Consider the following 144,179-nt stretch of genomic DNA (forward strand, 5'->3'; position numbering starts at 1 on the left):
TTACAATCGGGATGTAATGTGAATAAATTATAATAAAAATAATAATTACAAAAGATACATGTTAAAAAGTTCCTGTTTTATCTAAGCATGATGCTATAAGCCAGTAATTCCAGCTATTCAGAATGTTCAGGCAGGCTGGGTAGTGTGCTGTATACCTGTAATCCCAGTACTCAGGGAGGCAGGGGCAGGTTTATTTCTGTGAGTTCAAGGCCAGCACAGTCTACAAAGTGAGTCCAGGACAACCAAGGCTACACAGAGAAACTCTAGCTAGAAAAACCAAAATAAAATAAAAAAGAATGTTGAGGCAGGAATAACACAAGTTCAGGGCCATCCTAGCTTTCCACAGTCAACTTTAGGCTAGCTCGGGCAACTTAGTTTACACATAAAAATAAGTAAAAAATATGGCTGTAGTTGTGGTCTAGTTATAAAGAATTTTCTTCACACGCGCGCGTGCGCGCACACACACACACACACACACACACACACACACACACACACACTCAAAAAATCATACATGTGTACATTCATGCTCCTGTTTCGCTTTCCTTTTATTAGGTAGATATTTCCACATGAAGAGTTTTAGGTTGAAACCTGTTTCCATCTGAATTCTGCAGACATTGCTTCCCTATCTTCTTGCATCATATTTTGTAATACAAACTATGTCATTGTCTATAAACAAGAAAAGTCCGAAAGACAAGCAGGCAGTGTTCATATGACCACCTACTAAATGACCACCAGGCATTAATGAGAGGCACTTTTTCTATAACCGATGGGCAGTAACTATAAAACGCTAGTAGCGTTGGTCCACGTGGAAGGAATAGCTGTGTTCCATAACGTGTGTAGAGGGAGTGAGAACATGGGTAGGAACTGTCTGAAGGACATGTTTGTAACAGTCAACAGTAGAACAAGTTACTTCCCCCTTTTTTATATGTGGTTGTTTTGTTGTTTCTCTAGCTGTAAACATTGAAATCCTTCTGTTTACTCTTGGGGACATAATTCCTGAAGATATACTTATGTGAAAACCTTTTAGACTTCGTCTTAGCACTTAGTAGCTGGTTTCATTTTTTCCACATACATTTATATTGTTACACATTTATACAATAAACTACCTACAGCAGGAAGAACCACAAAACAATGAGGAGTTATATAAATGTTACATTCATAGTGTTTTGGCTATTTGTATTAGACAACCTTGAAGAAAAAGCATCTTTCCTATCTTGGTACATCTAACATCCTGAATGTAAATCATTATCTATCATATTTCATATTTACCAACTTAAAACATGTATCTAGACCTAAAAACATGTTAACCCCTAAATAACTAAGCTTAATTGTAAAACTAAACTATCTGGTCTTCAACTCCATCAGAGACTTGAGAAGAAATAAAATTAATTACCTGAGTAGACAGGGAGTGCAGGTTAGCAGCTTACAAAATGAGAAGATGACAGAGACAGTTTGATGCCTGAACAGTCACCCAAAACTCTCTATAACACTGGAGCATCATCTTCAGCTTTCTGGCCCAATGTATCTGACAGACATATTTGTGAGGCAGGAACTATTGAGGACTTGCTTACCATGTCTTGGCAGAGTTTGCCCATTGACTTTGCCTGTATCCAAGCTTGCCCTTTTTTAGGCAGAATTCTGTCAGTGGTTGAAATGAGGCCATTTTGCCCAGTGGCTTGTTTGCTACATTTGAAGCCATCTCCATAAGGAGGTTTTTTGATGCTCATTATCTTCTTTGAGGAAGGCTAGGTGTTGCCAGGAGTTAACCTGTCTCATTGTAAATTTGTCTTTGAAATAATAAAAAACACCTTTAAATTCCATATTCTGTAGAGCTCTGAGGGTTTTGACTACCTTATCTGACTATTTTATCTTGTCTTTCTGTAGAATAATATCTGTCTGTTGCACCTAAGATACATATTCTTGTGATAAAAATAGACCAGTAATTGATATGACCTTGATTTAATCAACTAACAATTAATTTGTATAACTTACTTACCCTAAACAGCCTGCAATAGCACTTTCAAAGTATTGGAAGTAAATCTTATATTATAATTGAGTTGTATGCATACAATAATTTATGTTAGAGTAGAAATATATATATATATATATATAATATGCATGGAGAATAATATTAAATTTGAACTGTATCCAATGGCTCAAAATTAAACTTATTTTGCATCAATATTCAAAATTGTATACTAATGAATTAAAAATAACCTTATTTGTCAGTAACAATTAAGGCCTTAAGTTGAGGAGTAGATTCAATAATCTACCTTTTGTCCTATCATCATCCCTATGTATTTCTATATTCCCCTTCTTGCTTTTCAACCCCTATCTCCAAACCTAAGAAAGAAAGATAAAGGAAAAGAGAGACATTCCTGAGTCCAACCTAGTTTTCTCTCTGAATAAGGCCAATGATAACTTATAACCAACTCCCAATGAAAATAAACATCTATCTCCCAAGAAAGCAACCAAAAACCTACGCAATTCCCCTTAAGAGAAATGGGGCTTTGTTCTCTTAAGGTTTCTTCCTTCCTGCTGACTTGGGACAAATAATACCTTTGTAGGGGCCCAAATAAAATCGGAGAAAATGGCTAAAGAATCCAGAAATAGCATTTGTGGTCCAGTTTCGAAATGTTGAGAAATTCCAGGCTTAACAGAAGTCCTGTGTGGGACAGGCTAAAATGCTGGACCAATTGGGATCAGACGTTTTCTTTGAAGCTGTCCTGGGCGCTGTCCTGCTCAGATGAGGCGCAGCAGCTGAAGCACTTGGAGCTGGAACATGAAGGATGCAGGATGTCAGCATCTAGAATGCTGAGAGGAATGCATCCTGTCAGATCTGACCCAGTGTCAGTGTCCATTTTTTTTTGTTATAAAAACATATAATTTCTCACAAGCATTATACAGTCCTAAAATTATAAACGTATGAGGTGTGTGTGATGAACAGAAGAATTTAAGCTAGTTCTCTGCTCATTGTATGAGCAGAAGAAACCTAGCTTGTTTCTTTTTGTTTTGTTCTAGCACCAGGGAACTGGTTCTTTTATTACTTGATTTTGTTTTCTGTGTTCCGTGGTTCCTATTTAGCCATTTCAGTTTATGGATGGATGTTGGCCTTCCTTATCGACAGCCTGCACCTTTTCCATCTTCTTTTGTGTTTTTATTTGTTTGTCCTTTGCTTCATAGTCTAAGGGATATTTAAACATATATCTTTGTTTTCTATTGCTTTATGTCCATCAAACATTTACTTTTTATTTAACTTATGTGTATGGATGGATGCTTTGCTCACACTATGTGTCTGTGTAGCACATGTGTGCAGAGCCACCAGAGCTCACATTTCCCCAGGAGAGCATGAATCCCATGGTACTGGAGCTACAGATGGTTGTGAGCTGCCCTGTGGGTACGGGGAATCGAACCTGGGTCCTCTGGAAGAGCAGTCACTGCTGAGCTATCTCTCCAGCCTTCAACAAACATTTCAATGCTAGGTAATTTTCAGTTTTTGTGAGCTCTGTTTCCTTTTCAGTCAGCCTATCCTTGTGGATGTATCTTGGAGAGATTAACCTATGTCCTTCACATCTAGAACATCCTAAAAGTTCTCCTTTCTGCAAATTGCCTGTGCCTGCTTGTGAATGTTTTTTGTTTTAAACTTTGGCTACTCATTTGGCTGTTGATAGTTTTTCTCAAATATCTGATAAATCTCATTTCTATCCTTATAATGAAGGGCCATAATGCAAATTAATCAGTCATATTTCCTTTTGCTTGGCACTTGAAAATAAAATAATAATAATAATATAAATACAATTTAAAAAAGCTTAATCTTACTACATATACATATACTTCAATAAAATATTTTATTTTTTCTGTGCAATGTATGGGTAACTGGCATTTATAGGAGTTATAGAATAATTTATATAGGAAAAATTTAATATATAACTGAGTACTACTTAGGGTTTCTTATTAATAAAACATTTTACAAGGTTTCATTTTGAAGATTTATTTGAGAATTTTTTTAGGGTTAAAAAGCCTTTTTCACTATTTTATCAGATTTTAAAAGCAGAATTATGTTATATATACATATGCACACACACACACACACACCCCCCAACATGCTACTTAATATATAGTAGAAAATTTATTTTGTTTGAGGTGTCTATAATTTGTGTCTATGATTGACTGATGTTTTATCTATGTGACATTTAAAAAAAGACTTGTATAAGTGATGTGAAGTCGGCATTGAGGCTGTAAAAGCAGTAGCATGACAACTGTAATATTCATAAAATAGACCTGTTATAGGGAAGTCATGTATTGTTGCACAAGCAATTATTTTATCCTTAAAAATTAAGCCTAAATGACTGAATGACTACTTAAGCTGATTGAAAAACTTTTGTTTACAGGACGCCAAAATCTTCTTCTGTGGCCTCGCACGGCCATCCATTTGTTTTCACACATGGACCTTTGCTTCTGCTCGTGCTCACAGGCGAGGTGCAAGGCAGGCTGGTCTCAGCACAGTTAAGCTACTACCACTCTGCTCCTTTTGGTGTTCCTTACAGATTTTCCCCATGCATGTTTCAGATCTGGAAAAAAACAAACTCTGGGGCTGGAGAAACAAAGAAGCTGCAATTTCCTTGCCTTAGTCCTTGGCCCATGATGAAGTAGAGAGCACAACGTGGTGATTGGAGCCAGACTTACCCTTGGCCATGGGCATTGCAGCCGACCCAAACCTAATTAAGAAAGATCCTGAATAAACTTGGGTGAGAGCCAAAATCACTAGTCCCTTCAATCAATATTTTTGATATAAAAATTAGCATCTGGCCTGAATAAAAGGCAGTACTGTTTCATGCTGCAGGAAAAAAAAATGCTCTTTTCCGTCTATTCTGACCTTCTGTTAGGTATTTTACTGATTTATTTTTGTGATAAGGTTTTGGTGCAGTTGACTTGCAAATTTTGGCTTTCAGCTCCCCATTTGGACCAAAGGCAGCAAGGAGAATTAGAATCACAGCTCCTGCCTTAATCCCAAACTGGCATAGGCATCAATGTTTTCCAACAAGTAGACTGGTTTGACTTGTTCTTTCATTTTTGATTGAGTTACCTTTGCTAATATGCAAAGATTAACTGAAATAGCCCTTAAAGAAAGTTGCCTTTGTAGGAAAGAGGGCACGTGCTTAGGAAAGCAACACACCACCAGAAACTCTGCAAATCAATGCTGAGTTCTGCTGCCTTCCAAGAAATCTTTGTGAACTCAGACAACAAGGTCCAGGAAAACTGTGTATAGAAATGCTTAGCATAGTGCCTAAAGAGGATTGACTAGCTCTCAGGACGTCACAGACCTATTTTAGAAGGTATTCTTAGTTTTGAACCATGGAATTCGCAACTTGTTGAGGAGACAGAGACAGCAAGCATTCACATTTGCACATTTGATTCATTTTGATCCTGATGCTATTCCAAAGACTTGTATTTTAATGAGGCTGAAAGGAGGAACAAATTAAGACATCACTGCCTTTTCAAAAGACTCCAGGAAATACTTAGTCATGAAGAGAAATGATTTCCTGGGTTCACATTAAAGTAATCTAATGGGAGGGAGAGAGAAGGGAGGATGGAAAGCCTAGTCACGAAGTGACAAGGCTTACAGCACGATGCTAGTGCACTGGGCTCATCACGCTATCGTATTTTTTCCATTATAAATCTTAAGTGGCTATCTCAGAAATGAATTTTAAATGACAGATAGCTCACAGGAATCCTCTTCAGATGAACAGAATTGCTTCATTTGCGCTAATGTCCTGCCCTACACCTGTTCCTGAGAGCTTTGTTTGGTGGATGGAAGATTAGTTTTGTCCCATCAGTTTGAACTTGCGCTAAAGGACAATTCAACTGTACAGCTCCCCATGGACTTGGCTGAGATCTGTGCTATGAATGAATACGGAATGATCATAGTATTGTTTATTAATTGTACCATACTGTGTGGTTTTAGTGGTCTGCTGCTAAGATTTTAAAAACCAGACCTCCAGATCCATGATTTGTAATGCTTGCTAATTTCTGTGGTGTCAGTTCTCCCACTGTGGCGGATTCAAAGCTCCCGTTGTGATGTCCCTGAAAGACCTGGAGGGAGCTGTGTACAGCTGGTTCTTGGAAAGTCTATGCCTCTTTAGCTGTAGTTACCTCTACCAATTGCCTCAAGTAAAACTCCTAGATGCAAATTTCTACTCCAGTCTCCCTCCCCCCCCCCCCCCCCCCCGACCAAGTTTGGCTTAAATGACATCAACACAAAACCACTTACGATTTTTGTACTGTCAATTTTAATGATTTATTTATTAACATTTTACAGGCAGAATAAAGTGAAATTGGTTGTCTCTCAAATGTTTCAGTGAAACATAAACATTATATTCACACTGTATATACTCCATTCCCCAATCTCACAGGATGATACATTGTAGTATTTGCTCAGAAATAGTCAAATAGTCTTCTCTCTCTCTCTCTCTCTGTGTGTGTGTGTGTGTGTATGTGTGTATGTGTATATATGCGTGTGTGTGTGTATGTGTGTATGTGTATATATGCGTGTGTGTGTGTGTGTATGTATATGTGTATGTGTGTGTGTTTGTGTGTCTAGGTCAGAGGTCAACCCTGAGTGCTGTTCCTCAGAAGCTAAAATGTAATCCCCTGGGCACTTCTGCAGTCGGATTCAGTGGTGGTCTGGTGTAAGCCACATGGTTTGTCATTTTAACAAGCTTTCTAACAAATTCTGAAACCTGTGCTCTCTGTCAAACTGAAACGTGTCGAAAGGCAGTAAGGCTATAAGGATCCATGACACTGTCATACCATAAGATTGGAAATGAGCCTTTGTTACTTCTTCATTATACAAAAGTTTTTCCATATAAATGTCAGTCTGAAACCTTCAGCTTCTGTTTCCCCAAAAGCTGATTTCTAAAACAGCTATCTCTCAATCATTCAGTCAAATACTAATCTCCCTTACTTCCTTTCTAAAAACTATAATAAAAGTATCCATGCACAGGTATGTGTATCAATGAGTACATGCATATAAGATGCTTGGCATAGAAAACACTTGGGATATAATTCACAGAATCCTTAATCTCAACAGACCCAAACTCTGATCAATAAAACTGAGTAGTTACTATTGAACTGCAATCACTCTTAATTAACCTTAATGGTAGAGGATTTTTCTTATAAAAATCAGTATTTCTTATAACTTACAACTTCCTATATGATGTATACTCACATTGCTACCTGATAAAGTCAGGGTCCCTCCTCACTCAGGAAGCATTGCACTGGAATTTTCTCCTAAGTGTATATTCACCGTAGACACTGGCAAAAGTAAGTGTGTGCATTTGTGTACGGGAAGGTAACAAGTTGCTCCAGGGCCTCCTCGTTGCTCTGTATGCTAGGCAGGAAATTAACGTCTCCGTGATAAACTGAACTAAGTTCCTCTGTGCAAGTAATAAGCATGGCAACCTTGCTGCGGACGACACCTGTCCTTCTGCTGGTTTAAGGGCAGGTGTGGCATTGTAGGTGACAAGTCACAGACGGAACTAGAGGAGGAGGAGGATGGTTGCTGCTTACTTGGCCTGGGAGGCCACTGCAGACCTCTCTGCCTTCTCTACCTCCCATTTCCCATTTTGATCTCCAGGCATTCTAAATTTGCTAAGATGATTTACTAAGGAAAACTTCACTGAATGCACATATTCAGAAAAGAAAAAAAAAAAAAAAGAACTACGTGTCTTCTTCTCTTTGAGTATCACACGACCCGTATTTCCTCTGCAGAAGTAATGCTCCGCCATCTCACTCAGAAGGGATCTAATCATCAGAGAGGCAGCTGTGCGTGTGGTACCCGTTCCTTCTCTTCCGTCACCCCAGCATTCCTTTAGCTTCTCATCACTTGTGAGGCACTTTACAACTCGAAACTACTTTTTAAAAGATGTATTTTATTACATTTTAGCTATGTGTATGTGTGTGTGTGTGTGTGTGTGTGTGTGTGTGTGTGTGTGTGTGTGAGTGTTTGTGTGTTTACGTGAGTTCTAATGCCCATAGAGGCCATAGGCATCAGATACCCGAGAGATGGAGTTCCAGGTGGTTCAACAAACCAAGCTGGGTGCTGGGAACTGAACTCAGATGCTCTCTGAAAGAGTAACAAATGCTCTCAACTCCCAAGTCGTCTCTCCAGCCCCCGGAGTCATCTCTCCAGCTCCCGAGGGATTTGCTAAAAATATTATAATCCATCTGTGTGCTGTACTTTTTTTTTTTTTAAAAAAGGTTGCCACAGTGATAGTTTTCTTCTCAAACGAACTTTGAGCATCAGTGTTGTCCAGCCCAGCACTGATGTTGCAGGTTGAATTTCTGTCTCCGTGCACAGCATGAAAGCTTGGGCCCATCTGTGTCACACAGAGCCAAATCTCTTTTGAAGTGATTTGTTTACAGTGTCATTTGATGGAGTGGAATGTTCTGTAACTCATTCGAACTGTTACAGAAGCTTGGCTAAAAGGTCACCACTGCTCTTTGGAGTTTCCAAGTCTGGGCACCATCTGGGAGCTTGTTAAAGATAAGGTTTTCCACTGGCTTTTTCCATACCAACTAGAACCAATTAGCAGGGGACTAATTTTTCAGAGACGCTTGTGTCATTTTACATGTATGAGGCAGGGCGAATCATAGTTGCACTAAAGTGTGCAATGCCAGTTCTCACTAAATCTGAGTAGAGGTGCCAGAGGGGATATGATTTACTGGACCTGGGCCTGCATAGCCTTGAAAGAGACAGAGAGAAGTCACTTTTAAATACTTCAAATAGTGAACCAGTCCATTTTCCAAATGTAATTTGGGAAAGTGTTTTAAGGGAAATTGAGTTTCCTTATATACTCAGAGTTCAGTAGAGAAATGGGAAGAAGCGATCTCTTAAAGTAACAAAGGCCAAGCATGCTAAGCTCTCTCTGCACGGCACCAGCATCATTTGGCTTGTTTTAATTTAACAGTTTTAGTCTAGTTCCAAAACTGGCTCATGATTGCTTTTCTTCTTCCTCTTTAGAAAACAAAAGCCATGGACTTTCCAGCCCTTAAACTTAACAATGAATTTGTAGGAGAACACCAAGAGGAAAAAGCAGGTTTGCTTCAAAGACATCTTCCTTCACCACTGGCCAGTTCCTCACGCTCTCCCAGGCATTGACTGTCTTCTGACACCTGTCCTTGGATAATGTCCAAATGTGGCAAACAAAAGCAATGTTGCCTTCTGCCTTTCCCGGAACTTCCCATGATAGATGTGAACTGTTATGGGTGGAGCAAGGGACTCAACTTCCCCGTGACACTGTTCCTTGTGTGTATGGATGGCACACTTGAACACACAGTAAGATGATCAAGTTAAAAATAAAAGTCCTCTCATTTAGTTGAAGCCCCTTGAAAGGGTCTGACCCAAAAGCTGGAGAGTAGCAGCTAGAATACAGGCTTGTTGCCATTTAAAAAGTGTGAGTGAGTGTGTGTGTCTGTGTGTGTGTGTGTGTGTGTGTGTGTGTATGTGTGTGTTTCCAGCAAAGGAGAGGAAAAATTTAAATCTAGAAATATATATGTATATATATATATATATATATATGTATATATACTGTGTATATGAGTGTGTGTGAGTGTGTGTGTATACAATAGCAGCAGATTAGAGATATTAAATAAAATGGCTATTTTGCTCATTCAATTAAGCTGGTTTGGAAAATAAAATTGTCCTTAGGAAGGGGTACAATACAATTATATCACTTTTGGGACAAAGAGGGAGGGAGGTCTTTCTGGCAGTCTTTATGTTCCGTTCGGAGCCATGAAACTTACGCTTCAGGTTCGGGGCTCATCTCATCAAAGCTTGCTTCATTGTCAGAATTCTTCTCAGCATAGGGCACAGCACGTCCTGACTTTTTGTACGGGAAATATTTCACATTAACAAGGTCACCGAGTTTATCCAGGACTTCCAAAACCTGTAATGAGATGCCCTTTCTGTAAGTTATCTTTCAACTCCCAAGTGGCCTGCATGTTAATGGCATGCTTTCCAAAGATCCCCAGTAATGGCTGGCCAGCAAAGATCCATGCTACTAGGTTGTGGTTTGTAAGTCCTAGAAGAACTCTCATTAACTTGTCTGTGTAGGTACATGTATGTGTACAGGTGTCCATGCATGTGTGTGCACATGTGTGTGATGGCCAGAGGACAACCATGAGTATCAGTATTCAAGTGTCATCTCTTGTCTTTTCAGGCAGGCTCTCTTGCTGTCCTGGAACTTGTGGGCCAGTTAGTCTTAGGAATTCCTCCTTTTCTGCCTCCCCAGTGTTGGTATTGCAAGCACATGTCATTCTAAACTTTGTAAAAGCGGGTTATGGGAACTGAATTCAGGTCTTTATGCTTCTATGCAAGCACTTCAGCAACTGAGCTAATCTCCCTAAGCATGCTGGAAAAATATTGGGCAGTAATTCTTTTATTTAATGCTCTAACTGACCACTGTGGATGGTCAATCTCAGAAGTGTGAGGAAAGGAGCTTAGACGTCGGACCCATGCAAACTTTCTTTTTATCTTAAGGCTTGTATATAACCTCACATAAAAAAACGATAAGATTGCAGAATCCATTTGTGATTACGTCTTCAAATAGGGTAAATCAACAAAACAGAACATTTTGGGAGCTAAAAGTTGCCTCCTTAAATCCTCCCAAAGCTTACTACTCCCAACGCTCATTTTGAAATACTCATTTCTACATTCCATAGCACAACTTAGACTCACAAAGAATCAACACCACACATATTTCAGTTTTCTATTAAAGTCCTTGCTGAAATGTGGAAGAGGACTGCAGGGCCATGAACACCTCTGTGACAGTGGTTAGAAGGCAGGGTATTCTTACTGCATCGAGCTTATACTGGAGGTGGTTTTAAGGGAGCCGACAGTTTCTCCTTGGGTGCTACCAAGAAGCCACAGGCTGGCTGTGTATTTAGCATCTTTACCTCAGAAGTAAAAAGATTAAGGAAAGCTACAACTGCCACAAAGGAGCCAGAAAAGGAAGATGTTACACGAGCCTGTGTCTTTTCTATTCCTAACCTGATCTCCGAGTGATGCCTCCCCTTTTCTTTCTTTTTCTATATGGATGGTTTGTATACGTATGTGTGTGTTCATGTGTATGCACATGTGTGCATAGGCCCACAGGCCAGGCATCAGTCAGGCCAATACTTTCTGCATTGCTCTCCACTTTGATTTTTGAGACAGGGTCTCTCCTCACTGATGCTAAAATTCACCAATTGCACAAGTTCCAGGGCTCTGCCAAGCTCCGCCTCTCCAGGCACCTATGCTACCACACACAGCTTTTTATGTGGGTGCTTTGAATTCACATTTAGGTCCTCATGTTTTGCAGACAGACAGCAAGAACTTTACCCACGTCACCATCTCCCCAACCCTCTGACTGCTTTTGTCTAACGTTGCTTGTTTTCTACGAGTGTTCATGCTCGGTTGCTACCTCAGTCCCCTTACTATCCAAAAGGTTCAAACTTCACTCAGTGTTGTATTAAATGACTGCTCGCAACTTTGCATTGAAATGGAGGTGGGATCTCAGAAGTAACCGTTGAGTTGATGTACCAGTGCTCCTCACGTGCCAGGTATTTATTTCATAGCAATGAAGAAACTGTAAAAAGGGAGCCCAAGGTCTGGTTATTACAGAGTTGACTATATTTGAGGTCTTAATGCTGTTTGGATCACAAGGGATAAAGTGTCATCTCTGCTATACGCCTCATTCCTCCTACCTTCTGGAGCTGGCTTGCTGCTCATGTCTTCTTTTCCACTTTTGGAATGGGGTTCCTCATTGCTGTCTTCTTACTTTCTTGTGTGAAGAGGTACAAGCCTTCCTTTAGCTCCCTTCCTTGCATTCTTCCTTTCTTTCTTCCTTCCTTCCACCCTTCCTTCCTTCCTCTTTCCCTTCCTTCTCTCTCTCCTCTCTTCTTTCTTTCTTCCTTCAATTTCCCCTCCATTTCTCTCACTCCCTTTTCCTTTTGTGTCTCTCTCTGTCTCTTTCTGTCTCTCCATCTCTTCTCCTTCCCCTTTCTCTTTCTTCTCAACCACCCTTCTGCCTTTCTCTCTCCTCATCTCCTCCTTGTCCTCTCTGTGACTCTTGCCTCCTCCCCCATATCTTTTTCTCTACTTCCTTACCCCTTTGTGTCTGTCTCTATTTGTCTCTTTCTCTCTCTGCCTCTATCTCTCATCTCTTCTGTCCCCTCTGTCTCTCTGTCTCTGCTCTCCATCTGTTTCTCTCTCACCTCTCTTCCCTGCTCTGTCTCTCTGTCTCTGTACTTCTCTCTTAGTTTTTCCCATCCCCCTTTCTCTTTCTCCCCTCCTCCCCAAATCTGTCCTTCTCTGTATTGTGGGTGTGTGTAATGCAAACTCAAATGATACTCTTCACCCTTTTCTCATTGTGCTCTCAGTTTTGTTCCTCCCGTTCTCATAAACCACCCCCCCCCACCTCTAAGGAACCCTGAGCTGCCAGTAATTGCTAGTCCAAAATTTTCTTCTCATCTCTTACCCTATTTGAATTTTCTTATATTTAGGTAACTTTCCCACTCCTGGCTCCCAGAAACTGTTTGGTGTTTAGTGTACTTAACACTATAGTAGTACACATACTTCCTGACAGCTTTAGTTCTATCGAAATCCTAGCCATTTTCCTCCTGCAGTTCCATGTCTCAGAACATAGGTGGTCTACTGCAGTCTGCCTTTGTTCGGACCACTGCTGTTTGTTTCTCAACAACTGGATCTTTTATCTTTGGCTTTAACATCCCTACAGTTCCATAAAACACAGTAGATCTAGGCTTTCAATCTTGCCTGAGCTCTAGAATCAATTTTTATTTTCGTCAATGGTTCCGGGGCACATTCTCTTAATGTAGGAGACTGAGGTCATCTCATTCCTCCTCCACTCTCATTAAAGATGGTCTGACCCTCACTGTTTCCTTCCTCTAATGGACTGCTTCAACATCCTTCTGCTCACTGAGCCTAGAGATCTAGAGAAGAACCTATGGTCTCTGTTCAGGTATCTTCTCCATTTAGTTATTTGTCACATCTTGGAAATTCATGTATTCATAGTGTGTGCTCATAGACTCATTTTAAAAAAAATTGTTGCTTTCATCACAACTGGCCTTGCCAACTCTTATTTTATTCAAATGGGTCCGTTTCATGTCTTTTTCTCTGAGCTCTTTCCTCTCAAACCCACTTGTCACACTTATTTCACAGTGACTGATAATGCTTCTCTTGTGGTCTAACTAAATGATGTTTCATACTTAATATTAAATAACTTTAATAAGGCCTATCTGCAACCAGGACTGGTGGTGCACACCTGTAATCCCAGCACTCAGGGAGGGAGAGGCAGGCAATCTCTGTGAGTTCAAGGCCATCCTGGTTTACAAACTGATTTCACAACAGCCAAAGTTACACAGAAAAACCCCGTCTCGAAAAACAAAAACAAAAACCCGCACCAAAAAACAAAAGCAACCCCTGCAAAAGGCCCATCTGAAAACTCACTTTCCTTGTGAGTATTCACTGCTATAATAATTAACCTCACTTTCATGCTCCCACCGTGTTCCCTATCTTCTTCTCAAGGTTAATTTATTTTGTCTGGAATTATCATTAGTTTTTTTAATTAATCTAGTTTGTCAGCAATCTTTCTCTTCCAGGTTTTGTGTATGATACATACACATTAATGTTTATAAAAGTGAATTGAAATGAGATAGTTAACTTCAGAATGACTGAGATGGCTTAGTTTCCTGATATTATTCACACAAAACTTAAAATGAGTGACAATAAAATACATTTTTAAAATTACTTATTCCTGACTCAAATATGATTAATATTATATAGAAATAGTCCTTATTATTTTCCTATAAATATTGTTTAATTTAGGTCATATTTATTATAGAAGCTTTTGTGCCAGCAAAAAAATAACAGGTAGTAATGCTTTAAGTGTGTGTAACCAGCATTTTCTTTTCAGAGCATGCAAATAGAACATTCAAGTACTCAGTCTTTTCTATGAAACCAAAATTCTGACTTGAATCAAGCCTTCAGTAAATGGATTTTCTTTTCTTCCAGTTGATTTGAGCATGTCGTTTGATATTGTTGACACACATAGTGGGTTTTTTTAAAAAAAGATTTTGTCTGTGAGTTTCATTTGACATTAGTTTTCTACCTAAGTCACTCTAGAGAACCCTAAGATGGCTTAATAAAAGTACCTGCTCAGGATTAAGAATATTGGAGGATCCAAGATCCAAGATGGAAGCACCAATCACATACTGTTTCTGAGCAGCAGGACAACACAGCAATCTAAAGATCAAACTGAGAGCTATAAAACACTGATGCTGCTGATTCCAAGGTGAGAGGGATCCACATTGTGTGAAGCATGGGTTAGCCTGATTTCTGGCCACCAGCTAACCCATAGAAAAGTTTGGGGGGTCAACCTCCATTAGCTACCATCTTGAGAAAGACTGTGAGATATCCTTGCAGCTTTGGCCTCTCTCCACCCGTCTGCTGCTTACCTGATCTGAGACATAGAGCATACAGGCAGAGCTGAATCCAGGTGCCTCCACAATCCACATTAGCTGCCATCCTGCAAGCAACTTCAGGCTCGGATTGCTCTCTGCTCATCCTAGCCCATCTGGATCACAGAGCAGATAGACAGAGCCCTACCATCTCAAAAAGGCCAGTAGAGCACCAGAGCACCTTTGGGCTCCAATCTTTCTCAGCATCCCACCCCAGCCACTTACCAGCCTAGCCTATCTGTGACACAGAGCATACAGGCAGAGCTGAGTCCAGGTGCTGGCCACAATCCACATTAGCTGCCATCCTGCCAGCAGACTCAGGCTCAGATCTCTCTCTGCTTGCCTGAAGCTTACTGGTCTAATGCAGCTAAGACACAGAGCAGACAGGCTGGGCAGAGACCTACTCAGGGCAAACTCCACGTAGCTGCCACCCTATGAGCAGCTTTGGGCTCTGATCTCTCGGCCCACCTGTAGCTTATTGGCCTAGCCCGTCTAGTTCACAGAGCAGACAGGCAGAGCAAAAAGCTGCGTGGGCCACACTTCACATTAGTTGCCATTCCCTGAGCAGCCTTAGGCTTGAATCTCTCTCTGCCTGCCAGCTACTAACTGGCCTAGCACATCTGGGACACAGAGCAGATAGGCAGAGGCCTGCCATCTTGAGAAGGCATGTGGAGCATGCCAACAGCTTTGGGCTCAGATCTCCCTCAGCTCCCCAGCTGCCTACCATCAGGGACACAGAGCAGATAGGCTAAGCTGAGTCTGACATGGGCTGAAACTCACATTTGCTGCCTTCTCAAGATGGTCTAGGGGGCACCCAAGCACTTTGGGCTTGGATTTCTTGCAGTCCCCCCCCCCCCAAGCTGTTTACTGGCCTAGCCAATCTGGAACACAGAGCAGATAGGCAGAGCCCTGCCATCTCCAAAAGTACTGTAGAGCACCTGAGCAGCTTTGGGCTTGGGACTCTATCAGCCTACTCCTCTCCTGCCTGACCCAACCGGGATATAGACAGGGAACCCAACTGAGCTGAGCTGGATGCAATCTACAACACCCACTGTCCACCATCCTGAGGAGGACTCTGGGGAGCCGTAGCAAACAACATTCAGCTTAGAGCTCTTGTTGTTTCCTCCCAACCTGCCTGGCCCACGTGGAATACAGAGAGTGACCCCACTGGAGGAACCTCTAGGCCCGTTAACACCAGAGACAACAAGATGCCTAGAGACCAGTTCAAGAAAACTAGCAACAAAACTCAGAGCTATACAACACCACTGGAAAACAGTGATCTTTCCAAAGCAAGCCTTGGAGATATGAACACCCATGAAGCACAAGAAGAAGACTTTAAAACTGAGCTGATAAAAATGATAGAAACCTTGAAAGAGGAAAATAAACCACTCAAAGAAATTCAGGAAAATACATTCAAACACATGAAGGAATTGAATAAATCCTATAAAGAATTACAGGAAAAGTTCAATCAAACAGGAGAAAGTAATGAATAAAACTATTCAAAACCTAAAAAGGGAATTAGAAGCAACAAAGAAAACACAAGCTGAGGCAATCTTAGAGTTGGAAAATATAGGGAAGCAAACAGGAACTGTGGACACAAGCCACACCAACCAAATACAAGAGAGGGAAGAAAGGATTTTGAGTGTGGAAGGCACAATTGAAGTTATTGATACATCAATCAAAAATTGTTAAAACTAAAAAGTTCCTGACACAAAACACCCAAGAAATCTTGGACGCTATGAAGAGAGCAAATCTAAGAATAATAGGAACAGAAGGAGAAGACTCTAAGCTCCACGGCCCAGAAAACATTTTCAACAAAGTCATAGAAGACAACTTCCACAACCTAAAGTAAAAAGTGCCCATAAGCATACAAGAAGCCTAGAGAGCTCCAAATAGAGTCAACCAGAAAAGAAAATCCCCCTGCCGCATAATAATCAAAACATTAAATGCACAAAACAAAGAAAGAATATTAAAAGCTGCAAGAGAAAAAGGTCAAGTCACATATAAAGGTAAACTCATCAGAATTACACCTGACTTCTCAACAGAGACTATGAAAGCTAGAAGGGCCTGGATGGAAGTCATGCAAACATTAAGAGACCACAGATGCCAACCCAGATTACTACTACACCTAGCAAAGCTTGCAATCACCATAGATGGAGAAAACAAGATATTCCACGACAAAACCAAGTTTAATCAGTACCTAACCACAAATCCAGCCCTACAGAAGGTACTAGAAGGAAAACTTCAACTCAAGGAAGCTAACTACACCCAGGAAAACACAGGAAACAAACAACTTCACATTCACAAGTCCAAAAGAAACACACACACACACACACACACACACACACACACACACACACACACACACTTACCACCACCGACATAAAAATAAAAGGAACTAATAACCACTGGTCATTAATATCTCTCAACATCAAAGGCCTCAGCTCCACAGTAAAAAGACAGAATGGATGTGATAAAAGGACCCATCATTCTGCTGTGTACAAGAAACACACTTCAGCAATAAAGACAGACATTTCCTCAGAGTAAAGGTTGGAAAACTGTATTCTGAGCAAACAGACCTAAAAAGCAAGCTGGAGTAGCCATTCTAGTATCTAATAAAATAAACTTCCAACCAAAACTAATTAAAAGAGATGGGGAAGGACACTTATCCTCATCAAAGGAAAAATATGCCCAAACAATGTCTCAATTCAGAACATTTATGCCTGAAATTTAGGAGCACCCACAATCATAAAATACATGTTACTAAAGATTAAACCACACATTGAACCACACACATTAATTGTGGGAGACTTTAACACCCCACTGTCCCCAATGGACAGATCATCAAGACAGAAACTAAATGGAGAAACAATGAAACTAATGAACATCATGAATCAGATGCACTTAACTGATATCTACAGAACATTTCAACCAAAAACAAAAGAATACACATTTTCAGCACCTCATGGGACCTTTTCCAAAATTGACCATGCACTTTTTCACAAAGCAAACTTCAACAGATACAAGAAAATCAAAATAATCCCTTGTGTCTTATCAGAACACCATGGATTAAAGCTGAACTCAATAACAACAAAAAAGAAACAACAGAAAGCCTATAAACTCATAGAAACTGAACAACTTCCTACTCAATGACCCCAGGGTAAGGGATGAAATAAAAAGAGAAATTAAAACTTTCTGGAATTCAATGAAACTGAAAGGACAACATACCCAAACTTATGGGACACAATGAAAGCAGTGCTAAGAGAAAACTTCATAGCACTAAGTGCCTTTATTAAGATACTGGAGAGATCCCATACTAGCAACTTAAAAGCACATCTGAAAGCTCTAGAACAAAAAGAAGCAGACACTCCGCAAGAAGAGTAGATGGCTGGAAATCATCAAACTGAGGGCTGAAATCAACAAATTAGAAACAGAGAAAACAATTTAAAAAATCAACAAAATCAAGGCCTGGTTCTTTGAGAAAATCAACAAGATAGATAAACCCTTAGCCAAACTAACTAAAAGGCAGAGGGAGAATATCCAAATCAACAAAATCAGAAATGAAAAGGGAGACATAACAACAGACACCCAGGAAATCCAAAGAATCATCAGGTCTTTCTTCAAAAGCCTATATGCCACAAAATTTGAAAACCTAAATGAAATGGACAATTTTCTTGATATCTACCAATTACCAAAATTGAATCAAGATCATGTAAACAAATTGAATAGTCCTATACCACCTAAGAAGATAGAGGCAGCCATAAAAAAATCTCCCAACCAAAAAAGAAGCCAGGACCAGGTGGATGCAGTATAGAATTCTACCAGACCTTCAGAGAAAGCTAACATCAATTCTCTTCAAACTATTCACAAAATAGAATTAGAAGGAATATTATCAAACTCATTCTTTGAGGTCAGAATCACCTTGATACCTAAGCCACAGAAAGACTCAACAAAGAAAGAGAATTTCGGACCAATTTCTCTTATGAACATTGATGCAAAAATACTCAATAAAATACTCACAAACTGAATCCAAGAACACATCAAAAATATCATTCACCATGACTAAGTAGACTTTATTCCAGGCATGCATTGGTGGTTTAATATACAGAAATCCATCAATGTAATTTATCATATAAACCAACTGAAAGAAAACAAACCACATGATCATCTCCTTAGATGGTGAAAAAGCATTTGACTAAATCCAACACACTTTCATGTTAAAAGTCCTGGAGAGAGCAAGGATACAAGGTGCATACCTAAACATAATAAAGGCCATATATAACCAGCCTATAGCTAAAGTCAAACTAAATGGAGAGAAACTTAAATCAATTGCACTGAAATCAAAGGCGAGAAGGCTGTCCACTTTCTTTGTATCTCTTCAATATAATAGTTGAAATCCTAGCTAGAGCAATAAGGCAATCAAAGGAAACAAGGGGAAAGGAAGAAGTCAAACTCTTACAATTGTAGATGACATGATAATATACATAAGTTACCCTAAAAATTCTATCAAGGAACTCCTACAGCTGAAAAAAACCTTCAGCAAAGTGTTTGGATACAAAATCAACTAAAAAAATTCAGTAGCTCTCCTGTACACAAATGACAAACAGGCTGATAAAGAAGTTAGGGAAACCACACCCTTCACAATAACCACAAATAATATAAAATATCTAGGAATAACTCTAAACAAGGAAGTGAAAGACTTGAATGAAAGAACTTCAAATCTCTCAAGAAAGGATTTGAAGAGGATTTCAAAAGATCGAAAGACCTCCCATGCTCCCATGGATTGGGAGAATCAATATAGTAAAAATGACCATCTTACCAAACACAATCTACAGATTCAATGCAATCCCTATCAAAATACCCACACAATTCTTTACTGACCTTGAAAGATAAATTCTCAACTTTATATAGAAAAAAAAAACAAGAATAGCTAAAAAATAATCTTGTACAATAAAAGATCTTCTGATGGAATCTTCATCCTAGATCTCATGTTGTAGTATAGAGCAATGATAATAAAAACAGCATGGTACTGGCGTAGAAATAGGCTGGTTGATCAATAGAATCATCAAACTGAGGACTCAAAAATAAACCCACACACTTATGGACACTTGATTTTCAACAAAGAAGCCAAATCCATACAATGGAAAAGAGAGCATTTTCAACAAAAGTTGCTGGTCGAACTGGATGGCTACATGTTGAACAATGCAAATCGCTTCATATCTATCACTCTGCACAAAACTGAAGTCCAAATGGATTAAAGATCTCAACATAAAACCAGACACATTAGATCTTTTAGAAGAAGTGGGGAAGAGCCTTGAACTCATCGGCACAGGAGACAACAGAACACCAACAGCTCAGGCTCTAAGATCAAGGGTTAATAAATGGGACTTTATGAAACTGAAAAGCTTCTGTAAGGCAAATGATACTGTCAACAGGACAAAGTGATAGCCTACAGACTGGGAAAAGATCTTCATGAACCCTACATCTGACAAAGGGCTAATATCCAAAATATATAAAGAACCCAAGAAATTATACACTACAAAATAACCCAGTTAAAAAATAAGGTATAGAACTAAACAGAGAATTCTCAAGACAGCAATATCAAATGGCTGAGAAACACTTAAAGAAATGCTCCATATCCTTAGCCATCAGAGAAATGCAACTCAAAATGACTCTGAGATTCCATCATATACCTATCCTATTTGAAAGGCTAAGATCAAAAACTCAAGTGACAGCACATGCTGGTGAGGGTGTGGAGAAAGGAGAACACGTCTCCATTGCTGATGGAAGTGTAAACTTGTACAACCATTTTGGAAACCAATGTGGCGCTTTCTCAGGAAATTGGGAATAATTCTACCTCAAGACCCAGCCATATCACTCCTGGGAATATACCTGAAAGATGCTCCACCATACAACAAGGACATTTGTTCAATTATGTTCATAGCAGCTTCATTCATAATAGCCAGAATCTAGAAACAACCTAGATGTCACTCAACTGAAGAATGGATAAAGACACTGTTGTGCGTTTACACAATGAATACTACTTAGCTATTAAAAATAAGGAAATCTTGAAGTTTGCAGGCAAATGGATAGCACTAGAAAAGATCATCCTGACTGAGCTAACACAGATCCAGAAAGATAGGCACAGTATATACTCACTCATAAGTGGATATTAGTCACATATTACAGGATAGCTACGCTACAACACAGAGGCTGATGCATCAATCAAAGACTATATATGACGTGGCCCTCTGCTCAGATGTAGTAGATAGGCAGCACAGTCTCCTTGTTGGTCCCACCTAGGAGGAGTATGGGGGACTAGTTTTGACATGGACTCTGGCCCCCCAACTTTGATCACTCCCACCTTGCAGGGTGGCCTTGCTAGGCCTCAGAGGAAGAGGATACAGATAGGACGTAGGAAACTTGATAGGCAGAGGTCAGATGTTAGGGGAGGATGGCTTCCCTTTCTGAGGACTAGGGGACAGAGGGAGAGGGGATGAGGGAAGAAGATACAATCAGGATGGGAAGAATTTATAGTTCAGAACAAGCAGGTACCTTAAATTGCTAATCCCACTACATGAGAATAGCTCGGAGGTAGGCTGAGACGTGAATGTCTATGCATAGGCAATGCGTCTTGTTGGCTACAGAATCCCTGCAAGTTATTATTAAATGCCACTCTTCATATGGTATGAATGAAGATTTATAGATGTCTTTTTTTTCTGCACATACAAAGAGCAGAGAACCAGCCTGAATTGTTCTGTGCATCACACAGACCTCATACATTTATAATTTTAGGACTGCATAATGCTTGTGAGAAATTATGTTTTCAAAATAAAAGAACCAAACACTGACACTGGACCAGACCTGACAGGACTCATTCCTCTCAGCATGCTGGACACTGACATCCTTTATTCTTCGTGTTCCAGCATCAAGTGCTTCAGTTTCTTGCCTCATCAGAACAGGACAGCTCCCAGGACACTCTCAAAGAAAGGTTCTAATCCCAATTCACTCCCTCTGTCCTAGACAGGACTGTAATGAAGCCTGGAATTTCTCAACATTTAGAAACTGGACCACAAATGCTATTCCTAGGTTGTTTAACCATTTCCCCCAATTTTATTTGGGCCCCTACAAAGGTATTATTTGTTCCAAATCAGCCAGAAGAAACTTTAAGAGAACAACACCCTGTTTCCCTTCAGTGGGGTTGGGCAGGTTTTGGGTTGCTTTCTTGAATGGTGTTTATTTTCATTGGGAGCTGGTTGTAAGTTATTATTTGTCTTATTTAGAGAGAAAAGAAGATTGGACTCAAGGATGTCTCTCCTTTCATTTATCTTTCATTCCTAGGTTTGGAGATAGGGGATGAAAAGAAAGAAGGGGGAATTTAGAATTATAAAGGGAAGATAGAACAAAAAGTAGATTAATGAATCTACTCCTTAACTTAATGCCTTAGTTATTACTCACAGGTTATTTTTAATTCACTGGTATAAAATTTTGTATATAGATGCAAAATAAGTTTAATTTTAGATATATTGGTATATAGTTAAAATTTAAGATTATTCTTTACACACGTTATATATATTTCCACTCTAATATGCAGTATTGTACCCATACAACTCAATTGTAATACAAGGTTTACTTCCAATAGTTTGAACATGCTATTACAGGCTGTTTAGGATAAGTACTTCATATAAGTTAATTGTTAGTTGATCAAGTCATGGTCATATCAATAATTTGTCTATTTTTAATCACAAGAATATACATCCCTGGTATAAAAGATAGATATGATTGTATAGAGAGGTAAGGTAAAATAGTCAGATAAGGTCTTCAAAAACCTCAGAGCTCTACAGAATGCAGCATTTAAAGGTGCTTTTTATTATTTCAAAGATAGATTTACAATGAGACAGGTTAATTCCTGGCAACACTGTGCCTACTTCAAAGAGGATGAGGAGCATCAAAGTATGTCCTTATGGAGATGGCTTCAAAATGTGGCAAACAAGTCACTGAGAAAAATGTCCTCATTTCTACCAAAGACAGAATTCTGCCTAAAAATGGGCAAGTTTGGATGCAGGCAGAGTTGATGGCCAAATTCTGCCAAGACATGGTAAGCAAGTCCTTAATAGTTCCTGCCTCACAAATATGCCTGTCAGATATCTTGGGCCAGAAGGCTGAAGATGATGCTCCAACATTATAGAGAATTTTGGGTGACTATTTAGGCAGTAAATTGTGTCTGTCATCTTCTCATTTTGGAAGCTGCTAACCTGCACTCCCTGTTTACTCAGTAATCAATTTTATTCCTTCTCACGTCTCTGATGGAGTAGAAGACCAGATAGTTTAGTTTTGCAATTAAGCTTAGTTGTTTAGGGGTTAAGTTGTTTTTAGGTGTAGATAAATGTTTTAAGTTGAAATATGATAGATATTGTTTACATTCAGAATTTTAGATGCACCAAGATAGGAAAGATTTTTTTCTTTAAGGCTGCCAAATATAAATACCCCCAAACACTATGAATGTAACATGTATGCAATTCCCGGTTGTTTCATGGTTCTTCTTGCTGTAGGTAGTTTATTGTATAGATGTGTAATAATAGAAATGAATATGTGAAAATATTTTATAAAAAAAGAAAAAAAAGTACCTGCTCAGAATCCAGGCTATCAGAAATAGTGATTCTGTTGTTAGATGGTTACTCACCGTGTCTAACATTTCCCGAGTATGTGCTGATGAAATGCTGAACCTAGCTCGACTTTCTGCGAGGGCAGTAGCAGGAAATCCAACAACCACCACCCCGATTTTTTTCTTAAGCAAATACCTTGCAAAAGCACTTAGGGAGAGAAAAGGGAGAAAAAGGTTAATGGAAAGAAGATAGATTCATCCTGCTTTAAAACAATAACAACAACAACAACAACAACAACAACAACAAAGACGATGATTACTTGTCTTGTCCTTATTAAGAAAAGAGGAGTACACTTTCTCTCACCCAACAGACCAAGAACTGGACAGCTGCTTGCTGTTCCTCCCAGCTGAGTGTGTGCTTTCATGGCACCTGACACATGGCTTGGATAGTTGTCAGTTTGCGACCTTTGACACTGAGCAGCAATGCTGACTTAACAACGCTGCACTGATATGAACTCCTTGACCCGCAGAGCGCCTGGACTAGAAGGCAGACTGCTAATGTGACAGAAGGGCATGAGAAATAATATTCATTTCATGTTGATTTATATATTTAAAAAAAACGAACTGCTGGTTAACTGTGGATATTTCAAGAAGGAATACTTGGTGACTATAATTTCAAGGCCAGGATTTGAGGGTTTTTGTAGAATCCAACCTCAAATCAAATTATTCCTACTCCAAGAGTGAGGACTACATGCTACATCAAATGAGAAGTAAAGGCAAGGGTCTCCTTTTTATTTTATTTTTTATTTTGTATTCGTGAGTGAACATATGGAGGTATATACAAGAGGAATAACCTATTGTCCGGCCTCCAGGGGAACCAGATAAGATGCAAGTAGGAAAGTCAGAGACCCTCATAGGCACTTATTGCCTATAGGGTATGAGTCAAAGGACTAGCTACAGAGCTCATTGAGGCAGAGAAGCCTTTGTAAGTTCTTCCTTCCCTGCATCCTACTGCTTTTGTTTTTTTAATTTCAAAGTTAATCTCAGTAGTGATCTCAGAATACTAAACTCAGTCTATAAATTGCCCAGCCTAAGAACCAAAGTCAGATTAAAAAGGCACATGCCCCCAGATGAGTTCTTTTGCTCTCTGCAGGAAATCTTAGTTGTGGGTCTACCCACAAGAGATCTCAAGGCCTCAGGTCTGTTTTTGACAGTAAGGACCTGCAGGTATATTATGGTAGGCTGGAAACTTACAGCAGCATAGAAACCTTTTAGCCATATTTCATTGAAAAAATGACCAAACCAGACTGCTCATCCATTCATCCATCTTGCCGCTTAGCTGTCTGCGTTTTGGTTGTCTCGTGCAGAATTCATGTTATTAAATAAAGCAGTGGAGACTACAAAACCTACTTAACACACTATCCTTCTAACCCACGCCCCCACCTGGCTTGGCCAAGGCGAGCTTTCCCCCTTTGATTTCCACTGAGAATGTGGCAAGGCGGCAAAAACTTTCTAGCTGAGAAAGTTTGAAAACAGGGGCTATTTTTTTCTGCCTTCTTGATCACCCTATGGAAGGCTGCCCACGGCACTGCACAGGATGAGAGCACAGAATTGTCTGAGAAACAAGTCAAGTGCTTTATTGCAAGATACAAACCACCTGACCCATGATCTCGGGCTAGTTTTTTGGGGGCTCCCAGAAGACCATTTCACCATCTGCATGGTCCCTTCATACCAAAGGAAGTGAGTTTGCCAAAGAATGTTGAACAAACTATATAACTTTTGGTTCATTAGCATAATCTGGGGTCTCCATGGAGCATTTCTGAATTTAAAACTTAAGGCTACTGCAGAGAATATAGGCAATTGCATTTTATATAACGAGCCTCTGGGTATGTAACCCCCAAGACAAATTAAAGCTGCCATAGGCCAGAGGTAACTAAGTGTGTGAAGCAATAATAATAATGATGCTAAGCATGATCACTGCGCTGGATGCAGCCCTATAACACCGTGTATACCAAAACCTCCCAAGTGCATGACAAAGCACCTCAGGCTGAATGTAATATATTCTTTATATGTATGTTTGAATTTTTTTACACCTATTTTTTGTGTTTATGTGTACAGGCATGTGTGCCATGGTACCCATGTGTAGGTCAGAGGACATCTTTTTAGAGTCTTTTTCTCTAGTTTTTAGTTTTTTTTTCTCCTTCTGTCATGTGGTTTCCAGGAATTGAACTCAGGTTATCAGGCTTGGCAGCAAGCTTCTTTACCTGTGGAGCCATCTTGCCAGCCTGATTTGCATATTTTATCACTGAAATTACATTGTACTGTTGTAATATATTCAAAAGTACTCCCTATTAACCACTTGATATTTTGCTGTGGCAAAATAACACAAGGATATGTTTAGAAGAATCAGACTTTCAAGAACTTATGATTCACTTCTACGCTGGAGGGGTTCTCAACAGTCTAGGCTCCAAATTCTTTTAATGCTTCTTATTTTTGTATTATAAATTATCTGTCTGTTCAGATAAATGGGTGGTGGGTCAAACAGAAAATTCCAATACTGGTGTTATGTATTGAAGAAACAGCCCAGTCAGAAGGAGGCTCAAGACCATCTCTCTTACAGTTGAGAGAAATCATTTCCCCAGATCTCCAGAGCTTGAAGAGAAGGCAGCCTTAGCACCCATCACCTTTTCCTGAAGGTATTTGGGATAAGTCCTGAAGATGCTGCTGGAGGTGGCTTCTGAGAAGCTGTATGTCTGAGGGCGGAACTCAAGTACCTCTCCAAGCACATAATTTAATTTGTGCAGAGAAAAACCTCACAGTATGAAACATATCATCTCAGTCAGGACACGCTGGGCACTGCATGATGCTGAGGGTCGCTGGATACTCACGCTACTTTAGCAGGCATGTAAACAATGGATACTCACGCTACTTTAGCAGGCATGTAAAGGAGAATAGGGACGATGGGAGAGTTGTCATTGCCATAGAGGATGAATCCCATTTCTATCAGCCGCTTGCGGAAGTATTTTATGTTGTTTTCAAGTTGCTTTACTCTCTGCAAACCTGAAAGGAGACAGGCATGACATTCTTCAACCCCCATTAAAAAAAAAAGAAGGAAGTAAAGCTTAGATCAAGCTGGGAAACATTTCTTTCTGTAGGTTTATCAGCCGGGAAGAGTTGGAAATAAGGTAATCAGACACAAGCACTGCGTTGTGCCTGGGAGACAAGATGGGAGAAGGATATACAAAGTGATGCAAGCAAGCTACAGGACCAGTGGGAGCAGGTACCTCTTGTGTAGAGATTCTATGCCAAGTGCTTTAATTACTAAATCAGGAAACCGCAGTGTAATAAGAAAGGCATGCACACCACGCACGCACGCACGCACGGACGCACACACGCTCGCGCGCGCACGAATGCAGTCATGCATGTGTGTGCCACCCTTCAGTTGTTGGTAACGTTCTTTATCCAAATTGAACTAGCTCGTTAAATTCCTTTAAGCTCAATCAAAAATTATTAATATTTTTGTTTGTTTGTTTTGAGGCAGTGTTATCTGTGTAGCCTTGGCTGTCCTGGAACTCACTCTGTAGATCAGGCTGGCCTTAAACTCACAGAGATCTGCCTGCCTCTGTCCCTGAAATGCTGGGATTAAAGGCATGTGCCACCACTGCCTGACTTTAAACTCAATTTAAGGAAGTAGCATGCTATTGATGGGGGCAGCTGAGACTGGCTTATGCAAAGTATGCAAATGCTGTTGTTTCACAAGCATTTGGTAGTGGCAGAGAGAGAAAGGAAAGGAGAACTGCTTTTCTCACAGAAAGCAAAGGCAACATTAACCCAAACCAGGGCAGGCAAAACACGTGTGTCCATGTCAAAGATACTGATGGTTTCAGTTCAGTCCAAAACCGTCTGTGCAAAGTGTTTGCCTTAGTCCTGTGGTAACATACATAAGGTGACAAAGGGAATTAAAACAAAGAAAAAAGGTACCTCGTTAGTGCAGTAGGTAGCATGTCAGTCACATAAAGAGAAGAAAAAGTTCTGAAGAAATCTGCTGGCATCAGTCCTTCACTTTAGTGGAAGGCAGCGTTAGCAGGTGCTTACTCACTGAGAATGAATAGGATTCAATATTTAGGCACCTTAGAAGTTAAATCTGTGTTGGCTTTTGGCAAAGGCTATTCAACAGGAATGCGCTACTGTAGCTGCAGCTGTCTCTAGCTGACTTCTCTTCTTATTGTTTAGGTGTTCGTTTCAGTTATACTGAAGCCATGTACTAGAAGCTATCCAAATTTTGAATATATCACTCGTGTGAGTTTGTAACTCTCTAGAGAACAAAAGCGAAAACTTGAGGAAACATGTCAACTGTGATTGCCTTGGTCTTTGGAAAATGAGAGTCTGTTAGGCTGTGGCATCTTCTGTACAGACTCTTTCCTCCATTGGATGTTGGTGTTTGAGTGAACTTGGCACATTTCTTCTTTGTAGCAATGACCAATTGGAATACTCTCTCCTTCTGATTGCTGGTTCAATGATGGAATAAAATTTGGGAATATTAGTCTTTGTCTCAGACCCACTGAAGAAGTGAAAGTTTGGGAAGCTAGAGCTTTGTCAACACATGGAGGAAACCATCAAGAATGGACTCCAATAAAACCCAAGGCACAAGATAGCGAGGGCTTTAAAGTGAAACTCTTGCATCTAGCCATGGCTAAGCTAGGCTACCATTTACACTTTCTGTTATGTGACCCAGTAAATGATCTTTTCTCCCACCTAGGAGCAAATGTTTCCTGAGTGACAGGTGGCCACAACTTTGACCAGGCAGGGTATAACAATCTCAATAAATAATATGAATAGAGTGCTGGTGAGATGGCTTAGTGGCTATAGGCACAAGTCTGATGACCTTAGTTTGATCCCTGGATCTTACAAGGTGGCAGGAAAGAAATAACTCCGGAGAGTTGTCCTCTGATCTACACACACGTGGTCATGGGTAATGTGCAACAGCATGTATGTGCATGTACACACACACACACACACACACACACACACACACACACAGCGAGAGAGAGAGAGAGAGAGAGAGAGAGAGAGAGAGAGAGAGAGAGAGAGAGAGAGAGGAGGAACACATGCAGGAGAAGAGATGAAATAATATTGCTGGGATTTTTCAACCTGGCAAGTGCTAATAACAACCTTTACTCTGGGGTTCTTGGAAGGCCATTGGGTTGAGAGAAACAAGGAGTTGCAAGAATGCTTTACTTTCATGTATATATCCTTTCTCTCCCCACACTCACTCATCCTTCAAAAGCCAAAAGGAACAACAATAAAACATGATTTCTCTGCTTTCCAGTTCTAGATGTGTCACTTGTGTATGGGATCTGAACACATGCAGGGCCATTTTGTATAAATTATACTTTGTAGACACAGCTTCTTAAGTTATTTAAAAAGAATTGTTTTATACTATGCTGAAATGTCTCTTGGGAAGTTGTATGTGTACGTGGAGAAGCCTATTTGAGGTATAAAACTAGAAATTAGGATGAATGATATTTGCCTTAAAAATCCACTTATACTTTGAAACTCCATATTTAGGGAGCTAAGAGCACAGAGTAGGGAGAATGGGCCTCAGGACTAGAAGAGCAATGCTATGAAGGTGACAGAAAAGAAGGCAGAGATACACATCCCAGCCACCCAAATCCATTCCATATGCCCTGTTCCCTGGTGTGTTCGGCTCTTCTGTTGATTGTTAGCTACAGGACGAACAGATGACTTCATCAGCCTGGGCCTGATGATTCCTAAATGTTCCCCCTCAAAGACTAGGAGGATTTCCTGGTCTGGAAGTGCACAAATGATTTAAATTGCTTTTCCCAGTGGCATTATCTTTGCACTTACCTATAATGACTCATCTATCATTGGGCAGCTCAGCTACTTAATTGGCCCCGTCTGTCTTCTCTCCCTCTATTAGCTCGAGTAACTGGACCATAAGCTAGTGCTGGCACTTTACTACTTCTAGAACCTTAAAAACGTAATAAAACAGATCCGAATTTTGGTTCTGAGAATATCTCATGTGTAAGAACTGGAAGCTTCATTCTTGTCCCGTCTTCCCTATCTGTGAGCCAGCATTAGCACAGTATGGTTGATAAGCCAACATGGCACACTTTGTAGTCACCATGTTTTCTCATACAGGTCAACTATAAATGCCTCTGAGGTCTTTGGTATTGGCCAAGATACAGCTCCTTTCAATTATTCTATTCCCCACTCTTTAAAGTTGGAAACATTTGCATCCTCCTGAAAGGCCTGGGGGCAGAGGGGAATTTGTACATATAAAACGCGGCTCATCTAGACAGGATGTGGGTGATTGTACTAATTATGGTGTGCTTTGAGATCCGTGCTTGGTAAGAGCAGAAGAAATATTTGGCAGGGTTCTTGCGCACAGGAATGGGTGCTGTCTTGACAGCACCCAGGCATACTGGAGACTGGCCACTGCAGCCAGATCCTGTTTGAAAGGCATAAAGCTGCTAATTACAGAGGTTCAGCCTCTTCTGCTGCATATTCCATAGAAGACAGAGAAGGTCACAGTCGGCTAAAGGAACGAATGAGATGATTCTCACATGGGCTTCTAGAGAATTTATGCGTTTGTTTTGCTAAGCTCTGGGCTGAGTGCTGTGAGAGGAAGAAACAGGCTTTGCAGTCAAGTGAACCACTGTCAAGCTGGACCTGCACAACCTCTAGTCCCTTAAAAAAAAAGCCCTCACTGTTATTGCAAGGTAAATACAAGATTATCACAGGAAGATGAGGAGAAAAGGATGACTGTAAAACAGGCATGCAGGACACACTTGAGAGTTAAGTCTCATTTTCCGTGGTCTTTGGCAGGTTCAGTGTCATGTTGGCAACACCTAGAGGTGCTATAGAATCACATGCCAGGGCTGCACCCAGGACCCATTGAACTGCGGACTCTGGAGATAGCATGAATTTTGATTTTCGTAAGGAGATTTGGATATCTCAGAAACTGGCACTATTGCCAGTTCACTCATAAGGCTGTGTATGTTTGTGGTAGGTGCCTGGCCATTTTTGACTGAGCTATCCTCTGTGGTTGGATTTGAAAATAAGAATGGAGGCTGGGCTAGACAGCAGCCTCTTACTCGATATTATATCTAGGTAGCTACTGAATCCTTGGTTCCTTTTGTGGGGGTGACTTGATTTCCTGGGATTTGCCTGCTCCAAGGTCCTCTCACAACTTGAGATCAGCCCCCTCTGCTGCCCCCCCCCCCCATTTTCAGAGGGCAGGCAGTGCTAGGGATGATCCCAGATCTGCAAATAAATGTGCTTATGTGCTGCCATCCTCTTCCTCGTTTGAGAGATGGGCTAGGTTAACGGAGGCCACGGATACTTTAACCTTCCCTCCAATGCTGTTAAAACAAAAACAGCTGGAGCAGAGGAAGGAAAACAAATAAAACGCAAAGCCTCTCACTACAAAGCTTTGCAGTCCCCTAATAAAAACAATGGTTTGTGGGGTTTCCAGAAATATGTTTAGGACAGCACAGCCTCCTGGAGGACCAGAAGCAACTGTGAATAACGGAAACGGCCAGAGTGACCTGTCTTAAAGAAGGAAAATTTCTTCCACACCAAACCATCGGCATGAATGGGGGGTGGGGGAGCGTGGGGGTGGACTGGGGTGCGTGGGCAGGCATTTTCCTTTTAAGGATGGAGATAAAAAGAGATGGTTTGTTGATCTTCTGGGCCAACACAGTGTCACTCTTAGTTTCTAGCAGAGGAACACACACACACACACACACACACACACACACACACACACACACACACACACACCAAGTGACTTATTTTAGCATTTCTCATGTTTCAGGATGAGCATCTGGGAGTACATACTGCTTACCCCTGCTTAAATTATTTAGCAGACCACTACTGTCAGAAAACTGACTGGGCAATGTAACATTTCCAGCTTGGTCAGTGTGACTTGAAAAATGAGGTCCTTGTCTCCATAAATGGAAAGTATCTTTCTGTAAAACACTTCTCACTATTTAAGCAGTTGGTATTTCAGGAAAATTAGCCCATGGCAAATCAAATTGACATTACAGAATGCCTACAGTAGGAAGCCTCCCTTAGCCCTGGCGTTTCCCCGGATCGCTTCCCTGGCATGGCCCAGAGTGTGGGGTGCTGAGCGGACCTGGCAGTAAAGTTTCCATGTGGCAGCAGGAACCCAATGTCTGTTATTTTTAAGTACTGGACACCACACAGGACATTTTGTTTCCAAGACACTCGGGGGCAGAGAGATTTCAGTGAAGATCAAGAGGCTGTGAGTGGCAAGAGAGTTGTAAGCTCCGAGTTAGCAGCTGACAGGCTTCTCAGTGGGGCGGCAGTGGCTTGCTTAGAGAGGCACGCGTTTTTATAAGGCAGTGGCCCTCTTCCTTTTGATGTCAGGATTCCAAGGTTACGGCATGTTTTATAGCTACGCACACATGTGCCAGGGGCTCTTTCGTCTGCTCAGTCACGGCCCTGAGGAGCGTACACGGAGGGGCAGATCGGACTTCAGACTGGGCAGCTAGCTATCTTCGTGGCTTGTTTTCAAGGACTCTGAGGAGCTACTACTACAAAGCAACTCAAACAGTCAGGGATTTAACTTGCCAAGCAGGATGAGAAAGGTCATCTGCGCATTAACGAGGAGCCAGAGAGTGATGTTCTGGAATCTTTTACAGATGTGGAAACTGAGGCTTGAGGATTGTGAAAGCATTGCGAAGATAACATGGAAGATGGCTCTGCTTATAAGATTATCAAAGTCTACTCTTTGAAGAGTTAGCTCATTGGTGATGTGTGAGTCCCGCGATGCAAGGATGCACACATTTGACACACAGAAAGCTTTTGCTATGTACAGAAGCTTGGCTGACTGTGGCAGCAGGAATTCTGGAGCTCTTTGAAGAAAAAAGATGTGATTAAGGGGAAGATAGAAAATACTATGCAGAGGGAAACACATGCCATTTGATGTGTGTATGTATCACCATAATATTGTCTCATGAATATTAGTAATTAAATGGGTTAATTTGCATTTAAACGGAGTATCTTAGCAATTCTCTAATAGTAGAATTTTATACATCAAAGAAGGGATGGACTTGCCAGGGCCTTTATGAATTAGTGATTTTAAATAAAAGGACACACCAAAGGTTTCTGTAATTTTTAAAAATTGAGGGTAACAGAAAAATAATACAAATTTCCTCTTACATGCAGAATCAATTCTTCTCTCTCTCTTTCTCTCTCTCTGCGTATATATATACATGTGTGTGTATACATGTGTGAATATATAAACAGATGCATATATGCATGTATGTAAGTATGTATATATGTATATATATGTAAGTGTGTGCTCATGTGGAAGTGTAAATAAGGCATTATTTTGAGGGAAGATGGACAGCAGCAGGAAGGAGACAGAGAAGGTAATGGGAATGAATATAAACAAAATGCATGGTCTTTCCCCACATGACACCAGCACCAGGATCCAGGGCCAGATGACTATGAACCCAATTTCTAGGGTTCGAAATTGACTCCACCACCATGGGTTTGTATTTCCTCACTCTGCAGTTTGTGTTCTTCACCTGTTAAAGTGGGAATGATGACCATGATAATGCATATTTTTCAAGTATGAGGAGTGGAGTCACTTAGTGGAGTGACAGGTACAGAAGAAATTCAATGTGGTAAAATTAAACAAAATTATATGTTTTATACAATGGGCTTCAGTTTGTATTTCATTTGAAAAAAAAATCCATAGTTCAAAACAGTAAAAAGCAATTAGTTTGAGCTAAAACGAGGCTGCTTGACTTGGATTTGCTCCCAAAGGCTGCCCTCATGGCCAATGTCACTACAGTCTATCAGGCTGTCCCTTAGTCCTTCTAGATCTTTTTGGTGCCAGGGATTGAAGCAGATCATTGCTGGGAATGTAATACTTGCATTCTATCTATCTATCTATCTATCTATCTATCTATCTATTTATCTATCTATCCATCCATATCACAAATTTGTTTTATATATAAAGTTTGTTATATATAACAAATATATTTGATATATGAATATATGTATACACACACACACACACACATATATATGTCAAACAAAACATCTGAAAGCGCTAGAGATATGAAAAAGCAATGACACCTTGATCCCTTAGACTAGGGCCTTCTGGAAGAAAGAAATTTGAGGAAAGAGGCCTGGTTGGGAAGGAGACCCCTTTACTGTCTCTGAGGATCAAGGCCCTGGCTGCCTCCTCAGGAACGAGTGACTTCCACATGCTGAGAATGACTCTGGCAGCCAGCCAACAAGAAAACGGGTACCTCAGTTGTAGGGCCCCAAAGGGTTGAACTCTGTCACATACATGCTAACTCAGGAGAGGAGGCTGAGGTGATGAGGATAGATGGTGGCACCTTACTTCAGTTTCCTGGGAGCCTCTGCTCAGATTCTCCACAAGGTAACCGGGCATTGTTTTAAGCAGCCACTTAAGGCAATTTGTTATGCAGAAACAGAAAGCTAATACATTCCTTGTAGCTCAAACTCACACATGCTGGGCTTCCTTAGGCATGAATGCACCTGCTTAATACTCCCCAGCTGTGCCTGGTGAGGTGGCTGGTTTTCTCTACAAAATTCTTCCAACTAGAGTGAGGGTGAGTTAAGTTTCACTGCACACTTGAAAATGAGCTCACAAGGTGAGAAACAAAGGCCGGTGTGGAAGACCAGCTCCTTTTCACTCTAGAAGACGAGTCTAAAATAGAATTGTCTTCTTTCCTTCTCTAGTTGTACAGTGCGGGAGTTCACGTGTGTCGCACCGCAATCCCCCTGCCTCCAGAGTCTTTTTTCAGCGAGAGCCTAAGAGGAGGAAGCAGCTTCAGCTGGGTTGCTGATGGCTGAGGGGCCACAGGATCTTATCCTCTGCATCATCTAAAAACCAAACAGTTTCCCTTTTGCTTTTCCTAGGAAAGCGTCGTAAGGCCTCACGAGTACAGAGTACACACTGCGTTCTCTAGGCTGAAGTCGAGTTCTATTGTTAGCTAACCCGGAAGAGGCACAAGGTCCTGGAAAAGTTTGCCAGGCGTTTCTGTGTAATCAGGCAAACATCCCCTTGAGTGTGTTGGCTAATTTTGTGTTCACTGGACAAACTCAAGTTGCCCTGTGTGTGTATAGGAGCATCAATAAGGCAGGGAGGTAAACGCCTGCCACCTTGATTGCTGACCCCGACCTTAGGTCTGCTCGCACAGAAAGACCAGGTAGGCCGCGCTACCCACCAAGCACAGGTGATTAATCACGGACTGAGGCAGGCCCTCAGTTGAAAGCCAGTGGAGCGTAGCGCCTGCCATCTGGTTTGTATTAGCTGTTGCTGAAATGCCAGTGGCCTGAAACCATTTAGAAAACGCAGCTCTCCGTGCCCTCTGTTTCCTTCTCGGCTTCTTTCTGTGTCTCCAGCTGGTAACCAAGTGGCAAATATATTTAGGAAGCAGCAGCTAATTCCTCCCTCAACAATGCCAAGGACTTTCAATGCCAGGACCCTCAGACGGTGCACTTTGGATGGAATTCTGTCAATGCCTCTTAAATTCATCAAGGGATCTCCGAGGGACAGAACAAACATGTTGCTGAGTTTGACTGGAAGAAAAAAAAACTGGTAGGAGGCCAGCTTTCTATTCACTGAGTTCTTTGAGACTCGTGAGAAGACCTGTTTAAACTGTGTGTTTAGAGCTGGGTGGTTTATAGCCATGGGCCACAGTTCCTTTTTGCTTCTCTTTCTAACAGAAGGGACAGAGTGGAGAATAAATTTCTAGAATAACACATGTAAGATAACCTTGGTGATACCAACAGAATAAGAGTGCCTTGCAGCTAGTAAACAGCTGGCATTGGAGGAAAGCAACATCTGACGGAAGGAGTTTGTACTGTATCTCATGACAAAAACTGGCAGTGGGGAAGAAACCAAATTCTTTTTGACAGCTAATGGCTGTCACTCAACGTAGTCCCCTTTCTCTGTCTCCGTGCCCTAAATCTTCCCACTTAGACACTGTTTTTTTTTTGAGCTTACCAAACTCAAGTGTAAAAATATGTGTGTCCTGTTCCTGAGATCAGAGCAAAGGTTAGAGGTCACAGCTGCAAGGGGCTGGTGCCACTTTCTCCACGTCCACCTTGGGTTAGGAGCAGGGTCAGTGCCGCACTTGCCAGCCTCACGGTAAACTTTCACAAAGGATCAGAATGAGTGAACTAATCCAGACAAAAGGATTCTGAAACGAAACACGGTTTTTTTTTTCAGGGCAAATACATTCTAAGTATCACTCACTCTTTCCTTCGCTTTTCTTTGCTTCCTCTGTAAAAGGTACATTAAAAAAAAATATATATATATATATATATATATATAGAGAGAGAGAGAGAGAGAGAGGTTCAAAAATAATGAGGTTTTACTTGAAGGACTTTGGCATTTTATTTCACACTTCTCTCAGTAATTGAATGAAGGCCCAGACATTTAAGCTTTAGAAATTTTACAAAAAATCTCACAATGAACTATTTGGCAGGAGCTTGCCCTCTTAACTGTAACAATAGTAACAAATGCCTCTCAGTGCTTTTCAAAGGTGAAGGGCTCAGAATGGCGCTGATCAGGGTGTTTTCATACACGCCTAGTCTTGGTATGGAATATCCAGCTCCCTATGTCTGGGCTTAGAACTCAGATTTGAAAAAAATGTCTGTTCTCATTTGCCATGACTACCCCTAGAAGAAAAAAACAAACAAACAAACAAACAAAAAACAAAAAAAAAAACTTATGGTACCTCTTAGCATCTAGATAGAGAAAGTAAATTACAGCAGCATTGCTGTTGTTTATTTGTCTTCAAATGATGAACTGGAGAATGAGAAGTGTATGTATCAGTGCCCACCCCTGTACTCATTAGTTCTAAGCCTCAAGGGAGCGTTTCAAATGCGCTTCACTGGGAATAATCATAGGGCTAGAGTTAGGAACCTAAATTATTACACATGGAATATCTCTAAGGACCCGAGGGAAATCATACAAAGAACCTTCAAATAAGTGGGTCGGCAGCTCTAGAGACTGCACAGTGTCAAAGAGGCTAGTTAAGTACCTGATGGGATGTACAGTTGTTCTTTCATTGTGATGTAAATCTGTAACAATTACAAATATATTAGAATCCTACATTTAGTTGTCACATTAGATTGAGTACCTCATCTTTTCTTAAAACGGTGCCCATATCACGTCTGTGCCATCAAAAATGTGACAGTCACTTCAGGAAGATGAGTAGTGAAAGGATTATGACAATTATAGGGCAAACTCAAGCAAATCCTCCCACACAAGGCAGCCAAATCCTTTCTTTCAAGTGGTGACCTTGAAACATATGAGCATAAGTTACTGACTGCCATCAGTGATAAACATCAGAATTGCCATTGAGGATCTCCTTTCTAACAAAAATAACTGGTCCTACTGAAGACACACCGATGAAATAATTTATGTCATAACAGTAATAATTAGTCAACGGTTGCTATTATTATCATTGATTTTAAAAAGATTATTAGTTTTATGGGTATATGCATGTGCCTGGATATATGCATAAGCATCATTTGTGTGCAAGTGCCTATGGAGGCCAGAAGAGGGCGTTGGATTTCCTGGAACTGAAATTACAGGTGCTGTGAGCCACGTGAGTGAGCACTGGGAACCTAAGCCAGGACTTCTGCAAGAGCAGCAATTTCTCTTAATCATTGAGCCCTCTCTTCGGCCCTATTTTGACTTGGTGAGATAAGGTCTCACTTAGTTGCCCAGGCTGGCATCAAACTTACTATTATAGCCCAGGCTATCCTCACGGTGAAGATGTCCTAATTCAGTCTCCTGAAGGCTGGAATTACACCCATGCATCATCATACATGCATAGTGAAGACTTGTTTCTCTGTATATGTGCACATGTTCATGTGTAGGCCTTGGGTGTTACTCCTCTGGTGCCATTCACCTTTCTTTTTTGTCCAGATAGGGTCTCTCACTGGCCTTGGGCCCAAGCAAGCCTGGGGATCCACCTATCTCTGCTTCCCCAGCATGGAATCATAAGGCTACACTACCACAGCTGCTGTCTTTTAAAATGGGGCTCTGGGGATTAAACTGATGTCACCTCTTTGCCAACTGCACCCCAGCCCTACACAGACAAGAGTTAAAGTGGTTCTTATGGATACCATCCTTTGTATCCCAAAGAACACAAAGTACCAAAGAACTGCTGTCTCTGTCAGACACTGATGATCAAAAGGAAGGATGTTACTAGTGTTGTAACCATTAGCTCTTATGACTTTATAGATCCCAGGGGTTTTAAACAAAAGCACAGGTTTACCGGAGGAGGCCCTGTTATGAAGAACACACAGTTCTGTGGGCAAAACACCTTGCTATTTCTCTGTTACCAAGTGGTCACCCATGCCAGGATGGTAGACAAGGACTTTTGTAACTGCGTGACCAGGATTGATGCTTGGATTTAAATGGTGGTTTAAGAAAGTGACTCAAAATGTATTTCATCCTGTTTCTGCTTCTCCCACAGTTTCCAGTCCTCACACCTCCTCTCTGCAAGGTTGCCTAGCTCTGTCTATGTTTGCTAGAAAGCTGTCTCCTGTTCCTTTTCCATCTGCAAAAGACCAGTACCTGGTTCCCTTCTTTTATATGGTAATGTGATTTTCAAACGAGGATACTTCCCAAGCCCCTGAGGGATGGTTAGACAGCTTGTTGACCCAGCCCCTAGAGTTACTGACTCCAAATAAAAATGTCCACTAGAGTTTGAACAAGCCCTGGGTGATGTTGACTCACTTGTCGAGGGACCACCCTTTGAGAACCACCATACTGCACTATGTAGTCATCTTCCCGCTCCTGTCTTCATGAAATATGAAATGATGATGGAAGACAGATGGGCACCAACTTCCCACACTGAAGGCATTATACTAAACATATAAATGCTATAAGCTGAAGTAGACATGAACATAGACAAAAATTCCAAGGGCAAAGGCTCACCTTGGTGAGCAAACTCAGTCACTTTTTTTTTATCTGTGAGAACTCATTCGTGTCTGATGGGAAGGGGAGAAAGACTGTGATGAGGTCACTGTACAGTGGTGATTCTAAAAGTGTGTCACTCCCTCGTACCCCAATAGTATCAGCACCAATAGTAGGGGGCTTTTTAGAAGTACAACAGACAGAATTGTTTTGGCATCAGCAAGCTGTTTTAGTCACTCTTCCTGGTGAGGCTGATGTGGAATCACATTGTTATATAGAGGGCAGGAATCACAAGAGGACACTTGTACTAGGGAATTGTACAGGAAACAGAGGCAGAGATTCTGACAAATGAAGACAGAAGAAGAAGCCTTGAAAAAAGGGGGATGTGGAAAAAAAAAAGCAAGGAAAGTCAGAGCAGAAGGATGGAGAGGATGTCAAGAGGTCAAGGCCAACTGGGCAGGAGGAAGGTCAGGAGAGCTGCAGGAGAGCAAGATCCCCCAGAAAGACGAGGTGGAGCAAGGCAAGACTGACAGGGCTGAGGACCTAGGAGCTAGCATGCTGGGTAGGGCACTCCTCAGAGGTTTGCTGCCGAGGAAAACAGGAGTGGGAAAAGAAGAAGAGGGCAGCGAAGTTTGTTTTGGAAGGATACCAGTAAGACCATGCTGAGGGAAAGGGATCAGCGCTTTTCAAAGAGAGGAATGGAGCACAGAGATGCAAGGAAGATCAGAGGCATTTATTTCCTGAGACAAAAGGGTAAGGGGGGAACCTTGCTGTCATTCAACAAATCTTTGTTGAGAAACCAAGAACCGTGCTGGCGGGGGGGGGGGGTGCTGTTATCAGCAAGATGAAAGGAAGAGTCACTTCTCTTGGAGCTTGTACTCCAGAGAGATAGAAGAAAAATACTCCCGAATGCCGTGAAGATTAAAGTGAAGGGGATGGGAGAGATGAAGGCAGAGAGAGGTACATAGGATGGGACAGCTCCTTCAGAAGACCAATTCTGAGCAGAGATGGGTGACAAACAGCGGAGGCAAAGAAAAGCTGTTCTAGAGGTACCACAGAAGTGCAAGGCCTTTCTGTGGAAGTTAGCTTGAGTGCTTCTGAAACCCACGGCTGTACTGATTAAGGAGGGGAGCCTGAGAAATGTGAGGGAGAAGATGGGAAAACCTCTGGGCCAGTAGACCTCATATCAAGTGAGTGCCAAGCTAATGGAGTTAGAGAATGGCCTGGCATGTGTTGTATTTTCTCCTTTTTTTACCTAGGTAATTTTTTCTGTCATATAGCTGTTATTTTAAAATGCCACTAAGAACATCTAATAGATGCATTACAGGCTGGGAAGGGTTGAGGAAGAAGAGATGGAGAGAGGATGAATAGTGGATACGCAGTCATAGATAAAATAAATTTTAGTGTTCTAAAGAACAGTGGAATTACAACCCACATTGCCTCATTATTTATGAGTAACCAGAAAACAGGAGTTCAAAGGCTCTAAATGCAAATGATGTTGAAGAGATAGAAATGCTACTTACCCCACCTTTCTCAGTATAACCTATCCATGTGTTGAAATGTTACTCTGTATCCCATACATATATGACTAGTGTATTGCTATTCAGAGCTTTTAAAATGTACAAAGAAATGGAAATACCAACAACCCCGATTTGACCATCACTCCCACAGAGTATGCCTGTGTTAAATCATTACCCTGAGAACTTGTGCTGTCAAAATAAATGCTAAGGTGGATTATTTGTACCGAAGACATATATAAAATGTCATATATAAAAGACATACATATGTATAAAAGCCAAGACGGAAGTGGGCAGACTATTCAGCAGGTATATCAGCTGTCCTATGAGGTGGCGTCCTAAGAAGTTGTCAGATTATAAGAATATTTTTAAGCAAGTGTTGCAGGATTTGTGGAAGAGTAGTCATCAAGTTTTAGAACAAGAGAGGATTCCAAGGCAGGCAAATACTACTGAAAATATATGGAGAAGCAAGGGAAGAATGCAGGAAAGTTAAATATCATAGTACCGCTGTTAAGTCCATATTGTGTATTGGTGCCAGGCAATATCCACTATCTATATCGTATCACTTAGCCCCTCCCCCACCTCGCCTTTCATTGCAGGAAGTGAGATAAGAGTTGGAGCACAGCAGAAACTGGACCACCTGGGATCTGGCTGCAGAGGATGTCTCTTAATCATCTATACAATCCAACCTCCACTTTCTTTCTCAGAGAAGTAGAAGACTGTCCACAGTTGGGGCAGAGGGTTCTAGGGACGAATATTCAAGATTGGGAATTGGAAACTGGAAAAAAAAATGTGCACTTAAAGATTTAAATAAGACAAGACAAGAGATGACATTGTTTTCTGTAGGGAAGCTGTTAGCGCAGCTTGGGGCTCTATCCCTTGTGGCTACTTGCTTGACACATCTAGACTAAGCCAGTGACAGAACTGTCATCTTTCTAGACCTTTCCAAGTGTTCCCTCCCCTTCACTGAAAGATCCCTTCAGGTGTCGCACTGGTGTGGACTGGATTCTGCCTTTCAGTCCTCTGAGATAAACATAGCCACAGTTTTATTTAGCATAAACACTGAGCTGAAATCCAGAAGGCTGGTGAGATGGAGGTTGAGTCATGACGTATTTATTAAGCCAAGCACTGAGTTTGACACTCAGAGGAACACAAAATTAATTCAAGACACATTTCTTGCCCTTAAGGGGCTTACAACATTGGTTTAGTTGGGAGACCACCCAACAACCATTAGGATGGAGAAATCAAATCTCCACATTGGGCTTAGTGTACTGCACAGAGTGACAGGCTAGGAGATTAAACGGGCCTTGGTGCATATGGAATGCACACCCGGCCTGCAGACCCTCAGCCTGTGTGCATTAACTCCACCAGCAGCCTGGTTGCAGAGTGAAGGTGGCTGTTTGTGCATAAACATTGTCGTTTCACTGGGACTGCTATTTCATCTTTGAACCTTGGCATCAAAGGAACACTGACCCTACTGCTGTAGCTTGCCTCTCTTTGAAGCGTATGGCTTTGCATTGCAGATTAAAGTGAAGGCATTCATCAAGGGACTGATCTGGCCAACCACTCCTCAGACTTGTCCGTAACAAAGCCTTGAAAGGCTCCAGTCACAGTTGCAGTAGGCTGAAGAAGGCTTGAAGCCAGGCTCCTCTTTGCTAGATCCTGTGTGGCAGATCTAGCTTGCTGTATCTTGGAGCTTTGGGCAACTTTATACTGAATCCATCTTTGTAGAGAAGGGCAACTTCACGCAGTATTCACCCCTATCTTATGCATTTGAGCAGGCAGTGTTAGAAATGAGGTCAACGCAATCATTCCCAGAATACCTTTGAATCCTTCCAAAGCTGTGAAACTTGGTTGGTGATTCTTTCAAAGAGAACCACTTTTCCTTGTTCATTTTTTTTGAACAAACAAACAAACAAACAAACAATAACAACAACAACAACAAAAAAAACCAACAACCAAACCCCCAAAACCCCCTGTCTTATGTTTCCTTCAATGTCTATTTTGATACACAGCATCCTGCTTTCTTTTAACTCTTAAGATGGCAAGGCACATGAAGTAAAGTGTTCTTTATTGTGATGTTAAGAATATAAGGACCTGCTAATGTGGAAGGAGGGATCACTCAGGATGTCCCATGCCTAGACAAAGAACGACAGACTAGTAATTACTGTTGGGAGCACAAAATTAGCCTCTCACAGGGATGAGCCTCCTTATTGATTGTCAAAGAGCACATTAAAAAACAAGCATGCAAAACAGTATTACCACTAGAATGAAAGAAATAAGCCTCTGTGAAGGTGACAAGATTTTCAGGGTTTGTTATGGTAGCCAAACGTTACTCATCCTGACTAATCCAAGACCTGGTAGGACAGTAAGTCCAACTTCATTTCTTTCCTAAGATGTTCTCCACAGAATCAGTGAGTTTTCAGATACTCTGTGAACACCTCAGGAATGAACAATAGCAAACAACAGCAAGCAATTATATAGAACTCACGATTGTTTCCAGACATTCCTGAGTATTGACGTGGGTTACCTTGTCTAACCGTTATAAAAATCTTAATGCATAGGTGTTATTACTCTCATTTCACAGCTGGGAGAACTGAGTCAAAGAAAAGCTAATTCACCTGCCCAGGGTTAGATGAGCCATTTACTCCCTTGCGGAACGGCACAGGGTGATTAGTAACACCACAGGAATCAAATCCCAGTGGCTACCAGTTTGCATCACCCAGACTCCCTAGGCCTTTCAATACATTCCAGTTGAAAAACACAAAAATAAAGAAAAAAAGTCCTAGAAAGATCTCAACAACTCACTGGCCACTTTATTTTATATGGGGGAAAAAAAAAGAGCCATCTTGCGGGTCATTTTCCAGCTTTAGTGCAAATTCCATTTTATATTTTTAAAAAATATTCTGGCCAGCGAGAAGGCTCAGTGGAAGGTCCACGGTGGCTGTCAGTGTGGAGGTGACTGTAGGTCACCTTATCTGATTTATATAAGGGATATAGGTTGTTCCTGATTAGAAATGCTTAGGGCCAGAAGGGCTTTGGATTTTGTTTGTTTGTTTGTTTTAGACTATTTGCACATATATCCTAAGATATCTTGAGAATAGGCCCCAAGTTGAACCACATAATTTATTGATATTTCATATACCAATGGCTTGTAGAAACTTTTTTCTTTTGGCATAGGATATCATTTTGTAGCCCAGGTTGGCCTCAAACCCACAATTTTCCTGCCACCTGCCTGCTGAGGTTACAGGTATGGTGCTGTTGTGCCTTAGTGCACCAGCATTTTGATTGTCCTAGCAGAGGAGGGCAAGTGTGGTAAGTTCCACTTGGAGACACCTGTCAGTGCTTAAAATGTCTCAGCTTGACTTTTTTTTTTTTTGCAAAACATATGTGTAAGCATTCTTGTTTAATACTATTAATGATAGATACTCCCGTACAGCCTAGAAAGTGGGTCTAGAAGGTTGCAGGAAACAGTGCAGGGCTTGGTGCCAGATGGATGGTGGGATAAAACACAAGGGTTTGGAGCCCTGGAGCCAGTTGTGTGCACTTTGTTGTTTCTCCCTCGTCCTCACTAGCTGTATCCCTGGCCACAAGAACTGCTGTATTTAGCATAATATTTATGCTAGAATTTTTAGAGACTAGATCTGAGAGAAATCGGACAATAATTCTATGAGGCTTCAATGAAACAATTCTTCAAAGAGCAGATTAACTTCATCTGGGTTAAGTGAAGTAGTACATTTTAGCTAAAGCAACACAGTGACAAATGAGTGACTGAGCTGCTCTTGAGAGTTTCTATGTGGTCATGTGACCAGCGGTGGCTCTCCCTTGCCCAACCTCTGGCAATAAAACATACAACATGTGAAACTGATGATATTCATCTCAGAGAAGCACAGGGGACAGTAATCAAGCACAGGCAAGACACATACACACATATATACAAATACACATACACACACAAGCACACAAACATAACCATACACACAGACACATTGTTTATTTCATTTTTAACCACAGATGATAAAAAAATAATCCAAGTGATGATCATATTAACATGTTGCTAAAGATTGTATTTGTCTTACCAAAGGGTTTGTGGTGTGTGTGTGTGTGTGTGTGTGTGTGTGTGTGTGTGTTTGTGTGTATGTGTGTGTGATGATAGTAGTCCCAACATGCTCATCATTTGACTTAAGTGAAAAAAATTGAGCAAGGTGAGACAAAAGCATATACCTGAGTAGGTGGGAGATTGCCAGGCAGAAGCATCTCCATAGACTCCTTACCTTTACCATTCTCATTTTCTCTCATAAGGATCTTCAATGACCTGATGGTTTGCGCTGCTAGGATGGGACTCATGGACGTAGCATAAGCACCACTATGTGACTGAGTCCGTACATAATCCACGATTTCCTAAAATAAAGGCAGAAACAAACAAAAAAATGGAAGCAAATAATTTTCAGGATTTGTCCTCTGTAGAGTATAACAAAATGTTTCCTGCAGCCTTCTAAAGGCAACAGTGGTTTGTCTGGTTCTCACTGGGTGACAGTCAGCTGCTTAGTTTGCTTCCCCCTTTCTCTTCGTCTTTCCCACGAAAACCTGGAGACCATACAAAAATATGAAGGAGCTACACATTTAGAGTTGGTCTATAAGTCAAAAGCCAAGCATGTGAAAGAAAAGTGGTATTTGTAATATCTAGAGCAAATGCTCAGGAATGGCCGATGATACAAGGTCCAGTTCTTTCGTGCCTTGAGAATATTAGCAATTGTGCCATGAAAACTAACAGTACCTACAAAAGAATGCATGCATTTCACTACAAGATGTGGTGGAAAGAAAGGGTCCTTCTAGTAGTCGGGGGATGCTCCAATGAGGAGACAGGAAACTGAAACATGGAAACTGAGGAAGAAAAAGAAAAAAGAAAAGAAAACTTGGAAGGAGAGAAGATGTGCAAAGGCACAGAGTCAAGATAGCAGGAAATGACTACCCTTCTTCTATACTGGTCCCCACCAGCCGTGCACTCACACTTTTCTGATCTTTCCTTCAAGCAGTCAATGAACCTGGCCTGGCCTTGTGCCATGCTTTCAGAACAGTAATGCTGTGATGGCTCCTAGCTTCCCTTGAAAGGCTTGTTTGTTCAGCACTTCAAATGGCTTATTTCCTTTCTTTCTTTTCTTCTAGATTCTTTCTTGCCCTTTCATTTCATTCTCCTCTAAAAAAGACTTCAAATTATTCATTTTAATTATTTTTCTCTTTAATAATAAGTATTTACCTCTTACCTTCTCTCTCTATTTTTTATTCTCTCTTTTTTCTCTCTCTCTCCTCTATTTTTCCTTCCAGAAAATATATTAAAGACCTGTGTTGGACTATGTCCTAGATTCATGTGTGAGTTTCAGGGACAAGAGGGTTGAGGTCATATTCTAGTCTGACATCTTTGACTGTTATATTTGTTTGTTTGTTTTTTTTTATTTCTGAATCATATAAAAGCATTGGGAATGATTTCCCTATTTTTGAAGACCATGGAAGGCCTTGACAATTCAGCTATGTTGTATTTAAGGAAGCTTGCTCTGGAGGACCTGGAGCCCCTCAAAGAAAGATTTTTGGTGAATTCCCAAGAATTATAGATATAATGTTCTTCAAAGTTTGTGTTCTGCCCTATAGTAAATGACAGTAGAGATTTTCATCCTTTGTTGAGATTAAATACTTTCCCATGGGCTGCTAGGGAGCCAAGGAGGGGACAGTCAATGAGTCATATGCCTTGGACAATGGAGACTTCTAGGTTCCTATATTTATGGAGGAGTGTTTCAAGGGTTATCTGGCCATAATGGATGGGTGGAGGTAAGAAGTAAACATATGGGCTTCCTAGATGAGGATTACGGGTAGAATGCATGAACAAAGAGTAGAGGAGTCAATTTAGAATAGAGAGAGAAGCTAGTGGTTTAAGGTCAAGGTAATCATGAGTTGTTCCCTTGAGAGGTTGTATGTCCCTGAGTTGAAGCATAGGTTCTGGAACTCAGTTGCTCAGTCCAAATCCTCACTTTGTTACTGTCTCCTACGTGACCATGTACAAATAACAGTGACACCTATCTGAGAGCCATTATGATAATTAATATGTGTATATATTAATTCAATATATATATTCAATGTCAACATGCATGTACACACGCACACACACACACACGCACGCGCGCGCACGCAGACACACATTGCTTAGAGAAAAGGTACACTTGGTAACTAATGAAGTTGATGACTTTTGTTGGGGTTGTCAATTGAAAGATCTATAGAACATTGTGGAGTGAAGGCAGGGACTAAAGCATAAAACTTCTTGGGATTTCATTATTTTATTTTCCTCATTTGCAAAGGGAATGGTCCAAGGTTAAGTGACCTGTATATGGGTAGCTGCAATGCACCGAACCAATAACACTTAGCTTGTTTCTTCTCCCATCCCAAGAGTGATACTGGCAGTAGTCATGGAGCCAAACCTAATCTAACCACTACCAACCACAACAGTAACACAGACATAAAAGGAGAACATAAACTTGATGAGTCAGAGGAGAAATTGGAACCAGAAGCTGACACCAAAGCCAACATTCAGAAGATGCTTTCGAGCCCGTATTAAGAACTTTGTATGTGCTAATTCACTTAGAATAAGTTGGAGGTAAGTAATGCTCTTTAATCCCAACTGTATAGCTAGGATAATTGAGCCATAGACATCCTGACAATGCTCCACAAGAGATGGAAAGTGAAGGATTTGGACCCAATGATTCTGGTTTGGGCGTCTCCACCTTTAACACTGTGGTTGTCTTGTCTTCAAGAGCAATGAAGGGTGGGTCTCAGCATGAGAAGTGAGTCTTGGAGGGCACAGAGGCAAATGCTCCTTTTGCTTACCCTGTGGTGCTTTCCCTGATGTACATACATTGCTGTTTTGGGATTTAAAGGATTTTCTGTATACCATTTTTATTTGTTTAAAGGGAGTGTGTTCTGAAGAAGAAAGCAACGAAGGGTGTGCTGTTCTTAAAATCCACCATAGTTGGGACTTGACAGAGACCTGGAATATAATGACAGTCTAACGGAAAGGCTGAGGGAGGATGGCCAGTCCCCTGATGCATTAAGGACAAGCAAACTGCATTCTTAGAAACAAGTGTAGCAGCATCTCAGCTGGGAAGTATTCATCACAAAGATCAGACAAGGAAACAAAGCAAAGCCTCCTTTCATCAAAATTTCCCCAACTCCAATTTTCCTTTCATAAATTGAGGAATTTCATACAGTCAGTCATAAGCATCCTTAGTTTGAATAATAGTGCACCAGAGAAAAATCGCTCACTTGAACATGAAGACCTTCTATCCTACAGTATAATTACTTTGGACTGAGTCCATTTTGCGCCAGTCTGGGTAAAGGCTATTTTGCTTGAGGAAACCGGGTTCTATAGTAACTTCCAGAAAGTGTTAAGGAAAGCCCTCTGATTCCTTCCATTTATCTCCTTACTGGATACCACAAGCCATGAGTTAAGAGTGCTTTGAAACTGACTAGGGCCCAGAGGGGCCTGCTGAGATTGAGGCACCAACTAAGGACCTTGTATGGACTGGACCTAAGCCCCTTACAAAGGTGTAGCTCATGGGCAGCTCAGGTTTCTTGTGGGTTCTCTATTGATGGGAGCTAGGAGGGGTGGGGGTAGGGCCTCTCTCTGGCGTGGACTCTCTTGCCAGCTTTTCAATTACCTCCACCTGGCGGGACTGCCTTGCCAGGACACTAGGGAAGAGGGTGCGCTCAGTCCTGACGCTACTTGATGAGCTTGGGTAGGTGGGTAGGGAGGCTCCCCTTTTCTGAGGAGTAGGGGAGGGGGATGGGGAGAGGGAGGGAGGATGGGACTGGGAAGCAAGGAGGGATGAGGTTACCACCAGGATGTAAAGTGGAGAGAGAGAGAGAGAGAGAGAGAGAGAGAGAGAGAGAGGGAGGGAGGGAGGGAGGGAGGGAGGGAGGGAGGGAGGGAGAGAGAGAGAGAGAGAGGAGAGGAGAGACAGAGAGACAGAGAGACGGGAGGGGGGGCTCTGATCCTTTGCAACGGGCGGTCGGCACTGTGTCTTTCTTTAGGAATGAGTTAGAGGTCCTTTCAGGGACAGGTTTCCAAGCCCTTTCCCTCCCCCCCCTCCCCCCCCCCCCCCCCCCCCCCGCCCAAGTCCAAAACCTTGATTATTTTCTTTACCCTTAGGCCTGGAGTTCAAGGGCATGGATGGGTTTTGGGGAGGGACTTAGACTGGAGGCTTTTAGAATAAGTATCTTGGTACTCATTCCATGACCCCTACCTACTTCAAAGGGCGGCTAAGTGCAGGCAGGGGGTGAGAACACCAGACCAGAACTGCTTCTGTAAGGGACCTCTTCCTTTGCTTGCTTTTCAGGCTGTTGGAGATAGCTATCACCTACCAAACCCCGCTCCTGTTTCCCACTTCCTTCCTCTAGAATTACAAGCCTGCAGCCTATCAGTCCCCAAGCACAACCTGTGCTTCACTTCTGTGCCAAGCATCCCATGGAAGCCATTCGGAGACAGCAGGCAGGCAAGAGGATTCAGGATCCATCTCAGAGGTGAAGAGGTGAGTAGTGTTGAGCATATCCCCCCAGCTTTCCTCACAGACCCTTACAGTCCTAACATGAGGAGTGAAGTGTTTATCTGAGTTTCCACCTGGAACATCACATCACAGGAGGATAGCCTCCTTAGTGATCGTTCACTGTCTGTCAACAGAGCTCCCAACTCAAACAACAAAAGAGAAAAGCCTCATAGGATTTTGAGAAACTGCTTCAGCTTGTAATTAATCCCTGATCAGCCAGGATGAATTTGTAGAACACTTAAAAAAAAAATGGGATGGGGCTGAGACCCCAATAAATCCTCTACTCTTGGTGAGACTTTAGCATCAAGCTATTTTTTTCTCCCTTCACTTGTTTGCAAGTAGTTTTCACTTGCATGATTCATCTTGTTGCTAACTTGTAAGACTCTGCTCCGCAAGGGTTCCTAGAACATTCTAGTTGCAGTTATTAGGAATATTGTCTCTGTATATAAAGATTATCAAAAGATTTCAGAGCCAGATGTTTAAAAAAATCTTTTTCTAAGGTTTTGAACCCATTTTATTGTTCTCAAGATTTGTGGCTGTAATTCTCTTGTTCAGCTTCCATGTGTTGAATTCTGTCTGTGTCTTCAAGGTCCTGCGTGTTGGTGTTTTACAGTGGTACATCTCAGAATGGCTCCGAGTCTCTGTCGCTCTCTAATTCATGATGCCATCTGGTGGTTAATTTAGATACTGCAGCATAACACGGCTTAGGAGGAGGAAGAGCGTTAAGGCGGGGGCATCCTGACTAATGTAATAACGATAATTTCCACAGTTGCTCAATCTCTAGCCCAAAGGATTAGAAGTCACGTAGACAAGAGCAGTTCTCTTTTGAAACCCTGCACCTGCCTTCAGATCAGAGAACACGTGACTGGATCCGAGGGAACTTTCCTGCTGCTTGCCAGTTAGTCCTGGGCCTTTGTTTAAAGTTGATATCAAATGAAGGCACTCCAAGGAGAAAAATGTGACATCCAACAAATTTGACAACATTTCAGGGGTCTGCTTGCTTCGGTTTATTCAGGTGCCTTTGTTTCAGGAAACAGAGTTCCGCTTGGCTAGAAGCTTTGTGCCGCTGAACTGCTGCTAAAGTAATCAAAGCCCACAGCCTCACAAAGCAAGGTAACCGGGATCAGACAGATCCTAAATTTGAGACCCTCTGATCCTGCTGATGTGACAGCTAGGAAGGAAATATTTAACCTCTCACTAGACTTTGCTGAAGTCTTTGAGGGCCCGGTGTGCTCTGTGTTTTTAGCATGACCTAGCTCATCCCCATAGGAAAGCAGAGCGAGGAGGACGTACAGTGCTTTGAGTGTGGAAGCAAGTGGCAGTTCCAGCAGGGAAAAGACTCCTTAGAAGAGAATTTTAGACACCTGTATGTCTCATGGTAAGTGGATAAGATGCAATCTACTGTTTTAAACCACTGACTTTTAGCGATAGGATTGCTTTGGGCTAATATACTCCAACAGGTCTAACTGGTTGAGCAGTAAGCTGGAGAAAAGCTCCTGCTGGTCAGTGAGTAACAAACTGAAAGTTTACATAACATGTTAATAGCACCTCCATGCACTAATTTGGGACCTACAATGCCCTACTAGTTGGAGCTATACTACAGTCTTTTTGGGATAAACACAGGCTTGTAGAGATAACTTGCATGATTTGGAAAAGGTATATACAAAGGGACAGGGCATAGGATCCCTTGTCCTTTAGAGCTGAGGTGTACAGGAGCTACGCTAACATGGAGTTACTTTCTTACCTTTTTCCCACCTATATAGCCTCCTGCGGACGCAAAGCTTTTGGTGAATGTTCCCATGTATACATCGATATCATCAGGGTCCAGTCCGTAGAAGTCTCTGACACCTTGGCCGTTGGAGCCGACAGCGCCCATACTGTGAGCTTCATCGACGTAGAGGTATGCCTTGTATTTCTTCTTTAGAGCCACTATTTGGGGCAGGATCAAGATGGAACCTTCCATGCTAGCGCAGAAGGAAAAATGTTTGGTAAATAGAGGATATCCTTCTGGTAAACTCTGCTAGTCTGCTTCCAGCGCTTCCTAGAAGGTTTGCCCTGCCAGGGCCAGGCCGCTGACAAGGATCTGTCACTCTCCACTTCTAACGCATATTTCATTCAGGACCGACAGCATGTCAGCCTCATACTGCTTCTCTGCAAGTCCATGCTTCCTGAATAAAATACTCTGTATTTGATGGATTGAGTGGATTGGGTTGTTAACCTTAACCCTCAACTCAAAAGCTAACTTAGCATATTGCTGGTCCAATTTGCTTGTAGAGCTGATTATTGCACTAGACCAGTGCTTTTTGGGATAGGTTTAATAACAGCGATCCACTATGAGCCACTTTGATCTATCTGCTGTTGTTTGTTTGACCAGGTCTGCCAGATCTAAATGTAGCCTTTGAACTGCTGAAGATTAGATTGGAGAATTAAAAACATACAGAACTTCAGACGTCATAGTATTAATTATGGCACAATAGAATATCATCGAGTAACCCTGTGTGGCACAAGTCAGGTTTCTGTGAGGCTCCTGGTGGCAACCTCTCTTCATTTTTCTTCAGAGTGATGGAGCAGAATTTGACCTAGTCTTAAAATCACTAGATAGGCTTAAGCTGTAGGTTTCTGAGTTCTTCCCACAGAGGATTAAGGCACAGGTTTCTGGGTTCCTCCCACAGTGGTGCCGGGGGGGGGGGCTAGGGGTGGGAGAGGGAGGTATCTGAAACTTCCTGGATGAGCTCACACCAGTGTCTGGGAACAACTTTTAAGCTACTAACCTCCTATCCTTTTGCTTCAGACCTATTTTATTATTTATCTTAGTTTTCCAAGTTTTAGATTTTAGTTTTTAAAAGAAACTTTTGAACTGACAGAACTTCTTGTAATAATAGCTGTTTAGAATAAACTGAGCAAAAGGGACAGGGGGTTCTGTCATCCCTAGTCTTACCGAGTTTCTCCTGACACTAACATCACTCACGAGGGTGGGGCAGTTCTTACAATTTGGTGAGCTAATATTTATACAATAACTAAACCCACAGTATAAGTTTTCCCTTTGTGTTGTACGTTCCATGTGTTTTCCAAAAGGACATGAGTGGCTTCACAGGTCAGTATGTCCTGCTTGTCCAGGGTCATGTTACTCTCTGTTATCCTAATTTTAGTGTGTACTGATCAACAGAGTGTCTAAGTGTTTTGTTTTCCATGGCATTACAAATTGGAAAATGTTTCAAGTACTAAGAGAAGGGTTAATATAAAGCCAACCAGAAAGTAAAATTAAATTTTGCATTTACATGGCACCTCTGGATCTCAATGGGTTTTAAAGAACATTGGCTCTCCTCGGCCCTCAGAACACTGTAAGCTGTCTGCACTGCTCAGTTTGCACTGTATAGACAGACTGGTTCTACGAAACCACAATGCAGTTTATCAAACAATTCAAGCAAACCTTCAGCTTAGCTAAAGACCAATCATTTGAAGAATGTTGAATGTCTCCCCTGCTCCTTGTTATGTATACAACACATTAAAACATAGGCTTACATGTTAGGTTGACTAAGTCAAAGTTGTTTCTACTGAAGAGGAGGCAGGATGGTTACCTTGGGTTTAGACCGTGGCCACAGCACTTTCTAAATGGGGACTTGGGCAGCCTCTGTGAGGTCTTCCATTATCCCAGGCTTCAGTCTTATGTGATGTGAGCATGATGCTGGAGGCTTCCTCACAGAAACTTTATAGTGAGTATCACTCATCCTGCTTGTCAACTGCCAGACCATCCCAGGCACGCAGTGATCTTGGAAGGAGAGGATTTCCCTGAGGCCTGGCCTGAGAATATGGGAGCCTTTAACACTGTTTCATGTTGAGTCTTCTAAAATGAGGCATGTGGGTGTCCTTGCAGGGGTCAAACATGACAAACGACTTCAACTTACCCTCACAATCCTTAGACTTTCTTCTTGTCTTTAAAATGCTCTAAGTTGGTAACACAAATATGCTATAAACCTGACATGACACAAACAGCCATTCTTTTTTTTCCCCCCCTGGAGTTGAATTTGGCAGAAGGAAAAGTTAACACTGAACAGTGTTTATAGACAGTCTCCACAGCTAATTAGCCTGCTTTCCATGGGCTGCTCTAGCTGATGGAAGGAAACTTCCCACCTGGTTTGTATTTCTTCCTCCAAGATTAATGGCTTGACAATACTGCCATCTTCAGCGTACACGTCAGACACATACAGGGTCCTAAAGAGAACTCAGCTTCTATATATTCATCCACACTAAGTTTTCTCTTTTTTTCAGTATTATTGAATGTGCATTAAACCTTTCACTATAGTGGGATAATAAGTCTGGGTACAAGTAGAACATGGGTATTTGTGTTATCACCACTAGTTCCTGTCAAAACAATCAAGACCAAAAGCAATGAAGAAAAACACATAGTACATTGTTATTTTTCCTGGATGGAAGGTTTTGCTTTTCTTTTGACTTTAATACAAGAAAAAGAAATAAAATACAGCTATAAATGAAGATAATGTCATCAGTTAATTTGAGGCTCTGTCTAGGGATCTGACTTATTCTTTACCCCACAAGTCAGTGAATTGCTTCTTTATATTTCTGAATCTTCCTCTCATCACTCTCCCCAAAAATTAAACCACAGCTCAGACAACTTGTATGATGGAAAACTCTCCATGTCAGGCCCAAGATTTAAAGCCAAGAGAAAGAAGAAAGGAAGGAAGGGAGATAGACATAGTGGTTAAGAAGAAAGTGGAGAGCGAGAGGGTAATGCAGAAGAGAGGAAAGGGAAAGGGAGAGAAAAAAAACCAAACTGAGATAGAAAATAACAGGCAGAAAGAATGAGGAAAGGTGTTATGATAAAGTCATCTTATTTGTCTTTACATATTAGAACCATAGAGAATTGGTGAAAGTTTATCAATGATGTTATTCTTAAATTTTCACTTTGCAGAAGAAGGGCTCTTAGTCTATTCTTAGACTCAAGACAGTCTGGTAATTCATCATATGCTTGTATGTGTGATTTTGGAAGTGCTAGGTGATTCTTTTCACTTTGAAAGTTTGGGTTCCAACTATGCCGGTTTGTGTCCCAAGTTGTCTAGGACACCTTTACCAGCATCAGATTTTAGAATAATTTTGAGATTTATTATTATTATTTTTACCCATTATGAATTGAAAGGAATCTATTCTCCTTAGAGACTACAAAAATAATATAGTCAAGACCAAATGTTAGGGTTAAAATGACTTTTAGGGCTGAAAAAACAAGTTGGGGAGGTTAGAGGACTTTTAGCTGGGTATGAGACAGCCACTTTGACCAGAGAAGAGAAAGAACACGGCTCAGAGAAAAACATCCAGGCCAGTCTTGGTAGGCTCTGGCCAGTCAGCTCCAATAACAGGAAGTTCCTGCTTTCTCCTAATAATTTCAACTGTGTGGCTCAACTTAGGCTTCTAAGCATACTCTTGCATCTAATTGCAATAGACTAGATTATGGGTAAGATGGCTTCTAAGAAAGTCTTCACTATTCTTGAGAGGAGATCATCCCTGACTGCCTTTTGAGTGCTACACCAAGCCTTATGAGTGCAGATACAAGAGGCAGCCTTCTCTTGTTACCTTCTACTTGAGCTCTGCCTTGAGCCAAGAGGGTGCACCTTCCCTTTGCTTTCTCACTGACTGAAATAAACCTTGATTATTTGCTTGCACAATCTGAGTCCTGGTGTGAAGGAACCTCCTTTGGGAAGATCCAAGCCAGCTTCCTATGTTAGATTGGAGGGCTAGTCTCCAACCCAAGGCAATACGTGTTTAAAACAGTATTAGGAAATCAGATCAGAACACTAAAATGACATTTGACTCTTAGACCCCAAATAGAGGATTCATGGAACTTTAGACTTGAAGCCTAGGTAGGATTTCTATAAGTCTGAGTGACCTTGCACTTGCAGCGTTTCCGAATTGGATATCGACAGGTGGCCTGCTCTGTTGACGTTGAGCCTTTGTTCCACCAGGGCCATCTGGTTTATAATCCCAACTCTGTTTCATTTTATTAGTCCGCCCCAGGGCAATTTACATAGGCCTCAGAACCTGTTTCTTCATCTTTATGATGAGCTCAGCAGGCTTGTGCAATATTGTACACACAAAATGTTTAGCAAGGAGTAGTCTCGTGTGCAATATGAATCCTGCCTCTACAGCCCACCTTCCTCCTTCTGAAAAGGGAGAAAAATTTGGTATACAGGCAGTTTATTGTCTTTCCAACCTGAAACCTCTTCAACTGAAAACAAATGAGACTGTAAAGATAGCTACTCTTCATTGTGGGCTTTCTATGGGCTCTGCCTCTGTCAGAGACTGGGTTATATAATTTTTCTTAATAATTGCATATAAGTTCTATGCTAGGCACATAGATATGGGCACCAATTCCAGGATTTGAATCCAGGTCTTAGGTATGATCCTGATCCTGATCCCTCTATTTTCTTAACACCCATAGATATGACAATGAAAATATTATTGATTGTTATTAATTCTGTGATGTGTTCTAGATTCTTAGTCTAGACACCTATACTTTTCTATTCTGAAGTCTACTTGAGATTTTCTGACTTGGTTGTATACAAAAAAATGTTGTGGGTTAGCAATGTGTGGTGCGATATTTTGCCCGTGAGGCAGACAAATAAAAGACAAAATGCCACCACTACCACCACCACCAACAGCAAAAACAGTTTCAGGAGCTAAAATTTAAAAGAGGCCTTGGGTAGCTACCAACCAGGTATGTGTCCATAAGCCATGTCTCAAAATGCAAGTGCACGTGAGAACTACTAATCTCATATTCCTAACCCTGACTCTGGAAAATTTTATGGAAAAAAAATTCATTTTCTAGTGATAGTTCTAAATTAGTATACTTTCCAACTGAAATTTTGCTTTAGAATTCATGTTAGGCTAGCCCTAGTTTATAAAGGAAGAACACATGATAAGATAAGATAAGATACGTTAAAATAAGATAAGATAAGGTAAGATAAAATAAGGCGAGATGCCACTTTCTGTGGCATAAAGTTCAAGGACATGATGAAATCTTTGCTCTCTGTACCTCCTAGATCTACTGATCTGCAACAGACCAATACAAAGATAGATGCCTGCAAGCTTCCCATTGCTGAACACGCAGTCGCATCTTTCCATCAAGTGTAATTCACCTTTCCCGGGCCTGTCCTGTGTTTGACCAATAGGGCACAGCATCAGTTCCGGGCCACTCTCTTAAAACAATGGCAACTTCAGGGATTTCTGTTAAGGAAGCCAGGGGCTAGGTTGTAAGGAAGCTCTGAATATAGATGACTGAATAAAAGATTCATGTGAATGAGAAAAAGGACACCATAGTCATCTACCAAAAGGCAGTGCTAAATGTGTGAATGAGGTGGTTTTGGATAGTCCATGCCTGCTTGAATTCTTGACTTACTGCAGCCTTTTGAATGAGTTCAGCGATTACTTAGTGAATACAGCAGACCTGACTCAAGGACCCGGGGTGAGGCAGGCACCAAAATGATCCCCTTAAATCTTTATTGTTTGGAGTGGTTTCTTCTGCAGCAATAGTTAAATGAGGGATCATCATTGCTAAATTGTAGATTAGTGCCTCATTGGCTTGGGGCTAGACCTGCACACCTTCTTCCTCTGATAGGATAGGACAAAGCCTAGTCTAGCTCCTACTAAGTCTTGCTGCTAGAGTGGTTTCTGGTGGGAATATTTGTTAGGAAAACACTGATGACCTTCTAATTTCATCCATAACCTAAACACTTAAAAACATAACTTTCCTTCAGTGCAGATAAGTTCTGTTTGTTTGAAGTTGTGTTCTCTTGATTCTGGTTAAAGGAGATGGCCAGGCTACCCTTCCTCAGCCAATTCAATCTAATCTGGATCCAAACCTGAAGGCCAGGTGTTTAGATAAGGGCTGCTTGAATGCTCCCAAGGCTGGCAGCTGCTACAAACCACACAGGGAGAGTGATAGCACAGGCTTAGCATGAGACTACTCCCTATAAGTATCAAGTATATGGTCAGTGAGGACCTTGAATCCTAGAACAAGGCTTTCTCAGCCATGCCACTGTGGCTGCTTTGAGCTACAGAATTCTCATGAACACCTTATGTGATGCAGGACGTTCAGGAGCATTCCCAGCCTCTCACCACTAGATGTCAATAGCATTCTGCTTCATATGTGACCACTGAAACCTGCCAAATGCTCCCTGGTTGAGGATGTGGGCAAAAATCGTCCCATCTTTATAAAGATCATTTTATAAAGAGACTTTGAAAGCATGTCACACTCCAACGCTGACCTCAGGAGATACTTATGTGGGTGTGGAAAGTGACTTACTATGAACTGTCATCTTTGCAACCCCAGAGTAGTACTCAGAAAGTACAGAATTCTAATCATTTAAAGTTAGAAAAAACAACTCCAGCTTTTAATATTACCGTCGACTTGGGAGAATGAGTTCTCCCACAACCTAAGAGGGATGGGCATGTGTTTCTTTTGTTACTCATCACAGACAGTATAGATGTTATCTTCATAATCCTATTTGCTTTTTAGTTGAAGAGGTTTCAAGCTGGAGAACAATACACTGTTTATGTAGCAACGTTGTTTGCTCTTCAGACGGAAAGGGGTGAGCTTCAGAGGGAGTACCCACAATGACATTGCTGCTCTAACGTCTCCCTTGCATCCATAGTCTCTGTTGGGGGTTATTCATCCCTCACTTCCTCCCCTTATAATTCACTTCACTATAAGCAGCTCACAGAGGCTACCGCTCCCGGGTCCTCTGCTGTAAGGATCATTTGGGAATTGATTTACGAAGGGCTCTCTGAGATAATGTTTCCTCGGCTTACAGAATAGGGTGTAAACAGACGAAGTGCTTGGATGCAATTCCCATTTGAGCCACGGTAATCGATTTAGACAGAGAATGAAGCAAATTCAATCACAGCCATCAATATGAAAGTGCTACTCTGAACGACTCAGTGGGTATTTTGCTGCTCAGCTTGAGGAGTGCAGAGAAACAACCCTGAGAATATTACCACATGCTAAAATCAACGAATCCCTGTCCCTGCTCTGGAGGAAGGATTGCCCCTGAGGTTAGTCCCCAGTATTCTAATGCCAGTAAGTAACCTAATTGGTTAATGACTGAAGTAGGTGCTTGGGTTCACTGTCCACACGTGGGGTTGGGGCTGCCAACTGAAACATCTATGACAGACATGTCTTGGGATATCCTGATGTTGAATAGCCTAGTCTCAAAAGTCTTTGAAACACTGGGCACTGGAAAGAAACCATACAGATCAGCAACGAAGACATTTCCAAGAACTGCTTCGACAGCATGTCAGCCCCCCAAGTGTTCCACCAAACACAGAGGTGTAGAAAAACCAGAGGACCCCAGACCTGGCCACTATTATTGATAGCTCTATCTGATGTTCCTCCATGGCATCGATAAGCAACTCCTTTCTTTAACCAGACAGGTCATCTTTTCTCCATTGGGCAGCTTGTTGTGAGCTTCGTAGTGGCAAATGCCTTCATTTATTTACCTACCTGTAGATGCCCTCTACCAAGATGAGAATCTTTTTCCAAGCTCTGCCTGTGCATGGCTGGCCACGGATGATAGCTTCTCTCAGGAGCTTTTCTAGGCTCTGTGCATCTTTAAATATTGTGGAAAAGAGAAACTGGGTTACAAGAGGGCTTTTGTTTGCTTTCCTACTTTTATTTCTTGAGAGGGTGTCAGAGTTACTTGCTCATCCTTTTTTTTTTTTTAATTTATTTTTATTTTTTTTTAATTTTAGGCACATACTCAGACCCAGACTTTGAGAAGGTAAAGTTGGAATCAGAGAACACCTATAAGATATTTCTATTAAAACTTAACTCTGGTAGGATGAATAGCTATGGCTTTACAAGCAGACTGAATTAATTTAAAGCTCTAGCAAGCTTCTCTTTGCCTACCTGAGAGAACGTGGAAGTCTGTACTATAAAGTACCTAGTGAAGCTGAAGATCTGTTGCTAGGCAAACAAACAAACAAACAAAAACAGAAATAAAACAAACAAACAAACAAAAACAAAAAACCTCTGAGAGATGCAATTGACAGCCACTCACCAGTTGTTCAGACCTGAGTATGTTAGGGTTTGCTCCATATACCTGCATGGTACTAGAGATCTCATTATCCATGCGGCCTTGAATTTTGAGTTGTCTGGTGTTTAAGCACTGTTCAGGTTGTGAGATATTTGACAGTCCTGTGTGAAATATTTGAGAGCTCTAGACATATTAGTAGTAGTTAACAATTACTGAGCCCCATTTTTGTGCCTGATAACCCCCTATTCTTTTTTGTAAGTCATTTAATTCTCAGGAGATGCCCATGGAAAAGGTACGACATGGTTTTCCACTTAGTAGGCCAGGCAACTGAGGTGCAGAGGATTTGGTAAGGCAGTGGTTCATTCTCAACCTTTCCAATATGTGATCCATTAACACAGTTCCTCAGGTTGTGATCATCCTCATCAATAACATTATTTTTGTTGGTATTTCATAACTGTAGTTTTGCTACTGTTATGAATGATGATGCAAATATCAGATATGCAACTCTTGTGAAAAAGTACGTCACACATTTGTAACCACAACATTTTAATGCCTTCTTTTGGTAAGAGTCCTTGCACCACTTTCTCAAACTCCACCCTCCCTCCCTCTGTCACCTTATTTCCTTCCTCTAGACCTCTGACAGAAGGGGAAACTAGGAGGACGATGGGTAGGCTTGAAGCCATTTGGAAGGATTTAGGAATCAATTCAGCTATCAGGTGTTTTTATGGGTTATTTAAGACAGAGTGAGCGAAAGATTGTAGTGGCTAATGGGCATGTTTATTTAGATTTACATATTTGTACTATATATTTTTGCTCAAGAAAATCCACTGGCCCTTGATTGGGCCCAGGGGAAGATGAGGGACAGATAGGAAGTTATTTGAGTTCAGCCAGAACGCTGAATGACAAATAAGTGCTGGTTGATCTATGCTACTGAGCATTTAAACATTTTGTTATAATAATAAACCTTTCCTAAACTAGTCTCTGAGCAGTCCCTTGAGACAACTTCTCTGTGGCTGCCAACACACAACCTCCTATTCGCCTATATAGTTTTTGCCTCTTGTCTGTCTGAAGGGCATCCACTCATCACCCACGCCTCCTTTACACTGGTCAATGACACATACCTGAGCAAGCGTCTTTCTACCTCCTTCTCATGTCCTATATACACTTTTCTTCTTTGTAATACTTAACATGTAAGTTGTTATTAGTGTCCATGTCTCTACACAGTAGACAGCAAGGTCTTAGTCCAAGTACACAGTATCAGTATTAGTATTGCATCAATTTTAGATGATTGACTCATATTTATTTTTATGAATAAAGAGCATGGACAATGAGGAAGAATTTATTTAGACAAGAGCCACCAGAGAAGACAGTTTCATTTTGTCTGGAGCTAATGTTTTCTTAGCAAACTGCACTTTTTCTTTTGGTTTCGAAGAGTCTTGCCTCTTGTGAATATTTCCAGCTAGTGCTATATCACTCAGCACAAGGAGACAAAAAAAGCAACTTTCCTGTATCCAGATAACAAGGCATCCACTGGTTCTGGGGACCAGGGCATTGGCTTGTTTCAGGGGACTTTAAAAAAACCTTCCACAGAAAACTAAACAATAGCAGCTCATTCATAATGCACGTCTGTGGATTAACAGGTGGTAAATGATGACCCAACTTCATAGATTTAATGAATTAGGAAGGGCAGCATTTTTCCAGGGTGTCCCAGGTTGCACTGTTGTATTTGAAAGATCATTAAATAATTAAATTAGCATACAAAGCAATAGGTCTCCCTGTGATTTTTTCACACATACTTCCTTTGAGTTGATTCCCTTCCCCAGCTTATTTTGGAGAGTTTCCTAAATACTGCCGAACTTTAATCTCTTCATCTATTAGTTAGTTCCCATCTCATTATGTTATCTGCAGGACTAATTAAATGAGCAAATAGATACAAAGAGAACGTCAATAGCTAGACATCTGGCATACAGTAAATTCTTAATAAGTGCTAGTTCTGGTACAAAATCAGTACAACTGGCATTTAGTATAAATATAAATAGTGTCATCTGTATTCTGGAACAAGAAGGCAGTGTGAAGAGCAAGTTGTTGAGTAGGTTGAATATTTGAGAAGCTTTGTAAAAAAATTAGATGATTAAAAATTAGTACCAACTATAATCTCAGCAGAGTTTGAAGACTTAAAAACAGAAATGTATTTGATATAGTCTTAAAGTTTGGAAAATAGTAATTCCAAAATACTCATTTACCTGATGTAGATTCATTTTAAAATACACTATTTCAACACTATTTCATTTGCTCTATGTATCTTTACATCTATCATCTATTATCTATGTATCTATCTATGTATCTATGTATCTATGTATGTATGTATGTATGTATGTATGTATGTATGTATGAATGTATGTATGTATGTATGTATGTATGTATGTATGTATCTATCTATCTATCTATCTATCTATCATCTATCTATATACCTATATCTATGATCTATCTATCTATCTATCTATCTATCTATCTATCTATCTATCATCTATCTATATACCTATATCTATGATCTATCTATCTATCTATCTATCTATCTATCATCTATCTATATACCTATATCTATGATCTATCTATCTATCTATCTATCTATCTATCTATCATCTATCTATATATCTATATCTATGATCGATCTATCTATCTATCTATCTATCTATCTATCTATCATCTATCTATATATCTATATCTATGATCTATCATCTATCTATCTATCTATCTATCTATCTATCTATCATCTATCTATATACCTATATCTATGATCTATCTATCTATCTATCTATCTATATATCTATATCTATGATCTATCTATCTATCTATCTATCTATCTATCTATCTATCTATCATCTATCTATATATCTATATCTATGATCTATCTATCTATCTATCTATCTATCTATCTATCTATCTATCATCTATCTATATACCTATATCTATGATCTATCTATCTATCTATCTATCTATCTATCTATCTATCTATCTATCATCTATCTATATATCTATATCTATGATCTATCTATCTATCTATCTATCTATCTATCTATCTATCTATCATCTATCTATATACCTATATCTATGATCTATCTATCTATCTATCTATCTATCTATCTATCTATCTATCTATCTATCATCTATCTATATACCTATATCTATGATCTATCTATCTATCTATCTATCTATATATCTATATCTATGATCTATCTATCTATCTATCTATCTATCTATCTATCTATCTATCATCTATCTATATATCTATATCTATGATCTATCTATCTATCTATCTATCTATCTATCTATCTATCTATCATCTATCTATATACCTATATCTATGATCTATCTATCTATCTATCTATCTATCTATCTATCTATCTATCTATCATCTATCTATATATCTATATCTATGATCTATCTATCTATCTATCTATCTATCTATCTATCTATCTATCATCTATCTATATACCTATATCTATGATCTATCTATCTATCTATCTATCTATCTATCTATCTATCTATCTATCTATCATCTATCTATATACCTATATCTATGATCTATCTATCTATCTATCTATCTATATATCTATATCTATGATCTATCTATCTATCTATCTATCTATCTATCTATCTATCTATCATCTATCTATATATCTATATCTATGATCTATCTATCTATCTATCTATCTATCTATCTATCTATCTATCATCTATCTATATACCTATATCTATGATCTATCTATCTATCTATCTATCTATCTATCTATCTATCTATCTATCATCTATCTATATATCTATATCTATGATCTATCTATCTATCTATCTATCTATCTATCTATCTATCTATCATCTATCTATATACCTATATCTATGATCTATCTATCTATCTATCTATCTATCTATCTATCTATCTATCTATCTATCATCTATCTATATACCTATATCTATGATCTATCTATCTATCTATCTATCTATCTATCTATCTATCTATCATCTATCCACCATCTATATATCTCTTCCTTCTTAAATGAGACTAAGCTATATATACCATGTCCTGTGCCCCTATATAGCTCACTCCATCTTCCCTAAGAACAGAACAGAGGCATACTTTTGTGTGACCGTAGAAGGGTCATTTGACTTACCCTATAAGGATCCAGATAGAGTAGCTTCGGATTTATGAACTTTGCATGCTCTTTATTAGCACTCCTCTTTGTTTTCTCTACAAGCCTTCACAAATGTAAGCTCACAGCTGATAGATAGTATACCCACCCACCTTGCCATGTTACTCTCACTTAGTACTATTAAGGCTATTCATCGATCTACTGCATTTGTAAATTGTCCCAGGAATAACATTATCTCATGTCATTCAGAATCTAAGACCTGGTGTAGTTGTCATGATCTTCAATATCCTTTATAGTAAACTATTTTCTCTTCTTCTCTTTGTCCTTTATAATATTGCTAAGACAAATCCTTGGCTATTATCAAACATGTAATTTTGGGTTTTCTCCTCTGCATCCTATGTAAATAGGGGAGAATGCTCAGACATCCCATTTGAATATAAAAATGAATAAAGCCCAATCTATTTCAGTATTTAACATAAGTTTATTTTATATAATTTTCTTAGAATTTTCCTTCACTACCTGGGTTGCAAAACAAAACAAAGACATGAAGGCTCTTAAGGAGCAGGGAGGTGACAGGCATCAGCGAGAGGTAAAGGGATTGGGGCTAAGTGTAGCAAGAGCACGTTATACAGATATGAAATTGTAAAAAAAAAGCAATTAATATAAAAAATAAAATAAGATTTAGGTCTTCTATCTTTCATTGTGCATTATAGATATATATTAGTCTTAACTCAAAGGTTTGAATATAAGTTTATCTGGAGGTGGAAACATCATTAATCTGCTACAAATGTTCCCTAGATGCCTGTACTGTACAGTTAGGGTCACAAACTACTGTTTACTAGAATGGCATGAAGAAATAAGAACTCAGTATTGACATGACTCAGCTGATTTGTTCTAAATAAACCATGACCCAGCCTGTCTACTGTGAAAGCGAGGTTATTGTGCCAACCATATATAGGATTATTCATTTCCAGATATGAAACGTTTATCACCAGTTATCTGTCATGCTACAGATTCAACGGCATTTAGCACATTTGTGCTGATACCAATGGCTCTGGCTCTTCCCACTTAATCAAAACATGGCTGTTTCTTCTTTGACTTCATTCTTGTCTTGGCAGAGCTTCTTTGTGAGTACCAGCCTGACTTTGAACTCATGATCCTCCTAACTGAGCCTCTTGAGGGCTAGGATTACTGGAAGGCGTCATTATACATGCCACAAAAATATGTCCTAAATCCCTAAATTATGTGCACTTCAAACATGAATTCCTGGCACTACCAAAGTAATTTGAAACTGGATGTGACAATACATGGCAAATCAATGTAACTGAAGAATCAAACAACGAATTGAAAAGTTTAATATTTGTTGCAAATAAAATAAATGAGGCCAGCATATTTTAAAAAGTTACCCTGAGGTGTATATTAGAGCTGAGCTACATGTTTGCGATTTTATTCTTTTAGAGTGCCTGAGCCTGATCTGCACTCCATCATATCCATCTATTCACAGATGCTGAAAATAGTTCTCCAATGCGTGGCAATTCCCCGATCCTTCATTCCCACGTCCTTCTTCAGTGAGAGCAGGTGTGCACGGAACACTCCACTAGTTAGAAAGGGAGTTCATTGGGTTTACTTGGGAACACCTGTAGCTGTTCTTTTTGCTATTTTATAGGTTATTCCCTCTTCCACTTTCTCCATCCTTACTACACCCTTTCAACCCCGTGACACTAGATTTGAAAGAAAGAAGGATAGACGGGAGGGAGAAATAAATTCCTGAATTTAACTTCTTTCCCTTCACTTTTTCTTTGACCACACTGCTATCAAGCAGCAACCAACCCTCTCAAACAACCAATGATGACCAACCTCTTCTCTTGGGGCCCTAGCATTTATATACCCTCTGAAAAGTTCCAATAATTCCAGAAACTATCTGCAGCTGGCGAAACCACGCCTCTGCTAGAGCATGAGGCAAATCATAGTCAGATACTATAAGCAATCGGAAGCAGCCTCATATTCCATACCTGGGATTAAAACAAAAGCCTATTCTTATAATATTTCCATGTTTATAAAAGAAACAAAAATTCCAAAATTCTCACTACAAACACTCATGTGCATTTTTCTTCTTCCATGAGGCAACTGTTTTATGGCTTGAGATTGCTCTGAGGTACGTGTAAAAGATCCAAGATAATACTTCCTGCCTGCTATCCGTTTACTTTTTATTTACTCTTTGTGAATTTCTGGAAGAAAGGGGTGCACTAAGGAATGGAAACAAAGAGAGAGAGAGAAAGGTAGTAAAGAACTTGAAAAAGTATGTATGTGTGTGCATATGTACATTTATGTGTCTTTATGTATATGTATGTACATGTGTGTACATTTATGTGTGTGTACATGTGTACCTGTGTGTATGTGTGTGTGTGTGATAACAATGTGGCAGAAGCAGAACTTTAACAGATAATATATGTCAATGCCTTCCTTAGCATTGCAGATGAGGACATTGAATGCAAGAAAGATTAAAGGGTTTACAGAGAGTGGCAGAAATTGGGGACACAGATGAATCAGAAGCTATGGGTGTCACCAACCATCACCTGCTTTTTTTAAAGGTGTTTCCCAGGACTTGTGATGGTGTATGATTTGAGCTATAAAGAGTGAAAGAGTAGCCTTCTGGATCATTCTCACCACTCAACCACTTAGCACAGAGCCTGGAAGGACATTTAAAATCTGATAGATTTATTTATGTCTATGAATGTTTTACCTGTACGTACATACATACGAGAGAAACAAATGCTCTAAACTGTTAAGCCACCTCTCTAACCTCTGAAAGGATATTTTCATGTAGTGCAAAGAATACTTGGAGGATAGAGATATTAGTGTCTTGTATTCAGGGATAAGGGAAATAGGCATTATACCAAGAAGAAAAGCTAACTTTTTACTTAAATTTTGCTCAAAATTTAAAGTCTTTGAACTTTCCCAAGACAAGGTAACAAGAAGAGGAGAATTATAACACATCTGATAATTAATTAGCATCCTGAGATACCAATCACATTTTTGAGGCCATATCACAAGAGCACTAACAATGACATTAATGTGTTTTGGTAACACTTAGCAATCTGGATGCTTAATACACTTCAGCCATTTGTTCCAGGTCAGCAGAGGTTAACAAGGCAGCAGTGAATATAAGCATAATTGTTTTTCATTAGGCTAAGTTGCCAGTTTGAAAAACACGGGCAAAGTCTCATGAGTAATCTTGACCTTAATCTAGGACCAAGGCAGTGCAATTTGGGTAAACTCACAGATACTCACTGTTGTGTTTGAAGGGTCTTATGGTTGCACCTGTGAGTCGAGCCCCCAGGACCATAGATGTGTGGTTCATCTCATCACTTAAAATGAGGCAGCCCTGTGCAGAAAACAAACACAAACCACAAGATAATGAAAGGAAAGACAACATGTGGGAGCCAGAAGACACCAAAATCTATGCTAAATCAGAACTCTATTAATTTGAAAGGTTATATTTCAGCTGATATTTATATGGACAGAATCTAATCTTTCAGCCAGCTCATGGAGATGGCAGCAGTTTGTAAGAGATTGCAATCTTACTGATACATTTACAAATAGTTTTCAACACTTACTTTAGGACTTCTTTCTGCATTAACACCCCATGGAGACAGAAAGATCTGTGTTTTACAGTTAAAAATTTTTTGGAAATGTGTACATGGGGAGTCAATGTGAGGTGGGTTGAAAATATTGCTGCTCATACATTATGCTTGTAAATTTATTTTTCTTGTAAAAGGCATACATGAGAGAGGTGTTCAAGAATACCCCAAATTCAGAGACTTGATGGCTCTTTTATGCTTTCTGAGGTCACCAGGGATTAAGTTGCCCCTTATGTTTTGGTGCCCTCACATATTATGTTTTAGGGGCTTTCACTGTGGATCTCTTCTTGGATCAAGAGGCTATGTTCTAGTTCCTTCCCACTCCCTGCTTTGCACATGCAAGTCCCTTTGCCATCATTCCAAGAAACAATGTGCCCACCTATCAATGTTGTTTTCTCATGATTCTAGTACAGCATTGCAAGCTATCTCAAGAAGAGCTGGCAGCTCTTACCATTCCTCATGTATGCACATTTTTGTCCTGTAGTGATCATCTAATTTTACTTAGTATACTGTTCCTCCACTGAACTTCAAACACTTCAGGTTTACAAGGCACAGATCTTGCTCATCCTTTTATATCCTGTGTGTGGCTTCATACCATAATATGTAGAATCTCAATAATTAGTCAACTAAATTAACTAATTGATGTGATAAGAAATATTTTTGGTTTACTCCATTATTGAAGATGGCATTGGATCCATATTTAGTTGAGCAATTCAATAATCGGGAACATCACAATGAAGATTTGCTAGATTGTGCTGATGCATTTTCCCCAAAGATTTTGATGTTGAGAAAAGGAGCTTATTGGCAGCACTTCTGACAAAGGACTTGTCTGAAGGTGTAATTCATAGGTATAGTATAGGAATAATATGGCAGAAGACACATGGAAACAAGTTCTTACTTTTCCAACAAATACAGGTATATTCATTGCGTTGGTTGCGAATCCCATGCCAAAGACCATCACTGCTTCTACATTCAAGAACTTAGCCATGAGGTCTTCCAGCTCCTTGTGTATATCCAAGGTACCTGAACAGAACATACATGAGGCATAACTCTTGCTTTTGAATAAGCCCAAGTTTGAAAGCTTAAATTCCACTACACATACATCCTTCAAGACCTGTAGCACAGCAAGAATCTTTGACATAGTCCCAACTAGAAACAACTCAAAGTCCATTTGGTATAAAATGGATGCACTGATTGTGGAAATACAGTTGAACAGAACCTAATGAAAGACAAAAATGCTGACTCACTCAGTGGTATGACCATATTTTATGAAGGAAGCTGGACTCGTTTGCATATAGGTTGTATCAGAGCATACATGTTAGGGTAATGGTTTTTGTTTTGTTTAACATGATGGGGACTTTGGGATTCTCTGAAGGCTACACATTTGGATATTGTTTGTTACACATGTATGTTTGGTGTGTTTTTTAAAACTATTTTTATTTAATTTTAATTTATGTGCATTTGTGTGAGGGTGTCAGATCTTGGAGTTACCGACAGTTGTGAGCTGCCATGTGGGTGCTGGGAATTGAACTCTGGTCCTTTGGAAGAGCATACAGTGCTCTTAACCACTGAGCCAACTCTCCAGCCCTTTGTAAAAATCCATTGAGCTATATACTTATAACTGCTGTGAGCTATATGCTCATCTCTGCTTCGATATGCATTTTACAATGCAATAGAACTTATAAAAGACACTATAATTCTCGCATCCCACAAGTAATTGTTACAGCCCTCTTAGAGATTTCATTTGCCTAAATGCACACAGAATGAACAAATTCTATAGCTACTAAGGGCAATAGCTGAGTTTATCAAATCTTTGGGATGTATTAGATACTCTGGTAAGTCTGCCATCTAAATGATTTCATTTAATCTTAAATTTCCATTAGTGCAAGTAGTACTACTTCACAGAGCAGGAAAACCAAAGTTTAAAGATGTTTCTAACAAAAACTCAGAAGAAGGACAGCAGGTTACCGAGAAGAGACTTGATACCCTATGAGCACATACAGGGGGAGGTAATCCCCCTCAGGAACAGTCATAGGGGAGGGGAATAAGGGGAAAATGGGAAGGAGGGAGGAATGGGAAGATACAAGGGATGGGATAACCATTGAGATGTAACAAGAATAAATTAATAAAAACATTATAAAAAACCTCAACAGTGATAATTTAACATAGCTCTAAATGATGGTCTTAGTTCTCATGACCTTTCCTCTTCTCTCTGTCTCCTCATCTCCCTCATCTTCTTCTTCCTCATTTTCCCACCACCTTTCCTCTTCTTTCTCTTTTTTTTCTTTGACATTGACTTGTTATGTATCCCTAGCTGGCCTCAACTCCCTCACTGCTAGGATTGCAGGCATTATCACCATGCCCAGACTATAACTTTTGACTCCTTGTTATTGATCTCTTCTTAAATTATGTAATCATATTACTTCTTGCTGGTAGCAAAGGTTAATGTTTTCTAAATTTTGATTATAATCATTTCACCTTCTAGATCTACAGAAGTCAGTGTCATAACTACTAGCTAGCTACATGTAGTTAGTGAACTTGAAAGACTGAGTTCTAAATTATATTTAAAATTTATTAATTTGATTTCAAATTTAAAATTAAAGTACTTCAAAATATTTCCTATTAAACACACTGTTAGTATTTTAATAGGGTTTCATTTGTCTCCAGTCACAGAAACTTTGGTCTGTTCATTGAGATGTAATATGAATATTAAAGAGAACAGCAAGAAATTCTGTATTGATTAGATAGTAATAATAAATTAATAGTAAATTAAAATGACAGATCTTGCATTCCATTTTTACTTGACATTTTCCCTAGATGATACATTTGATTAGATTTGTATGATAAAGGACTTTATCCACTGACCCATCTCTCCAGTGTGACAACATAAACTTTTAACTACCATGGCAAATCTTGAATAAGAATGACTGTATTGGGTGTTGTTTATGACACTCTAGGGATAAATGAATTCAGGTTTAAGAACAGAAAAACATACATATGGTGAGATGTAACTTGCACCAGCAGGATGTAGGAGCTGTTGCTGAGATTTAAGAAGGAGCAACATTGTTGCCATGTTTAGGACCACTAATCAATATATATTACTATTCAGGCTGAACTACCACGATTCTATTCTCACTGGTCAGTTAGCTCCTGTATTATGCCAAAATGGTTGAACATAAAATTTCATGCCAGAAGAAGACAGCAGATCTCATTATAGATGGCATGTGGTTGCTGGGAATTGAACTCAGGACCTCTGGAAGAGCAGCCAATGCTCTTAACCTCTGAGCCATCTCTGCAGCCCCCAAAGATTTAATTTTTAATAGTTTTGAATTCAACAGTATCAGGGATTTTGAACAGCAACCTTTGCTCCTTATGAGAAATCACAGTATTATACACAAGCTGGTTGGTGGCCTTCTCAAACCTGAATTCATTTATCCAAGAGTTGTCAGAAACAACACACAGTACAGCCATTCCTACTTAATGTTCAGTGGAGAAGCTAAAAGTTAAATTGTCACACTGGAGACATGGCTCGGATGATAAAAGAATTTATTGTACAAACCTAATGATCTATCTGAGTTTATATCCCAGAACTCAGTGGAGGGAGAGAACCTACTCCACAGAGTCATCACCTGACTTCTATGCATAACACACACACACACACACACACACACACACACACACACACACACACACACACACACCCCAATAATGAAATTTTAAAAAGGTTGAAATTTTGATATAAAATTTTGTATCATCAAATGTCTTATACAACAGAAAAAGTGACTGAACTTTGAAGATGAAAATGTCAACACAAGATCATTTGTTGGCCTCAGTTTTATTTACAAGACAGTGCCTTCCAGAGGAGATGGTCACAGGAGTAGGCAACCTAAGGTAGGAGACTGGGTTCTGGCCCCAGGAGGTCTGTCACTAACAGCTGAGTAGTCTCTGGCTATTGTCCCTTAGAGTTAGTAAAGAGATTGGAAGCTGTGGTTTAGGCTCTCCTGACATTGCACATGGTCTTTATTCTTTACAGAATGCTCTTCTGACATAGTGGCACCTCCCACTTGCTTTCTCATATCCATCCAACATGTGAGCCCTCCTCAGCTGTTCAAGCCAAAACTAGTCAGGTGATTATATCCTCATTATCCTACAATGATTATTATTACTAAGTGGATACAGCAAGTTGGAGAAATCTCCACTACAGAAGAAGCCTACAGGGTGCAGAACAGGCACAAGAGACCCATGACCTCCACAGATACTAACAGCATCAGAATGTTCATGTGACCAAAAGCTGTGATACTACAGTAGATATTTTGTCATGATGAACACAATGCCTTGCCTAATGCCACCATCCATTGTGTACCTAGAGAGTTATATGGATTTTTTTTTTGTGGAGAATGAGGAAAAGCATGAGCTAAAAGTAGAGGATGAAATTAGGAAGATCAAAGGCTCAGGCAGAGCCAAAGCAACAAAAGAAATAGGCAATAAATAGCAATATTTGGAGATTTGCTTAAAGATAGAAAGTGGCCAAATTAGTCAGCTCAGTCATTTTCCTCATAATCTTTCCTGGCCAGAGGATCAAATGATAACAATCAGAACCAAATCGCCCAGATGTATGTGTACTGATACTTCAGATAAACTCCATCTTTCTCTTTCTAAACCTGCTGCCCCACACGTTTAGTCGCAGCAATTGAATCACTGAAAGTCCTTAGAATGATGCGAGATTTGCTGTTAGGCAGACAGCCAAGCAACCATGGGATGTGCATGTGACAAAGACTCTCTTGGGAGATTTTCCAATATAAGGAATTCTTTATGGGTAAAATGCAAATTAATTAGGTGCTTATTACTCTACACTTAAAATGAAGGATGATTCAAGAGAGTAAAATAGTTGCTCAAAAGTTGGTGATCCTCCTGTCTATAGATACTAGACTGTGCCTCGATGCAGTAAAGATGGTAAGTTGCAGATAGTTGCCCAAATAGTTGAGTACTTTTAGAAATAAGATTCAATAGTTTGTCTTTGGTATAGAAATATTGTCTTTTGTACATCTTAATAAAGCATAATTATAGTCCTAGTTGAAGGAACAAACGAATGCACCATAGTTTTTATTTGGTTAATGTCAGTAGCTTTACAAATTGCTGGGCTGTGTATATATTGACTCATATATTACTTCCATGTTTTCTTTTTTCAGCAAGCTACTAAAATCTGCTCTGTGAATTAAAGAATAAATAGGAACTGGATCCATCCTCTTGCCAGCTCACTAAGCAATATTTTCAGATGCCAAACACTGAGTTCACTGCCATAAGTCAAGTGAATAAAAAGCAGATTCAGAGTAAATTACCAATATTCCAGGCATGGGCGACACGCTTCTGTTGGAATTTTAGTAACACTGACTGGCTCACCCTTAGTCAAAATGCACAGATCTCTGGCTTTCATACAGACATACTCACTGATAACAATCAAGTAAGAATAAAAGTGAGAAGCTCATTTCCCATTACCAATCATTCCTCTGGGTCATTGTGTCTGAAGCTGTTTCACTAACTGTGAGTAGTCACATTTGGTTCATAATAGCCTGTTTGCAGACTGTTTCTAGACTTGGCCTCAGCACAGATTGTCAGTTAACGTGAAAACCTGCCAGCTCTCCCCATCTGTTGGTTCCAATGGTGCTGTGCTATCAGTTCACATCTGTGCCACTTTGTGTGCATTGAGGATTCCTGCACTCAAACCAGCATCATTCCTTGTGCCTAAAGGAATAAAGCTCCAGGCATCACATAGAAGTCGTTGGGTACCTGGTTCTATTACTTGTAGTTTGAAGGATTGTATTCCCTTTTGATTGAATTTGCTTTTGGTTAAGCATTCAGAGAAAAATGTGAAATAGATGTCTTGTCTGGCTGCTATGTTCAGAGACAAAGAGCAGAGGGCATTTACGTCTGCACACTTACTTAGAACTTCATTTAAACAAAACTCACCACCTCTTGATAAACAGTAATTATAACTAGATGTGAGTCAAGTGTCTAAGGGAGGCATGGTTGTACAATTGTGACATATTTTCATGGTAAATGAAAACGATACTAACGATACAAGAACAAACAGGCTGACAAAATGACTTGTCCTTTATTTCACGTTCTCATTCTTTTGTTTCTGTTTTTTTTTTTTTTTACTTTTCATTTTTAAGAACTGCATACATGAGTACTGAACTGACACAATTTTAATTCTTCTCTTTTTCCCCCTCCAACTCCTTCAAGATTTCTGTTTCTTCTCAACTTATTGGCCTCTTATTACTTAATTATTACTGTTACACACAGAGATTTCCTCATCCATGTTGGCATGTCAATTGATGTTGTCTATTTTCTCAGGTTTTACTTAGGCTATCATATTGTTGATATTTCATGGTTCCAGTTGACTGTCTTATATAGAAGACACTATCTTGCCAAAGATTACTTTTTGTGAACTTATATGTAAACATGATATTTTGCTACACATTTATACATTGAAAATATTAAACAGAGGGTGTGTGTTTCTGTGTAAACCTCTAGAATACGTTTCTTAAACAACAAATTATAATTATGGGGCTATGTATATAGCTCAGTTGGTAAAATTCTTGTGCTGCATACAGAGGACTGTGGATTCAGTCCTTAGTGCTGGCCTAGTGCTTGGTGAGACCACTGATGTCTTTCTCTCCCTGTAGTGTGCTTAGACTGTCCCAGTACTATGAAAGCTGGCAAGCAGGAAGAGAGTTTCCTTAACAGTCAAAATTGATTTCCCTATGTCCTGAATCCCAAACTAAGTGAAACTTTCTGCAATAGAATCTTGCCATTTAGTTGTGATGGTCAACCAAAAGCAATGACAATATCCTGTGTAGTTTTGAGTGCTTTTGAGGCCTCCCTGACTAATAACTCATAGGGACAATCCCTTGCCTGGCACTGAGATTTTCATTTAGTAATCCATGTCTCCTGGGAATAGCACAGTCCATCCCTGCAGGATAGATCTATTAAAATTCCCTTTAAAATGTGGCTCACTTTGATAGGGATGGCATTGAATCTGTAAATTGCTTTTGGTGAGATGGCCATTTTTACTATGTTAATTCTCCTGATCCATGAACAAGGGACATCCTTTCACCTTCTGATGTCACCATCAATCTCTTTCTTCAGAGATTTAAAATTATTTTCAAACAAGTCCTTCACTTGCTTGGTTAGAGTTATTCCTAGATATTTTATATTGCTTTTGGTTATCGTGAAGGGTGTAATTTTCCTAATTTCTTCCTCTGCATGATTGTCATTTGTATAAAGGAAGGCTAGTGACTTTTTTGAGTTAATTTTGTATCCAGCCAATTTGCTGAAAGTGTTTATCAGCTTTAGGATTTCTCTGGTGGAATTTTGGGGGTCACTTATGTACACTATCATATCATCTGCAAATAGGGATAGTTTGATTTCCTCCTTTCCCATTTGGATTCCCTCGATCTCCTTTTGTTGTCTTATTGCTCTGGTTAGAACTTCAACCCATTGAAAGATCAATTCTCAACTTCATATGGAAAAACAAAAAACCCAGAATAGCTAAAACAACCCTATACAATAAAAGGTCCTCTGGAGGAATCTCCATACCCGATCTCAAGCTGTACTATAGAGCAACAGTAATTAAAACAACATGGTACTGGCACAGCAATAGGCTGCTTGATCAATGGACTCGAATTGAAGACCCAGAAATGAATCCACACACATATGGTCACTTGATTTTTGACAAAGAAGCCAAATCTATTCAATGGAAAAAAGATAGCATCTTCAACAAATGGTGCTGGTCTAACTGGATGTCTACACGTAGAAAAACGCAATTAGACCCATATTTGTCACCATGCACAAAACTAAAGTCCAAGTGGATTAAAGACCTCAACATAAAACCAGAGACACTAAATCGGTCAGAAGAAAAAGTGGGGAAGAACCTGGAACACATAGGCTCAGGAGACAACTTCCTGAACAGAACACCAACAGCCCAGGCCTTAAGGTCAATAATTAATAAATGGGACCTCATGAGGATGAGAAGCTTCTGTAACGCAAGAAACACTGTCAATAGAACAAAGCAACAGCTGACATAGGTCTCATATCCAAAATATATAAAGATCTCAAGAAATTAAACACACCAAACCAAATAACCCAGTTGAGAAATGAGGCTTAGAACTAAACAGAGAATTCTCAACAGAGGAATATTGAATGGCTAAAAATACTTAAAGAAATGCTCAATGTCTTAGTCATCAGAGAAGTGCAAATCAAAAACAACTCTGACATTCCATTTACACCCATCAGAATGGCTAAGACAAAAACTCAAGTGACACCACATGCTGGCAAGGATGTGGAGAAAGGGGAACACTCCTTCATTGCTGGTGGGAGTGCAAACTAGTACAACCACTTTGGAAATCTATCTGGTGCTATCTCAGAAAACTGGGAATAGAGCTTCCTCAAAACCCAGCTATTCCACTCCTTGGATTATACTCAGAAGACACTCCAGCACACAGCAAGGACATATGCTCAACCATGTTCATAGCAGCCTTATTCATAATAGCCAGAACCTGGAAACAGCCTAAGTGTCCCTCAGTAGAAGAATAAATAAAGAAACTGTGGTACATTTACACTATGGAATACTACTCAGTTATACAAACAAGGAAATCCCGAAATTTCTGGACAAATGGATGGAACTAGAAACAATCATACTGAATGAGTTAACCCAGAAGCAGAAAGACTCACAGGGTATATATTCACTTATAATTGGGCACTAGCCCAAGAGGCATGTCCCATGAAAGTCTTCACCTACCAGGAGATTGGTATAGATGTGAGGACATCCTATTGGGACTCTAGATGGGAGAAGTATGGGAGAATGGAGAAATAGAAGGATCCAGGGAGTCCTAGAAACCTATAAGAAGAACATCAGGATGGGCAGAACTGGGCCCTGGGGTTCTGCTCAAACTACTGCACCAACCATGGACAACGCATGCAGTAAACAGCGAACCCCTACTTGCATCTAGCCTATGGACCGGACATTCTCCACACTTGAGCGGAGAGTGGGAACTGACTCTGACACAAACTCTGATGCCCCATATTTGACCACTTCCCCTTGGTGGGGAGGCCTGGTGGCATTCAGAGAAAGGAAAGACAGGCTACCAAGATGAGACTTGATAGCCTATGACCATATAGTGGGGGAGGAGGTCCCTCTCGGTCACTGACATAGGGGAGCGGAATTGGGTGAAAGAGAGAGAGAGAGGGAAGAATGAGTGGATACAAGGGATGGGATAACAATTGAGATGTAATCTGAATAAATTAATTAAATAAATAAAAATAGATTGGCAAAAAAAATATGTGGCTCATTAACTAACGGCTTCCCTTAAGCTTCTTCTTAGTTTTGGGCAACTTGCCTCCATCCCTCTTTCTCTCCTACCTTCCAACACTCATATGCACTTAACCCTCTAACCCTAGAGTATTCCCCACTGTTCTTTCATTTCACCTGTGTTCTATAATCAAGATGTAAACTTCTGTGCAGCTTTTTTTTTTATATACCTTTGTTGTTGTTAAGTCTTCCCTACTCTCTCATTTTCTCACCTTCCTTTTCATGATTGGATATTTCTACCTCTGTGATTCTATCTTCATTTTACCTGTATTTTAATCTGTCCATTTTCTTAACCACTATGCCCCCAAGGTCCCATAGGTTTCTCTATGTACACCAAATTACATATACAAAACCAGAGATTTAAATCTGGGTTCCATATGAGAGATAACCTGTGATGCTTAGCTTTTTAAGACTAGGTTACTCCCCTCAGTATAATTTTTCCCTGAACGTTTTATGATTTTGTTTGTCTTTACATCCAAGTGAAATTCTATTATCTATACATTCTTCACTTCATTATCTATCTATCTATCTATCTATCTATCTATCTATCTGTTAATGGGTATAAATTGATTCCACAATTGTAAATAGAGCAACAGTGAACATAGATCTACAAGTGTCTCTGTAGTAAGATACAATGTTCTTTGGCATATGCCCAGGAGTGGCAAGCTAGGTTTTAGGGTAGTTTGAGTCCTAGCTCTCATAGAAACCTCCAGACTGATATCCAAAGTGGCTGCACTCGTTTACACCCTCACCAACAGCGCATCAATGTTCCCTCTTCACCACACCCAGGCCAATATTTGCTGTCACTTGTATCCCTGATGGCTTTCCTCCTGACTCAAGTAGACATAAGCCATGAGTGAGTTCAGGTGAGGGCCCTAGGAGTTGAAGAGAGGTAGTGGTGGGTGAAACTTTATTTATGGATACCAGAATTATAATTTCATATACTCTTCCCGTATCACAAATTCTTATTCTTTTTGTCAAATTAGTAAAGGTGGAAACATTACTCTTAACTTCCACGAGTACAGACCAGAGAGGCCCTGGGTTACTTAGTGATGCTCAGGTAATTAGGCCTCTGGTTTTAGCTAGGAGAAATATAGTATACCTAGGAGAATTAGTCTTAATTTTGATTTTTCAGCACATGGACTCTAGAAATTTTGAATGGCATGTCATTAACAATATGCCTGGACTGTGTGTTTTATCCTCTCAAGTCAGGAGGAAGAAATTTATCTGCAAATTATCAACTTCTGTGAATCTTGACTTAGTCATTCCAGGTGTCACTTTTGGGGCACAGACTGTGCTGATGAAAAAAATTATTGTTATGTTGCATTGATGTATTGTACTTGCTTGGCTCTGTTGAATCTATAGGGCCAGTTTCTACACTTTTGGAGATATCTGTGCAAATTGAAATTGTCTTGGGAATAATTTCTAGTGCTGTCAAAGGAAGGCCAGTTACATGCCTTTATTTTTTTTTATTCCCAAACAATTACTCTGAGAGTATCCTTCTCCTTATAAGGACCCTTAAAGAACAATAAAGAGACCTGAGAGTAAGGCAATGACATGTTATTAATCAGAATTTCCAAGAAGAAGAAGAAGAAGAAGAAGAAGAAGAAGAAGAAGAAGAAGAAGAAGAAGAAGAAGAAGAAGAAGGGGTTTGCTATATAAGTAAAATAATTGGAGTGGAGAATCTTTGTAACTTATATAATGAGGCCAATTGTTTTAAAACATGTGTTCAGCATTGGTTTATATAAAATTGTGTTCACTAAAAAAGCTTTAATAGGTCTTATGCACTCTAGGAAAGTACTGCCACTGAACTACACCCCTAGCCTACTCCCCTAGAAGTCACTCCAAAAAAAAAAAAAAAAGATATCTTCTTGCTAACAATTCCTTAGAAACTACTCATTACCTGAGAAACTTGAACATCTTAAGTTAATATTTATTTAAAGTATGTTTTGGTTTCTACCTTTTGCTGTTCCAACCCAGCCATTTCTTCAGAAGCCTGAATTAGTGAAACTATATCTTTCCTATTTAGCTTCAAGTTACTTGGCAAAAAACATAAAAAAAATGTCCTGATGACTGAAGTGAATGATAGTACAGGACAAGCCAGGAAGCCATGGTACAGGGAAGGATGCCTATCTATAGACTAGTGGCAAAGGGCTGTGTTCTTACACTGAACACAAAGAGGCTCCAGCAAGGTTGCCAATTACTAATGATGTGAGCATCACAAATGAAATTTTCGATGGAAATACACATCTAGGTCATCCTTTTATTTATTTATTTTTTTTGTTGAGTCTTAAGTAATGCAATGTGCTCATTTTGATGATTTGGGAAATGAAAGCATTGATGGCTACACCTCAAAGCTGCAGTTATAGTTGAAGAAATGTTCCTAAGTGGCACTTGTTTAAACTAAGCAGGTTTTCAACCCCCCTTTCTTTCTTTCTCTATTTTATTGTTTATTTTTTACTTTTATTTACTTATTTTTTGGTATTTTGAGACAAAGTATCTCTGTGTAGCTCTGGCTGTCCTGGAACTCACTTTGTAGACCAGGCTGGCCTTTAAACTCACAGAGATCCCAAGTGCTGGTATAAAAGACACGTGCCACCACCATGTCTACCTTTTTTTTCTCTCCCTTTTAAGGGTGGACAAATCATCAAGTTGAGATGAGTTCTTGTTGTCCCTGAGGACGAGGTTGTTACATGCGTTTTGTTTCATTTCCACACAGGGGAAGAGGATGTGTTCAGTCCCGATGCATGTGCCTTGGCGTGCTGGGGTGGGTAGGTGTGTGGGAGGGAGGGGCAGGGAAGGCAGCGGGGATTGGGAGAAGAAGGAGGGAGGGTGGCTATGATTAGGATGTAAAGTGAATAAATAAATAAATTTAAAAATAAAGAATAAAAAAGAAGTAAAAAACAAAGCCCAACATGATGAAGAGTTGTAAAACGTTTTGCAAGAGCAAGTATGCATTATGTTTTTGTACCCATCATTCATTCATTCATTCATTCATTCACCCATCCATCCATCCATCCATCCATTCATTTACTACAGCATTCCACAAAGCCAATCTCTCTGATCTGGATATCTACATTTGTGCAGTAGAGACATGCATATGTACACACAACAACAAGATTATTTTAATCAGTGATGAATGTCATTAGGAAAAAAAACGAGGGAAAGAAAAGAAAAAGGATGTCCTGAAGGAGGCATGATAGTTGATATTATAGAAGTCTGGTTATGAACGATCCATTTCGACCTGTTCAGAATAATTTAGCAGATACTTAAAAAACTCTATGGCAAAAGTAGATGGGTGACATATACAAATGGTTATATAACCCCTTCTTCTTCTTCTTCTTCTTCTTCTTCTTCTTCTTCTTCTTCTTCTTCTTCTTCTTCTCTCCTACTCCTTTTCCTCTCCCTCTTCTTCTTCCTCGTCCTCTTCCCTCTTCTTCATTTTTGTTACATTTATTTGAGGTACACGACCTCAACACAATCCTAATTTAATGTGCATTACCATGAATCTGAGACTCAAAAGGACAAAATTCCTAATTAATCCATGCACTTACCCATTTCACATCTGGTGCTGGCCACACCCACACCATATGTTTCTATACTATCCTTAACTGTCTTCATCGACTCATCATATTTGACTGCAAGCCCAAGGTAGTTGTAGGAGGCCATGTTGATGACGTTTTTGATAACTCTTCCAGTATGCCTGTAGGAAGATGAGGAAGTGAAGACATGGGCGTATCTCATTCAATATTTTACTGCCTCATATTCTTTTCCATTTTATCTTGTACTGTTCTTGACATAAAGTGTTCTTTTTTTTTTTTTAATTAGAAGAATATAACCTGATAGTAAGGCAAAGCATTAGTGAAAGTTCCTTGTCCCCACTGTAATAGTAGGCACTGGGTTTCCCTGAATGACTGATTTTATGACACCCAAATTACGGTTGAAAGTGCTACAAAACCTTCTAAAGGAGAAAGCCACCACTGATTCTATCATTGAACAAACAGGAGGGAAGTATTTAACAAGAGATTTGACAAACACTTTTCAAGGTTGGCTCTGTGTGCTGTATATCTGCTGATTACACAGGCTCTGCCTTAATTATAATGTTAAAGTGTAAGGAAACCACTTTGAAAACCTCATTATCTTGCTTCCATCACATCATGAGAAATTGCAAAGGGTTGAGTAGTGGAAGATCAGCCTCGTCTACACCTTGAGATTCTCAGATCGGTAACATTGTATCCATGCTAAAATGCCCGTGAAAGAGACTTTACTCATCAAGTCATTCCGGCTGGCTGCTTCACCTGAATGTCCAGTTGTAGTCATCAGAGACTTTCTCCATCATATCCAGGTAGGGCTCCGGGGAACTGCAGACAGTGTGGCTCCAGTTGTCTCTGATTCTCATGTACAGATTCCTCTTATAAAAGTTCTCGAAGTCCTGATACAGTGGCACAAAATCCTGTTATGATAGAAGTAGAGGTAGAAGGTTAGCTTTGGCCTTTCTTGTTTTTCTTTTTTAAAAAAGATCTTATTTGCAATTGAAATCTGAGAGGAGTGGAAGAGCATGGTTAATCAACAAAGAGGTTTTTTTTTTTTTTTTTTTTTTGGAGCAAGGGTAGATGTATGTGGGAGCAAATGAAACTCACAAAACCATGGGGTCTCCATGCCTTTACATATCAAAGGAAAAATGTGGGCTCTGTGGCACATGTGTCTGTAATCTTAGCTACTTAGGAGGCCAAGTTAGAAAGCTTGCAAATTCAGGATACAGGATGTCTAGCGTGCTGAGAGGAATGCATCCTGTCAGGTCTGGTTCAATGTCAGTGTCCAGTTCTTTTGTTCGGAAAGCAAATAATTTCTCATAAGCATTATACAGTCCTAAAATTATGAAGTGTATAAGGTGTGTGTGATGCATAGAATAATTAAGGCTGGTTTTCTGCTCTTTGTATGAGCAGAAAAAAAAAAGACATCTGTAAATCTTCATTCATGCCATATGAAGAATGACATCTAATTCCATAGCCAACAAGAAGCATTGTCTATGCCTAGGCATTCATGTCTCAGCCAGTCTCAGAGCTGTTCCCATATAGTGGGATTAATAATATAAGTTGCCTACTTGTTCTGAAGTTTAAGTTCTTCACATCCCGATTGTATCCTCATTCCTCCTGATTCCCCCTCCCTCCTTCATCCCCTCTCCTTTCCTCCCTTAGTCCTCCAGAATGGGAGCCCTCCTTCCCTAACATCTGACTTCAGCCTATCAAGTCTCACCTATACTACCTGTAACCTCTTCGTCTGCAGCCTGGCAAGGCCATCCTGCCATGGGGAAGTGAACTAAGTTCAGAGGCTATACTGGATGTCTGAAGTAGTCCCTACTCTCTACATTTTGGGATCCACAGGAAGACTGTGCTGCTACACTGAGCAGAGGGTCCAGGTCCTCATCATCCATTGCTCTTGTTTGATGTTTCAGTCTCTGTGCTGTAGTGTGGTTATCCTGTAGTATGTGGCTAATTGACAGAATTCTGCCTTAAAAAAGGGCAAACTTGGATGCAGGCAGAGTCGATGGCAAAGCTCTACCAAGACAGGGTAAGTTCCTGCCTCACAAATATGTCTGTTAGATATATTGGGCCAGAAGGCTGAAGAAGATGCTCTGACATTATAGATAGTTTTGGGTAGCTATTCAGTTAGCAAACTGTCTCTGTCATCTTCTCATTTAGAAAGCTACTAACCTGCACTCCTGGCATACTCGGGGTAATGAAGTTTATTCCTTCTCAAGTCTCTAATGGGGCTGAAGACCAGGTAGCTTAGTTTTACAGTGAAGTTTAGTTGTTTAGGGGTTAAGATGTTTTTAGGTCTAGATAGATGTTTTATCAAGATGTGATGGGAGATTGACTTATATTCAGAATTTTAGATGCACCAAGATGGAAAGATGTTTTCTTCAAGGCTGTCAAATACAAATAGTCAAAACACTATGAATGTAACATTTATATAATTCCTGATTGTGTCATGATTCTTCTTGCTATAGGTAGTTCAATGTATATATGTGTAATAATATAAATGTATATGTAAAAAATAAAAAATGTTTAATTAATAAAAAATAAAAACATTTAAAAAAGATTGCAAACTCAAAGCCTGCCTAGGCTACAAAATAATTTTAAGTCTAGCCTTGGCAATTTAATGCGACTCTACCAGAAAAACAAAAGTAAAATTAAATGGCTGGCAAAGTATCTCTGTGGAAGAATTTATATATAAGGTCCTATATTTAGTCCCCGGTGCAGGCAAGTAATAAAGGATAACAAAGATGCTATCTCAATTCATGGAAAAGTGGCAAAGACAAAAAGGATTTTTTCCTATCCATAAGTGTTATTCCAGCAATAGGATTGGAATGTGCTGATGTTCAAGCAATACAGTTGGAAAAAATAGTTGAGATATTAGTATTGCTTAAAAAAAATCTAAATATACTCATGAGTTGTGCTGTTAGAAGGACGGGTGGATGTGGACTATCCGGCATCCTCACTTGTCATGAGAAACTTGATATTGATTTGAGAAAAGGATTTGAATGAAGACCCATTGGAACATTGCTATTGGCAGATAGTTAGCCATGACATGCTGAGGGCCAGGAACTGAGCTGACAAGGTTGTGAAGATACCAGCCTTTTCTTGTGGCAGAGACAGCAGCCTATGGTCTTTTACAAACTGTCACCCATGAATGTGACGATCTTCAGATGAGCTGAGGTTCACAGCAGAATATCTATGACTTTTATCATTTGGCTCCTAATAGTTGATGTTAGGCAGAAAACACAAAACCTGTAACTATGACCTAAGCCAAGTGCATTTGTGCGTTCACAGAATCGGAGCAGGAGAGAGAATCACAACTTGCTGATGGAATTGGGGAGACTTTATGGAAAAAGAACCTTGTACGTGGCATTCGGGTAGAATGAGGCTATGAATAATAACTCTGAATAATTCTGAAGGCTAAAAATGTGATTGGTTTGTTTTCTAGATACAAATACAGAGAGCATATGAGAAGAATGACTAAGAGTAAGCCATCTGATATATCATGCTGTCCTTTGTTCAGAATCCATGTCATTCAAAGTCAAAGCCAATGTTATGATTCATGTGGCCTCTGACCACCCTCTGGCTTCTCCTACAGTGTGGATACACAGTGCTGCCTAGGTATAGAGTGAAGAAGACTTATACAGCTGCCTGAAATTAAACTTTATCCTCCAGCCAATGGGGGATGTACTGGGTAATTGGAAATGAGCTTTTTCATTGTCATCATCATTATCTCTGCTCTTCTTCAAAGTATGGAGTTAGTTTCCTGAGAAACGGTCATGGGACCGCCATTGTGGAAGATCTTTGCGCTATTGATCTACTACTCACTCCTTGAGTTGACGCTAAAGAAAATACAGAGAATATGCCATCCAGAGAAAAAGATCTCTAATGTTCTCTCTACAAAAGAAAAAAGAGGTGAAATGCATATAATAGAAAAGAATGAGGAAAACTATATTTATTTACAGATGATATGGTTCTATACATAAAAGACCCTAGAGACTCTACTGGATAATTTATACAACTGCTAAATACATTCAGAAAAGTAACAGGATATATAATTAATATAAAATGTCAGTAGCTTTCACATACTGATGAGAATGGAATCAGGGGAAAAATCCCATTGATAATAATCTAGAAGAAATCTTAGAATAAATCTAATTAAGTAAGTGAAAGACTAGAATAATAAAAACTTTAAGACATTAAAGAAAAATATAAGAAGATATATAGAAAAGGGAAAGACCTCTCATGCTTATGAATTGGGGTTATGGCCCTTATACCAAAAGCAATTTAGATATTGAATACAATTCCCACCAAGATTCCAATGCAATTCTCCCAATAAATAGAAAAAAGTCTTAAATTTCACATAGAAACACAAAAATCCCAGAATAGCCAAGAGAATTCTGAACAGTGAGAACACTGCTGGAGTGTTCATGATCTCAAGTTATATTACAGAGTTATAGTAATAACTGCACGTCACTGAAATAAAAACAGACACATTGGTCAATGAGTATTGTACACCTTTACCTTCTGGGCCGTCTTGCTGACTGGCTATTGGTTTTACAGTGACAGTTGAGGCAGGAGTGAGCTTTATAGGGAAGGGAAGATTATTCTAAGAAGAGGGAAGTGGAAATTAAAAATCCCAGAGGTAGGTGAGAGGAGCAGGAGAAGTTTGAGGAAGAACCAGAAGATCTTAGTGTTTGAAGTAGAGTGAGCTGGTGGAGAGTGGCAAAATAGATAAACTAGAGACAAAAGAAGGGACTGCATTTTGTGGAGCCTCCCTTAAGTCTCTTTTTTAGTTAGCAACTTGGACAGAAATTAGAGAGTTCTGGACAAAGATGGGATGTGGGTTGACTTGGGTTTTCAAAGAGTCATGTTGGGTTTCTGTTGAGAAGAGATCATAGGGTTAGGGGTGGGCAGAAATACTAGAGGGAGAAAGCTGGTAGACAAACCCTTTGGCCAGATCAATTGACTAGGATGTGTGCTCCAATCTGACTCATCCCTATCATCGGTTGCTAGTCATTGATATTTGGACTTCAAAAAACTACCACCTTAATAAAGCATATATGGACCATCATTCAAGGAACAGATGGTCCCTAGATGGATATGTGAAAGGAGAGGAGCAGCCAGGGACAATAAAAGATAGTACTGCCAATGGCTGAACTTCCAAGGGAGAGATTCTGGAATAGTAGGCATTGGCTTCTCCTGTGATCATTTCTAGAAATAAGGGATCTTTGTCCTATGGAATCTTCATTAGATTGTGAATACCATCCTTTAATTTGTATCCATCACAAACTTGAGAAGCAGTGTCCTGAAGTATGGCTCACAGCTTTGGTCGCAGAATATGCTTCTATATCCAGCACATTTGTATATACCTCTTTGTCCAGGCTTTACCTCAAGTAGTTAAATCAGGAGGGAGGGGGGTGCTTGCGTTAGGCCCAGGCATCATTTCTCTATTAAGCTCCATTGATTTCAATGAATAACCAAGGCTATAAAGCACTAGTCTAATATTACTAACTCAAAAACTGAAGGCTAATTTCAATTCCTAGGGATACCCCAAGAGTCTCACTAGACCCTCATAGGCCCACACAGAAAGATCAGTGCCTGAGCCATCTGCCATACTCTAAGGGACCCTATCATTCATATTGTTTAGGGGAAAGCCTCGTTGAGACTGTCTTGCAATTGCTTCAGGATCCATAACATAGATGACTCAGGACAAATTATAATTCATATAAAAGTGAACATCCATTTACATTTTTATACAGTTGCCATTTGTCGAATCTTCTCTGCTTCAGGTGAGTGCAGCCCAGCCAGAGATGTCTGTGATATACTTGATCAGGAATCAACACTATTTAGATGTACTGTAGAGACAGTGTTTCAACTACAGAGTTTTACACCAAGCTTGTGTCATGTTATATGCCAGATCTCACAGAGGCGCTTGGATATCAGGATCATTGGTACTTGAGAGATGTAGAGTGGCGGAATTTGTGCTTGATGTTTTGAAAGTTTTCAGTCATTACACCTGCTGAAAAGTCCCGTATTTTGCTAAGTTGGCTTGTTAGATATTTTATTGTGATAGTCATTTGCAAGGTCTTTACGTTTCAATTCTAAGTTGTTTTGAATTAAAAAGACAGGCAACCAGAGAAACTTGTTGAAAGTACTCAAAAACGAAGAGGAAAATGGAGAAGTCAGGCAAAACTTTTAGAATTTGTGGCTGTTTGTGTTGTCCTTTTTCTTTCTAGAGTCTTCTGACAATTTTACCAAGAGCTCTAAGCCTGTTTTGTAATCATGGAGTGTGGTTTGGAACTCTGTATTCCTTTTCCTTGTCAGTATAGGGAAAAGGGATTATTCAAGCTGAATTAGTTACTCTTCTGTTATAGTAATAAAACACCACAGCTAGGGAAATTTAAAAAATGGACAGTTTAATTTGCTTATGGGTGCAGAGGGCTAAACTTCCATCATGGCAGAGAGACCTAGCAGCAAGTGGCAGATACCACAGCAAAAACAGGAAGCCGCACACTCACATTTTGACCTACAAAAAGAGAGTGGGGAGAGCAAACAGGAAGTAGGGTAAGGCTTTAAGCTCCCTAAGCCTGCCCCAAAGTAACATACTTCCTTAAGTAAGGCTTTACCTTGTAAACCTACAGAAACAATGCCACTAACTCAGCACCAAATGGTCAAATCTGAACTTATGGCAGGCAAGTATTCTTATTTAGGCAAATAAAAAAGCCTTTACGTTTTGGAATCAATTTGAGGGCATTTGTGTAAGAAAACAAAAGTTGAGTTAATGAGTTCTTATATTTGGTTATGAAAAGGGGAAAGGAGAGTAATAAAAGCACCCATTTATGTTTTTTGAGGAAAACATTCAAATTTCTCCATTGCCAATTCATGAATGTGCTCTCTTTCTAAACTTATTTCCTGTAGCTAGTTTCTTATAAGAGGTCTGTGTGCTATGTACCACCAGTATGGTGTTTAGAATACAACATTGCTCATTCTCACAAAAAAGAATAGTCATTGGAAATTAGACAGTTTTCTTTAAGAGTGTAGCTTCTGGTAAGTTGACCATGCACCAGTAAAAGGACACACATCCAAAAATATTTGGACGTCACAAATTACACTTAATGGGTTATAGCAAATAAAAACGGGGGGCGGGGCACAAAGTTGAGTATATATGGAGGGAGGTAGAAATGAGTTGGTAAAGGGAGTGAATATAAACCAAATGTGTATGACTTTCTCAAAGAACTAAATATATTTACATACATGATAGATCTCTGAATATCTTTCCATTTACTCTGTAGCTCAGTAGAGAAACAAGGCAAAATAGATTAAAAAAAATAGCTAGGTAAATTCTTCTAAATGGAGGGACTTAATCATTACTATGTGTGTCAGTCAGTGCTAATGGCAATTCTGGTGTCTGGAGATCAGGCACGCTGTTTGAATTTCTTCAATGCACAGGTCTGTCCAAACAGAGGAATCATTTAGAAAGATATACCAGTAGTGCAAATGTTGAGAAACCCTGACCTAATTGAAATTAAAATGTCACATTTTACTCAGATACATATTCTTATTTTAGAATAGCGCAAACATGATACTGAGTCTAGAATAGTACCTCCTAGGTATCCTTGCTTTCATTGGTATATTTCACATTGGCTCATTCATCATTACAATGGTGTTTTATCATATGCGTTATAGAAATATTGCCTAAATGTAACATTGTCATGAACAGGGAGCGTTAATTTCTGTTTGTGGCAGTTAATAGTATTCCAATAAATGTTTGTGAAAAAACAAGGCCACAAATACGTCAGAGACACATAGAGCTTAGTGAGTGGAGATAAATGAACTTTATGCTGAGAAGTTCCTGGACATCCTTCTTTCTAGGCTCTGTGCCTGACTCATTGTTGTTGTTGTTTTTGTTGTTGTTGCTCCTCCTCCTCCTCCTCCTCTTCTTCTTCCTCCTCCTCCTCTTCCTCCTCCTCCTCCTCCTCCTCCTCCTCCTCTTCTTCTTCTTCTTCTTCTTCTTTGGCTCAACATAGTAAAAATGGCCATCTTTCCAAAAGCAAACTACAGATTCAAGGCAATCTCTATCAAAACATGCACAGAATTCTTTACAGACCTAGAAAGATCAACTCTCAACTTCATATGGAAAAAAAATAAACCCAGTATAGCTAGAACAATCCTGTAGAACAAAAGCTCTTCTGGAGGAAACTCCATCACGGATCCCAAGATGTACTGTAGAGCAACAGTAGTAAAATCGGCACGGTACTGGCATAGAAATAGGCCAGTTGGCCAGTGGAATCAAATTGAAGACCCAGAAGTAAATCCACCTATGGACATTTGATTTTTGACAAAGAAACCAAATTCATTCAATGGATAAAAGATAGCATCTTCAGCAAATGGTGCTGGTCTAACTGGATGTCTACACGTAGAAAAATGCAAGTAGATCCCTACCTATCACCTTGCATAAAACTAAAGTCCAAGTGGATTAAAGACCTCAACATAAAACCAGACTAAATCTGTTAGAAAAAAAGTGGAAAAGAGCCTTGAACTCATTAACACAGGAGACAGCTTTCCGAACAGGCCACCAATAGCTCAGGCTCTAAGATCAACAATTAATAAATGGGACCTCATGAAACTGAAAAGCTTCTGTAAGGCAAAGGACACTGTCAACAGAACAAAGCGACAGCCTACAGATTGGGGAAAGATCTTCACCAACCCAACATCCGACAAAGGGCTAATATCCAAAATATATAAAAAACTCAAGAAAGTAAACACAACCAAACCAAATTATCTGATTCATTATTCTTAAGAAGGGTAGATCCTGACACAGATGCAGAGAGGCAAACATACGTACTTTTTGTTCTTTTCTCTCTACAGCTGCGTTGCATTTCTCTATTCCCTTTTTTCTCATAAAGTCTCTGAGATAGCCAAATAGGGTTCCAATTGCATATCCCATGTGAGTTAAAATGATGGTATAAAGTGGTGGCTCTGGGCGGGGCTGAGAGATGGACTTATCGCAATTATGTGGCTTTCTCTTTTGCTGAAAACACAAAGAAAATAAAAGATTAGCAATTTCTTATTAAAATAGACTATGATATTTATATTTTAAACTTCTGACCTTTAAAATTTGATGAACACATTTAAAAGTATTAAAACTTCTTGAATGATAGTGGAACTTGATTATTCAGAAGTGCAAACATAAATTTACTTTATAGCCTATAATGAAATAATTGATACACACAATTTCAGTAGACGGACCATTTGGTGAGAAGTTAGTGAGGAATGGATGCTCTTAAGATTCCAAAGTGGAGCTCCATGAATTACTTCTTCATTATGAACTCGGGCTCATGGCCTTACCTGAGTCAGCCAAGTACAAGGTAGGAACAATCGCCACTCTTTAGTGCTATTTCAGGTTGAAAAGAAAAAAAAACCCGCTACTGTTTTATCTCTGTACGTGGTATGGTTTATAGATAAAGCTAAGTTTAACTGTGTCTATGAAACAAACAAACAAGCATCTTTATCTTTTAGGAATTAATGTCTTAGTGGAGAGACTTTTAGCATCACCCTGTTCCAGTTCTTGTTACATTGACTTTCTCATACTAGCTTCACCAATATTTGCTCGGTGGGTTAATGGATAAGATAGTTCAGATAGTTCCATTATTATATTTCTTTATTATATTCATTTATTAAACTGAAGTCAGTCAAAGCTTTTAGAAAGGACTTTTCTTTTCTCTTTTAAGATGAGAAGTGAGGGAGCATAGCTCTATTGTGTTTAGCATGCCCTAGGATTGACCCTCAGTGCTCACACGTGTACACACACACACACACACACACACACACACACACACACACACTGACATACATACAAACATACACAAAAACACACATACACACACACTGATACACACACACACATATATACACACACTGACGTACATACATAAAGAAACATATACATACACACACTGATAGATACACTCATACACACCTACACACAAACACACACATATACTTGTAAACACACAACGTATCCACACATACACACACACACACACAAACACAGGAGAGAGAGAAGAGAGAAGGAGAGAGAGAGAGAGAGAGAGAGAGAGAGAGAGAGAGAGAGAGAGAGAGAGATCTAAAATCAATGAATTCTGTAGATTCTCCTACCATCTACAAGTAAATTGCTTTCCAGGCCAGAAAGCCCATGGGACATGGCACACACTCCATTACACTGCTACATCAGGTTTTAAGCATGAGAATGCGTTTGACAATGAGGATCAAGGGACACCGTCAGGCTTTCTGTTTTCTACTGGAACAGGTCGCATAGCTATGACATCCACTCTAGGATGGTAAAATGCCAACGGAATCCAGAGGGTGAGGCTCACTGTCTTCTATACAGTGGAATGCAGGCAGAGTTTCACACACTGTAATAGAGAGCTGTCACTGAACCTTTCCTTTAGGGATAACACAGGAACTATATCTCTTTATATTGCATCAGTCAAGTGAGTTCTGAGTGGAAAAACAAACCACTGTGAATGACATAAAATATAAACTTTGTTAAAATATTATTCTGCATTCAGTATAGAAGGTGTGTGTGTGTGTGTGTGTGTGTGTGTGTGTGTGTGTGTGCGCGCGCGCGTGTATAAATCCATTTTTCTAATAGTATTATGGGAACTTCATAGATTCTTTGAATAATTAAGATAACTGGTGAAAATAAACAATAGAATACAAATTTGCAAAGTTTTTGGAAATTGTAAGGACATTAAAATGATGTAGTACTTATTCAAGATAATCTATGGAATATCCCTCAAAGACTAGCGAAAGTCTCTGGTAGTAAGCCATAGCCTACCCCTCCTCCAACTTTTTCACTTCACCTCTCAACAGGAGAAAGTTTCCCTCTGAGTGAGCGTGGCTATAAAGATGGGGCTTCTCCTTCCCTAGCTGAGTTCCAAGCTGGCAGGAGGAGATGCCAATCTGTCAGCCTTCTTACCAAGCTCCAGTGCTGCTTCATGGAGGTTAAATTCCGTGCAAATGTGGCTAAGAGATAGGGAGTTTGCCCTCCTCCACTGACTACCCATTCTCAGGATGGAAACTACACTGGGCTTTGCAGTGAGTGTTGCAGCCCAGTTCTCCCTATCCTACCTCACTAGACAGATATGACTTCCACAGTAGAAGAGGAAAGCCAAGACCTTCAGAGGTTACTGTATTTTAGAGTACTGCTCATAAAACCCTAGACACAGGAACTGTTCTGCAGTTGGCTATAATACAAGGGCTTATTGACTTTACTGAGGGGGAGAGTTTGACCATAAAATCTTTAAAATGGAAGCTTCAGTGATAAGCAGTGTAGAAGACAACAGTGGCTCCACAAGTTGCAAGCTAAACTGTAGGCAGGTGCCAGTTTTCCAGAGAGAACCAGGGAAGTGCACAGCTGTAAAGAGCCCTTTTGGGGCAAATCTCAAAGGCTGGCTTTAAAAATATACCCATGAAAAAGTCATGATTGTGATTGAATCAGGTTATGGGGTAGTTTGTGCCTTGTGGGGATATTGGTCAATAAGAGAAGCTGCCCGGTAAGCGTGGAGACGAGCGGTTTAGAGTGATGACCAGTAGCTCGCCAGAATGGCCAGGAAAGATAACAAATAGGGAGTGTTTCTGTAGCTACTTTCATTCCAATGCACATATAAAGGCAGATATGAGCAGTGTTAGAGCTTTGTGTTCTGAGACCAGAAGTCTTATGAAAGTAGTTCAGGGAAGCCACTAAAGCAAGCAAGCATACAGAAACACAACACAACACACACACACACACACAGAGACACACAGACATACACATAAGAATACACACACAGACCCACAAATGTACACACAAAGACACACACACAGACAAACATACACAAACTCTGGGTCAGGATATGATTTTTATGCAGAAGTGCAACAATGTATTATTATTTTAAATGTTCAGTTAATAAAAAAAAACCATGAGCTAGGTAAAGAAATAGGAAAACATAACCTATACAAAGCGTAAGGAAGAGTTGACAAGAGAAACTGCTCAAGGGAATGACCCAGGCGTTGGACTTAGGAAAGATTTATGCATCTTAGAAGGAAAATAAAGCTCTTTGGGATAAAAGCAAGTGACTTCAGTGAGTAGTTGAAAACCAACTTTAAAAAAAAAACCCAACAAAACAAACAAAAAGAAAAACAAACAAACAAACAAAACCAAAAAACCAGAAAGCAAAGGTAAATGTCACAATAAAGTTATGGACAGACATACATGGCACAATTATGTTCAAAATACCAAAAGAAGACATGCTGAAAGAAATTAAAAAAAAAAAGCATGACAGTAGTGTTTCACCAAATCAAACACTCAATAGAGAAGTGGGAATAAGATTCTTCTGCATCAATTTGTGTGAACATTGCTCCCCATGTATTTTATGATTTGTCAATAAAAGCTGATCAGAAGGAGAATAGAGTTGGACTTCTGATTCCAGGGAGGGAGGGAGGGAAGGAGGGAGGGAGGGAGGGAGGGAGGGAGAGAGAGAGAGAGAGAGAGAGAGAGAGAGAGAGAGAGAGAGAGAGAGAGAGAGAGAGAGAGAGAGAGAGAGTGTTTTGGCCATGAGGTGAGGCAGACCAGTACTAACTGAAAGTATTTTAGGGATTTTGACAAGGAAATAGTTAGATTATTTTAGATAATTAGAATAGATTAAAAGTTTCTCTGTTATTGTGCATTGAAGCTTGTTGAAAAAATAAAATATTCTCTGTCTCAATTATTTGGAAGCAAGACAGGTTAGAGAAAAATCTGCCACTTTTAAATCTGTGGTTTCAATTAATAGAAGAAAGCGCTTAGGAAAATAACCCAAATAAAGTTCTTCAGCCTAGAAATCCCAAGCAGAGATATTTCACTTGATAAAAATCCAAGCAAAGCCTCTCATTTAGTAGACTCCAATGGGATGGTTAGAGTAGAGGAAAGAGTGGTCAACAATCTGGAGGTTAGGCCAGTAGGATATTTTATTATGCAAGATAATGTAGAATACAACTTAAATTTTATACCATACAAAAATAGCATCAATTATCTCTGTCATGTTTTGTTATTATTATTTTAATTGTATTTTAAACCCAACCAAGCCTCAACAGGTGTTTGTTATTTAATGTTCCATCAGAACCCAGGTGGAAAGAGTCAGAAATATCAGAGAAATGTTGAGGTTGCTGTGGGAATTTGGAGAAAGATGTCCTAACATTATGCAGAAGAGAGAGGGGATGTTTCATCAGCCAGGGAGCAATGAATCAAGAGTTTGAATGATGAACCAAGAAGATAAGGGCATGTAGAAACCGGCAGAGAGAAAGAGCCTGAGAATGAAGTGAGCACTTTAGGGGAGATGGGCATCCCTTTCGCCCTAGACTACTGCTCTCACCATCTTGGGCCCTTTGTTACAGCATGAGTCCTTAAATGTTTATCCTGCAAAAGATAACGCCTTAGTGCTAACACTGATGCAGTGTTCATCCCATAATTTCCAAAGTGCTCCTGTAGAAATAATGGCGAACCAATATGGTGCTTGAAAGAGTTCTCTCCTTTTTTCTAACTCCTGGGGGATGGCAGGGTGTAACAGCCACGAAATGAGAGCGAGGGGAGGCATCTCTGTCATTCTCATTGTTCACTGATTAGATCAGCTTTTTAAGCAGGATACTCATATTAAAGCTAAAACAATTTAACATCCAGCCGATTTCTACCTTCCCCATGCCGTGCCTGAAGCTGTCTTGCGGAATTACTTTTCACCATTAAGTTGAATTGTTTAGCAAGAGGCTAAGGCCCTGCCAGATCCTACTTTTCCACATTCTAACCATTATGCAACGTGAAACGACGTTCATGTCCTACTGGACATTCTACCTGTTCTCAAGCACTTTTCACGCTGTGACAGTTGTCACTTCCCCCACCCACCTTGGTTGTTATTCTTGCTATCTCTCCCTCATTTCCACATACATAGCCTCATCTACACTCAGATGCCCATTGACATCGTATGACTAGTTCTGGCTTCATGTTCAGAAAACATTCTTGCTACACAGAACTTTCCTAATCTCATCATACTGCACTCCAGTACTGTTTCACAAACACTCCAAAATGCCTAGGACCCTGGGACCTGGGTTTGATTCCCAAACACCACACACACACAAAGCAAAAATATCGACGACAAGCCATTTAATAAAATTGTATTTATTAATAAACATACTTCAAAAATATTGCTTGCAAAGATAATACCTTCTTTTGAAAATATAAACCTTAAATTGGACTTACACTTTCGCTATCAAATATATTTTATTTACTTATCTACTTTAAAAATCATGGAAGCATTATAACTAGAAAAACAAATTGCTTTATATCTGCTTTCTTAATTCATGTCTATACATGCATTCTGTCCTTCCACATCACCTAATATTTAACCTTTCTTCTATTTTTTCTACAGGTTATACTGTAGCCATATGAACATTTGTCTACATACATAAATATATTATTGGTTAGATTCTCTGAGGCTTCACAGCTTAGGCATGGGTATTTTAACTAGGTAAACATTTATTGAGATATATAGACTTTGGGTCTGGTTAATTGTGGTGTGTGATTTTTATTATATTCAAATTATATTTTTAAAATAAGGTTTACTTTAAAACCTACATTTATTTAAAATAAAAAGTAACTTTTGTTGTCTCTCATGAACAGTTTAGAAATATTTTACTACTATTGTCAGTATGGTAAAGACTATTTATGCGACCTAATTTCTTTTTCAGTGATGACAGTGATTTTACGTATTTCACATCCCTTGCTGACAAGTATGACTGAATTCTAATTAATATGAAGTAGATAAAAAAACAAAGTACCATTTCTATACCTAGCATATACACTATTCTCTTTTATCTTCTTGTTTTAATATTGCTAGCTAAAGTAACCTCAGAAGAGATGTATTAAAGATTGAAGAGCATTTGTAATTCCTTAAAAAATGGGTGGAGTAGTAGAGTCTTTTATGAGTGAGAAATAAATTTTGATTGGATTGCAGCATTGAGGTTTGGTGGCTTATATACTAAGAAATTCAATGTTTTTGTAACATGTACAAATAAGACAAATATCTTCCTCCTTTTCCTCCTCCTCCTCCTCCTCCTCCTTCTTTTTCATGGCTAAGGCTATAGCTTAGATGCAGGGTGTGGCTAGCTCACATGAAGTCCTAAGTTTAGAGCCTGATAACGTTTAAAACTTCATTTTGGTTTTTAAAAATAAACATAAAAGTTTAAAATAGTAAAATTAGGCCAACTATATTTCATTAATTCTCTGTGCTTTTCTCTTCTATATACCCATAAAATTAAATTTATTAATTAACAAAATCACATTTGTATTTATGATTAGAATGGCTCAGAACCTGGGCACTGGGGGCATACACCTTTAACCCCAGTACTCAGGAGGCAGAGGCAGAGGCAGTTGGAACTCCGTGAGTTTGAGGTCAGCCTGGTCTACAGAGTAAGTTCTGAGACAGCCAAGGCTACACAGAAAAACCTTGTCTTGAAAAACAAAACAAAACAACAAACACACAAAAAGAAAGATTCAGAAGAAGTTTGAGACTCAACATATCCCTCCAGAAAAACATCTATACTACCCACTATGACCAAAATCTAAAACTTATTTTTGTCTACTAAGAGGCAAACAGGGCATTAATCACATGGCCCAGGCTATAAAGCTGGAAAAATTCATATCTGAATTGAAATGTTCAATTCCACACACCAGCGTTGAAGCCACATGAAACATGAAGTTAGACTCTTGAGACATGACAGACCAGAACACAATTCAGAGTTAAAGTAGCCGCTAGGATGTCACTCTCCTCTTCCAGTGACTGTTAGTGGCTAAAAAGACTTCACTAAATGTCAGTGTTAGTCATGGAAAGATTACTCAGGAAGGTCATCTTAGAATTTCCATCCTCATGAAATTCATATTTAGTAGTGAGATGAAACATGAACCCAAAATAATCCTATTTTAAGAGTAGAGGGAAAGATGTATTCAGGAGTATTAGCTAACCAACTGTATTAACAAGAGTAAAACAGAAATAAGAGATTTGGTCATTAATCATACACCTATATACATATAGGTATATATGATTATATATATATATACATAAATATGTATATGGAGAATTTTCCATTTATTTATTTGTCTACAGGTACATAGTGAATGTCTACTCTGTCCCAACTCTTTTTCTAGATCCCAGTACATACAATTAGTAGCCAGATATGGCTGGTTGCATTTAAGCTTAACTAATTAAAAATATAGAGGCTTGGATTCTTAATTGTTATAGCCACATTTCATGTGTACAGTAATAGCATGGAGTTTATGGTGAGCATACTGGAAGAGTCATGTATGAATCATTTACACTCTTTATTGTTTAGGTGTTGGCAAATTGTGGCTTATGGGCCAATTCTTGAGACACTTGTTCCCATGTATTGTTCATGGTTGCTCTTGTGCTACAATGACAAAGTCAAGCATTGTAACACACCAAATAACTTAAAGAGCAGAACATATTTACTATCTGTCCATTTAAAGAGAATTATTGCCAACTTCTGGCCTAGGTGGAAATTCAGATGGATATTCATACATACAACGTATAGTGGTCATAAATGATGATTCTGTGGAACAAACATGGCTGGCCTCTGACCTGATCCAAAAGAAGAAAAAGGGTAAGTTCAACAAAGCAGTGTTCAAAATGAGAACTGGAGGGTCTGTAGTAATTTATCAGGAACAAAGTCTACTTCATGAGTGAAAGAGCTGGATAGCTACAGTGTGTGTGTGTGTGTGTGTGTGTGTGTGTGTGTGTGTGTGTGCGTGTGCGTGTGTGTGTGTGTGTGTGTGTGTGTAAAAGAGAGAGAGAGAGAGAGAGAGAGAGAGAGAGAGAGAGAGAGAGAGAGAGAGAGAGAGAGAGAGAGAGAGACTTGGCTTGCAAAATAGTGATGGGAAGGTATGGGGGGGATGCCATTTCTTGGAGAAGAGACCCCTCCACTCATATGCTGTTAGTGTTCCAATGCCTAGAGCAGCTCCTGATGTAAACTAGGTATCCAGGAATTATTTATGGGTGGATTATCAAAGAGAAGGTTAAACAGATTATGCAGGGAGGGGAAATAAAAATAAGGCTTGCTGTTGAGATTCCGACACAGGAAGCTACTGGGGAATTTAAGCAATTAATGGCCTAACCAGATATGTGTATTCAAAGGTGCATTTGGAACATCATATGGAGAAAGAATTGTCACAGTGTTGATATATTCAATGATTCAGTGTTTCATAGGTAGTAATTTTATATCTCTTCTGTGCCCATTGTGGAAGAAAACTCAAGGGGGCCAATTTATTCAATTGATTCTGACATGATGACACCCTGTTCCCAAGGATAGTCTCTTAAACTGAAGCAACAGAAGACATAGCTTTTGAATATCAATATGTGGTGTGTATTGAGGTATTTCTTCACAGTGATGCTCAGCTAATTGAGTTATTAAATGAGTAGGGCTCCTGGAAGCTTGGGGAATCTTTGCATTTTTCAAATAACATTTTTCTCTGAAATCAGTTGATGCAATTTCTTCTCTTCTTTGAGGCTAAGACACTGAACTTGGGGCATACCCCTGTGGCTTGTGGCTAGTCCAAATGAAGAGTGTTCCTTGGCAGAAGTCTGATCGAGAACTTGCTATTTTTCTTTGGACTTGAATGCTGTTCTCTCGTTCTGTGTTTATTGAGAACTGGTTCTTTGTTTCAGACATCTATTTCCTTGCACTTTCCTCTTCACTACTGACACCCCACAAAACCTTGATCACCCTTTTATTGTTGATCATGTCCTTAAAGCTTTTCACTTTGTGTTTAGCAACAAACTATCTTATTATCTGTGAAAAACTATAGAAAGTATGTATCTGCCTTCAAGCAACAAATTCACAATAATTTGTTTCTTTGCGTCCAAACTATAATTACCTTTTTCTTATTATATGTCACATAATATAGGAAAAAGTCAGAACAAGTCTTATTTTGATAAGCTTTTACTTGCATCTACATATCAACCAGGGTAGGAAACACAGGTAACTTTTAGTCATTACAGTTTCTGATCCCAAACTATTGTAAGGTGCAAGGCAAGAATAAAAGGGCCCCAAACTTACTGATGCAAGAAAACTGTTAATTTTAGCTATTAAATCATTTTTTTTCAGACTGAAATTTTTATTTCTGAGTTTGTGAATACCTTGTCCACTGGGCCCAATAAGAATACCAGTAGCAAGCATAAGCCCAATGAAAAATATGATTAGCTGTCCTAGCCATCAACTCTAAGCCCAAGTCCTGCCATTTGTGGTATTTTCCCATTTACCCTAAGTCATTCCCATTGAATGATAAAAAATGTTAAATCCCAGGCTTTTTATAAGGTTTGGTTTGATACAAGGGATGGGATAACAATTGAGATGTAATATAAATGAATTAATAAATAATAAAAAAAAATAAAATAAAATTCCAGTTGTGAGGGAAATAAGGTGAAAGCGGGAGGGAGGGAGGAATGGGAAGATACAAATGATGGGATAACAATTTAGTTGTATTCTGAAAGAATTAATTAAATTTTTAAAATAAAAAATAAAATTCCAGTTTTGATACAAAAAAAAAATAAAGGCAGAACAATGTGAAAGAGTCGTTTATATGTCTGTCAAACTCCAATACCACAGTTATTCACTCCTATGTCTTTTAAAACAGAACCTTTTGCTCCTTTCCAGAAAAACACCATCTTTGAACACTCCTCTTTTTACTGTTGATGTGGCCTTTGGTTTTGTTTTTGTATAGGATACAACTGATACACAACTGCAGCCACTTGCCTAAGATCTCAAAATGACTTATAGAAAGATATATCTCTCCTACTAGCAATTTCAGGGACCTGTTCACATCACATGCCTTGACATCACCAAAAACCCCATGGCAATGAAAGGGGTGTGCTAACATTCCATTTCATTTCACTTGAGGACTTGGCATTTTATTCAAGTGTTTACAACGGTGTGTTCAGGCATCTCCAATATGTATCGTCTTACCATATTATGTTAACATCTCAAAGAATGGATGGGACTATAAACTGGAGAGTGTTTTGCATGTGTAAACATTTACAAAATAGCATATTTATTGAGTATTTGCCTCTTGGGGCCTGGTACGTTTCTGGGAACTTGCACATGTTAATGCATTTATTTCTTAGAGCAGCCCGTTGCGGGCACTACTAGCATCCCCACTGTCCAAATGAGGAAGCTGAAGGACAAAAAGAATCAAGCTATTTGATTAAGGTTATAGACCTACCAATGTGAAACTGGATTCAAGCACAAAAGAGTAAATGAAATCCCCAAGCTCTATGTCTGATTGACAGCACTAGGGCATCAGGGCTGAAGGATATGGTGATGCATATGTGGCATTAATAGTTAGAAGATCCGCTTGTTACAGTTTGCCAGGTGTAGACTATTATCTAACCTTTCCAAACATTGGCTACTTACATGTGAAACCTGAGTGTCTATTGTGAGGATTAATGATATTTTTTAAAAGAACAAAAGTAAATCTTAAAGCAAAGGTAAATTTTAAGTTCACTTTAACAGTAAATCTGTATGTCTATAACAATCCTTAAGTACAGTTATAATTAATTTAAATCAATATAAATAAATTAATTTAATTAATAAATAGATATTAATTAGTTCCTATTAATTAAGATCTGTATGTCTATAAGAATCCTTAACTCCAATTGTAATTAATTTCTAAGGCAGAAATGGAAATGTTTTTGTGTAATTTTTATTTTCAGAAGGAAAAGGAAATGTATTTACTTCTGTCAGATGCAATTTTACAGTATTGATTTTGAATAGTTTTTAAAAATTAGCCTTTAAGGTAATGAGTTTTATTATAGCATTTTCTTATTTTTACTATTTTTTGTTTTGTACATATACATTTATATTATTACACATATATACAATAAACTACCAAGAGCAAGAAGAACCATGAAAGAATCAGGAATTGTATAAATGTTACATTCATAGTGTTTTGGCTATTTGTATTTTTTTTTTGGCAGCCTTGAAGAAGACATCTTTCCTATCTTGATGAGTCTAAAAATCAGAAGGTAAATGAATATCTGTCATATCTCATTATTATCAACTTAAAACATCTTTCTAGACCTAAAAACATCTTGACCCCTAAACAACTAAGCTTAATTGTAAAACTATACTATCTTGTCTTCAACCCCATCAGAGACTTGAGAAGGAATAAAATTAATTACCTGAATAGACAGGGAGTGCAGGTTAGCAGTTTCCCAACTGAGAAGATGACAGAGACAGTTTGCTGCTTGAATAGTCACCCAACACTCTCTATAATGTTGGAACATCATCTTCAGCCTTCTGGTCCAGCATATCTGACAGACATATTTGTGAGGCAGGAACTATTGAGGCCTTGCTTACCCTATCTTGGCAGAGTTTGGCCATTGATTCTGCCAGCATCCAAGCTTGCCCATTTTTAGGCAGAATTCTGTCTGTGGTAGAACTGAGATTTTGCCCAGTGGCTTGTTTGCCATATTTTCATATATACTTCACAATTATTTCCTCTCCATTGCTCTCCTCCTGTTCTACGTTGTTACCTTCTTTGCATTCAAGTGTGAAGAAAGCCTTTTCACTTCTGTTCTCCTTTCCCTTCCTCAGGAGTATCTCATGTACGTGATTATGATTATTTTCCCTATCTTAGGATCTCATTTCACTGTTTCATGCTTCTCATTCTAGTTTTATGATATCAATTGTGAAACTGAGTTTTTGTTGTTGTTATTGTTGTTTTGTTTGTTTTTAAAAAAGATCTTTCTGGAGCTTCACAGGAAAGACCTTGCACTGAATATCAAAAGGTCAGGACTCTTGGTTGTGATAGCTTGAAAGAGGTGCAGGGATAAAGATAGATCCGATAGAGCAGAGACTGAGGGAATGTCCAACCAATACCTGGACCAACCCAAGACCTACACCATGGGGGAGAGCCAATCTCTGACATTATTAACAATATTCTGCTATGCTTACAGACAGAAGCCCAGTAGGGGTGTCCTCTGAAAGACTCCACCCAGCAGCTGTTTAAAACAGATGCTAAGACTCACAGCCAAACATTTGGAGATATTTAGGGAGTCTCGTGGAAAAGTGAGGGGAAGGAGGAAAGGACCTGGAGGTAACAGCAGTTCCACAAGAAGACCAACATAGCCAATTAGCCAGGGCCCAGAGGGGCTTTCTGAGACTGAAGCCCCAACCAAGGACTATGAATGACCTGGACCTAGGTCCTCCACATAGATGTAGCCCATGGGGAGCACAGGCTTCATGTGTGTCCTTTAGTAAGGGCAGTGAGGGCTTTCTCTGACATGGACTCTGTTGCCAGCTTTTTGGTCCCTTCCTCCTGGCAGTACTTCCTTGCCAGGCCACAGTGGAAGAGGAAGCGTTTAGTCTTGATGTGACTTGACGAGATGAGGTGGATGGGAAAGGCAGCTCCCCTTTTCTGAGGACTAGGGGAGGGGGACAGGGAAAAGGGAGGGTGTGACTGGGAAATGAGGAGGGAGGAGGACATGACCAACATGTAAAGTGAATAAATAAATAAACTTAAAAAAAGAGAGAGAAGTGGCAGCCTAGTTAAACGGCTGTTCCTCATTTTTAGCAAGAAAAAGGATGGATGGAATTGTGAGGTTTTCTAACCTTAGAATGTCTTCCACTAAGTGGATTGTTTTAAAGACAAAAATAAAAGTAGGTCTTGGTTCCACTAGGACTGTGACTCTTCAGCAGGGTTGTTTTTCTAGTTGAAAGCTGACAGGTGAGCCCTTCCTGTACTTAACCAGATGCTGATCTGTGTGTTGGTTCTCATGTTAGAGATTAAGTATTTCTATGTTAAGAAAAGTGTTCAAAGTCTAATGGGATGAGGAAAATCTATCCAGTAAAATTAATAAGAAGACAGTGTAGGTCAAAATCCACTGAAAGAAATAAGTTATATTTGTGTATTTTACTGTAAAATTTACCTTAAATAAAAAGAAATATGGGCAAATGTTAAAGCCCAGTTAGGGATATGCATGGTGGGTGACTTAGGGACAAAGTGTCATGGCTCTTGAGCTTCTTTAGTCTACATAAAATACGTGGATTGATGCATGAGCAGAGGTAGACATAAATGAGTAGACATGCAACAGAATATAGAAAATATCAGCCATGAGATGTAAGTGACAGATACCTGAGCTTTTCTTGTAGAAGTAAAATAAATTTGCAAGTTCACAAATATTTATAATAAAATGTTATAGTAAAAGGCTTTTTGTCTAGTGCCAAAAATTTTAGACAAAGGGACCAGCCTATATGAGTAACTAGATGTTTAAACAGGTAACTTAACCAGGTTAAGACTCTATTTATTCATCTATAAAATGGGCAGAAAAATTTAACCATGTGTGGTTATTTGAGGACTGAATACGTTAGTATTTGTAAAGCTCTTAACTGTGGAACAATGTAAAAGCTTATTAGTTAAACTTTTAGAAAGTTATTTTGTGTATCGGGTAATTGACAGGAAAACGGATTGAATTACCTTTTCTTAGATATCAGATTCTGAAGAATGAAGAATTTATTAGCATCCGATGACAAGCCCAGATTTCTGAGGGATTAGTTAGCTTCTTTCTATTCCAGGCATATTTTCTTTTCTTTTAAGAGGCAGGAAGAATCAAACTAACACAAATGAATTAAATTTTGTTTCTATCTTCGTTTTCTTCAAAACATCCTACTTTTAAAAGCTTGGTCCTTTCTCCAGGCTTGGAATACCACACAAAAGTGTCTGGTATCTGGCCATCAACAGATCTAATGCCTTGTAATTTTAACAAAGATGGTATCTTCTTTTTCTCCTTTCCTCCCTCCTTCCCTCCCTGCCTCCCTTCCTACCTCTGACAGATTCTCACTCTGCAGGTCTGGATAGCTTTAAAATTCTGACTCAGATCTCTCCCTTTCTCCTCTGTGCTGGGTTGTAGGTGTGGGCTACCACTCCCAGTCGAAGTAGATAATTGTTAGCCATTCAAATGTTGAAAGTACTATAGCATAATTAATAGCAGGGTGTAAACTCTAACAGTTACAATGGATGCCTCTGGAGGCAGAGATAGTTAAATCAGTCCTAAAGAAGCAAGAGTGCTTATTGCCCTTGCAGAGCATCAGAATTTGATTCTCAGTGTGTACCAAGCAGCTCACAGGTTCCAGGGGAACTGATGTCCTCTTTTGCATTCCACATGCATCTACACATATGTATACACATACAGATATACACAGAGATACACACACTGCACACACACATGCACACACACACACACACACACACACACACACACACACAGAGAGAGAGAGAGAGAGAGAGAGAGAGAGAGAGAGAGACAGAGAGAGAGACAGAGACAGAGACAGAGACAGAGACACAGAGACAGAGAGAGACAGAGACAGAGAGAGAATGTAAAAAGGATAAAAAGAAATAAGAAAAATCATGAATGATGCCTAGGTTTTTGGTCTGAGCCACAAGAAGGACAGAGTTGTTGTTTCCTGAGAAGAGATGGGCCACATGCAGAGCATGTTTGAACAATGGAAAGAGGAGTAGCAGAAACTCAGTTGTTTATGTTATGTTTAAGAACTTTTTGAATATCCAAAGCCAGATTAAGTAGGAAATCAAGGGTGTATGTGTGTGTGTGTGTGTACACGTAATAGCTGTTTGTAAATACGTTCTGCAGGTATAGTGAGGAGACAAGGTCAGATCATCATGAAAGAGACATAGCACTGTGAGAGCCAATGCAATTGGAAAAGAAAAGATACAAGAGTTGAACCTTGGGTTGCCATTGTTTGTAGGCCAAACACATGAGCAAGGAACATGAACATATGCCTGAAAGGAATACTTATTGATAAAGGAGGAAAATCAAGACTGGCACATCCTAAAAACTAAGAAAAGGATGTCTTAAGTATATCATTGCCTTTCATTGCTTATTGCAAACCTGAAGTTGAGTATTTTACAAAGAGGTTTATTTAACGGACATTCTTGGAGACTGAGTCTCTAAACGGTAGAGTGTTGTTCCTGGCAAGGGTGTCATTGACTCTACTGCCTTGTGACAAAGGGCAAGAGATCACATATAGACAAGGAGACAGAGTGACTCGGGGAGTGGACTCACACTTGTACTCCATCTCATGAGAAGTAACTCAGGGTCCCACAAGAATGATCTTCGTTATCTCCAATGGCAGTCTCTAGTCATCTAATGACTTTTCTTTAAGCTTAGCTCTTGAAAGTCCAATTACCTCAGTGCCACCACACTCAGTACCAAGTTTTAACCTGTGGACTCTTGGAGGAAACAGTCACTCTTCAGACAATAGGAAGGGAGAGTGAATATTTGTGACTAATAAGACTGGTAAGCTGAACAATGTAAAGACTGATAAGTTTCTGTTGGATAAAGTAATTCAGAGCTTATGTCTAGAATTACTGAGATCCTACTGTAAACATTGTTGACTACTCTCCTACAATGGAGGGGAAAGGTTTGGTGGCTAAGTTTAAATAGATATTATTGAGTCCTCCATAGAGGGAAAAAAGAAATGGATTTACTTAGTGCATCTCACTAGCTGCACTCTCTGGAGACAGTTGCAGTAGTTCTTCCAGCTGTGTGTTCCAGCTCCAGATGTTAATACAACAACCCAAGAAGGTGAAGATGGACATATCATTTATCATCTTGCCAGGCTTAACAATTATCCAAATGGTTTTGATTTTGTGAGGAAGATATTTGAGTTGATATATTTGGATTTAGCAGCCAGATACGAATCTAGTTTAAACACACAATCCTTTCTACCAAGCAAACTAAAATAGAACAAAATAAGATACATGTTTGTTTACAGCCTGGGGAAATGCATCATGGCCGAAACTCCTGAGCAATGAATGATCAAAACAAACGTCTCAAAATTTAAGTGTACGTACAGAAAATGGTTATGAAAGAATGACTTTTCTATGCATTTCAAACCAACAAAATATCCACATGTAAGTTCCTATTGCTGCGTCATAAAGCACCACCACACTTAAAACAAGCACCATTTGGAAATATGTCATTTGGCAGAGCTCAGATGGGACACAAAAATCAATTGGAACAGACAGGCCCCAAAGGAGAGTGGGACCACCATGAAGGTAGCTCAGTTGTATGGTGAGCAAGTTGGTGAGACTTCTCAGCTAAGAACACACTACAGACACTTTCGTCTTTCTATTTGGGCTTCGCCTTGTCTACATGGGTTCCAAAACACCAAGTTCCAAGAGTAACTGTTCTATTAAGACTGGGATTATGCTTTAAGGCGTCTCAAGCTGAGTCTCAGAATTCCCAGGATGCCCTTCGTCATATGGTATTAGCTATGTAAACCATTAGGTCAGGTCTAAATTCAATGGGAATGAGACTTGTCATAAAGAGTTTATACTCACCGTTCACTTATTTTGTCACCTATCATTTACTGATACCAATCTTTTCAGAAAGTATTGCATACACTGAGCCGTGTATCCAGGGAAGCTATGCTGCCTGCAGCAAACTTCTGAAAGGGGCAGGCATTCTGAAGTACCAGGCAACTTAACCTCTAGGGCTCCCTATGTGCTTATCTCTGGGTCCATATGACTCAAGGTCACAAAGGTATCCATGTTCTTTAACTCAAAATTGTTTAGCATGAAGCATGGATGGAAATAGTTTACTGCAGTGGTGTGTCTGTGGTTGGGCAGTGCTGTATATACAAAGCTTTAATATGTGAGTTTAGAGTTATTTGTGAAAATGACCTCACATTTTTATTAAGAACCAAATAGCAAGGAAAAAAGCAAACCCATAACACCCATAATCCGTACTTATACTATCCTTTAATGTTAAGTGCCACGGGCCCCTTCATAATGGTGGTAGGTACATCTCATTCCTAACACTGTTTTGTATGTTTAGAGAAGGGATGTAAGTTAGGGAACAAAGCCTTGTGATCAGAGATTAGGCAAACCTAACTTCCAAAACTTTGTTTTGGTTACTATAAGCTGGTGACCTTGCTTAAACTTTCTGTTTCCTCACTGCTGAAGCAAGTCGAATAGCAATGTAGTGAGATGGTGGATGTAAGACACTTAAAATGCCCAGTACTTTGAAAGAGCTCAATACGTGTTAGAGAAAATTACAATAATACTATTATTTTTTTTGGTTACCATTGATACTTTTAGTTACAGAATTGTGTACAGTAGGAAGGACAGCAGGGTGTTCTTGGAGTCTGTGCTTACAATGAGAGCCCAAACCCTTTCAGGTGAATGGACTTATGGCACAGTTTTTTTCCAGCTCTTAAGGCCCTGAAAAATGACATTTTCTTAGCACCTCAGTTCCCTTATTTATAGTAAATGGAAATAAATATCATTTAGCAGTATTGTTCTAAGAATCAAGTGAGGCAAATTATCTTACATGACTGATACTAAGAACTGACTGATAATTGTATTTATGAGCCTTACCATTGGTGCTGTATTGATCTGAACAACTAGATTCTTCAAACTACGCTTCATCCCGATTTTGCACATCGTAGATACAAGGGAGAAAGTGGATCTTTATTTCTTTGTGATTCTATGATAATTCCTCCTCCAGTCCCCTCTCGCCTTCTTTATTTATATATATTTTCCCATTGTAATTTCTGAATTTAGACTTTTTCAATGCTGAGTTCTAAAATGTCTGTATAGATTGATTATTTTTATTTTATGCTGTGAACTTAAAATATCTTCCTGTCCCATAATATGCCTTTTTGACAGTTTTATGGGATTGTTTTCTTAATTTTTGTTTTATCAATCAGAAAGAAATATTTGATTTTTATGAGAATAAATTTTTAACCTCTTCTTTTGTTGATATTTTTAATGCTATAATGATAATGATTTTATGTAAATCTATTTTTAAAATCTATATTTTTCATTATTTTTATGTAAAGATTTATAATCACCTCTAAAATTCACTGTATATTCATTTGTTAATATAAAAGGTTCTAGTTATTTCATGCTAACATAATGCTTATTGTCCTTCATTATTGTCTCTTCAAATAATTTATTCAATTTCTCTTGTTAATTTTCTATATACTTTTAAAGTTATTTGTCTATCTTAAGAGATGTTCTATTCCCATGAAATCTATAAGCTGTGATAGAACAGAAATGGTAAATTTTCATCTTATTATTTCTGTAAATATTTTATGTATTTCTTCTTTTTAATTTTTTTATTTGTTTTTAAATTTTAAATTTTTACTTTGTTCACTTTACATGTGCATTGTAGCCCCTTCTCTCACCCCCTCCAGATCCTACCCTCCCTTCCTCATACCCTCTCTCTCCCTCCCCTAGACCTCAGAAAGGAGAGCCCTCCTCCCCTAACATCTGACCTCAGCCTATCAAATCTCATCTGGACTCCCTGCATCCTCTTCAGGCCACCCTGCGATGGGGAAGTGATAAACGTGGGGGGCCAGAGTCCATGACAGAAGCAGTCCCTATTCCCCATATTATGGGACCCACAAGGAGACTGAGCAGCGAGTCTAGGTCTATACTCTGCATGGTCCTTGGTTGGTGCATCAGTCTTTGCAGCATCCCCAGCTCCACCTGGATTTGTTGGCTCCATTGGTCTCCTTGTGGAGCTCTTGACCTCTTCAAGTCTTTCTATCCCTCAGCTCTTCTTGTAATCCATGCGGAGTTTGACTTTGAGTCTCAGCGTCTGCTTGGATCTGCTGCTGTGTGGAGTCTTTCAAAGTACCTCTATGGTAGGCTCCCTTTCTGTTCCTTATCTTCAACTGCTTCTGGTGTCTATTCTATGTGTTGTTCTGAATGAGAATTAAACCTTCTCCCTAGGGTCCTCCTTGTTATTTAGTTTCTTTAGGTCTGTGCATTGTAGTGTGGTTATCCTGTATTATTTGGCTAATGTATTTCTTCTTATTCTAGATTTATTTCATGCCTTGCAACAGTATCTTATCACCACCTCTAAATTATTCTTTTTTTAAAACTTAAAATCTATTCATATGCCCTTTTTTATTTTGGTGCTATTTTAAAAGGCCTTTTCTCTTCAATTAGACATATTTTAAAGATTTATTTATTTTTATTTTACGTGTATGAAAGTTTTGCTTTTATGTGTGCTTAAGTGTACAGCACATAAGCATGGTGCCTGTGGAGACCAGAAGAAGGTGCCAAAGCTCTGGAAACTTATTATGGGGTACTGTGCACCACCTTACGGGTACTGAGACTTGAACCCTGGTCCTCTGAAAGAACAGCAAATGCTCTACAACCATCCCTTCATTTATATTTAGTTTGAATTGTTCAATATCCTTTATGATACTGTGTTATGTTTTATTTTATTTTTTTGAGAAAACAATGATATAGGACATTTATTTTCACTTGACAATAATTTATAAATATTTTAACATCATGTATACATTGAAACAATTTAATTAACATAAAAACAATTAACATTTTTCCTTTAAAGAAAAAGGTTAGTTTTAAAGAGAAAGCAAGGCCCTTTCACAATAGAATTTGGTCAATTGATGTTGTAATGAACCACACGTATTGTATTTTCTGGCTATGAAAAAGCATGTTCTTAATTGTTACAGAAGCTGGAAGTGCCTTGGCTAGCAGGATATGTAAATTTAACTTCCTCAGCAGCCTTTAAAAGTAAGGCAAGCTGCGCTAGATCGCCAAAGACCACCAGGAGTAAAAAGCCATATGCCAAAGCAAGGGGTCTTTATTTAAACTCGAGCCCAAGGGCTCGAGAACCTCACCGAAGCAGCAGGTTAGTAAGAGGGCCCCGAACTGCCATTAGGCAGGGTTTTTATCACGGTTATGACAAAGAGTGGGAGTTTCCAGTTTGGCAGTTACAGGATTGGTTGACTTTTAGCAAGGTTCGGTTGGTGCTAAGGGATTGGTCAAGCCTGATTTCCAAATGCTTAACATCTGGGGACTTTAGGTACTTTCCTGCTGTCTCCTGATTGACTCAGGCCTAGGGTGGTCCTTTTCCTGCAACAGTTTGTGGTTTTTACAGTAACTGGGGTGACCCTGAGGACAGGCCTAAGGACAGGCCTAAGATGAAGTCTAGCAATCAGATGCAGCTACAGTGGCTGGGATTCCACAGTTACTGTTATGAGCCGTAATGTAAGTAGCTGATATGCAAGATATGTGATATGTAACTCCCAAAGAGGTCCCATCCCACAAGTTGAGAACTTCTGCTTTAGAAAAATGTCTAAAACAATATTGATGCTTTATAATTCTGTACAGGTGACTTTTCGTAGGGAAATTTATTGCAGTGGGCATCCTGCTTGAAGCAGGAAATGAGAACCATGTGGAGAAACTGAGTACCAGTTCTCACTTACACTCTTGGCCTAGGATCCCAGCTCCCTTCTGACTCTGACTCTGTCTCCCTCAACCGCAAAGCTCTGCCCATACTTCTTGCCCCCAGTTCTTTTTTTTTTTTCCGGAGACAGAGGGGAGGACATTCTATTGGGACTCTAGATGAGACAAGCATGGGAGAATGGCAAAGTAGAAGGATCCAGAGGGTCCTAGAAACCTACAAGTAGAACATTATGATAGGCGAATTTGGGCCCACGGGTCCCCCTTAAACTAAGGCACCAGCCAAGGACAATACAGGCTGTAAAACTTTAAACCCCTACCCAGATCTAGCTAATGCCCAGTCCTTTATTATGCAAAATAAAGGACTCCTTCTTCAACCAGTAGGCTGGGGAAGGTCTCCTTCCACAGTGCAGCTTGCCTTACTTTTAAAGGCTGCTGTGTTATGTTTTAAATGTTTTAAAATTTGATCTTTTCATATTATCTATTTCTTCTGCTTGAGTGCAAAGGTAAAAATCCATGAATTTGATATGTGCTCTTCTTTACTAAATTCAGTGGGGTTGGGTTTTGTTTTGCTTTGTTTTTTTTTTTTCTTTCTGTTGTTGTTTTTACATTGCTTAATAGCATAATCTACTTTTCTGTGGTTTAGCTTATGAGTATGTAAACTATAGTCTACATAGCACAGTGGATATATATTTTTTCCTAAGATAGTGGTAGCAGTTCCTCTGATTCCTTCAATACATTTTAAACAAAGAATGGACTTAATCAGGGGTGAAAGCCTGTTTCAGTTCATCCCTGGGACATATGGAGCTTTAAAAGAAAGGAAAGGAAATAGAATTAAGGATTAGAAAAGCTCTAGAAGGAAACTAGATAATTGACAAAAGGGAAAAGTGCTGGCTCCTGGTTGGTAGTGAGGTTTGACTACTGAGCCCACATATTGGGACCAGAGAGTTCACATCAAGCTACCCTGGGAGAAAATGAAGGACATTCCCAAGAAACTGCCCAACAGTGTTTACTTTTTGTTACTCTGCTGGGAAATCTTTTGCCAAGAGATTCTTACAGAGTAGCCAGTGCTCAGAAGAGGTAACTGTATCTCTGTGTGAGTGCAAGGAAGCAGGAAAAGAAAAGCTAAAGGGATCATCGTTGAAGCTGGTAGAGTTTGAGGCACTGTCCCACAGAACCTTAGTCCCAGCCAAGCACTAGAAAGATCAGTGATCTCAGGCACTTAAAAGCTCTCACAGACGGCTTTTGCCAAAAGGCAGGTGGTTGGTCAAGACATAGCTTGTTAAGGGGCTCATAGGGTAAAACTTCTGCCTGAGGATCATAGTATTAAACACAACTGTATTCATACTTTGGATGGAGAAAATAAGTTCTTGTTTGCTTCATTCTGTAATGATCTCACTAGAGCTTATTTTCCAGGAAATATTTATTAGGACATAACTGAGGCTCTCAGTAGAAGCCAATTTCAACTTAGAAACATCTAAATGTATCTTAGCTAACAGGATCTGGATGGCTTGTCAAAAAGAGCTATCAAGAAAGTCAATAGCAGTGATACTCTCAGATGTTTCTAACGAGGCTTACATGACAGAGGGTGTTGTAGTCTTGAATAGTTACACTTATGGACCTCTGTGGTCCTTCCCTTACATACTAATTGCTGTCCTGTCTGTTTACTCTTTCAATTTCAAACACTAGAATATAGTTATGTATAGGCTTCACTTTTTCCAAACCAACTTTATTTGGGGTTCTTTAAAGCATTTACCTCCTTTCCAATCCACCTACCCTAGACAGGAGCTAAAGGAGGTTAATGGGATCAGGAGACTAGACCTTGTTGACTTCTGTTCCTGGGAGCGATTCCTTTTGTGAAGTCAGCAGGATTTCAACAGACTAGCAATTCCATCAAGGTTACTGCTGGAACCTGCCACAGCAGGTGGAGCCCTGAGCTGGAGCAGTTCTCTCTAGGAGCATCTCAAAGTGGAGCGATGAAGAGCCAAACAATAAATATCAAGTCCCCCAAAGCCCCAGCCTCCTGTTTTGGGCATATGTATGTATGTATGTATGTATGTATGTATGTATGTATGTATGTATATATCCATCCTCTCAGAGTCTGTAATAGGATGTTTTTCAGCCAACAAAAACCAAGCCCCCTACGAAGTGGCTCGGCTTCTAAGTGGATAAACATCACCTGTTCTCTCATAAGTCTGTTCTCCATCCCACACTTGGGATCAAAACAAAAATATGTTTACATTCACTAGAGATATGAAACCAAGATAAGTAAAGAAAAGGAAAACTTGTTCTGAAGATATCTATGCTCAAATAAGATATCCAAGAATCAGAATAACCTAGAAGGTAAACAGTGGCCAGAGAAACAGGTACTTCAGGGACAAGGGGCATCTTCGCAGTGACCTGAGCGGATGGCGCACAGCGCTGCAAGTTCTCTTCTTCATCCTGCTCCAGCCGGGGATTTCTGGTAGATGCTTCCCAGTCTTTCTTTCTTTCTTTCTTTCTTCCTTCCTTCCTTTCTTTCTTTCTTTCTTTCTTTCTTTCCTTCTGTCTGTCTGTCTGTCTTTCTTTCATTCATTCTTTCTTTTTTATTTCTCTCTTTCTTTCTTTTTTATTTCTCTCTTTTTTCTTTTTTGTAAGAGAGGACTCCGTTTGGACGACCGTACCATTTTTCTACACTAGCCAGGTTCTTGAGTGCACGCCCCTTGCACCTCTGATCTGGGTGCTTGGTATAACCTGACCTTTCCCCTTGGCAGAGGCCGGCTCCCTAGGGTGACTTAACAAAAGAAGAATTACAGGGAGTTCTACACATAGCTTTCCCAATCCGCCTTAGTGAGATTGCCTACCTGTCTACTCAAGATTGTCCTTAAGGCAGATTTGCTCACCTTGTGCCTCAGACCTGGCATGACATATGACATACACAATTGCTTTTATTCAAGAGCCTCGCAGATTTGAAACATCATTTTGAGTATTTTCTTAAGTTCTTGTTACTAGCCCAAGCCCTCAAATATTTTGTAACATCGGGGGCCAAAAAATGAAAGGAAAAAATGTGATATAACTGGAAAGGCTGTTTTAAAGATGCTGCGCTGCTTTCAGTGCTCAGAGCAGCTAAGCCACTTGCTGAAGTGGATCTTAGAAAAGAGTCCTCAGGTGGGGGTGGGGTGGGTAGAGATCAGGCTATGGGCTGTGACAATGTTCTGTTAAAAAACCAAAAGGATCCTTCCAGCCAGAGAGGCATTTCATGTGCAACCACGGACAAGCGTTATCTACCATGTAATCTCAGCAAGTTTTACCATCACTCCTCCTTTTTTTTCTTCTGAAGCATCCTGAATGCAGCAGCTTGTTTGGTGAGCCAGAGAGTTTGCTCTTTCACAATCTCTTACCCCAAAATGCTCAAGAGTAAATGAAAAGTGTGCAAAGTCTGTGTTTTAGACAATCAAGGACATTGTGACTTCTCTAAAGAAGTCTAGAAAAGAAATTACATTACATCAACATCTAAGCTTCTGGCAGCCACACCTAACAAAATATTAGTTGAAGCACAGAGTCAGCACACTATCTCATGAAAGAAACTTTTTTTTTTTGAGTAAAGACTGCCTTAAACAGCACTGCCAAGAAATATAGAATTATTTCAGGTGTGCAGATTAAGGATGTAAGAGATCCCTTCTTACCTGGGCTTCTTTTGGGATTCCATTTTTCATGCAGTCAGGGCTCTGCCATTTGCCATTTTGGGTCTTGGAATTCTGTAGAGTCCCATTAATAGCAGTACTACCTGTTGCACTGGCCATTGGTGGGAAGTCCTGGGGCCAAGGCAGGCTCTCTTACAGAGGTCTCCTGAAGCTTCGGTTTTTAAGTAGCTGATGTGACATAAATCACTTTGGGGCGGAGCCCTGAAAGGAATCCTACCAGTCAGGCTTTTCCAGAAGGACAACTTATCTATTGACCAGATCTTTAGCAGTTACCTTTTACTAGTCTACTCCCTTGGCTTTGCGGGTTCCATGGCAACAAAACTGTTGCTGAAACTACAAAGAGAATCTGCCTTGCTAGCTGCTTTTTAAGGCTGTGGGAATGTGAGGACAAAAACTTCCAGGGGCAAGTACCAAGGAGGTACATGGAGAGGCAGAGAGACTTTTAAAGGCACACACAGCACACTCACAGAGTTCAAAGTACTGAAGGGCTGGCTACAAAGTTTTCTCTTTTCATATAATAATTAAAGCTCTTTTCTCATAGTGAACTAAGATTTAAAACAACCAAGGTTTCTTTGTACCAGAAAATAACATTTACAAGCGACTGGTAGGGACTAAAGAGTCAAAGAATTAGTAAGTGTTGTTTAATGGGTACAGAATTTTACTTGGAATGGGAGAGAAACTTGTAGCCATGGGTTACTGAACATGGGTGAGTATATATATAAGTAAGGTCATTGAGTTGTATAAGTAATGTGATTCCAATGGTCAATATTTTATCATCTGCTATGGTAAATGTTAAAACCACAACAGCCATTTTCATAACCCATATACAAACATATATACAACGTGCAAAACAATGAAATGATGAAAGGTCCCAGAACATCAAAAATTTAGGACAGACAGAAATCTGTGAAACAGAACATTCTACTTCTTACCCAGAATGCATCATAGTTTATCATATAGCCTTATAGGAGCTATTACCTTCTCTATCAGAACACTCTCTTTCTTGCCAGGAATGCATCATTTTTAATCATATAACTTTAAAGGAACCATTTCCTTTTCTATATTTCAGTTTTCTGCCTATAAAATGAAACATGCTTTGTAGGACAGTAAGAAATAACATTTGAACTTGTTTTCCACTGACTCTGTTGTTGTGAGGATTATAGTGACCATAGGGTCCTAGTCCGCAAATACCTTTGTTTAGTTGTTACCGGTTATTTTTTCAATACGACAACCTTCCCCCTTTTCATCAAAGGACACTGTGGTCTCTTGTATGATACGAATAATTTACAGCCTGTTGATGTTTCTGAGCCAATCATTGTGGTTTTCCTCTTTTGATATCAGAAAATCATATCTGAAATCAAAGGCCTTAGAAGTAGTGTTCTTACTAGGTTATGGTGGTGCACTCTTGCAATCTCACTACTGGGGAGCCGAGAGCACGCTGATTGCTAGTTGGGGGCCAGTGTGGCAGTTTGGAGAACACATTGAGTTCCAGGCTAGACTGAGCTACATATCAAGGCCCTCTCTCACTTTCTTTTATGTTTGTGTCTCCTCATCCCATCTCAGTACCCCAATCTGATTCCTCTCCTGAATGTGTATAAAAGTGAACTTTCTGGTCATGAGAAAAGCCATAGAAATTAAGCCCTCCTTTCTATATTTGATGCTTTGGAGTTCCTCATAAAGTTCTCTGGCATACTCTGTCTGGTAGTAGGCACTTGCCTCTTTTTTCAGGTGTCCTGTCCCATATGTGGGAAGAATGATGCTCTATTGAGAGACTAAGAAGGATCTGAGTTTAACTGAGTATCAGATGGACAGCAAAAACCTGGGCAATCCACTTTGAGTCTCTGAGTCATCCATTTGACTGTCACTATGTCTTATAAAGCTACAATTTAATACATTTGTTATATTTTTTCCTTGTTAATTTACCATGCCTCTGTCTTTTGATATAGAGATATGATTCATGAATCTATACGAACATGGAGGAGATTGTTCCTTTTCCTGTCCTTACACAGAATCAACGCATTTTGATACTAGGTACCTAGAAATGAAGTCCACTTATTGGGTCAATAGTACAAGTGAATGAAGAAACAAGCAAAAAAAAAAAAAATCAAACAAAATCAACAGAAAATGGCATCTTTTGCCAAAGCCTTATAGCACTGAATAAGATAGTTTGTTTCTCTCCAAAATAAAGGGACTCTAAGAAATGGTGATTGTAATGATTTTGTGACCATAGTTCTCATGGAAGAGTCTCCATTTTTCTTATCCCTGGGTGAGTAAGACAAAGTCTGCAGCAAAATCATGATCATGAATTAATTCTAAATATATGTTCAGCCTTGTTTGTTTCCACCTCAGAGTTTTTTATTGTATCTGCCCCAACCTCTGTCTTCAGAGCAGAATGAACTTTTTACTGGTTTCTTTCTTCTGAGGCTGTTACAGTGGATGTTGGATATTAAATCTCTGCTGGCTTATTTCCTACTAAGGGTTGCACAACAGAGAGATAAAGAAGTAGGAGAAAGTACTACTTATTGTTGGCCAGACTGACTGCCTCACAGTTGAAGGATGATGATGTGGAGACATTGTGTTGTTTTGACTGAGTTCCATTTTCCTGTACAGAATTGGTAATAGTATTTTAGTCTTGAGCCTTGAGCTGGCCTGTGTTCACGCTGTGAATACCGTGAGGCTCTGCCCACAACCTCTAAATCTACGCTTTGAATGTGTATCAAGATAAAACTAACAACTCACTGAGCAGGTTCTCACTTCTTCCCTATTCTCTTTTACATGTTTTCTATTTTATTTATACTTTTATTTCCTTCATCTTCGTATTTTTGTCTTCATTTTTTTCTATAAGGAAAAAGCCGTATATAAAGAAAACATTTCAAATGCACATTAAGTTTCTTTCTATTCCCATCTATCAAATTTAAAAAGAGGTGTACTACAAGGTCTCAGTCTTGAGCCTGCACGTTTGCATGTGGAGCATGTATGTACATGTTTATATGTCTTAATGTGTGAGCAGGTGCATGCGAAGCAGCCAGGTGAGTATCAGGTATCTTCACTCTCTTTCCAGCATAGAGTTTTTTCTTTGAGATTCTAATTATGTCATTTCTCCTTTCCACTTTCTCCTCCATGCATTCTCACATACCTCTTTCCTTACTCTCTTTCTTATTTTTTTGGTTTTTATTTTATTTTATTAGTTCATTCATATTACATCTCATTTGTTATCCCATCCTTTGTATCCTCCCATTCCTCCCTCCCCCTACTCCCCTCCCTTATGACTGTGACTCAGGGGGACCTCCTCCCCCTGTATATGCTCATAGGGTATCAAGTCTTTTCTTGGTAGCCTGCTATCCTTCCTCTGAGTGCCACCAGGCCTCTCCATCCAGGAGAAGTCATCAAATATGGGGCACCAGAGTTCATGTGAAAGTCAGTCCCCACTCTCCACTCAACTGTGGAGAATGTCCTGTCCATTGGCTAGATCTGGGTAGGAGTTCGATGCTTACTGCATGTATTGTCCTTGGCTGGTGCCATAGTTTGAGCAAGACCCCTGGGCCCAGATCTGCTCATCATAATGTTCTTCTTGTAGGTTTCTAGGACCTTCTGGATCCTTCTATTTCCCCATTCTCCCTTACTTCTCTCACCCAGAGTCCCAGTAGGATGTCCTCCCCTCTGTCTCACTTTCCTGGTAAGTAAAGGCTTTCATGGGACATGCCCCTTGGGTGAGAATGTACAATTTGACTCTGTCTGCTTCTGAGTGAACTCACTCATTATGACCATTTCTAGTTCAATCCATTTGTCCACACATTTTGTGAATTCCTTGTTTTTAATAGCTGAGTAGTATTCCATAGTGTAAATTCCTTACTCTCTTTCAAATCACTAATTGTCACATGCACATATGTATATGCTTATGCATACCTATTTCTAAATGTAACCTTCTCAGCCTGTACGTTGTTGCTCATATGTATGTTTTCAGGGCTGCCCGTTTTGTATTGGAAAATCAACTGGTGCGCTCTTCCCTAGACGTTGAGTTTTTCTGCTCTTTGTATTCCTTAGTTGGCCATGGTTCTTTGTGCAGGGTTAAGTCCCTGTGAGCTCTCCCTGATCTACCTTGGTATATCTGTTGTTGATGTCTCTGGGTGTTTTGTTTTTGTTTGTTTTGGTTTTTTTTTTTTAATATATGAGTTTCAATAATCTCCTGTCTTTACCTCCCCAGTGTTGACTTTTTATGTAAGTAACCAGCATCTGAATACAGCAAGCACTTTGCTGACTGAGCTCCGCAGCCCCCTCCTGCCCGCCCAGCCTTACACTTGAACTTTTGTAAGTGTCACATTGCAATGCATACACATTGCTGCATGCTCACCACCTGCTTAGCTCACCACTGCTCTGTGTTATTTCCAGGAGTTCAGTCAGTAGTGGGTCATAGCTTTGTATCATCTATCAAAGTAAATGCGAAGTTCTGTTAAAGTGAACAGGTGCTTCCAGCTTAACAGTAAAAGTAGAGTAAGTATTTCTCAAGGCTTTAGTGCTTTTAACTTAATAAATGTTTTTCAAGTTAATCAGTACACTTGATAATGGTTTGAATAGCCAGTGTACATTTTTTTTTTTGCTGTGTCTTCAGATACAGCAACCAATGAAATTCCCTTAGTCGCCTTCTCTCGAAGATCTAAGACTTAGGAGTGTCTTTATATCCACTATTTAAAATACTTCTCGTGTTGAAGATCAAAGTAAACACAGTAAAATGAAGCTAGTCAGTGATAGTCTTATGTTCTCTGGTAGCTTTTTGTTGTGTCCAGATGTCTGCTTCTAGGAAACTGTTAATGAGACAGACAGAAGGAAGGATAGCAGAGTGCAAACACACAACAAAGAGATGCTCAGAGCCTTCTCAGTATGCTCTGAGGAAGCTCTTAGATATGTGAGACTAGTCAGGAATAGAGCAAAATAAATGGTTAGAATTGTATAGACTTGAGTCAATGGAAATCAATTGCTTATCTGTCATTCAACTTTCATCTATTTTTAAAAGTTTTTAATCTAATTGATAGAGTAAGGCTGATATGAAAATTAATGTTTCAACAAGTTATATGACTTTGCAAAGTCATGGGAATAATATGCAATAAAAGTAGTTCACGAACTCAAAAATATCTGGGTCCAAGGTGAGAGATCCAGTGTGTATACCATGATATCTCTCCTTCAGTATAGACTTAGCCTGCAAGAAAAGAAATAATAAAGACTGTTAGGGCTTAAATATTTCACTTGTGAAAAAACAATGAATAAATACTTTATTTTGCCTTTCTGATACAGCAAAGTCTTGCAGTGCATTAAGTTGTTAGGAATAATTAATGACACCTCAGTGTTGACTAATAAAACTACATAGAACTTAATTTTCCTGAAAAAAAAAAACCAAGTCTGGAAAAACTCTCATTAGTGTAGATAATTTCATTGCAAGAACAGCCTCAACACCAAGATTTACACACAGTGGCATAGAAATGCCAACCATATGTGAGCAAATATCAAATCTGGATTGTTCAAGAAGTCACTTAAATTGTCTGATGGGAAAACAATGTAACCCTATCAACCTATCTGTTATTACTCAGAAATTATAGTGTTTAATCAGCTTAGGTTTAGCGCTCTTAATCAAGATCAAGATAGATTTAGTTTTCATATCTTCAGGTTCTGTGGACTACTGAGATTAGGAAGATTATGCACAACACATATCCGTCTCACAGCTTTGCCCTGAAGTACATGCAACTGCAGGCTTCACCAGCATCTTGCCCAGATCCCATTGGCTTAGTTGGAGGTCCTTGAGAGACAGTTCATTATGTGTCATTTGCTGTCTGTTTCTCTCTGTATCTGGAACAGACTATGTGACCACAGATGCCCTCTGTTATGCCATGTGGGCCATGTGTACTGAGGATTTTACATTCATGGCATCAAGCTTGTGCCAAAAAGGCACAGGATTCATGAACAAAGCACCCCTTTTCTTTTCTCTGTTCTGACGTGTGTTCCTGTAATGGTCAGCCAGTTGCCCTCAGCAATAGCAATTTTGTGAAATTGTTATCAGCTTGTGCACTTTTCTTGTTTTACGTACCCATTTTTCTTGAACAACTCCCAAGAAAATCCTTGAGCCCAAATTTTTGTCTCAGACTATGCACATGCACCTGAGTTAGAACAAACATGCTCCAGACAGTCTATCAGAGTGGTGACCTCAGATAGAACTGAGTTTTTTTAAACTTTTATTTTATTAATTTCTTTATATTACATCTCAGTGGTTATCCCCTCCCTTGTATCCTCCCATTCCTCCCTCCCTCCCATTTCCTCCTTACTCCCCTCCCCTATGACTGAGGGGGACCTCCTCCCCCTGTATATGCTCATAGGGTATCAAGTCTCTTCTTGGTAGCTTGCTATCCTTCCTCTGAGTGCCACCAGACCTCCCCATTCAGGAGACGTGGTCAAATATGAGGCACCAGAGTACGATCAATACTATCTTATCCTGAAGATTAACAAAGAGGTTTGAGTGGCAAATTTTATGCATTCTTTGAATATACTCTCAGGGTATTTGGAAACAAAAAGTTCTATTGATCTTCCATAAAGCAGAACTGTAAACTGAACATGTGCAAAGTCATCATAGAGAAACCTACAACTGCAATGAGGCATAGGTCCTGAAACATCTTCTAGAGAAAGTTTTGTATACAGAAAAAATAAAACAAATTAATTGTTTTTTCATAATTTTTTTCTTTTTTCTTTTTATAATAAATTTTATAAGTTTTATAAATTTTATTTTTTTAATAAAAATTCCCACTCATACCTCCCTATTAATCTTCAGGATAAGCTAGTATTAGTCACTTAAAAAATCAGTTTGACCTCAGATCAACACTTCTGATATACTGTCTGGAGTACATTTGTTCTAACTTGGGTTTGTACACATAGTCTGAGACAAAGATGTGGGCACAAGGATTTCCTTGGGAGTTGTTCAAGAAGAGTGGGTAAATAAAACAAGGAAAGAAATGGTTTCTATTCTAGTTAGCAAGGCATGGTAGGCAGGAGTGAAATGCTTACCCCTTTCTTCAGGGACAGATGTGTCTGATCTGAATGTCCATGGAGCTCACTGTCCTAGGAACAACACCCCAACACGATTCTCCTTTCTTCTGGAGACTCCAGGGAGAATTGAATTTCCTGGGTTTTCCACCTTTAAGGGGCCATTCAAATCACTCAGCTATTGCACCTTCCTCGAACCTTCAAATGAGCAATGCCACTTTAAATATTTTTTCTTCAGTGACAAACCTCTGGTTGATGCTACAAGATCATATTGAATACTTTGGAAAAGCCTGAAGTGTGTGATTGTGTTAATAATCTGTTATGGTCACAGTTTTATCAACAGAGTTGAGTTCCCCCTTTAAAAATAAAATATAGGGGCTGGAGAGTTAGGTCAAAGGTAAGTGCACTGTCTGCTCTTCTAAAGGTCCTGAGTTCAATTCCCAGCAACAACATGGTGTGTATAAACATCTACAATGAGATCTTCTGGCATGTATGTGTAATAAATAAATCTTAAAACAAAATAAAATAAAATAAAAATGAATCACCATTTATAGTGTGCATCATCATGGGTCTTGTAACATACTCATACACTGTGGAATGGCTTAGAAAGATATTTGACATATATTGTTTAACCACACTTTCTTTTTGTGTGGGGGCAACACTTAACAGCTAATCTTTCAGTGACTGGCAAGTATGTTGTACATTGTTTCTAACTATAGCATCACATTGAATTATATCTATCAAACATTCAAATCTAATTTTTTTGTGTCATTTGTTTAACACTTTAAAAATCCATGTTAAGGTAATATATTCCCAAGATTCAGTTTTTGGGATATAGAAAATTAAGGGAACAGCTAATCTGCTGACCACATTATTATTTCAATTAATTTTAGATATGTGAAGAGTAACAAAGGGTCTCTTTAGTCTATCATCTTTATTAGGAATGTTTGAAAATGCATATTTTTATATTTGCTTATTTAATTTTATTTTAAAATATACATTATTATGAAAATATTGCAAATAAATAAAAAACATATAGCAAAATTAAGTAGACCACAATCTATACAACTCAATGAAGATTTGAAGCTTCACATTACATTTTATACTTCATTATTATTAAATATTTTATGCATTTCTCCACCACCAAAACCAAAGAATCTATGACAGAATTAGAAGAAGAAATGCTTGGTGTTAATCCATGGTGGTCTGATAAGGTGCAAGGGATTATTTTGATCTTCTTGTATCTGTTGGGGTGTGCTTTGTGACCAACAATATGGCCAGTTTGGAGAAGGTTCTGTGAAATGCTGAGAAGGAGGTGTATTCTTTTGCATTTGGGAGAAATATTCTGTATATATCAGTTAGGTCTATTTGATTCATGATGGCTATTAGTTTCACTATTTCTCCATTTAGTTTCTCTCTTGATGATCTCTCTATTGTGGAGATTGGGGTGTTGAAGAGTCCCACTATTAATGTGTGGGGCAACTCAGTCTTTCTACTAGAAGCCACAACTCACTATGAGAGTAGGCTAGTTTATACTCCTTGTCTCCCTTCACTAGCTATCTGCACTGGGACCACTGTCATAGAGCCCAGGAAGTTTCCACTGCACTAGGTTTCTAAACCATCACCCCGAATTCCCCTCCCAATTTTAGTCATCTTTCCTTGCACTTTCTTTCTCCATCACACACACACAAACACACACACATACACATAACCACATACCTGATCCCTCCCACTCCTGTCTCCAGTAGCCTGGAGTCCACGTGTAAAATCTATTTTACTTCCCCTTCCCGGGGAGATTCGTGTGTTGCCCCATACCCTTCGTCTTTACCTAACCTCTCTAGGTTTATGGACTGTATCTTGATTATCATTTTCTTAATGGTTAATATCCACTTATAAGTGAATACATCTCATATTTGTCTGAGTTTGGGCTACCTCACTCAGGATGAATTTTTCTATTGCCAGCATTTGCCTGAAAATTTCATGATATCATTTTTTTAAACACCAAGCAATACTTAATTGTGTAAATGTTCCAAACGTCTATTACCCATTCTTCTGCTGAGTGACATCTAGGGTGTTTCCAGCTTCTGGCTATTATGAGTAAAGCCACAATGAACATGACTGAGCAAGTATCTTTGTGGTAGACTGGAGGATCATTTGAATATATGCTCAAGGGTGGCATAGCTGATTCTTGAAGTAGGTTTATACTCAATATTCTGCCACATTGATTTCCATAGTGACCATATATGTTTTCACTGTCATCAGCAGTGGAAGAGTGTTCCCAGTGTGCCAATCCTCTTCAGTATGAGCTGACTCTTGTGATATTGATCTTAGCCATCCTGACAGGGGTAAGATAGAATCTCAAAGTAGTTTTGATTTGCCTTTCCCTAATGGCAAAAGATATTGAATATTTCTTTAACTGTTTCACAGGCATTTGAGATTACTGTATTGAGAACTTTTTTTGTTTATATCTCTCCCTCATTTTATTTTATTTTGAAAGTTAGTTTTAGCATAGCACTTAAAAATTGTTCACTTTACATCCTAATTGTAGCCCTATCCCTTGTTGCCTCCCAGCCCCACCCTTACTCAGTCATCACTCAATCCTCCATCTCTCCTGGCCCCAAGAAAGGGGAGCCCTCCTCCCTTAACATCTGACTCCAGCCTATCAAGTCTCATCTGGACTGCCTGTATTCTTTTCTTCTGTGGCCTGGGAAGGCCCCTGTGCCAGGAAGAAGTGATAAAAAAAAGTGGGCACCAGAGTCCATATCAGAAGTAGTCCCTATTCCCCATTTTATGGGATCCACAAGGGGACTGTACTGTTTATCTACTACATCTGAGCAGAGGGTCTAGGTCCTCACCATGCATGGTCCTTGGTTGGTTCATCAGTCTCTGTAGCACTCCACCCCTCCACCCAGATTTGTTGGCACCATTGGTCTCCTTGTGGAGCTCCTGACTCCTCCAGGTCTTTATATCCCTCAACTCTTCTTTAAAACTCCCTGCGCTCCACCCTGAAGTTTCACTGTGAGTCTCAGCACCTGCTTTGATCCATGATGGGTGGAGTCTTTCAGAGGATCTCTATGGTCGGCTCCCATCCTGCTCCTTCTCTTCAACTGCTTCCTGTATCTATTCTATTTGTCCTTCCAAATGAAAATTAAGCATCCTCCCTAGGGTCCTCCTTACTGTTTAGCTTTTTTTTTTTTTTAGGTCTGTGAATTGTACTGTGGTTATCCTGTATTATGTGGCTACTATCTGCTTATAAGTAAGTGTATGCCATGCTTGTCTTTCTGGGTCTGGGTCAGGATGATATTTTCAAGATCCATCCATTTGCCTGCAAATGTCAAGATTTCCTTGTTTTTAAAAGCTGAGTAGTATTCGATTGTACCTCAGTTTATTTATCCATTCTTCAGTTGAGGGACATCTAGGTTGTTTCTAGATTCTGGAAATTATGAATAAAGCTGTTATAAACATAGTTGAGCAAATGCCTTTGTTGTGTGGTAGAAGATCTTTTGGGTATATGCCCAGGAGTGGTATAGCTGGTTCCTGAGGTAGAACTATTCTAAATTTTCTGAGAAAGCCCCAAATTTCCAAAGTGGTTGTACATATTTGCACTCCCACCAGCAATGGAGGAGTGTTCCCCTTTCTCCACATCTTAGGCAGCATGTGTTGTCACTCGAATTTTTTTATCTTAGCCATTCTGATAGGTGTACGATGGAATCTCAAAATCATTTTGATTTGCATTTCTCTGATGACTAGGTACGATGTGCATTTCTTTAAGTGTTTCTCAGCCATTCAATATTTCTTTGTTGAGAATTCTCTGTTTAACTCTGTCCCCCATTTTTAATTGGATTGTTTGGTTTGGTGGTGTTTAATTTCTTGAATTCTTTATATATTTTGAATATTAGCTTTTTGTTGGTGGTAGGGTTAGTGAAAATATTCTCCCAGTCTGTAGTCTGTCATTTTGTTCTGTCGACAGTGTCCTTTGCTGTACAAATGCTTTTCAATTTCAATCTCATTTGTTAATTGTAGATCTTAGAGCACAAGCTGTTGCCATTCTGTTCAGTAAGTTGTCTCCTGTGCTAATGAGCTCGAGGCTCTCTCCTTCAGTTTTAAGGTAGCTTATTTGCTTTTTTGATATCTATAATATTTAACTATTTATATATTTTAGATATTAGTATCCTATCAGATTTAGAGTTGGTAAAAAGATGTTTTCCCATTCTGTAGGCCCCTCCTTTATCTGCTTGATGGTGCCCTTTGCCTTACCGAAGCTTTTTAGTTTCATGAGGTCCTATTTCTTGATTGTTGATCTGAGTGCCTGTGATATCAACATTCTATTCAGGAAGTTTCTTTCTGTGCCAATGTGTTCAAAGCTATTCCCTGATTTCCCTTTATCAGGTTTAGTGTATCTGGTTTTATTTTGAAATCTTTGATCCACTTGGACGTGGGTTTTGTGTAGTGTAGTACATTTTGGTCTATGTGCATTCTTCCATATGCAGACAGCCAATTTGACCAGCACCATTTGTTGAAGATTCTGTTTTCTTCCCCAGTGTGTTTCTCTGGCTTCTTTATTAAAAAAAAAAAAAGTCGGGTGTCCATCTGTGTGTGAATTATGTCTGGGTCTTCAATTTAGTATCATGTTTTCTTGTTGTTGTTGTTACTATCACTCTGAGTACAACTTGAAATTAGGAATAGTGGGGCCTCTAGCACTTCTTTTATTATTCAGGGTTGCTTTAGCTATCCTGGCTTGTTTTCCATATGGAACTGAGTATTGTCTTTTCCAGAGCTATAAAGTATTGTGTTGAAATTTTGATGGGGATTGTGTTGAATCTTTAGATTGCTTTTGGTAAGATGGCTATTCTTACTATGTTTATCCAGAAATCTATGAGCATAGGAGATCTTTCCATCTTCTTATATCTTCTTCAAACACGTAAAGATTTATTATACAAGTATTTCACTTGGTTGGAAAGAATTAACCACAAGATATTTTGTTATTTGATGATAGCGTGAAAGATGTCGTTTCCCACCCCCCCCCCGGGTCCATTTGTCATTTTTACTTAAATGAGTGATTAATTTTTCTGAATTAATCTTGTAATCTGCCACTTCATTGAAAGTGTTTATCAGCTGTAGGAATTCCCAAGTGAAATTTTAGTGTCACTTACATATACTATCATATCATCTATAAATAGCAATTCTTTGACTTCTTCCTTTCGATTTTCTTGTTTGCTTTTTGAGACAGGTTTTCTCTGTGTCTCACTTTGTAGACCAGGCTGGCCTCGAACTCACATTGATCCTCCTGCCTCTGCCTCCTGAGTGCTGGGATTAAAGATGTGTGCCACCACGCCTGGCCTTCCTTTCCATTTTGTATGCCCTCAGCCTCTTTTGCTTGTCTTATTCATCTAGATAAAACTTCAAGTACTATATTGACCAGATATGGAGAGAGTATGCAGTGTTATCTCATTCCTGATTTTAGTGGAATTGCTTGGAATTTTTCCCATTTAACTTGATGTTGGCTTCAGGATTGTTACAAATTAGTTTTATTAAGTTTAGGTATCTCCCTTGTATCCCTAATATTTCCATGATTTTTTAATAGGAAGGGATGTTAAATTTTGCCAAAGACCTTTTATGCATCTAATGAGATGACCATGTGCTTTTTCTTTCGATTTATTTATAGGGTAGATTATCTTATTGATTTTTCATATATTGAGCCATCCCTGCATGTCTGGCATGAAGGCTACTTTATTATGGTCAATTTTATTTTTGCTGTACTCTTGGATTCAGTCTGTAACTATTTTATTGAGTTTTTTCATCTATGTTCATAAAGAATATTTGTCTGAAATTCTCTTTCTTTGTTGAATTTTTATATGGTTTATATATCATGGTAAGCATGGCTTTATAAAATGAAGTGGGCAATGTTCTTTCTATTTCTGTTTTGTGGAATAACTTAAGGAGTATTGGTATTAACTCTTCTTTGAAAGTCTGGTAGAATTCTGCATTAAAATCATCTGCCCCTCCCCTTTTTTTTCCCTTCTCAGTTGGAAAAATACTAATGGCAGCTTCTATTTTCCTAGGAGTTATTTCTCTATTTAAATTGTTTATCTCACTTTGGCTTAACTGTGGTAAGTAGTAGTTATCAAGAAAATTGTCTGTTTATTTTAGATTTTCCAACTTTGTGGAGTACAGATTTTTTAAGTATGTTCTCATGATTCTGTATTTCTTTAGTGTCTGTTGTTAATATTCTCCTTTTCTCTTCTGATTTTGTTACTTTGAATATTCACTCTCTGTCTTTTAGTTAGTTTGGATAAGGGTTGGTATATCTTGTTAATTTTTCTGAAAAATCAATTATTTGTTTCATTGGTTCTTTGTATTGTTCTTTTTGTTTCTACATTTTATTGATTTAAGCCCTCAGTTTGATAATTTCTTGCCCTCTATTTTTCTTGGGTATATTTACTTCTTTATGTTCCTGGGCTTTAAGGTTTAAGGTCATATTAAGTTGCTAATATGAGATTTCTCCATTTAAAAAAAAAGTAGGCACTTAGTGCTATAAACTTTACTCTTAGAATTATTTTCATTGTGACCATTAAGTTTGGGTATGCTGTGTACTCATTTTTATGGCTAGAAGTTCTTTCATTGTTTTATTTTTGTCTTGATAGTTATAATTTAGTAGAGAATCATTCAGTGTCCATGAGTTTTAAAGCTTCTTGTTATTTCTGTTTTTGTTGATATTTTGTTGTTATTTCAGTTTTCTTTTATCTGTTGAGATGTGTTTTGTATCTGATTACGTGGTCAGTTTTGGAGAAAGTTCCATGAGCTACAGAGAAGAAGATATATTCCTTTGTGTTTGGGTGAAATATTTTGGAAATATCTGTTAAATCTACTTGTTTTATATGGTCTTTTAGGTCCAGTATTTCTCTGTTTACTTTTTGTCTGGATGATGTGTCCATTGATGAGAGTTGGGTACTGAAGTCTCCCACTATCAGTGTGTGAGGGCCAATATGTGACTTAAATTGTAGTAGTGTTTCCTTTACAAATTAGGGTGATCATATGTTTAGGGCATAGATGTCAAGAATTGAAATGTCATCTTGGGGGATTTTTCCTTTGAGGAGTATATAGTTTCCTTCCTCATCTTTTCTGATTAGTTTTGGTTTGAAGTCCAGCCTGATCTACAAAGCGAGTCCAGGACAGCCAAGGCTAACACAGAGAGATGCTGTCTCAAAAAACAAAAAAACCAATAACAAGAAGAAGAAGAAGAAGAAGAAGAAGAAGAAGAAAAAGAAGAAGAAGATCTAATTTGTTAGATATTAAAATTGCCACACCAGTTTGCATCTTAAGTTCACTAGCTTGGAATTCCTTTTTCCAACACTTTTACCCTGAGGTAATGTTTATCCTTGATATTGAGGTGTGTTTCTTGGATGTAGCACAAGGATGGAGTTGGCTTCCACATTAATTCTCTTAGTCTGTGTCTTTTTATTGGGTTATTAAGACCATTGATATTGAGATATATCAAAGACTTATGATTATTGATTTCTGTTATATTGTTGATGTTTGTGGTGGTGGTGGTGATGGTCGTGGTATGTGTGTGTGTGAGTGTGTGTGTGTGTGTGCTTTCCTTCTTTTCACTTTGCTGGTGTGAGAGTATTATTTCTTGTGTTTTTGTGGGTACCACTAACCTCCTTATGTTGCAGTTTTCCTTCTAGCACGTTTTGTAGGGCTGGATTAGTAGACAAATATTATTTAAATCTGATTTTTATCATAGAATATCTTATTTTTTCCATCTACATTTATTGAAAGTTTTGCTGAGTGTAGGGGTCTGGGCTGACACATGTGCTCCCTTAGAGTCTGCTGCTTATCTCTCCAGACACTTCAGGTTTTTAGCATCTCCATTGAGAAGAGAGTGTAATTCTAATAGGTCTGCTTTTATATTTTACTTGGTCTCTCTATTTTTTTAACCTTGAATATTTTAATATTCTATCTTTGTTCTGTATGTTTAATGTTTTGATTATTATGTAGCCAAGGGACTTTGCTTTCTGGTCCAATTTATTTGGTGTCCTGTATGCTTCTTTTACCTTTATAGGCATGTCCTTCTGTAGGTTAGGAATTTTTTTTCTTTTTAAAAAATTATTTTTTAAAAATTTGTTCAATTTACATCTTGATTGTAGCCCCCACCCTCATACTCTCCCTCCATCATACCCCTTCCCTCTCTCCTTTAGTCCTCAGAAAGGGGAGCCTTCCTCCTGTAACATCTGATCTCACCCTATCAAATCTCATCTGTGCTACCTGTATCCTCTTCCTCTGTGGCCAGGCAAGGCCACCCCAGAAGGGGGAAGTGATCAATGAAAGGTGGCAGAGTCCATGTAAAAGTAGTCCCTCTTCCCCATATTGTGGAACCCACAAGGAAACTATGCTGCCTACCTACTATATTCTGAAGGGAGGGTCTAGGTCCACATCATACATGGTCTTTGGTTGGTGTATCAGCCTCTGTATTGTAGTGTGGTTATCCTGTATTATGTGGCTAATATCCACTTGTAAGTGAGTATATACCATTTGTGTCTTTCTAGGTCTGTTACCTCACTCAGGATGATCTTTTCTAGTTTCATTGATTTGCCTGCAAATTTCAAAAATTGCATGTTTTTATAGCTGGATAGTATTCTATTGTGTAAATGTACCACAGTTTCTTTATCAATCCTTCAGTTCAGTGACATCTAGGTTGTTTCCAGATTCTGGAAATTAAAAATAAGGCTACTATGAACATAGGTGAGTAGATGTCCTTGTTGTATAGTGGTGCATCTTTTGAGTACATGCCCAGGAATGGTATACCTGAGTCTTGAGGTAGACCTATTCTCAATTTTCTGAGAAAGTGCCAGATTGATTTTCAAAGTCGTTGTACAAGTTTGCACTCCCTCCAGCAATGGAGGAGTGTTCTTTCTCCACATCCTAGCCAGCATGTGTTGTTACTTGAGTTTTTGATCTTAGCCATTCTGGTAGGTGTAAGATAGAATCTCAGAGTCATTTTGGTTTGCTTTTCCCTGAATACTAGAGACATTGAGCATTTCTCTAAGTGTTTCTCATCCATTCATTATTCATTTGTTGATAATTCTTTGTTTAGTTCTGTACCTCATTTTTAATTGGGTTATTTGGTTTGGTGGTATTTAATTTCTTGAGTTCTTTATATATTTTGGGTATTAGCCCTTGGTCAGATGTAGGGTTGGTGATAATCTTTCCCCAGTCTGTAGGCTGTCATTTTGTTCTATTGACAGCGTCCCTTGCCTTACAGAAGCTTTTCAGTTTCATGAGGTCCCATTTATTAGTTGTTGATTTTAGAGGCTGACCTGTTGGCATTCTGTTGAGGAAATTGTCTTCTGTGCCAATGAGCTCAAGGCTCTTTCCCATTTTTCCTTCTCACAGATTTACTGTGTATGTTTTTATGTTGAGTTTTTTAATCTCCTTGGATTTTAGTTTTGTGCAGGGTGATAAATAAGGGTCTATTTGCATTTTTCTACAGTACACCTCCAGTTACACCAGCATCATTTGTTGAAGATGCTATCTTTTTTTCCATTGTATGGTTTTGGTTTCTTTGTCAAAAATCAAGTGTCCATAAGTATGTGGGTTTATTTCTGGGTCTTTGATTTGATTCCATTGATCCATGTATCTGTTTCTATGCAAGTACCATGCAGTTTTTATTACTGTTGTTCTGTAGTACAGCTTGAGACCAGGGAACTCAACAACAACAGAAACAACAGAAGCCTACAATGTCATGGAAACTGAACACCTACATACTTAATGACTTCTGTGTCAAGGACCAAAAAAAAAAAAAAAACTAATTTAAAGACTTTACGAGAATTCAATGGAAATCAAGGCACAACAGACCCAAACTTATGTGACTCAATGAAAGCAGTGCTAAGAGGAAAAGTTCATAGCTCTAAATGCCTTCATATAGACATAGGAGAGATCCAATACTAGCAATTAACAACATACCTGAAAGCTCTAGAACAAAAGGAAGCAGACACACCAAAGAGGAGTAGATCACTGGAAATCATCAAACTCAGGGCTAAAATAAATAAATTAGAAAAAAGAGAACAACTCAAAGAATCAACTAAACTAAGAACTGGCTCTTTGAGAAAATCAACAAGATTGACAAACCTTTAGCCAAACTAACTAAAAGGCAGAGAGAGAATGAGAGAGAGAGAGAGAGAGAGAGAGAGAGAGAGAGAGAGAGAGAGAGAGAGAGAGAATTCAAATAAACAAAATCAGAAATGAAAAAGGAAACATAATGACAGACACCAAGGAAATCTAAAGAATCATTATGTCTTACTTCCAAAGCCTCTAAGCCACAAAATTTGAAAATCTAAATGAAATGGACAATTTTCTTGATAGCTACCAATTACCAAAATTGAATCAAGATCATATAAACAAATTAAATAGTCTTATATCTCCTAATGAAATAGAAGCAGTCATCAAAAGTCTCCCTACAATGGGAATTTCAAATATTGAAAAAGGTATCATGAAGATATAAAACAATTGGCAAATATTATATTTTCCTGGATAGGCAAAATTAATATTGTTAAAATGTCTACACTACCAAAATCAATTTCAAGAATTAAAGCAATACCTATCAAGTTTTCTCATGTCATATTTCACAGACTTAGGAAATAATACAAGAGTCATATGGTACCACAAATACCATGAACAACCAGTGCCATCCTAAGGAATGAGAATAATGTTAGAGGTATTCTAATGCTTGGCCTCAACTACACTATAAAGCCATACTGTCAAAGACAATGTGCTATTGGCAATAGGAAAAGAATAGAATAAAGGACACAGGAATAAAATGATAAAGCTATGTCCACTTAATTTTTAGCAAAGGAAACAAAATGATGTTTTAAAAAAATAAAGAAAGCATATTTGATAAGCGTTGCAGGCGAAAACTGGATTTCTATCTGCAGAATAAGAGACTTCGATACATATCATTCAGCTTGTACAAAAATAGAAATGGATGAAAGATCTTATTTTGAAACAAAAACACTGACACTTTTAGAAGAAAACACAAGAGACACTTTTTAAGGCATTGTGACAGGCAAAAACCTTTCAAAGAGACCACCAACCTCACAGGAGGAAGCCAAGTAACAACAGGTAAGTCTACAAGAAAATACAAACTTCCTATACAGCCATGGAAATATCAGCACAGTTAGCAGCCCATAGAATGGGAGAAAAAGTCTTTGCCAGCTACAATTCAGACAAGGAGTTAATGCCCAGAACTTTTAAAGAACTGTCAAACTCAAATGCCAAGGGAATAAATTTGCAAATCAACACATGGGTAAATGAACTGAACTGTTTTCAAAAAATACTATCATAAAAAGTGTTCCTTATCCATGGCCATCAGGAAATAAAAATCAAAACTCTACTTTAAACAAAGAGAATAAGAAAAGCTAAATAAAAGGAGGATGAGAAAGGACAGAGTGGCTCCCCTGCCCCGTACCCTGCTGCCCCAATCCTGCATTCTTTTCCAAGCACTACAACAGAACCCTAGATGCAGCCTCCTTTCCCACTGCCCACTTCTCCTGTGCATCCCATGGACCATTCCCTCTCTAACCTCCTTGCCACTGTATCACAGTTTCCAACACCAACAGGTATTGTCTATGAACACACAAGCTATGTAGGCCAGGAAAACAGGCAACACACAGCCGTCACACTCTCTGAAAATGAGGAAGCAGTTTTAGGTTAGGAAACATTAAAAACCAACACCTAGACCTATAATCATTTCAAACACAGATGCCTAGATGCTAGCATAAGAACACAGTCAATAATACCCAGGAACTATGTGTTCACTAGAATCTAGCTATTTTACCACTGCACTCCCTAAATATGTCAACATATCTGAAACACAAGAAAAAGACATTAAAAAAACTATATGAAGATAATAAAGGTCCTTAAGGAAGAAATAAATAAATTACTTAAAGAAATCCCGGAAGGGTTTTCATTTCCCTAATTTCTTTCTCAGCCTGTTTGTCTTTTGTATACTGGAGGGTTACTGATTTTTTTTTTTTTGAGTTGACTTTGTATCCAGCCACTTCGCTGAAGGTATTTATCAGCTGTAGGAGTTCCTTGGTTTGAACTCCTTTAGTTATCTTATTGCTTTAGGTAGGACTTCAAGTACTATATTAAAGAGTTACAGAGAGATTGGACAGTCTTGTGGTGTAACTCTAGCCAAGCAAGTGAAACACTTGAATGAAAAAAATCTTAAAGTCTCTGAAGAAATAAATTGAAAGAAATTGAAGACACTATCAGAAGATGGGAAGATCTCCCATGCTCATGGATCTCGAGGATTAACAAAGGAAAATGGCCATCTTACTAAACGCAATCTACAGATTCAATGCAATTCCCATCAAAATGCCAACACAATTCATCACAGACCTTGAAAGAACAATTCTCAACTTCATATTAAATATAAAAAACCCTGAATAGCTAAGATAATCCTGTACAATAAAAGATCTTCTGGAGGAAATGCCATCCCAGATCTCAAGCTGTACTATAGAGGAACAGTAATAAAACCTGCACGGCACTAGCATGGATCAATGTAATCAAACTGAAGACCCAGAAATAAACCCACATACCTATGAACACTTGATTTTTGAAAAAACAAAACAAAACAAAACAAAACAAAACAAAAAACCCCAAAACTATACAATGGAAAAAAGATAGCATCTTCAATGTGTAAGAGAATGCAAATAGAACCTTATTTACACCTTGCACAAAACTAAATCCAAGTGGATTAAAGACTCAACATAATACCAGACACACTAAATCTATTAGAAGAAATAGTGAGGAAGAGCCTTGAGCTCATTGGCACAGGAGACAACTTCCTCAACAGAATGCCAACAGGTCAGCCTCTAAGATCAACAACTAATAAATGGGACTTCATGAAACTGAAAAGCTTCTGTAAGGCAAAGGATACTGTCAATAGAACAAAATGACAGCCTACAGACTGGGGAAAGATTATCACCAACCCTACATCTGACCAAGAGCTAATATCCAAAATATATAAAGAACTCAAGAAATTAAACACTACAAAACCAAATAATCCAATTTAAAAATAATGTACAGAAGGGGCTAAACAGAGAATTCTCAACAAAGGCCAAGACTTGATAGGCTGAAATCAGATGACAGGGGGTAGGGCTCCCCCTTTCTGAGGACTATGGGAGGCGGCAGGCTGATAAGGAGAGGGAGGGTGGGAGTAGGATGTGACTAGGGAAGGGTTCACAATCAAATATAAAGTAAGCAAATTAAAAATTAAAATCAAATTATTTTTCATTGTAGAGGTCTTTTACTTCCTTGGATAGATGTATTTATTTAGTAATTTTGGGGAGAGTTATTGTGAATTGAACCATTTTCCTACATATTTTAATCTTTTGATTAAAATTTTTAAAAAAAATTAGTGTTACTTATGTATGTCTAAGTGGGTGAATGCAACAGGTGTGTGGCTGCCCATGGAGGTGATAAGAAGTTACTGGATTTCCTGAAGCTGGAGTTGCAGGCTATTGTAAGCCTCCTCACATAGGTACTGGGAACTGAGCTCAGGTACTGTGTGAGAACAGCAAGTACTCCTAACTGCTGAGCCAGCCCTTCAGCCCAATACATACACCTTTAAAGATTTTTATAAGTTAACTTTGTATCGTCAGGTGGGGGCATGGCAGTTTTTAAGCACTTTTGGTTACAATTTAACTTACACAGACAAAAGTATATAGTTTAAATCTATAGCTCAATCAACTTAAAAATAATAAATGGACAAGGGAACTCCCATCCCGATCAAGGTATATGATATTTTCATCATTTTAGATACCTTTATTCCCTGTCCCACTTATGACTTCTATAACCCTAAAGAAGCCACTGTAGATAAACTCTGCCTGATACCATATAAACAGAATTACATGGCACATATTATTCATTTTGGGGGTATATGATTGTTTATACTTCCTCATGTGTATGTGCCTGTGTGTGCACTTGTGTGCATGGTGTGTGTGTGTGTGTGTGTGTGTGTAGGTTGGTTGGTGTCAGATGCTTTAATTTCCACTTTATGTTTTGAACACAGAGCTTAGCAATTAGGTTAGACTGGCTAGCTAGTGAGTGCCAGCAATTTTTCTATCTCTCCCTCTCCAGCACTGAGATTATAAACACGTGTTGCCAAGCTCAGCTTCTTATGTGGGTACCTGGAAGTGGACATGGTCCTTGTACAGCAAGCACTGAACCAATTCAGCTATCTTCCTAACCCTAATTACACCTACATAGTATTTTTGTTTCCGACTGTTTTCATTTAATTATTTTGTTTTTTTCAATTCAAAGGTTTTCAGTTTTTAACAGGTAACAGTAATATTCTTATTTTTACTGTGATATGATACTCTGTTTTATGAACATACTAAAATTTATTAATCTGTTTTGGGCATTTGAGCTGTTTCCAATTTTTAGGAATTAAAAGTATCAGTACAGAAAGCCCTACAATATATTTCTATTGGATCCATTTTCACACGTTGGCTCACTGTGGCAGAAGCTGTGTGTCTTTCCAATTTTGTAAGATATCAGTATATAGTTTTCCAAGTGTGTATCAGTTAGCATCACAGTTGTGTCACATGATTTATCGTACTATTTTATAGCCCATCCTATCAGAATGTTAAGTATATTACCTCATTATGATTAGCTTGTTATTATTGTTAAAGTAAGCTTTACAGGTGGTTAAATACATAAATCCTAAGGTTCAGTTTAGTAGTTTTTTTTTTTCTCGAGCCATGATCTTGCTTGAAAGTTAAAATTCCAAGTTGTTTAACTCTGAAATTTTTTTTTGCCAGGGGTTAAGTAATTGCATTCAAGCCTCTAGCTGCAGGGGGAGCAGAGAGCACCTCAGGACTAGATGTCCAGCCCTAGTTGGGTATCGGTTCATCAGGCTACCAGGCACGCAATCTAAGTAGCTCCAGAGGTCAGTGCAGGCTCGGAGCCTCAGCTGTGGTGTGATCATGGGCACCTGAGAGCCTCGGGATTTGTCCTGTGGTCTCTAAAATCAGCTTGGGTGTGCAGTTCCGACTTCGGAGTTTCCAGTGGTCACCAAGAGCCTGGGAGTCTATACTCCTGTGATCTCAGGTGTTACGCTGTATCAAAGGGCTTTATAATCACAACATACACTTAGTCAGTAAATAGACAACCATGTCACTAGTGTTTGATATCTTTCTCCCAGCTGGTAAACAGAATCCAAGAGGTGACTGAGGTGTTGAGTCTCTTTGGTTTCTTTTGGGCTTGTGTAGCTCCCCCCCCCCCTTGGTCCTGTTGGTACATAGCTGGGTACATAGTTCACCTCACTGACTCTATTGCCATTTGACACCAAGTTTTATCAGTCCCCATAGCTGAACCTTATTAAGCTATCCCTCAGGAAGAGTCACAGAAAAAATGAAACATACAAGGAGGCTCACAGGAAGAGGAAGTAAAAACTGAAAGATAAACCTATTTCAACAGATATAGAAAAGTTGTCAAAGAACAAAGTGATAGAACACAGTAAGCTAATGTGATACATAGACATCCAACCAATTTCCCTATAAGAGACCCTGTAGAGGTAACCATCATTCACTTTGTATTAAGCTGGATTGTTAGTTGCTGAACCTGCAGTGAGCCAAATGCCAACAGATTCTGGTGATGTCATTGCTGTTGAGAATGAATCTCCTGTCTCAATGTAGTGTAAAAATTACTCCCCATTTTTCTGTGATTGATTAAGGAGGAAATGATAGGAGAGACTTCTCTTCCCAGTGTGGCTGTCCCAGGGAAAGGCAAGGAGGGAGGAAGGAAGGGAGTGAGGGAGTAAGGGAGGGAGGGAAGGAGTCACCACAGTGGCAAGGATGGAGCAGAAGGGGACCAGGGCAAGACCAGAGGACAGGTAACAGAAATACATGGCTAGGAAGTAGCCAGGCTAGCTTATATGGATTAGAATAAACAAATACCTGCCCGGTTATGGTGCATATAGCTTATTATAAATGTAACAGGTCTCTGTGTCATATTTAGGAGCTAGAGCAGGCATAGAAAAAAGAGTTAATACCAACAGACTGCAAAACAAAAGAGATATCGGACATGTCAGAGAAAAAATTGCCCTCTAAAGATGTGTGTATTTCACATTGTAAAAAAAAAAATCATTTTGCAGTGGATGAAAGACTGCTGTAACTAGAATATTATATCAAGTGAGGAGACCCTGACACAGAAAGGCGTACACCACATGTTCTTTCTCATCTGCAGTCCCTAGCTCCAAATCTTCAGACGTGACAACACAGAATAACTTCAGAAACCAGTGATGCAAAAAGAAACCATTAAAAAGGGTGAAAGGAAGGGACATAGCAGGGTACGAGTGAATTGGGATTGGGGGAAATGTTGGGGGATATTTTAGTTGGTGAGGTGAGAGGAAGGATAATAAAAAAGTAAGGACAATACATAATACTAAGGATATTTGGAAAAGCCATAGGGAAGCATATTACTTTATATACAAAATGTTTAACTATGATGTAAGCATATGTACATAGATTAAATGAAATTATGCTTCCTGAGGTGAAAATGTGCCGCAAGGAGTCATAGACTATCAACTCTAACCCCAGTGGTAAGCAAGTGGAGCCTTCTTTGAAGTTATTGGCCAGAGGACTCCAAGAAATTGTCAAAAACAAAGTAAGTCCAACATAGATGTCCTCTGAAAGACTCCACCCAGTGGGGGATTGGGACAGATGCTGAGACTTGCTGCTCTGGGTGGAACACTTAGAGTGATATGAAAGAATGGGGGGATGCAAGGCCCCAGAGGGTTCAGGAGTCCCACAAGGAGACCAAGGAGGCCATCGAGGCTGGCGGATCTGGACCCCAGGGGACTTGCACAAACTGTTGTACCAACCAAGGACAATGCATGCAATAAACTGAGATCCCTGTTCAGATCTAGCCAATGGACAGCTCATTCTTCATGGTTGTGAGGAGGGCAGGGACTGCCTCTGACATCAACTCTGGTGGCCCTGATTTGATAACTTTCTCTTGGTGAGGAGGATCAGTGGCACACTGAGGAAAGGGAAGCAGGCTATGTGGATGAAATCTGATAGGCTGTGGTCATACAGTGGGGGAGGAGACCCTCTTCTGTCAGAGGTCTAGGGGAGGGGAATAGAGCAGAAGAGGGAGTGAGTGTGGGAATGGGAAGATACAAGTGAGGGTATAGCATTCTGGATAACGTTATATGTAACCTGGATAATGTGATCTGAATAAATGTAATAAATTAAAATGTAAAAAGGAAAAACAGACAAACAAACAAACAAAAACAAATAAGCTATTGCTGTTGTCCACAGTTGCGTTCCATAAGTTAAAATTTAAGTTCCCAGTACTGATGACACTGTGCACTTTGAACACAGGACAAAGAGGAATTGAGCTGACACTGACCTGACAGCCTCCTCCCTGATGACTAGCTTTCATATGACCAGCTCGGTGCAAGCTGCCAGGGGAGGACAGGAATCCACAGTTCAACCCAGATAAGATGCTACAAAGGACAACAATGACCAGCATGACAAGATATATTTTGTAGATAGCTACAGATAGTCCAACCAGGCTAACAGCGAGATCAATAAGAGGAAACTCATGCCTGGTGCTATAATTGTAGCCAACCACTGTGGCGAGTGGCAGTATACTTCTGAAAACCAGTATAATTCATGATTGCATTTTAAATACTTATCCTGAAACCCATGGATCAGTGTAGTTCTGACTCCTCATCAGAGAAGCTTCTTTTGCACTGACGGAGAGCAGCATGTGAAGATTATTGGATGTATATTTAAAATAACCATAATTTTGAAATTTCTGAGAATACTGACTTATTGTTCCTGAATCTCAAAGGTGGGCATACCAGAAATTAAAAAAAAAAAACACTGAGAAACTTGCTTTTTCATTATTGCGTTATAATTCTGAAATGTATCACTGTTACTGAAGAGAGAGAAAACCATTTATTTCATGTTCTTAACACCCTGTTCCAGTGACAGATGAGATACACAGGAACAGGCAATGAAATAAACAAGGTTTTTGGGCCATGGGGTTCATGGACTTGGGATACATGTCACTAGTTTCAGAGCCCATCAGTCTAGTGACTAGAGGACCACTTGGTCCTCTACAGAGTCTTCTCTGCCTTCTATGGGAGTGTGGCAGCAAGCCCTTGCTACTGGTACCATCCCTCAGATACATGTAAGGAATGAGCATATAAGTCCCATTCTTCATGGCCCTGTCACACACAGGTCCTGACCCACTTAGCTTCACCATAGGAATGTAACAGGGATGTAATTTTCCAGAAATGAAAAAAGACACGGAAATTTAAAAAACAAAAACAAAACAAAAATTAAAAAAAGAACAAACAAACAAACAAAAACAGAAACAAACCCCCAAACAAGTCCACAAAATGTTGTCTTGAAAAAAGACTGGAATAACAGTTGAGACATAATATGAATAAATTAATAAAATACATTTAAAAGAAAAAAGACGGCCTGTCCACCTAGAATCCCTCTGTAGCTATTTATCCAGGGTCTGTCCTCTTTGATATACTCCCCAGGGAGCAATGCCATTGCTTGCTGGGAATGGAGTTCTGGTGTCAGGAGCCAGAACTTCTGGGGGAGACTACAGTGTTTCCTGTGGACTAAAGAGAGACTAGATGTCTTGGTGAGCTTCTCTGCAGACTTTACTGTGTGTGCTCTTCGTCTGTTGGGATAGGAACACAGAATGAGCCAGCCAAGTGATTCCACAGAATTGCAAAGTCAAGTCTTCCTTGAGCTACTGAAGACCATCCTCTGTTTTATAGACAATTGCAAGTAATTATGAGAAAGATGGATTGGAAGTAGCTCAGATAGGAATAATTAAAACAAATATCTTGGGATGTGGGGCTGGGGGGGGGGTGTACCAAGGTAGCCTAAGGGTTAGTTTCTACCCAGACCGAGGTTTAAGGCATATTAAAAATCTAACAGTTGTCTGTGTCTCTTATTTTTTCTGACAGGTTATACAGTAGCTGCCACAATAATTATGTATATTAATAGTAGATAATAACCAATTTTGTACTACAGCAGTCAACAGCTTTCTATATGTTTCTGGATTCTTGAATTTGCGTGTGTTACTTGGTACTGGCTTGAATAAAAATGGAAAAGTTCAAGATGGTGAGAAAAGGTAATGAGGCAGAGGATTAAGGAAAATGAAGGGGCTATGAGTAGACCACTCATAAAACTACAAACCAGGAAGCCAATTAAAACTCATGCAGAGAGTTTGAAGGCAGATACCCTACAGTGCTAGACTACATTAGTCCTAGAAATACTGTATCAGCAAACAAACAAAACAAAGGAAAACCCGGTTCCAGGTATGTGATGCTTCCATAGAAGTTGTTGGCCAGGGAGACTCCCGAAGCCCCTACAACAATCCAGGGTCTTATTTATCCTGATTGCCGACTGGAATTAGTTGATACTACCCCACTGTTGAAGATGACACCACATACCTTGAATGCCATATCTAAAGATATTTAGCTGGAAATGAACTAGAAATGTCTTCCTTCTAAGATACTGTTGGATGTGTCATGAAGGCTTCAAGATGTTGGGAATAAGGTGTCAACGGTCATACCCATCTACGAATTTATAGAATCCACCCAAACCTACCAGGCAAGATTTGTCTATTTTGTGTGATAATGGCACTTCTACTATGAAGGTAACCAGCTACTGCCTCCTTTAATTTGAGGCCTATTCTTCAAGGCAGAATTTATGCATAGTACCATAAACATAGGAAAAAGCACATGACTGAAGTTCTGAGGTCCTCAGAGTAAACCCAATGCTGCTGCCTATCTGAACAGATGTAGCACCAAACTGCCTTCTAAAAGTCTATGGTTAAATGCACAGTCTATGCTTAATGACAGTATCTACTCTTAGCATCAACAGAAAAGCCCTTGCTTGTAGAGAAAACAAAGACTCATGCTTTCACTGGATGCTGAGAAGAAAGGACTCCAAGGACTCATTTTTTTTGTAAAACAAGTTCATTAACAGTTCTGAGATCATTTCAGAAGAGGGAACTGACATAACAGAAGAGCTAAAAGATAAAGAGAAGGCTTCCGAACTGTCGTTTTCCAAGCACAGCACAGCCATATTGATCATGAATTCAAGAGTGTCTGTGACAACTGTCACTTATCCCATACAAATCAGGGCCCATTAACAGCCCACTATGGATAGGAAGGGGTTTGGGGCTTTCCACTTACTGCTGATCTATTGGCAACTAATAGGGAGGAACAGTGCTCAATTTTATATACACTGGTGAGCCAGCAAAGCTCTGACAATTAGCTCCAAACCCAGGATGACACAGAGAGTTCCTAGTAAAACTCCATAGAACACTAGAAAAAACAAAGACCAATGAAAGTTGCAGGGATTTGTAAGTAAGGAGGAGGACTTGATAGGCTGGTAGGACAATAAAAGTTTTGGAGAGAGTAATCAGGATACATTACACATGTATGAAATTATGAAAGAACAACATTTATTAATATAAAAAGAAAGAAACCCAAACAGAAATTGAGACTGTAGCAAACACAGCTTTTCAAATCACAAAGAGAAAGTTTTAAGTAAAAGCTTTTTTTTTCCTAATAAAGGAGATAAACATATCTAGAAGATGAAGGGGGACTTTGAAAGCAAATATAGAGTGATAATGTTTTCTGGCCGATTTGATATTATGTTATCTTGACAGCCAAAATGAAAAGCCCCTAAGGTCGTCAATGTAGTAATTCATATTTACTGAGTCTGGGCTCCAGGCTGATATAAGAGTTCTGGGAGTCTGACAAGCAGTAGATGATAGACTCTAATCTTTTAAAGATCATATTAGCTATATAGAAGAGATGTAACACTTCATAATATAAAAATACATGTGTCCTTTGTCCCAGTGATCTTTCATTTGAGAATCTATCCTATGTCACTAGCAGCAACAAATCCCAAAGATATGTATGTGTGTCATATTTTTCAGCACTGTTTGTAGCAGGAAATAACCACAAACCCAAACAGTAAGTAAAATAGTGCCTGAATAAAACCTGAGTGTGCATTATATGTACAGGATGAGACATTGTATAGATATGATGAAGATTAACTCTAGTGCTCTAAGTCAGTTAAAGAAACACAGAAGAATGGTGAGAAAAAAGTAGAGATAAATAATACAGAACAATTGTGAATAATATACAATCGTTGCAAATTGATAATACAGGCTCAGTGATGGAAGGTTCTGGCCACCAAGCCTGGCAACCTGAGTTTGTTCCCTAGGGTCCACATGGTAGAAATAGAAAACTGACTCTAGCAAGTTTTCCCCTGGCCTCTACATGCATGGTGTTACACCTGTATACACACTTTCACACATGAGCGCGTACACACACACACACACACACACACACACACACACACACACACACACACACAGAGAGAGAGAGAGAGAGAGAGAGAGAGAGAGAGAGAGAGAGAGAGAGAGAGAGAGAGTAAATGTAATTTAAAAAGTCTCTCTGAGAACTCTTGGAACTCTTTTCTGTCTACTGGGTCATCCTGTAGCTTTTCCTTGCTTTATTGTATTTTTTTTTTGCCCTGGTTTGCTGTCTACTGCAGGTGTGATGTTTTCTGAGGAAGAAATGGACTGAGATTGGATGGGGGGCAGGGGGATGGAAGAGAGGGTGTAATTGAGAGGAGTAGAGGAAGATGAAACTGTGGTCAGGATGTGTTGAATGAGAAGAGGTTCTATTTTTATTTTAAAAAGAAAAATATCATGCATGGAATACCCTGACAGAGCTGCTCAACCAACCAACCAACCAACCAACCAACCAACCAACCAACCAACCAGCCAGCCAGCCAACCAACCAGCCAACCAACCAACAAACCAACCAACCAACCAGCCAACCAACCAACAAACCACTGAAAAGCAAAACCAACAAACCAACCCAACCCAACCTTTCTCTGATTATGTCTGAGGAATAGTGGAATAAACATTAATGCTTCCTTAGTGAATCTTTACATCAGTGAGTTTGAGTAAGAATTTATTCCATAATTTCTGAAACTAAAGTTTGTAAAGATGGTACCACGCCTAACACATGCTTCTCTAGGTAACCTTCCAAAATTCACTGCTTCACTAAGCTGGCCTTGAGTGGATTTCTTTCTTGTCTCTATCATGGTGTTCTATCCAGGGTTAATTAGCATTTGCCCGTGTGTCCCCAGGAGTCATCACATAAATAATTGGTGCCTGAACAGAGACCAAAGGAACGAAACATGAGTAGTGGAGGAACAGTTGCATATACCCTGTTATGGGTGTTAAGACAGAGGCTTATCTGCCTGGTGGGGAATAGTCATGGGAACAGTCCCAATATGGCAGCCTTTCACATGAGGTGTGCCTCCTTAAAAATTGTAAGACATGCAACTGATTTCTGAGCTGCCTGAGAATGGAGATTCATTTGAAGAGAATCATTGGGTGGGCATATTACTCTCTATACTGTGTTGTGGCATGACGCCTTGACTATTGAGGTATGCCATGTGATTTTAGGGATGTCCCCCAAAGTGACTGATGGAGAAAATGTTGTAGTCCCTGAAGGTAGCACATGCGAAATGGATTATAAGCAGGCTGTGGCTGTCATTGTATGGCTGTTGCTATTTATGATAAGACACACAGCAGTGGCTCAGCTGACTACCCATGTAATGGAGGAATTAGAACGAGAAAAGGACACGAAGACAGTATCATCCACATTGCCCTGTGTGTTTTTTTCCCTTTCAGGAAAATTAGAGAAAAGATGAGACGGGAGAGTTGGGAATTGGCTTGTTCTTTCTTACAGTGGGCAGCATGTGAGTAAGAGCAGAGGCTGGACTTGGATGGCTTTGCTGAATAGTCTTTCCTTTGATAAGCACAAGCTTGGAGAACATGGGAAGAACCAGACAGTAAGAGAAGAGGGCAAGGTAAGAGGACAGAAGGAAGCACCTAAGTCTACTCTTTTATACACAGGAAGGGGATTAAGAATTGATGGTTCAGCATATATCAGGACCTTTATTCATGGTCCAGCATAGGAAGCCATGCAATCAGGTAACCTTCTGCTTCTGAACTGCTTGGATTGGGAAATATCTGCTAATCTCCAGCATTCTGTGTATGTTTGATAGTTTCTCTTGCTGCTAGCTTTAGCTTTATTTCGCTGTGGTCAGATTTCATATAAGCAATTTTCTCTGTTTTCGCTGTCTGTTACTTTGTATCCCACTAGATGATCTATTTTAGGGAAACTATGGGCTTCTGAGTGTGTATTCTGTCATGTTTAGATCAAATGTTCTGTAGATGTGTTTGATGTCATTTAATATGGACACGTCTCTGTTTGATTTTTATCAGGAGGACTTATTATGATTAAAGTATAGTTCTGAAACTGTTTACTACTATTGTGTAGTAGTTAATGTTTACGTCATGAATATTTCTCTTTTTGAAATTGTCTGTAACCATTTCAGAGCATTTTGCTTATAATTCTAATGTTTTTTGAATTGTTCTTTAAAATTTTTTTTATTTTATTTTAATATATTTTATTAATATATTCATATTACATCTAAATTGTTATCCCATTTCTTCTATCCTCTCAGTCCTCCCTCCCTCCCATTTTCCCCTTACTCCCTTCCTATGACTGTGACTGATGGGGACCTCCTCCTCCTGTATATGCTCATAGGGTATCAAGTCTCTTCTTGGTAGCCCGCTATCCTTCCTCTGAGTGCTGCCAGGCCTCCCTATCCAGGAGATGTGGTCAAATACGGGGCACCAGAGTTTGTGTGAAAGTCAGTTCCCACTCTCCACTCAACTGTGGAGAATGTCCTGTCCATTGGCTAGATCTGGGTAGGGGTTTGATGTTTACTTCACATATTGTCCTTGGCTGGTGCCATAGTTGGAGCAAGACCCCTGGGCCCAGATCTGCCCATCATAATGTTCTTCTTGTAGGTTTCTAGGACCCTCTGGATGCTTCTATTTCCCCATTTTCCTTTGCTTTTCTCACCTTATATCCCAATAGGACGTCTTCCCCTCTGTCCCACTTTCCTGGCCCCTTGGGCTAGTGTCCAGATATAAATGAGTATATACCATTTGACTCTTTCTGTTTCTGGGTTAACTCACTCATTATGATCATTTCTAGTTCAATCCATTTGTCCACAAATTTCGTGAATTCCTTGTTTTTAATAGCTGAGTAGTATTCTGTAGTGTAAATGTACCATATTTTTTTTGTTTTTGTTTTTGTTGTTTGTTTGTTTGTTTTTATCCATTCTTCTTCTGAGGGACACTTAGGCTGTTTCCAGGTTCTGGCTATTATGAATAAGGCTGTTATGAACATGGTTGAACAAATGTTCTTGTTGTGTGCTGGAGCATTTTCTGGGTGTATTCCAAGGAGTGGAATAGCTGGGTCTTGAGGAAGCCTTATTCCCAGTTTTCTCAGATAGTGCCAGACAGATTTCCAAAGTCATTGTACTAGTTTGCATTTCCACCAGCAATGAAAGAGTGTTCCTTTCTCTCCACATCCTCGCCAGCATGTGGTGTCTCTTGAGTTTTTGATCTTAGCCATTCTGATTGGGTGTAAGATGGACTCTGAGAGTTGTTTTGATTTGCATTTCCCTGATGATTAAAGATGTAGAACATTTCTCTAACTGTTTCTCAGCTATTCGATATTCCTCTGTTGAGAATTCTCTGTTTAGTTCTGAGCCCCATTTCTCAATTGGGTTATTTAGTTGGGTGATGTTCAATTTCTTGAGTTCTTTATATATTTTGGATATTAGACCTTTGTCAGATGTAGGGTTAGTGAAGATCTTTTCCCAGTTTGTAGGCTGTCGCTTTGTTCTGTTGACCATGTTTCCTGCCTTACAGAAGCTTCTCAGCCTCATGAGGTCCCATAATTTTTTTTATTTTAAATTTGTTCACTTTACATCGCCAGTGTAGCCCCCTCTTTTGTCGCCTTCCAATCCCATCTTTCTTCCCTCAGACCCTCTCCCTCCCTCCCCTAGTCCTCAAAAAGGGGAGCCCTCCTCCCCTAGCATCTGACCTCAGCTGATCAACGTGTAGTGGCCAGAGTCCATGACAGAAGTAGTTCCTCCTCTCCATATTATGGGATCCACAGGAGACTGTGCTGCCTATCTGCTATATCTGAGCAGAGGGTCTAGGTCCTCACAATGCATGGTCCTTGGTTAGTGCATCAG

The 144,179-nt window shown here is 39.3% G+C and overlaps 1 protein-coding gene across 2 annotated transcripts; it reads right to left on the bottom strand.

Moving 5' to 3' along the window:
* Window positions 1-7,701: 7,701 nt before the first annotated feature.
* SPTLC3 (serine palmitoyltransferase long chain base subunit 3) lies at window positions 7,702-112,128 on the bottom strand. 2 transcript variants are annotated; one of them, XM_084774557.1, is made up of 12 exons: window positions 111,937-112,125; window positions 87,791-87,976; window positions 79,702-79,856; window positions 78,958-79,106; window positions 66,932-67,056; window positions 65,684-65,777; window positions 57,713-57,818; window positions 49,946-50,165; window positions 43,888-44,014; window positions 26,050-26,185; window positions 23,204-23,333; window positions 7,702-9,950 (listed from the first exon to the last, which is right to left on the bottom strand). In XM_084774557.1, the coding sequence occupies exons 1-12, from the start codon at window positions 112,051-112,053 to the stop codon at window positions 9,804-9,806; spliced, it is 1,692 nt and encodes a 563-aa protein (XP_084630683.1). In that variant the 5' UTR covers window positions 112,054-112,125; the 3' UTR covers window positions 7,702-9,803. The 2 variants fall into 2 exon arrangements, with proteins under 2 accessions (XP_084630683.1, XP_084630684.1); XM_084774558.1 differs by lacking the exon at window positions 87,791-87,976 and having other exon boundaries at window positions 111,937-112,128.
* Between the last annotated feature and the right edge of the window lie 32,051 nt (window positions 112,129-144,179).

Source organism: Acomys minous, assembly GCF_964271855.1.
Source record: "Acomys minous genome assembly, chromosome: 3".
Lineage (NCBI taxonomy): Eukaryota > Metazoa > Chordata > Mammalia > Rodentia > Muridae > Acomys > Acomys minous.

Excerpts from the sequence above, each read along its gene's own strand:
- SPTLC3 (XM_084774557.1), bottom strand. The coding sequence starts at position 112,053 with ATGGCCAGTGCAACAGGTAGTACTGCTATTAATGGGACTCTACAGAAT. Across the intron at positions 67,057-78,957 it reads CAGCACCAGATGTGAAATGG|GTACCTTGGATATACACAAG; the intron begins GTAAGTGCATGG and ends TGTTCTGTTCAG. Across the intron at positions 23,334-26,049 it reads TACATGCCTGCTAAAGTAGC|TGCTTTTGCAAGGTATTTGC; the intron begins GTGAGTATCCAT and ends TCTCTCCCTAAG.